The sequence below is a fragment of the Chlorocebus sabaeus genome, chromosome 16 (genome assembly GCF_047675955.1).
Source record: "Chlorocebus sabaeus isolate Y175 chromosome 16, mChlSab1.0.hap1, whole genome shotgun sequence".
NCBI classification, from domain to species: Eukaryota; Metazoa; Chordata; class Mammalia; order Primates; family Cercopithecidae; genus Chlorocebus; species Chlorocebus sabaeus.
In genome coordinates this window covers 20,041,760-20,184,792 of record NC_132919.1, presented here as the reverse complement: position 1 = coordinate 20,184,792, position 143,033 = coordinate 20,041,760, and the positions used below count along the sequence as shown (strand labels likewise).

At 47.6% G+C, this 143,033-nt stretch overlaps 2 protein-coding genes and 2 long non-coding RNA genes across 5 annotated transcripts; 1 reads left to right on the top strand and 3 right to left on the bottom strand.

Moving 5' to 3' along the window:
• The first annotated feature begins 43,055 nt into the window (after positions 1–43,055).
• Positions 43,056–86,481, top strand: USP22 (ubiquitin specific peptidase 22). Of its 2 annotated transcripts, none has more exons than XM_037987815.2 (13): positions 43,056–43,469; positions 57,203–57,335; positions 64,021–64,134; positions 66,012–66,113; positions 67,305–67,474; positions 69,543–69,789; positions 72,481–72,586; positions 74,051–74,209; positions 77,873–77,999; positions 79,204–79,295; positions 81,543–81,605; positions 82,164–82,313; positions 83,140–86,481. In XM_037987815.2, the coding sequence occupies exons 1-13, from the start codon at positions 43,299–43,301 to the stop codon at positions 83,180–83,182; spliced, it is 1,677 nt and encodes a 558-aa protein (XP_037843743.1). In that variant the 5' UTR covers positions 43,056–43,298; the 3' UTR covers positions 83,183–86,481. The 2 variants fall into 2 exon arrangements, with proteins under 2 accessions (XP_037843743.1, XP_008008859.1); XM_008010668.3 differs by having other exon boundaries at positions 43,059–43,469; positions 69,543–69,690.
• Positions 86,482–88,970: 2,489 nt separating this feature from the next.
• On the bottom strand, positions 88,971–92,146 carry LOC140708710 (uncharacterized). The gene is given in 4 exon segments (XM_073005392.1): positions 88,971–89,411; positions 89,413–89,531; positions 90,774–90,802; positions 90,804–92,146. Coding segments are annotated over 4 exon segments (726 nt in total). The 5' UTR covers positions 90,941–92,146.
• Positions 92,147–92,261: 115 nt separating this feature from the next.
• On the bottom strand, positions 92,262–95,432 carry LOC140708554 (uncharacterized). The gene is made up of 4 exons (XR_012088766.1): positions 95,325–95,432; positions 94,225–94,273; positions 93,080–93,199; positions 92,262–92,356 (listed from the first exon to the last, which is right to left on the bottom strand). It is a non-coding gene; the product is annotated as an uncharacterized lncRNA (long non-coding RNA).
• A 19,762-nt stretch (positions 95,433–115,194) lies between these two features.
• Positions 115,195–128,702, bottom strand: LOC103242527 (uncharacterized). Its single transcript, XR_012088765.1, has 2 exons — positions 126,593–128,702; positions 115,195–117,991 (listed from the first exon to the last, which is right to left on the bottom strand). It is a non-coding gene; the product is annotated as an uncharacterized lncRNA (long non-coding RNA).
• Positions 128,703–143,033: the final 14,331 nt, after the last annotated feature.

Genomic DNA, 143,033 nt, shown 5'->3' with positions numbered 1-143,033 from the left:
TTGATTCCCTCCCACAAATAAATAAGAAATATTTATTTTTTGAGGCAGGGTCTCACTCTGTCACCCAGGCTCCATGGAGTGCAGTGGCACAATCCTGACTCACTGCCACTTCCACCCTCCAGGCTCAAGAGATCCTCCCACCTCAGCCTCCCAAGTAGGTGGGACTACAGGTATGCACCACCATATTCTGGCTAGTTTTTGTGTTTTTTGTAGAGACAGGGTTTCGTCAGGTTGCCCAGGCTGGTCTTGAACTCCTGGCCTCAAGCAATCTGCCTGCCTTGGCCTCCCAAAGTGCTGGGATTACAGTCATGAACCACTGCACCCAGTCAAAATATGAATAATAAAATAAAACACCAAAGATGTGGTGGCCAAACCCTTGCCGAAGAGATGAGACCTGCGACACTGGGATCCAACCAACCATCTCAGCAGAAACAGTCAGCTTGGATGGAATAAGAAAACAGCCTTTGCTGGAGGAGAAAACAGTCCTAGAGACACAGAGACAGACAAAGGAGAATGCCATATGAAGATGGAGGCAGAGACAGGGTGAGAGCTACCTACAAGCCAGGGACACCAAGGGGCATGGCAGCCTCAAGAACTGGGGAGAGAAAGCAACCCTGGGACACCTCGATTTCAGGCTTCCAGTTTTCAGAACTGAGATTTATATTGTCCTTCCTTCCTTCCTTCCTTCCTTCCTTCCTTCCTTCCTTCCTTCCTTCCTTCCTTCTTCCTTCTTCCTTTTTCCTTTTTCCTTTCTTCCTTTCTTCTTCCTATCTTTTTCTCTCTGTCTCTCTCTCTCTGTTTTTTTTTTTGTTTGTTTGTTTCACTCTGTCACCCAGGCTGGAGTGCAGTGGCGCCATCTCAGCTCACTGCAACCTCCACCTCCCAGGTTCACGATTCTCATGCCTCAGCCTCCCGAATAGCTGGGATTACAGGTGTACAACACCACGCCTGGCCAGATTTATATTGTTTCAAGATACTCCATTTGTGGTAATTTGTCATGGCAGTCCTTAGAAATGAATACATACACTTTAAAAAATAACTATATAGCAAAAATCTTTGGGGAGGAAGGACCCTGCCAGGGTAAATTAGAATACATTCTTGGAGGGCAATTTGTATTTGGTTACAGTTTGCACAAAGGAAGCGGTCAGGTCAATTTCACCTGCTATTGTTTACAAGAACAAATAATAGAAACAATTAGTAGCAGGCTGATATATACATTATAGAACATCTACTCACTGTAAACACACAAAAGGAACGAACACAGGACTGTTGGTAAGATTTTATTTCTTTAGGCCTGGCGTGGTGGCTCACACCTATAATCCCAGCACTTTGGGAGGCCGAGACGGGCGGATCACGAGGTCAGGAGATTGAGACCATCCTGGCTAACACGGTGAAACCTCATCTCTACTAAAAATACAAAAAATTAGCCGGGCGTGGTGGCGGGCACCTGTAGTCCCAGCTACTTGGGAGGCTGAGGCAGGAGAATGGCGTGAACCCGGGGGGTGGAGCTTGCAGTGAGCCCAGCCAAGATGGCACCACTGCACTCCAGTCTGGGAGACACAGCGAGACTCCGTCTCAAAAAAATAAAAAATAAAAAAAGATTTTATTTCTTTAAAAAAAGAGACCTGAAGCAAATATGGTGAAATATTTTTAAAATAAAATGACACAATGGGGATGCAACAGCAAAATACACAAAGGGGAACCCCTACAGGACTAAGGCACCCTGTTTTTTAAAAATAAATAAATTACAAGGAAGGAAAAAAACAGAGTGAACGCCACTAGCAGAGACTCATGGAGGTTCTAGTTCTGTTGTGGCAGAGTAAGTTCCTACCGGAATGGACCTTTCTGCAAAGAATGAGTGGAAACTCTGGCCAGGCATGGTGGCTCACGCCTGTAATCCCAACACTTTGGGAGGCCGAGGCAGGCGAATCACCTGAGGTTGGGAGTTTGAGACCAGCCGGACCAATATGGTGAAAATCCATCTCTACTAAAAATACAAAAATTAGCCGGGCTATGGTGGCGTGTGTAATATCAGCTACTCAGGAGGCTGAGGCGGGAGAATTGTATGAATCCAGGAGGCAGAGGTTGCAGTGAGCCGAGATCGTGCCACTGCACTCTAGCCTGGGCGACAGAGGGAGAACTTATCTCAAAAAAAAAAAAAAAAGAAGAAGATTCTTTTATTTTTACTATCCTGGAATGTAACACATCTGAGGAAATTTGCTGTTAACGCCTAGACGTGAGGAAACAGAGAATCATGGAAAATTGTCTCCCAACAGCAGCAAGAGGAAAGCAGTTTATCACATATGGAAGGAAAAGCCTGGAATGGCTGCTAATTTCTCATCAGAAATGAGGGGCCTAGAAGACACTGAAACATCTTTGAAGTGCCAAAAGAAAAAAATTGTAACCCAGATTCTATTTCCAACAAAAAAAGTTTGTTTTTTTTTTTTTTTTTTGAGAGGGAGTCTCGCTCTGTCTCTCAGGCTGGAGTGCAGTGGAACGACTCAGCTCACTACAACCTCCACCTCCCTGGTTCAAATAATTCCCCTGCCTCAGCCTCCTGAATAGCTGGGATTACAGGTGAGGCTTTTTTTTGTATTTTTAGTAGAAACGGGGTTTCACCATGTTGGCCAGACTGGTCTTGAACTCCTGACCTCAGGCAATCCGCCTGCCTCGGCCTCCCAAAGTGCTAGGATTACAGGTGTGAGACACTGCACCCAGCCAAAAAATTTTTCAAGAATGAACATTTAATAAATGTACAGGCTGGGTGTGGTGGTTCACGCCTGTAGTCCCAGCACTTTGGGAGGCTGAGGCAGGCTGATCACCTGAGGTCACGAGTTCAATCAGCCTGGCCAACATGGTGAAACTCCATCTCTACTAAAAATACAAAAATTAGCCAGGTGTGGTGGTGCACGCCTGTAGTCCCAGCTATTCAGGAGGCTGAGGCAGGAGAATCACTTGAACCCAGGAGGAAGAGGTTGCAGTGAGCTGAGATCACCCCACTGCACTCCAGCCTGGGCGACAGAGTAAGACTCCATCTCAAAAATAGAAAAATAGATTTACAGATTTAAAAAATTGAAAATTATACTATAAAAAATTACAATTATACTTTTAAAAATTAAAACAATTCATCAGTAGTATACCTGCACTGTAAAAGGCCTAAAAGAAATTCTTCAGCCAAGGGGAAAGAATACTAGATGAAAACCAGAACTTTAGGAAAAAATAGAGTATCAAGGCCAGGCATGGAGGCTCATGCTTGTAATTCCAGCACTTTGGGAGACTGAGGTGGGAGGATGGCTTGAGTCCAGGAGTTTGAGACCGGCCTGGGGAACATAGAGAGGCTCTATCTCTACAACAACCAAAAAAAAAAAAAAGAAAAAAGAAAAAAAAAAAAAGCTGGGTGTGATGGTGCATGACTGTAGTCCCAGCTACCCAGGAAGCTGAGACAGGAGAATTGCTTGAACCGGGGAGGGGGTGTCAAGCCTGCAGTGAGCTATGACTACACCACTGCACTCAAGCCTGGATGACAGAGTGAAACCCTGTTTCTAAAAAAACAAAAAAGTGCTTACTGTAAAACTACAGTAATCAAGCCAGTATGGTACTGGTAAAAGGATAAACAGATCAATGGAACAGAATAGAAAGCCAATACATAAATCCATATTTCTATTATTTAATTTTTGACAAAGGCCCAAAGCAATCCAATGAAGAAAGTAAAGTCAGCCAGGCGTGGTAGCTCATGCCTCTCACCCCAGTACTTTGGGAGGATCACTTGAGCCTAGGAACTTGATTCCAGCCTGGGCAACATAGTGAGACCCTGTCTCTACCAAAACATATGTACAAAAATTAGCTGGGCATGGTGGCATGCACTGGTAGTCCCTGCTGTGGCTGGAGGATAGCTTGAGCCTGGGAGATTGAGGCTGCAGTAAGCTGTGATCGAGCCACTGCACTCCAGCCTGGGCAACCCCGTCTCAATTTTAAAAAGAAAAAAAAAATGCTGGGTGCGGTGGCTCACTCCTGTAATCCCAGCACTTTGGAAGGCCAAGGCGGGTGGATCACGAGGTCAGGAGTTTGAGACCAGCCTGGCCAACATGGTGAAACCCTGTCGCTACTAAAAATACAAATATTAGCCAGGTGTGGTGGTGGGCACCTGTAATCCCAGCTACTCAGGAGACTGAAGCAGGAAAATCACTTGAAACTGGAAGGTGGAGGTTGCAGTGAGCCGAGATCGCGGCATTGCACTCCAGCCTGGGCAACAAGAGTGAAACTCTGTCTCAAAAAAAAGAAGGTCTTTTCAATACATGGCTCTGCAATTACTATATGTCATTATGGGGTAATAAATGAATGTTAGTCTCTAAGTCATATCATACAAAATTCAAAATTCAGTCAAGATGAACCATAGACCTAAACATAAAAGGGTGAAAACAGGATTATGCCTTCAGGAATTGGTGGGAGCGGGGTGTGGGGGTGGTAGACAAAAGTTTCTTAGGTCAGAAAATAATAATAAAGTTAGTTCTGGTAAACTTTACTACATTAAAACTGCACATCAAAAGCTCTATTAAGAAAATAATTTGGCAAGCCATGCAGGGATGGGGGGAGTATGCAAAAACGTGTGTAAAAGGACTAATGTTACCAGTCAAGGGTCTTGACTACAAGTCATCTAGGTTCTTGACCTTTTGAATAAGACTGGGTCAAAACGCACAAACAAAGCAATGAAAGAATGAAGCAACGAAGGCACAGATTTATTGAAAGTACACTCCACAGAGTTGAGAGCAGGCTTGAGCAAGCGGCTCAAGAGCACCAGTTACATAATTTTCTGGGGTTTAAATACCTTCTAGAGGTTTCCCATTGGTTACCTGGTTACAACCTATGTAAATGAAGGAATGGCCCACAGACCAGTCTGATGGTCTGGAGAAGGCGACCAATCAGAGGCTGAGGTGAAGTCACAAAGTTACACCCCTGTGCATATGAAGTCTAGGCCCATGACCAGTCTGATTGGTTGTGGGAGGCGACCAATCAGAGGTACTTTCCATTTTTCATCCATAAGGTAATGCAAACGGAGTAGCCTCGGATTCTTCTGTTACTTTGGTACAGAGAGGTGGGATTTTCCTTTTGATTCAGCTGTAGGATGTCTGTGCTTATCCGCCTTAGGTTCCCTGTCTCCAGACCCCATTCCCCTGCCTCATACCCAGTAGTGGAATTGCTGGGTCATACGTTGATTTTTAGTTTTTTGAGGAACCTCCATACTGTTTTCCATAACCCTGTACTAATTTACATTCCCACCAACAAAAGGGAAAATGATTCCCTTTTCTCCACATCCTTGTCAACACCTGTTACCCCTTGTCTTTCTGATAATAGCCATTCTAACAAATGTGAGGTGATAGCTCATTGTTATTTTAATATGTATTTTCCCATGATTAATGATGAGAATTTTTTTTTTCATTTACCCATTGGCCATTTGTATGTCTTCTTTGAGAAGTGTCCATTCATATCCTTCCCCTATTTTTTAATTGAGTTGTTTTCTTGCTATCAAGTTGGGTTCTTTACATATTTGGGATATTCACCCATTATCAGATGTACAGTTTGAAAATATTTTCTCTACTCTACAGGTTGTCACTTCACTCTGTTGATTGTTTCCTTTGCTGTGCGGAAGTGTTTCAGTTTCATGTAATCTCATCTACATCTTTTGCTTTAGTTGCCTATGCTTTTGGGGTCATAACCAAAAAGTTATTGCCTAGACCAGTGGAGTTCATGGAGCTTTTCCCCTCTGTTTTCTTCTAGGAGTTATACAGTTTCAGATATATTTAAGTCTTTAATCCATTTTGATTTTTGTATATGGAGTGAAATAAAGGTCTAATTTTATTCTTTTGTGTGTGGACATCCAGTTTTCCCCACACCATTTGTTGAAGAGATGTCCTTTCTCCACTGCGTATTCTTGGTACCTTCACCAAAAATCAGCTGGTTATAACTGCATGAATTTATTTCTAGGCTTTCTAATCCATTCCATTGGTCTATCTGTCTGTTTTTATGCCAGTACCATGCTATTTAGATTACTAAGCTTTGTAGTATATTTTGAAGCCAAGTAGTGTGATGCCTCCAGCTTTGTTTTTGTTGCTCAAGATCGTTTTGACCATGCAGCATTATTTTGTGTTTCCATATGAATTTTTCTTTTCAAGATGGAGTTTCGCTCTTGTTGCCCAGACTGGAGAGCAATGGCACAATCTTGGCTCACTGCAACAGTTGCGCTCCGCCTCCTGGGTTCAAGAGATTCACCTGCCTCAACCTCCCAAGCAGCTGGGACTATAGGCACCCACCACCATGCCTAATTTTTTGTATTTTTATAGAGATGGGGTTTCACCATGTTGGCCTGGCTGGTCTCGAATTCCTGACCTCAGGTGATCCATCCACCTCCGTCTCCCAAAGTGCTGGGATTACAGGCATGAGCCACTGTGCCTGGCCTAGTTCCATATGAATTTTACCATCATTTTTTATATTTCTGTGAAAAAAGTTGCTGGGAACAGGCCCCCCAAATCTGACCATAAATAGACCATGAGAAACTGCCCCTAAACAAAATCTCTGAAGCACTGTGACATACTTGTGATGGCTATGACACCCATGCTGGAAGTTGTTGGTTTCCTGGAATGAGGGCAAGGAACACCTGGCCCACCAAGGGCAGAAAACCACTCAAGGCATTCCTAAACCACAAACAATAGCATGAGCGATCTGTGCCTTAAGGACATGTTCCTGCTGCAGATAACAAGCCAGAGCCTGTCCCTTTGTTTCCTGTAAGGAATGCTTTTAGCTAATCTATAATCTATAGAAACAATGATTATCACTGGCTTGCTGTCAACAAATATGTGGGTCAAACTCTGTTCGTGGCTTTCAGCTCTGAAGGCCGTCAGCCCCTGATCCCACTCTGCACTCTATTTCTGTGTCTTTGTCTTCATTCCTCTAGTGCCACTGGGTTGAGGTCTCCACGACTGAGCTGGTCTTGGCAAGTGGCGCCCACACGTGGGGCTCAAACCTGGGTTGAAGGGTCGCCGGAGTGACAGTTGGAGAACGTGGAACTACACTGGAGGGCACCCGAATACTCTTACGCAATCCCCGTGGTGAGTAAGAAGGCGAGCTCGGAAGCATCAGGGTAACAATGGTACAAGGGTCGAGCAGGCATGAGGCTTATATGAATCTGCTTCGGCAGCTCCTCAGAAAAGGAGGAGTGGAGGTTAACACTAGCCGACTTATGCAGGTTTTTAGTGTGGTAGAGAAATATTGCCCCTGGTTTCCGGACCAAGGAACTGTGAATGTAGAGGTCTGGGAAAAGCTAGGCAGCGCATTGAAAAAGGCATATAAGGATGGTGCTGAGGATATTTCTATAACTGTCTGGTCAGTGTGGGTTCTGGTTCGTTCCACCTTAGAGCCTTTCCACACAGATGATGAGGAGGACGAATCAGAGGAAGAAGGAGAATATAACGAACTAACAGAAGAGGTGACAGAGCAGGTTTGTTTGCCAGCTAAAGCGGCAAAGAAGGGAGAGGTTTGTCCTTACCCCTCTGCACCCCCTCATTATTTTGAAGAAAAAGAGTGGCCTGACCCTCCGGATTTTTCTTTTCCAGAGGACACTGGATGAAAAGTAGTTGCCCCAGTGACTGTTCAAGCAGCGCATCAAGCGACTGCTGTCAGTTCTATTCAGGCAGGAATCCAGCAAGCTAGGCGAGAGGGTGATATGAATGCTTGGCAGTTCCCTGTTAGAATACACCCACCTGATCAACAGGGGAATATTATAGCTACATTTGAGCCTTTTCTTTTTGAAATACTTAAAGAATTTAAACAAGCTATTAATCAACATGGACCAGGTTCTCCTTTTGTAATGCAGTTAACTGCTTTTGTAAAGCAGTGAAAGAATATTGCTTTCTCCAGTCAGATGATTCCTACTGACTAGGATGCTTTTACTTGAGCTTGCCTGACTCCTGCTCAGTTCTTACAATTTAAAACTTGGTGGGCAGATGAAGCTTCCATTCGGGCTGCTCGCAACACCCAGGCCCAACCTCAAATTAATATAACTGCAGACCAACTTTTGGGGGTCAGTGGCTGGGCTGGTTTAGATGCACAAGTGGTCATGCAGGATGATGCCATAGAGCAGCTTAGAGGAGTGTGCATTAGAGCTTGGGAAAAAATCACTTCAGGAGGAGAACAATGCCCTTCCTTTAGTGCTGTAAAACAGGGACCAAAAGAACCATATGCAGATTTTATAGTTTGGTTAAAGGAGTCTCTTAGAAAGGTGATTGCAGATTCGGCTGCTCAGGATATACTGTTGTGGTTACTAGCTTTCGACAATGACAATCCTGAGTGTCAAGCCGCTCTGAGACCTATTAGAGGGAAAGCACATTTAGTTGATTATATTAAGGCCTGTGACAGTATCGGAGGTAATCTGCATAAGGCTACTTGGTTGGTGCAAGCCATGGCAGGACTGAAAGTGGGTAAAGAAATACTCCATGTCCTGGAGCTTGTTTTAACTGTGGGAAGCATGGTCATATTAAAAAAGAATGTAGGAAGAATCAGCGAGTCAGGCTGCCACATGGGGGAAAAAAGAAAACTGCTGAGCCTGAAATATGTCCAAAATGTAAAAAAGGAAAAAAATTGGGCTAATCAATGTCACTCTAAGTTTGATAAAGATGGGAACCCGATTTTGGGAAATGCCATGAGGGGCCCGTCCTGGGCCCTGTTCTAAACTGGGGCATTTCCGGCTCAGGCCATTCCCTAACCCCTGTACAATGCCTGTCCCCCGCCACAGCCAGTAGTGCTGCAGTAGATTTATGCTGCACAAAAGCTGTGATCCTTCTGCCTGGAGAACACTGCAAAAAGCGCCAACAGGAGTCTGTGCACCCTTGCCAACAGGGACAGTAGGATTACTTCTAGGTAGGTCTAGTTTAAATTTAAATGAAGGGCAAATACATACAGGAGTCACTGATTCGGATTACAATGGGGAAATTCAAATTGTTGTATCTCCTTCTGTTCCCTGGAAAGCAGAGCCAGGAGAGAGCATAGCACAGCTCCTGATTGTGCCATATGTGGGAATGGGGAAAAGTGAAATTAAACGAACAGGAGGATTTGGAAGCACAGATAAACAAGACAGAGCAGCTTACTGGGTAAATCAAATTACCGATAAACGTCCTACCTGTGAAATAACTATTCAGGGAAAGAAATTTAAAGGATTGGTAGATACAGGAGTGGACATTTCAATCATTTCTCTACAGCACTGGCCATCCACGTGGCCAATTCAATCCATATTTTTAGAAGCAGCATTCCCTTTCCAGTGGCAAAATCTGTAACAGTTCCTAGGGCTTCCATAATAAATTGCCACAAACTTGGTGGCTTAAAACAACAGAAATTGATTCTCTCATGGTCCTTGAGGCCAGACGTTTGAAATCAAGATTTTGGCAGGGTTATGCTTTTGACAGCTCCATAAAGAATCTGCTGTTGCCCCTTCCTGATTCCACTGGCTGCCAGCAATCCTTGGCATTCCTTGGGTTGACTCACCCCAACCTCTGCCTCCATCTTTACATGGCCTTCTTTCTGTGCACCTGTTCATCATCAAATCTCTCCCTTTGTGAGGAATCAGCCAATGGATTTAGGGCCCATCCTAATCCCGTGTGACTTCATCTTAACCTGTTTACATCTGCAAAGACCGTATTTTCAAATAAGTACCAGAAGTTAGGACTTTATAACATATTTTGGTGGGGGTGGACACAATTCAACTCACAACAAAAATATCTGGATCTTTGATATTCTGCTGCATCCTGCAGCTGGCACCCTCCATCGTCTGTTGTGATTTCTCAATGCCAACAGTTGGATGGACACCAACCCAGATACTACGTGGCTTTTTGGTCACTATCTCCTCAAGACTCCAACTTCTTCCTGCTAGCCTGGACTCCCATTTCCCTGCCTGGTGCGTGTATTAGCTATCTGTCCTAACCAGCATCCCAGCTCCCAACTCTCTTGTTTTGTTTTGTTTTGTTTTGTTTTTTTGAGACAGGGTCTTGTCACCCAGGCTGGAGATTAGAAGAGTGACCACAGCTCACTGCTACCTCAGCCTCCTGGGCTCAAGCAATCCTCTTGCCTCAGCATCTCAAAGCACTGGGATTACAGGTGTTAAGTTACCACACTGGCCCCAACTCTCTCTTTCTGATACAAGTAATTCTGGGCATCCTCCTTCCTGCTCAGTGCAGCTGTGTGGGGCCTGCTTGTCAAGGTACCTCTCCCTCTCCTGGCCAAGATGGGCTGGGTGACTCAAGTTAGCCAATCATACTCTTCCTGCTAGGGCTTTGACACCTAGGTAGAGTAGCAAGATGATGGAAACATAGATGGGATGAATTCAACTTTGCCGTGGGGCCCCCAGGCCACTCTCAGGTTTCATGATTCGCTAGAAGGGCTCACAGAACTTGGAAAAACTTTTATGTTCACAGTTACAGTTTATTACGGGAAAAGAATACATCAAAGACTTGCCAGAACTTGGGGATAAAAAGAATACAGATTAAAATCAGTGTAGAAAAAAAGGACAATAGGGCAGGGTTCAGGAGAAACCGGGAGTGAACTTCCAGGTGTTCTCTGCAGAGTCACAGGGACAACACTTAATCCTCCCAGCAACAACGTGTGACAGTGCACACCAATTACTGTCAACCAGGAAAGCTTACCCAAGTCTTGGTGCCGTGATTTTTAATGGAGGTCAGTCATATAGGCATGGAGCTCCTGTCATATAGACATGACCGTCCTTAGCCATTTATTCCCCAGTTCCCCACCCATCCAGAAGTCAAACAGATACAGCATGGCCCAGGGCTCCCAGCAAATAAAAACAGGTCTTCCCCATAAACCACACCGTTAGCATGAGGTGTAGGCGGGGCTGAAGTCTCAGGTCACAAAGGTGTTCTCCTCAGGCATATTCCAAAGGCCCAGAAGTTATCTCCTCAGAGCTGGTCAGGGGCCGGTCCTTCCTTTGAAATGCTCAGGATTTGAGCAACCCAGTTCCACCGAGGTAACCCTTTTTAGCACACACTTATTCCCTGATACTCAACATTTCATGAGAGGACAGGGAGTTTCTACTCCACTCCTCAGAATGGAGATTGGTGGGGAAAACATGTATCTTACGCGAGGCGGACGACTTACCTGATTGCTGGAGTTTCAGAGACAAAACTGAGTTTGTCCTGTTCAGCGCCCCTTAGGATCCCCGCGCAGCACTTCCGGCTTGCTCTCTGCCATGTTGGATCTCAGGCTTGCCCACCCATTCTTGCCTAGGGGCTTTTGTCCTTGCTGCTCCTTCTGCCTGGAATGTTCTTTCTCGCGCATCTCCGTGGCCTCCTGCACTTCTTTCAGGCTTCACTAAACTTTACAGGAGCCAGTGTACATTTTCCTCATTATCGCATTTGCTGGTTGTTCCTAATAGAAAAACAGGTCAGCAGCCTCGCTGGAGGGAACTCGGCAGCCTTGAGTCGGGGAACAGCATGTGTCCGTCACAGCTTGGCTGTCACTGCTGCTGTAGAGCCACTGCCTCCAGGCCCAGCTGCAGCTCCTTCTGTTAATTAATCTTCTTTCATTTGTTGGAGCTGAACAAGGCCCACCCACAGACCACATGGGCCTGAGGATGAAATGTTGTGTGATGCAGAAAGATTTCAAATGGGAACTAACATGTCCTTGACAAGTGGAATAGTGGCAGAAAAGGCTGGTCGTAGGCCATATCCATTCTCCCCTTTAACTCTTAATGTTGTAATAAAAGAATCCTTGAGTGTTAACAAGGTTGGTAGAGGCTCAAGGTTGTGGGGGGAAAAAGGCTACAGACCCATAATTCAAAAGCAAGACTTTGCTTTATAAGAACTGCATCATAGTGAGCAGAGGGTGTTCACCATGCAAAAGTGGGGACCCGAGGTCTCAGTTCCTTACACACCAAAACAACAGGCTTTCTTCTACCCCCAAATATACCCAGGATCCCCCTATGGTCAGTAGGGGAGGAGACAGGACAGATGAGACAGCAGGAGAGAGAAGGGCATACAGGATTATTTTTGCATTGTCAATTTCCTTCTTTTTTTTTTTTTTTCTTAACCACCTGAAGCCATCAGTTAGATTTCAGTAAGCCTTGTTTATTAAGAATAAACAATCAAACATAAAAATCAAAATGTCGCCAGCTGAGACTGGGCGTCGTGACTCACGCCTATAATCCCAGCACTTTGAGAGGACGAGGCAGACGGATCACCTGAGGTCAACAGTTTGAGACCAGCCTGGCCAACATGGTGAAAACTCATCTCTACTAAAAATATAAAAATTAGCCGGGCGTGGTGGTGCATACCTGTAATCCCAGACAATCGCTTGAACCCAGGAGGCAGAGGTGGCAGTGAACCAAGATTACCCCCACTGCACTCCAGCTTGGGTGACAAAGTGAGACTCCGCCTCAAAAAAAAAAAAAAAAAAAAGTTGCCAGCTGATGCTGTCTCCCTGTGTGGATGTGCTTTGCAAAGGTCCTGGATGGAAGCAGATACCGTCTGTGTGAGGCATTCCTGGGCTCCCTGAGACAGCGTGGGGCATTCTCTCTCCTCTGCACCCATCTCCCACTTTTTTTTTTTTTTAGATGGTATCTCACTCTGTTGCCCAGGCTGGGGTGCAGTGGCATGATCTCAGCTGACTGCAACCTCTACTTCCTGGGTTCAAGTGATTCTCATGCCTCAGCCTCCCAAGTAGCTGGGATTACAGGCTTACGCCACCAGGCCTGGCTAGTTTTTGTAATTTTAGTAGAGATGCAGTTTCACCATGTTGGCCAGGCTGGTCTTGAACTCCTGACCTCAAGTGATCCACCCGCCTCAGCCTCCCAAAGTGCTGGAGTTACAGGTGGGAGCCACCACACCCGGCCCCATCTCCTGCTTTCTATACTTGCTTCTGCATGGCACACGTCAGGTTCTAGCTCATGTAAGAGTTACTGGCATGCATGGTTCTTTCTTCATGGACTGTGAATGCCTGAGAGCCAGGAATGTCTTATTCACCCAGTATCTCCTAGTACCTAGTCTAGCTCTAAATAATAACAATGACTCCCATTTGTCATACCTTGCTATGTACCATGTACCATGCTAAATGTGCTTTCAGTATATCATCCAGTCATCATATCCTTCTGTCACAGATAGCATAAGGGACTTGTTTTCCTTTTTTGGCTGGCCAATATCCAAACATTCTTCTTATTTGGGGGAATCTTCTGCTGTATGGGGATTGATGGGAGGCAAGGTCTCCTACTCACCAGGGTGGTGAAGGGGACCCTGGTGTTCTAGGATGCAGCATGTGACCAGGGCTCAGCCACCAGAGACCCCACCACCACCACCAGCTGAGACGTGGATTCTGAAGGATGCTTTAAAGGTGCAAAGCTTGGGAGAGATTGTTCCAGGCAGCAATGCAGACCTGGGAGTCTATTGGTGTCTGCAGAGAGGCTCCAGTGACTGTGGCATCAGCACCAACATTCTCACCAGTAGTGGGACCAAGGGTGACAGCCTGGCATGGAACCTGGCACTCCCGCCTGACTGTCCATACTGCGCACTCTCCCATGGCCTCCCAATAAGGTCTCAGCCTACGTGAGCCTTTGTCAGTCCCAGAAACTGCCTCACGTAGGTACATACCATCATAATCCCCAATAGACACTTAGGAAAGTGGGAAAAGCAGCACAGCTAAGTGACTTGAATGTGGTCATAGTCGATCTTGGATTTAAACTCAGGCCATCTGATGCCAGAACTTGAGCTCCAGACTCTGAAATATTGCTCAATACGTGCTTCAATCAAATCGAGTAACTGGACATCCTTGGCCTGCTTGGCCAGGCAAAAAATTATAAGAATTTGTTGAAACTCCCTGCTCCATAGGTTCTCAATATGAAGTCCTCCTTCGTGACTCTTGGTGACAAAATGCATTTGGGGGCTATGCTATTTTCAATGCAACCTATCTTCTGACACTGATGCCTCTGAATATATACCACTTCAGTAAAACAAGCAGTGAGATAAAAATGAACATTTCGCTTATAGGGATTTTATACACTGCAGTGAGTAGAACTGTGTCTCCCAAAAAGATACACAATGTGACTTTATTTAGAAATAGGGTCACTGCAGATGTAATCAAGTTAAGGTCATACTAGATTAGACTGGGCCTAATGTCATCATAAGAAAAGAAAACAAAGCTGGGTGCGGTGGCTCATGCCTGTAGTCCTGGTTACTTGGGTGACTGAGGCAGGAGAATTGCTTGAGGCCAGGAGTTGAAGGCTAGTCTGGGCAACATAGCAAGATTCCATCTCAGAACAACAATAAAAACAATGAAAAGAAAACAGAGACATAAAAGCTCATGGACTGACACAGCACAGAAGGCCATGTGAAGATGGAGGCAGAGGTTGGGGTGATGCAGCTGCAAGCTGAGGGGACCAAGGAGCATGGCAGCCTTCAGAAGCCAGAAGAGAAGCATGGAACAGTCTCCCTCAGAGCTTGCAGTAGGAACTAACCCTGCTAACACCTTGGTTTCACACTTTTAGCTCCAGAACTATGGCAGAATATGTTTCTACTGCTTAATTTTGAGGTGCATGGTAAAAAAAGTCTAGATTGTCTTGAAGAGATTGTTGCTAGAAACATAGAAATTAAAGGTGATTCTGGTGAGAGAGCTCTGGAATAAGTGAGGAGAGCTGTAGAGAAAGTTTCCATCATTCTAGAGAATACATATATCGTCATGAACAGAGTGTTGCTACTGCAGCCTGGGATATGAATGTTAAAGGTGATTCTGGTGAGGCCCTAGGAGAAAATGATGGACATGTTATTGGATGCTGGAGGAAAAGCAACCTTTGTTATAAAGTGGTAGAAACTTGTTTGAGTTGTGTTTCTTAAAACTTGTAAGAAATGAACTTGGGTATTTAGCTGAGTAGATTTCCAAGCAAAGTGTGGAAGGTGCATCATGGTTTCTTCTTGGTACTTGTGGCAAAAGACAATAGGAGAGAGATTAACTGAGGCATGAGCTGTTAAGCAAATAGAATCCAGAGCGTGAAGATATGGAAAATTCTCAGTCTATCCACATTGCAAAAGATGCTAAGGCAGGCACTGGCAAGAAAGTGTTACTGGATGATCTTCCGCTGGTGAGATTAAGCAGATGCAGATTAAAATCAGCATGTGTGACTCATGGATCCAGTCAGCCATCTTAGCAGAAGTCAGAAATTGAGTAGGTTTATCCAAGAAGGACCTGTGGAGGACCCTTTTATTTAATGGAGTGGATCCCTCTTGACATGCACTGGAGACCGCAATGATTTGCAGAATGTTACCTCACCAAAAATACTGCCAGCTTGGATTGAAGGGGACAGAGACAGGGTGAAACCAAGGAAGGCTGTCAGACTTCTCAGATTCTATGAGTAGGAAATGGGCTGATGGAGCTACTCAGCTGCAAACATGCATTATCCTTCAAGAAAAGGGAAGAATGGCTTCTCCATGGCAGCTCAGAGGTTGGTGGGGACAGCCAGGTTTCTGCCTCTGCAAGCAGCCCGGAAGCCAGGGCCAATGTAACCTCCATGTCTGGCCCAGAGAGAGCATCAAGCCGCAAGAGATTATTCTCAGGACTTGAATCCGAATTAAATTTGCCCTGCTGGGTTTTGGACTTTCTTAGAACACATGGCTCCTTTATCCTTTCCAATTTATCCCTTTAGAAATGAGAATGTTGATTCTATATCTGTCCCACCATTATATTTCAGAAGCAGGCAACTTATTTTCTAGTTTTCTAGGTGAACAGATGGGAAAGAATTTTGAACCTGGGATGGCCCATACCCAGAGCCTCACCTGGGCCTGATTTAGAAGATGAGATTTGGGACCTTAGCCAGGTGCAGAGGCTCACACCTATAATCCCAGCACTTTGGGAGGCCGAGGCGGGTGGATCACCTGAGGTCGGGAGTTTGAGACCAGCCTGACCAATGTGGAGAAAATGGTGAAACCTCGTCCCTCCTAAAAGTACAAAATTAGTTGGGCGTGGTGTTGCGTGCATGTAATCCCAGCTATTTAGGAGGCTGAGGCAGGAGAACTGCTTGAATCTGGGAGGCAGAGGTTGCCGTGAGCCAAGATCGCACCTTTGCACTCCAGCCTGGGCAACAAGAGAGAAACTTCATCTCTAAAAAAGCAAAAAGAAAGAAAGAAAGAAATTTGGGACTTTTGGAGTTGACAGTATTTAGATGAGATTTTGTAATTGGAGTTGCTAATGGAATGGGTTCAGACTTTTAGGGGTGTTAGAATAGGGTGACTATACCTTGCAAATGGGAAGAACGTGAATTTATGGGAGCCAGAGGGTAGACTCTCGTGGGTAGATTCATATCCCTCAAAAAGACCTGGTGAAGTCCTGTCGTTTTAAGCCACCGACTTTGTGTGGATTTGCTTTGGCAGCCACAGGAAACTACTCCAGTGGTCAGTGTGAAAGGGTTGTCAGCGGGAGGCCAGGCTCCAGCAGGGGCCAGCATGCAGGAGGCTGTTCCCCAAAAGGGCTGTATGTGCAAAGTGGCCCCCAAATGCCAAAGGAGCCAAGAAACCAAAGAATGGGGCAGACAAATTCAGTTGTCAGTATAGGCTGATTTATTAGGGGCATTTACAGACAGAAGCGTGGTCTTGGGTGGCCACAAGATAGGTTGATCCTCACGTTGCAATCCCCCAGATCCAGGACTTACATCTTGGGGAAGAAGCATAGTGCTCTGGAAGGAGTGTGTAGGTGGCTGTGGGCATCACAGCCTATGGTGTATGCAGCAACATTCAGGGTTGTTTCGGAAGAAAGGTGAATCTTACAGTGACTAGGTGTGTCTACATAAAGAGCAATATGTCAACCAGACATTTTGGAGGCATTCCTGGACTCAGAGTTAGTCAGAAGTCGTGTGGTGGATTAGTATTTAAAATAGAGTCACGCTTGTCCCCACAGATGAAATGCAGGTCCCTTAGGTAAGAACTTATAAGAGCAAGGCAGGCTGGGCATGGTGGCTCACACCTGTAATCTCAGCACTTTGGGAGGCCGAGGCAGGCAGATCACAAGGTCAGGAGTTCGAGACCAGCCTGGCCAATATGATGAAACCCCGTCTCTACTAAAAATACAAAAAGAATTAGCCAGGCGTGGTGGTGCATGCCTGTAATCCCAGCTACTCAGGAGGCTGAGGCAGGAGAATTGCTTGAACCCAGGAGGCAGAGGTTGCAGTGAGCTGAGATTGTGCCACTGCACTCCAGCCTGGGTGACAGAGGGAGACTCCATCTCAAAAAAAAAAAAAAAAAAAAAAAAAAAAGAGTAAGGCAAAAAAGTCTCAGTCCTAAAGAGCCTTGGTCCTAGGGTGCCACAAACTACTGTGGTTCACAGATGAAAATAAGGCCGGGCATGGTGGCTCACACCTGTAATCCCAGCACTTTGACAGGCCAAGGTGGGAGGACTGCTTGAGCCCAGAGGTTTGACACCAGCCTGGGCAAAATGGCAAGATCCCATCTCTACAAAGAATTTGAAAAATTAGCCGTGCATGGTGGTGCACACTTACAGTCCCAGCTACTTGGGAGGCTGAGGTAGAAGGATGACTTGAGCCCTGGAGATTGAGGCTGCAGTGAGCTGTGATTGTACCACTGCACTCCAGCCTGGGTGACAGAGCAAGACCTCATCTAAAAAAAAAAAAATCCAGGTAACTTTCAGTGTCTCTTATGGCTGGATGTTGCCATGTGACTAAGTTCTGACCAGTGAAGATTTGAGCACAAGTATCCTGTGTTCCTTTTAAGTGCATATCCTTCAAGGGGCAGGATGGTACCTTCCCTGCCCTTTCCCCTTCTCTCTTCCTGGTGGCTGTGGCTGGAGGTGGCAGTGTGCAGGGACACCGTGCAGACCCGGCCATGCTGCAGGGATGATGGAGGCAGCCTGAGTTCTGGGCACTGACGCTACCTCTCTGGCGCAGACTTCTTACACCCAAGGCGGCTCTGAAATAAACAACTGCCTTGTTCAAGCTCTCTTGTCTTGTGTTGCTATTACACGTGGCCAAAGCTATATTCTAATACATAGAGACCTGGAATTGGGGTGTGAAATCCAGGCCAGATGGCCTAGGGAGTAGGGGATGTGGTGGGCTGGGTGGCTCAGCTGAGGTGGCCGGGGGGTGGCAGGCAAGGTGGGCTTGGAGCCCAGGCATCGGTCACGTGGAAGGGATGGCTGCAGGAGCTGCCGGAGCGGCCTTAGCTGTGGGCCTAGACACAGTTCTTGGGCTGAGTGGGACAGGAGCCGGGAGCAGGGGTGCCTCTCTCGGGCCTGGATCTCAGTTCGCCCTCCACCCTGCATCAGTCCTAGGGCCTCACACGTCTTGAGGTCCTGTGTTTTCAAACCACCAGTCAGGACTCAGTAATGAGTCAGGAAATGAATTTAGAGACAAATTCTAATGAAATAGAGGAGAAGATACCAGAGAGTATTATACCTAGCAGGCATAAGCGCTGCTTTGTGACATCATTATTTCAGTTATATGCAGTCGGCCCTCTTTATCCACAAGTTCCACATTCTCTGATTCAACCAAGGGCAGATGGAAAACCTTTGAAAACTGTTACAATAAAAAATAACATTTCAGGCTGGGCGCGCTGGCTCACACCTGTAATCCCAGCACTGTGGAAGGCCGTGGCGGGTGGATCACGAGGTCAGGAGATCGAGACCATCCTGGCTAACATGGTGAAAGCCCGTCTCTACTAAAAATACAAAAAAACTAGCTGGGCATGGTGGCGGGCGCCTGTAATCCCAGCTACGCAGGAGGCTGAGGCAGGAGAATGGCATGAACCTGGGAGGCAGAGCTTGCAGTGAGCCGAGATCACGCCACTGCACTCCAGCCTGGGCGACAGAGCAAGACTCCGTCTCAAAAAAAAGTAATAATAAAATAAATAAATAAGTAAATAACATTTCAACAATAAAAAATAATATAAATAAAAATACAGTATAACAACTATTTCCACATCATTTACATTGTATGAGGTACTATAGGTAACCTAGAGATGATTTAAAGGACACGAGAGAGCTGGGCATGGTGGCTCACACTTGTAATCCCAATACTTTGGGAAGTCGAAACGGGCAAATCACCTTAGGTCAGGAGTTCGAGACCAGCCTGGCCAACATCGTGAAACCCTGTCTCTACTAAAAATACAAAAATTAGCCAGGCTTCGTAGAGTGGCCTGTAGTCCCAGCTACTTGGAAGGCCGAGGCAGGAGAATCGCTTGAACCCAGGAGGCAGAGGTTACAGTGAGCCGAGATTGTGCCACTGCACTGCAGCTTGGGGGACAGAGTGAGACTCCATATCAAACAAACAAAAAACTACACAGGAGGATGTGCGTGGGTTATATGCAAATACTATGCCATTTTATATCAGGAGGCAGAGGTTGCAGTGAGCTGAGGTTGTGCCACTGCACTCCAGCCTGATAATAGAAGGAGACTCCATCTCAAAACAAAACAAAACAAAACAAAACAAACAAAAAAGGCCGGGCGCGGTGGCTCATGCCTGTAATACCAGCACTTTGGGAGGCTGAGGCAGGCAGATCACGAACTCAGGAGATCGAGACCATCCTGGCTAGCACGGTGAAACCCCGTCTCTACTAAAAATACAAAAAATTAGCCGGGCATAGTGGCAGACACCTGTACTTGGGAGGCTGAGGCAGGAGAATGGTGTGAACCCAGGAGGCAGAGGTTGCAGTGAGCCAAGATCACACCACTGCACTCCATCCAGTCTGCGCAACAAAGCGAGACTCCGTCTCAAAAAAAAATCTGTAAAGTGCTTAGTATGGAATGTGGCACATAGTTAGCCTGTCTTCTGCTTCCTTCTCATTATCATTACCAATCACAGTAATAGTAATTAGTGTTACATTTATTGGACTTAAAACTTGTGGGGAAGAAGTATTATTATTATCATTGTCAGTTACACTTGAAGCAGATAGGGAACATTTCTCCTCTGGAGACTAAGAATGCAAAATACATTTATCTAAAACTACAAGTCTAGGTTTGGGATCGGAGGCCTGTATTGATGTTAACCCAATTGACCTAATGCTCTCTACTGCAACCTTTTGAATTCGTGTTTGACCTGGAGGCTTAGAGAGCTCACTGGTCAACCCCCTTATTTTATAGGGGGCCCAGACAAGGGAAGAGATTTTCCCAGCCCAGGAGTTGAGGGCCCAGCACAGCCAAGAACAGATCTGTGTCGTGAGGCCCTCCTCGAAGCCCTCTCTGGAGGCTTCTCCCACCCCAGCCCTGCAGTGGCTGCTGTCCATGTTCTTGGTCCAGACCCGTGGCATTAACAACACAGCCCGTTTGCTGTCCTCATGCACACAGCCACTCCTTCCTCCCCTCCTGAGGCCCCAGGACCAGGCCATGGGCGGTCTGTGCCCTTGGGGCTTATTCCAGGACCTTGCCCAAAAGCATCAGAGGCCACTCGTAGCCTCCCAAATTCATTCATTCTGTTTGCTTCTCTTGGTCACTTACAGTCAGTCACTCTCGAGGGAACAGAATGACAAAGAGTTGGTGAACAACCATCGGGTGCCTTTGCTCCCTTGCATTTGGTGGCGAGTCCCTCTGGTTAGTGTCTCTGCGGGGTCCTACCTGGCCTCCTGCTGACTAGCTGGTCCGGAAGGAACATGCGATCCTTTCCTGTGGCTGCCATAACAAGCTACCACAAGCTTAGTGGCTTAACACATTTTTTTTTTTTTTTTTTTTTTTTTTTTGAGACGGAGTCTCGCTCTGTCGCCCAGGCTGGAGTGCAGTGGCGCAATCTCGGCTCACTGCAAGCTCCGCCTCCCGGGTTCACGCCATTCTCCTACCTCAGCCTCCCCAGTAGCTGGGACTACAGGCGCCCGCCACTGCGCCCGGCTAATTTTTTTCTATTTTTTAGTAGAGACAGGGTTTCACCATGGTCTCGATCTCCTGACCTTGTGATCCGCCCGCCTCGGCCTCCCAAAGTGCTGGGATTACAGGCGTGAGCCACCGCGCCCAGCCGTGGCTTAACACATTTAATCTCAGGAGACTGTTTCTGGAAGTCAGAAGTCTGAAATCAGCTTCACAGGGCAAAAGTCAAGGTGTGGGCAGAGCTGGTTCCTTCTAGAGGCTCGAGAGGAGAACGAGTGTCCTTGTGTCTTTCAGCTTCCAGTGGCCGCCTGTGTTCCTAACTGAGCCCAATTCGCATGTCACTACATCCCCTCTGTTGTCACATCTCCTGCTGCTGCTCATCCTGCCCCACTTTTATGAGGCCCTGTGATTACACTGAACCCACCTGGTTGGTCCAGGGTCATCTCCCATCTCAAGTCCTGGGGATTAGGATGTGGTCCTTCTGTAACCGTTATTCAGCCTGCCACTTTGGAGGGCTTTGGAATTCCAGGAACTGGGGGAGAACTTTTGCTCTGCCCCTTACCACTCCTGCTGTCTGAACTCCTTCCTCAAAAAGGAAGCAGAAATATTAACATCTATCATTTAACTAAGTGAAATGAAATGATACTGGGGGCAGTGGCTCACACCTGTTATCCCAGCGGCTTGGGAGGCCGAGGGGGGAGGATCGTTTGTGGCCAGGAGTTTGAGATCAGCCTAGGCAACATAACAAGACCCTATCTCTAGAACTCCACCAAAAAAAAAAAAAAAAAAAGTTAGCTGGGCATGGTGGCACACGTTGTGTAGTCCCAGATTCTTAGGAGGCTGAGGTGGAAGGACCTCTGGAATCTGGGAGTTTGAGACTGCAGTGAGCCATGATCAGGCCACTGATTCCAGCCTGGGCAACAGAGCAAGACCCTATCTCAAACAGACAAATAACAACAGCAACAACAACAAAAACAAGAAAAAAGATGACTCTGGATTCAGGAGACCTGGGGAGGAGGCAGGGTCACCGTCTGTGGACCTGGCAATGGAGGTGGAGAGGAAAGGAAGTAGATATTCTCCTGGGGAGAAATGAGCAGGACTTGGTAATGGATAAGAAGAAATAAATGTGTGAAAGCCGGCGGAGCTCCTGGGGCAGACAGAATCATGTGAGGGGGTAAACGGGAAGCATTTACGAGTATTTACTGAGGGGCAGGCACCTGCCTATAAAGGGAGAGAGAAAACAAACATGATAAAAGTAATTTCATGTGGACACATAGAAAGCAGGTTAAAGGGAATCTGAGATGCTGAATGAGGAGGTGGTGCAAGTTTAATAGGATGGTCAGGAGGAGCTCACCGAGAAAGGGACCTTTGAGCCACTTGGCAAGGGAGCATGCTGTATCCAGGGAAGAGCCTTCCAGGCCACAGGCAGCAGGTGCAAAGGTCCTGGGGCAGGAATGTTCCTGGTGTTTTGAAGGAGCTGGAAGGAGTGGGAATGTGGCTGGAGTGGACCAGAAAGGGGACAGTGGAGGAGATGGCCATGGAGGAATGGCTGATTGTAAAGGCCTGGGTTTTGTGTGTGTGTGTGTGTGTGTCTGTGTGTGTGTATGGTAAAATATGCAAAACATAATATGTTTATCATTTTAACCACTTTTTATAATTTTCTTTTTGACACAGAGTCTCACCCTGTCACCCAGGCTGGAGTGCAATGGTGTGATTTCGGCTCACTGCAACCTCCACCTCCCGGGTTCAAGCAATTCTCTTGCCTCAGCCTCCTGAGTAGCTGGGATAACAGGCACGTGTCACCATGCCTGGCTAATTTTTTGTGTCTTTAGTAGAGACAGGGTTTCACCATGTTGGCCAGGCTGGTCTTGAACTTCTGACCTCATGATCTGCCCGCCTCGGCTTTCCAAAGTGCTGGGATTACAGGCGTGAGCCACTGTGCCCGGCCTCACTTTTTATAATTTTAATGCAATACGTTAAAACTTTTTTTACTGAGGTGAAATTCACAGAATAGAAAACTAACCATTTTAAAGTGTACAATTCAGCGACATTAAGTGCATTGTTAACGTTATGCAGTCACCACCTCTATCCAGACACGATTTTCATCACCCCAAAAGGAAATCTTGTTCCCGTTAAGCAGTGACTGCCCTTTTGCTCATCCCCCTGGTCCCTGACAACTACTAATCTACTTCCTATTCTGGATGTGTCATATACGTGGAATTGTACAATGTGTGGCTTTCTGTCTTGCTTCTTTCACTCAACATCACATTTTCGAGGTTCATCCATGTCGTAGCAGGTATCAGTACTTCATTCCTTTTTATGGCAGAATGATATTCTGTTTTATGGATACACCACATTTTACTGATCCATTCATCTATTGATGGATGTTTGGGTTGTTTTAAGGACTTTGCTTTGATGCTGAGTGAGGTAGGGGACATTGCAGGATTCTGAGCAGGAAGGGGACAGGACCCGGCTGAAGTGAAGAAGAGACAGGGAAGGAAATCTGTTAGGGTTTAGAGCAGTCATCTAGGTAACAGATAAAGGTGGCTTGGCCCAGCATGGCAGCAACGAGGGTGCTGGATGTATTTCAAGATCAGTGGGATTCGCTGCCGGCAACACAGACACCTGAAGGGAGAGCCTCCCCCATGCTCTGCGAGCTCCTCCACCCTGTGCCCGGCTCTGCTCACTGTCCTGCCAGCTCCTTAATCTGCTGGGGTGCCATCTGGGTGCAGAGGAGAATGCAAACAAGGGAGAATGGAAAACAGAGCCCTTTATCATGTGAACAGGAATAATATGTGACCTGCAAGGCACATCTGGAGGATAGAAATGAAAGCCAAGTGCTCCACCTCCGTTCTGGAGATCACCGGAGTCATCTGGCCTAAGACTGGTGGCCAGACCTCTCCCTCCTCTCTCTCCTGCACCGCAAAGGTGCCCCCTGAGCTGGGTAGACCCTGGAAATTCGTGACATGGTGTGCATCTGTTCAGCTGCCATCACCCTTGGGCCTCAGGCATCCTGATGCCAGAGAGCAAGGCACTCAATGTAGGGCTTTACCTTTGTGGTTCCCTAGCAGAAGAGAGTAAGAGCTGCCTCCTCACCCTGGTGGCACATCTGAGGTCACTGGTGCCTTGGAAACACCAAGGAGTGGCGTGCTGTCTGGTTCCCGCTCCTCACTGAGCAAGACTTTCAGTGTCTGAATAGCCAAGTGTCAAGAACACACTGAGAATGCCCGGCAGGAGGGGGCTGGAAATTTCTGGGGATCTGACTTCTTGACCCCTCCAAAGCTCCCAGTATGGACAACTCTGGTGCTATAGCCCCGGGAAGTGGGAAGTTGGCCAAGTTTGGCCTTGACAGATGCTGTCCCTACTCCTGGGTTAGGAGGCAGCTACTCAGCTCCCCTCCCTGTCTTGCCTAGGGCTTTTGGGGTTACCTTCCATAGGCAGTTTAAGTTTATCATGAGACAATTATGACATTAACAGGAAGTAAGAAAATCAGAGAAAGAACCCATCTCTGGCCCACTGCGTGGCACACTGGGAAGAACTGGTGTTGGGATGTGACATTGTATGAACTTGGGCAGATTGTCTGATTTGCCTGGCCCAGATCTCCTCGTCTGTAAAGTGGGGTTAATGACCGTCCCCCGCCCCGTGGAATGCCGCATCTCACACACCCAACGTGATGCCTGGCACACAGTGCTCGCTCAGTCCATGCTGTCGTGGTGGTGAGGAGGATGCTGGTGTCCATAGGATCCCTCCCAGCCTGTGTCTGTGGACTTCTGCATCGTGTGGTGCATGTGATGATTGGGTCAAATGTATTAAGGGAGGAGACCACTCCTCATACTGTCTTATGCCCAATTTCTGCCTCCAAAGAAAGAAGAAGTGAAAACTAAAAGGCAGAAATGAAATCCACAAGCAGACAGCCCCGCTCCACACCCTGGGCCTGGTAGTTAAAGATTGACTCCTGACCTAATCAGTTATTTGCATTAAAAAAGCACTGTGAAGATCCTTGTCCTGTTCTGTTCCTTTCTAATTACTGGTGCATGCATCCCCCCAGTCACATACCCCCTGCTCAATCGATCACGACCCTCTCACACGCACCCCCTTAGAGTTGTGAGCCCTTAAAAGGGGCAGGAATTGCTCACTCCAGGAGCTTGGCTATTGAGACAGGAGTCTTGCCGATGCTCCCAGCCAAATAAACCCCTTCCTTCTTTAACTCAGTGTCTGAGGGGTTTCGTCTGCAGCTCTTCCTGCTGCAGTATGACTCATGTTACCATGTGCCAGATTGCCCTAAATTCTGTTTTTTGTTTGTTTTTTGGAGGCAGAGTCCCACTTTGTGGCCTAGGCTGGAGTGCAGTGGCGTGATTTTGGGTCACTGCAACCTCTGCCTCCAGGTTCAAGCTGTTCTTCTGCCTCAGCCTCCCAAGTAGCTGGGACTACAGGGGCATGCCACCACACCTGGCTAATTTATTAATTTTTATTTTTATAGAGGTGGATTTTGCCATCTTGCTCAGGCTGGTCTCAAACTCCTGGACTCAAGTGATCCACCCGCCTCAGCCTCCCAAAGTGCTGGGATTATAGGCGTGAGCCACCACACCTGGCCTGCCCTAAATTCTTTACTCTTGGTAACTTATTTAATCTTTATAATAGCCCCATAATGTGCATATTGTCATTACCCCATGTTACAAATTAGGAAACTGAGGCAGCAACTTGCTCAAAGTCATATGCCTGTAAGCACTGCAGACAGAATTGGAACCTAGGCCATCTGGTCCCAGATCCAGGCTCTTTTTTTTTTTTTTTTTTTTTTTTTGAGACTAAGTCTTGCTCTATCGCCCAGGCTGGGGTGCAGTGGTGCAATTTTGAGACTAAGTCTCACTCTGTTGCCCAGGCAGGGGTGCAGTGGTACAATCTTGGCTCACTGCAACCTCTGCTTCCTGGGTTTAAACTACTCTCATGCCTCAGCCTCCTGAATAGCTGGGATTGCAGATGTGCACCACCATGCTTGGCTAACTTTTGTATTTTTAGTAGAGATGGGGTTTCACCATGTTGGCCGGGCTAGTCTCGAACTCCTGACCTTAAGTGATCCATCCTTCTCAGCCTCCCGAAGTGTTGGGATTACAGGCATTAGCCTGTAATAATTACTACAGGGCCTGAAGCCATATCCAGCCACTTTCTGACTTTAATTGTAACACAGGATGCTTTACTTTGCCCCCTTACAGGCATGTATTCCTAGCTATTTTAGAAATTATGTCTTCCATGCTTTCTTTTGTATGGAAGAGAATTCTAATAGTCAAACTATTTCAACACACCCTCATGTGCTAGGGCCTTTCATGGAGTCAGTATGCAAGGTTCTCTTATTAAGTAAAGATGAATTAGGAGCAAAACAACCAAATGATGAAGATGAATGAGACTGAGACAAGGACTGTGGCCAAAGCCACATTCCACTGACTTCAGGACGTGATCTCCTGCATTCTGTGGGGACAACACCCTCGGATGCTTGTATCCACTGTGACCGTGGGGAGGTGATCTGAGTTCCCAGAGGTTCCGTTTACCTGTCCATAAGAATGGGATGAAAGCACACACCTCACAGGATTATGGCAAGGGTCACATGAGATCATTTGTGGAAAAGTCCTTTAAAACCTACAAAGAGGCGGGGTGGTGGCTCACACCTGTAATCTACACACTTTGGGAGGCCGAGGCAGGCGGATCACCTGAGGTCAGGAGTTCGAGACCAGCCTGACTAAAATGGGGAAACTCTGTCTCTACTGAAAATACAAAAATTAGCCGGGTGTGGTGGCACACACCTGTAGTTCCAACTACTTGGAAGGCTGAGGCAGGAGAATCGCCTGAACCCGGGAGGCGGAGGTTTCAGTGAGCCAAGATCGTGCCATTGCACTCCAGCCTGGGCAACAAGAGGGAAACTCAGTCTTGGAAAAAACAACAACAACAAAAACCTACCAAGAGTCATGCGCATGGATGGTAATGGTATTTTTCTTCTCTACTCTTTTTTTCTTCTTCTTAGTGGAAAATATTACCCAACATGATATATGGCAATCTCTGCTTTGGCAATTTGGAGGAATTAATGCAAAATAAATAATGTATTAAGACATTTGTGGGCTGGGCACAGTGGCTTACACCTAAAATCCCAGCACTTTGGGAGGTTGAGGTAGGTGGATCACGAGGTCAGGAGTTCAAGACCATCCTGGCCAACATGGTGAAACCCTGTCTCTACCAAAAATACAAAAATTAGCCAGGTGTGGTGGTGCACACCTGTAATCCCAGCTACTCAGGAGGCTGAGGCAGGAGAATCGCTTGAACCCAGGAGGCGGAGCTTGCAGTGAGCGGAAATTGCACCACTGCACTCCAGCCTGGGTGACAGAGCGAGACTCCATTCCAAAAAAAAAAAAAAAAAGACATTTGTGTCATCAGCACCACTGTTAAGAAAACTTATCCAAAGTTTGAAAATAAGGTAAACTGATTTTTAATGTCCTGCTAGACATTACAGCCTTGAGGGATATGCCTCTGCCTAGCCTACCATTTACTCCTGATTAGAACCCAGACATTTACAACTCTCTAAACTTAAAGATTAATGAGCAGACAACCAATAAGGTGCGGTGATTTTCCTTTGTCACCAGCAGAAGAGCCTACTCCAGAGCTTTTGGTTGCATTTCCCCGGAGAGTATGGTTCTCAGAGTGTGGTGCTTCGCCAGCAGCAGTGCCTGGGAATGTGGATTCTTAGGTCCCCCTCTGGACCTACAAAATCACAAACTCAGGGTGCAGTCAGGCACCCCAAGCTCCTTCTGTTGTGTGCCCTAGTTTGAGAAGGATTGCGGTAGAGCATTAACATTTTCCAGCTGATGAGCAAATATTATCTCAGTATTCCCCCTCCCACCACTGACTATAAAATTCCCTTTTCCCCATATCATCTTTTGTCTTGTCTATGTCTTCCTGCTGGTTCCACTGATGAGTTAAACACAATTTTCACGTATGCCCACTACACGTTTTTATGAGAATTATGTTTTTAACATTTTGAAAATTAGACTCTGACACCAACACTAAGGGAAATGCACTGAGTTTCTGTTTCTGGTTGTGCTTCCTGGTGGGTCCTGACGGGGCCTCTGTCACACTCCTGTGGCTTCCCAGCACCTCGTGAGCAGCCACCCTGTGTTTGGGGAACGTTCTACGTGAAGGGTCTCTCATCTTCAGGATGGGAAGGCCAGAAATTCACTTTCGCAGACTCCATTTCCTCAAGGGTGCATCACATGCTCAGAATCCACCACACGGGCATACCTGGGAGGGACTGCAGGAGACAGTGCAAACATGCTTCCCAGGCCCATTTTCCAGTGGAGGTAACTGGAGGGGTTCTCGCTCATAGGCTTCTTAGAATTCTGGTGGTCTCTTTTTCTTTTCATTTATTTATTTTAGAGAGGAGGTCTTGTTGTGTTGCCCAGGCTGGTCTCAAACTCCTGACCTCAAGTGATCCTCCTGCCTCGGCCTCCCAAAGTGTTGTTGATGGCAGTGGGGACCATCCGGCGTGGCCACTGCCATCATGCCAGCTGCAGCAGGGAAGTACAGGCAGTGGTGGCAGGAGGCAGGAGTGGCTGCAGGAGCAGCAGTGGCAGTGGAGGGTCCTCTGTGCCCCGTCTCAGAGGCAGCCCACAGCATCATCCCCACCCTCACATAGCCAGGCAGGACCCTCTCCTAGGCCCAGAGCCTCTGCTGTGGCTTCAACCTCGCTCCCCACCATGTCCCAGGAGCCCATGAGCACCGAGGTGAAGGCACAGCTGGGGCTTCCAGGGCCAGCCCACAGAGCATCAGGTTCATTTGTGCAGGGTTGGCCAGGGCCACCATGCCACCCGCACCTCACCTGCCACCACTGCAGGGAAAACACAGAGAGGAGGCGGGCAGTCCCTGGAGCCCCCCTCCGGCAGCCCTTCAGAGCCTGTCACCCTGGGAGCCGCCATGACAGGGCCAGGTTGAGTTGCCTGCCAGTGGGGGAGCAGTGTGGTCGAGGATGGAGGGACGGGCAGAAAGGGGCTCCGAGGCAGAGCTGGACCTGGGGCAGTGCCATGATCCATGGAGCTGGCAAGAGCCCCACCCTCCCAAGCACAGCTGCAGCAGCCCAAGTCACAGCTGAGGACCCCGGCCTCCCTGTGCTCCTGGCGGCTGGAAGCAGGCAGGAGCCCGACCCTCCTGGGGGCCGCTGCAGCTGCCCAAGCTGTGGCTGTGGACCCAGGCATCTCTGCACTCTTGTGGGCCATGATGGCCCCCGTTCCCCTCACAGGCTTGGAGTGTCTGCTCCCACTGTCTGGCCTCTCCCTGCTCCTGGCACCCACTCCAATCTTGGAGCAAGGTTGGGGCTGAGCCTGGGCACTGTCGCAGACCAGCCAGGTGTGCGCACACTCAGGGCAGCACTGACACGCCAGTCCCCTACTGCCTCAGCCCCCTCTGGACTTAGGCACTGATGAGCATGGGAAGGAGGCTGAGAGTGGGCTGAGGGCAGGCTGAGGGCAGCTTGGTGCTGGCCAGCAGGCACCCTCTGGCATGAACAGCCTAGGCTTCATGAACAGCAGCAGGAGGCATACAGGCCCCAGGGCAGAAGGTGACGGGTCCCCAGTGAAGCCCCAACTTCAAGCCAGGGACTGGGCTGCTGGTGCTGTGGACTGGAGTGGGAACTTGTGGTGCTTTTTCTGGGCCCACCCATGGCTGCCCATGGACCAATTGGCATGCACTTCCTCCCTTCTGAGGCCCATAAAAACCCTGGACTCAGCCAGAGCAGAAGAGACATTGGAACTGCCAGCTGCAAAGAGGAGCTACCCACTCTAGGGTCTCCTCTCTGCTGAGAGCAGGGAGACGACAGGACGACCTTCTCTGCAGAGGAGCTACCCTCTCTGCTGACAGCTGAATACTCATTGGGACGACCTGCCTGGCAGAGAGGAGCTACCCTCTCCATTAAGGGCTGAACACTCGTTGGGACACCCTGGCTATGGAGAGGAGCTACTCACTGTGGCTCTCCTCTGAGCTGTTCCATTGCTCAAGAAAGCGCCTCTTCGTCTTGCTCAAACCCTTCACTTGTCTGAGTATTTCATTCTTCCTGGACACGGGACAAGAACTCAGGACCTGATAAATTGCAGGGTTAAGAGAGCTGTAACACAAACAGGGCTGAAACACACCCCTTGCTTGCCACGTTGTGGTGACAAGGAGAAAAAAAGAGAGAAGGAGAGAAGAGCTGTGGCCCTTTGGGGAGCCCAGACCTAGGAGCTCCCTGAGCCAGGGTTGTGACACCCCCTTTAGGGCTCTGTGGTTCCTGGTGTCTCCAAGCTTCCAGGCATCACTGTGTTCCTTAGTGTCAGCTGTGGAAGTTGCTTATGGTATGCCTGGTCTAGCCACAGCCTCGCAGGGAGCTGATGCCTGTGCAGATACCCGGAACTGCCTGCCCAGCCGCAGCTGGTGTGCCTGGCTGTGCACAGTGGCCAGGCCCCATGCTTGCTCACACACCCCTTGCTGCTCCTCACCTGGCTCACCCTTGGCAAGCATGAGATCTCAGCCAGTAACACCAGCTGAGCACAGCCTGCCAGGCTGAGTGGGCAGAATGAGCCCAACAGGCCAGAGCAAAACTTGGACAAAGGTGCCACTGGCCACAGAGGTTTCTGGCTGGTGAAGTGACACTCCAAGGATCCTGTACTATTGGGATTACAGGCATGAGTCATGGCACCCAGCAGTGGTGTCCTTTTCTTTCTTTTCTGCTTAAATAAAAGCATATTTCTTTTTTTTTTTTTTTTTTGAGATGAAGTTTCACTCTTGTTACCCAGGCTACAGTACAGTGGCACAATCTCGGCTTACTGAAACCTCCATCTCCTGGGTTCAAGTGATTCTCCCGCCTCAGCCTCCTGAGTAGCTGGGATAATAGGGGCCCACCACCACGCCCAGTTAATTTTTATTTTTTAAACGGAGTCTTGTTCTGTGGTTCAGGCTGGAGTGCAGTGGCACGATCTTGGCTCACTGTAACCTCCACCTCCCTGGTTCAAGTGATTTGCCTGGCTCAGCCTCCCAAGTAGCTGGAACTACAGGTGTGTGCCACCATGCTTAGCTAATTTTTGTATTTTTAGTAGAGACAGGGTTTCATCACATTGGCCAAGATGGTCTTGATCTCTTGACCTTGTGATCTGCCCGCTTTGGCCTCTGAAAGTGCTGGGATTACAGGCATGAGCTACTCTGCCCCGCTTAATTTTTGTATTTTTAGTAGAGATGGGGTTTCACCACGTTGGCCAGGCTGGTCTCGAACTCCCAACCTTAGGTGATCCACCCGCCTCAGCCTCCCAAAATGCTGGGATTACAGGCATGAGCCACCGTGCTGGGCCGAAGAGTGTATTTCTTACTATTTCTTACTGCAAACTTTGATACAAATCAAAAAGAGTCTATTTGATATGGCATTCTTCTGCATGTCATTACAAAATTCAAGATAATTTATGTGGAAAGAGACAGTCAAACAATAAGGATTATATCATGTCTAAGCAATGTGTGCTTTAGTAGAAATGAGGTCTGGGGGCCACCTCTCTGCTGTGTTTGAATGGCATGTGGCTTAGGGTTTGCCTCTCGGTACCCTGGACCACCAGGTTCTTGGCAACTGCAGAGAGCATGCATCTTCTCACTTTTTTCTCCCTCCCTGGGGGCCTGGAGAGCCCCATCCTGACAGCATGACTCACAGCTCCTTCAGCTTCTGTCTGCAGCTCCCCTTGTGGGAGAAAGAGAGCCAGAGGTATACAATTTTAAAACAAGAGCTTGTTGCTACATTGCAAGAAGGAAGAAAGAGAATGCCACAAGGCAGTCTGAGACTCTTTGACCCCCCAAGTTCTTTAACACATCAAAATGACAAACTGTCTTTTACATCTGAATATACCCAAGATATCTACCAGAAATCACTTTGGGATTTGCAGGGAGGAGAGGGTCCTGTGCACCCAAAGTAAGGAAATTTTAGGCCAGGCACAATGGCTCATGCCTGTAATCCCAGCACTTTGGGAAGCCAAGGCAGGACGATCACTTGAGTTCCGGCGTTTGAATAGCATGGGCAACACAGCAAGATCTTGTCTCTCAAAAAAAAAAAAGCCAAGTGTGGTGGCTGTGGTTTGTGGTTCAAGCTACTCAAGTGGCTGAGGCAAGAGGATCACTTGAGCCTGGGAGGTCAAGGCTGCAGTGAGCCATGATTGCACCACTGCACTCCAGCTTTGTTGAAAGAGTGAGATCCTGTCTTAAAAATAAATAAATAGATAATAAAGAAATTACACAAGGCTTATGAAATGCATTGTATATAAGGCAATGTGTATAGTGGAATGTATTGTACTAAAGTTTCCAGTATATGATAATTGTACCATGGTTTTGCCGAAGAAACTAGTTCTTCTAGTTTGTCTGCAAGTAACTCAAAGTGTGTCTGTAAGTAACTCAAACACAAAATTTAAATTAAAAATATGTGTGGAGAGATGAGGCAAAGTGGTAACAAAACTGGATTAAAAACGTATCGCTAATTAGAGAATCCAGATGAAGTATCTTTGGGTGCTCACTGCACAATTCTTATGACTTTTCTTTAGGTTAGAAAACAGTCAAAAATAAGGTAGAATTGGGGAGTTTGGGTAGAAGCTTATATGTGTAGGGTCTCCCAGTTTCTCCCACTTTCTTTCTGAGAAACAGAGAGCACCTTGGCCACTCTGTGATCTGGCTGGCTGCATGCTTCCCCTGTGGGCTGGAACCTGGGCTGGGGCCCTGAACATTCCCAGCACTGATAAACTTGCTTCCGTTGTTGCCCAAAACACTTCAAGGTCAAACATCTTGCTAAACATGTAGCAATTGACACCTTCCCCCCACCCCTTTCCATGGGCTCCTCTCAGGCGGGCACCTGTTTCCCTGAAGGCCACCTGAGGACTGTGGGAGCCCTATGTATGTAAACGCCCTAATGCATGCTTTGCACTGGTCATCCTGGCATTCAGCGTTTCTTCCTTTGGAATCCCATTCAGGGATGGTCTGGGGCAGTCCCTTGAGGGGACATCCTTGCCGCAACCCTAGCTGTGGGTTTGGCTGAGAGGATGCAATTTCTGATGAGACTGACATCCTTTCAGTTTTTGGTCATCCTTTCAGTTGGGTGGCTGGCGCTTATCTGAGGCTTCAGTGTAATATTCATTCTAACATTCCATAGAAAAGTTTTTTAAAGGCTGCACATCTGAAAACAGATCTAAATGCGCATTTTGATAATAAGGGAGCTCTCCTGCATCAGTCCAAAGTTCAAAGGGGAGGGTGTTACTGAAGGTCTGTACAGGAGTCACAAGTTATTCACGGGAATAACACTAGGGAACATTTTTGAGGTTTTTTTGTTTGTTTGTTTGGAGACAGTGTCTCACTCTGTCACCCAGGCTGGAGTGCAGTGGTGCGATCTTGGCTCACTACAGCCTCCGCCTCCCGGGTTCAAGCAATTCTCCAGCCTCAGTCTCCCGAGTCGCTGGGAATACAAGCACATGCCTCCATGCCCGGCTAATTTTTTTTGTATTTTTAGTAGAGGCGGGGTTTCACCGTGTTGCCCAGGCTGGTCTCTAACTAATGAGCTTAGGCAATCCTCCCGCCTTGGTCTCCCAAAGTGCTAGGATTACAGGCGTGAGCCACCGCGCCTGGCCACATTTTTGAGTTTTAAACTTTTAGAATACATGATGTAAAGTTCTGTGATGACAGAGGGGCAGTTTTCCTCTTTGTTCTCTACTCTGTGGCTGTAAAAATCCATTCCTGTATATTTGTTGGGCTATAAATGTACTGTTTCCAGGATGGTAATACAACCTAACAGGGACAAACCTGTAGTCCAAAAAAAATGGATTTCTTAGCCGCCTTGCAGCAAGAGAGGTCACTTACTTGAGCAACCTGTAAAGATAGAGGCAGGGGTAGGGTTCTTACAGGATCTGGAGGAGGGTGGAGGTTAGGTATAATATAAATGAAGCAGTGTTGTGGATAGGTGCGAAGCAAACAGGATTACGTGTGTAAAGCTGTAAAGGGGTTAACATTAGAAGCCGACCCAGGGTCCTGTTCCCTTAGAAACTACAAAGTTAAAATAAATGTAGGATGTTGTGTTTAAAAATCTCCTTTCTTTTTTTTTTTTTTTTTTTTTTTTTTTGAGACGGAGTCTCTGTCGCCCAGGCTGGAGTGCAGTGGCGCGATCTCAGCTCACTGCAAGCTCCACCTCCCGGGTTCACGCCATTCTCCTGCCTCAGACTCCTGAGTAGCTGGGACTACAGGCGCCCGCCACCACGCCCAGCTAATTTTTTGTATTTTTAGTAGAGACGGGGTTTCACTGTGCTAGCCAGTATGGTCTTGATCTCCTGACCTTGTGATCCGCCCACCTCAGCCTCCCAAAGTTAAAAGGCTCCTTTCTTTTTTTCTTTGAGACGGAGTCTCGCTGTGTCGCCCAGGCTAGAGTGCAGTGGCCGGATCTCAGCTTACTGCAAGCTCCGCCTCCCGGGTTCCCACCATTCTCCTGGCTCAGCCTCCCGAGTAGCTGGGACTACAGGCGCCCACCACATCGCCCGGCTAGTTTTTTGTATTTTTTAGTGGAGACGGGGTTTCACCATATTAGCCAGGATGGTCTCGATCTCCCGACCTCGTGATCCGCCCATCTCGGCCTCCCAAAGTGCTGGGATTATAGGCTTGAGCCACCGCGCCCGGCTAAAAAGCTCCTTTCTAAAAAAAGAAAAGAAAAGAGAAAAATTCTGTTTCTGAAGCTCTGCATTTGGGCTGGAAATTGAGGCTGCTTCTTTGTGTCAAAGAATGTTCCCGTCTCACTAACACGATTTCAAACAGCAAAGTTTCTGGCAATCCGTGACTTTACAGAACAAGGTTCTCTTTTTTTTTTTTTTTTTTAAATTTATTTATTATTATTAAACTTCAAGTTGTAGGGTACATGTGCACAACGTGCAGGTTTGCTACATATGTATACTTGTGCCATGTTGGTGTGCTGCACCCATCAGAACAAGGTTCTCTACAATCCATAGTCGACAGTTTCCATAGGTTGACAATCACAGAGGAGGGCTGTGGCTAAGAAACACTCCTGCAGGTGGTCACGGTAAGACAGGGAAGGAGGACTCCCAGGTGGACAGGACAAGATAAAGATGGTTCTGAAGCTGTAAGTGGCACTGTGCCCAGGGCATTTTAGGATCCAGTTCAAGCTGTGGTCCTAGGGTCATCCTCACACCTCCCTTCACAGTGTGGCCCTCACTCCTTCAGTCTGGATGCCACCGGGTACCCTGTTTACCCTTCAAAGCTCTCAATCTTAAGTTGTGTCTGTGTCGGTAGACAAGTCAGGCTCTCCCGTGACGGTGGCAGTCTTGGTGAGGTTGTGCAGGGTGTCCACGCGTGGGTGATTCTCATAATGAGCTGCACGAACCCACATACGGTGAGGTTACGCTGCATGGTGAAGGGGGTCCAGGGAGTTTCACAGTCGGCCTATGCGGTGGAAAGCAGTCAGTGTCCTCTGGATTTCCAACTGGAAAGGATGTGTTGCTATGGGACCCAGGGTTGGCCTGGCAGGCCCTTAGTAAGGTGAAAAGAAATTGGACTAGAAGAGAGATTTTTGTTTCATTTTGAGCTAGCGTCTCGCTCTGTCGCCCAGGCTGGAGTACAGTGGTGAGATCTTGGCTCACTGCAGCCTCTGCCTCCTGAGTTCAGTGGATTCTCCCACCTCAGCCTCCCTAGCAGTTGGGACTACAGGCGCCTGCCACCACACCCAGCTAATTTTTTGTAGAGACAGGGTTTCACCAGGTTGGCCAGGTTGGTCTCGAACTCTTGACCTCAAGTGATCCACCCTCCTCGGCTTCCCAAAGTGCTGGGATTACGTGCGTGAGCCACCACATCCAGCCAGAAGAGAGGTTTTGAAGGAACACCCAGAACCTGCATGGAAAGCCCCACAGCCTCCCTGCAAAGGACTGCCTGGGATCCAAAGCCAAAATCAGTGACTTTGCTTTACATCTTCATCTGACAACTGGAAGGACCCAGGCCGTTTGCAGCCTGTGTGGCTGTGGTTGATCCCAACTATGAACTGAGCTCTGCCTGGGTTCTGGTTTGAGAACCAGAGGGTCTAAACTGACCACTAGCTATGGTTATTATGTCAGTGATCCCATAACCTGAAGCGGGCAGGGGTCACATGGCCTGGGTCTCTGGATTAGTCATGCATATGACCTATCCCTTCTGTCCACCCACAGAACCCTGTAGCTCCCATCCAAGGCGACACACTCTTAAGACATGCAAATGTTTGGGGCCAGGTGCAGTGACTCTCACGCCTGTAATCCCAGCACTTTGGGAGGATAAGGCGGGCGGATCACCTGAGGTTGGGAGTTTGAGACCAGCCTGACCAACATGGAGAAACCCTGTCTCTACTAAAAATACAAAATTAGCCGGGCGTGGTGGCACATGCCTGTAGTCCCAGCTACTCGGGAGGCTGAGGCATGAGAATTGCTTGAACCTGGGAGGCTGCTGTGACCCGAGATCATACCACTGCACTCCAACCTGGGCAACAAGAGCGAAACTCCATCTCAAAAAAAAAAAAAAAAAGATATGCACATCTGACATGTCCAATACACTAGTTGCTAGCCATATGTGGCTACTGAGCACTTCAAATCTGACTAACATGACTGAGGAACTGAATGTTTAATTTTATTTAATTTTAATTAATTGAAATCGAAATTGAGAAACTGATTTTTGATTCGGTTTTGGAAAACCTGTATGTTTGGAATGCCTTGGCTATTTGGCTCTACTGACTCTCCTACAGAGACTGTAATTCCATGTAATCAGGTTGCTTGAAGTTGTCCTTCAGCTCCGTTCATTTTTGTTTGCTTTTTTATATCTACAATGTTTCTACTGAACATGTTCAATCTCTCCTCTAGCTTTTTGAACAGATGGAATATATTTGCAGTAGCCATTTTAGTGCCCTTGCCTGCTGAATCTGTGTCCCGCATTTCATTTTGAGGTCTCTTTCTGTGGCCTGAATTTTCTCTTCTTTATAGGTTGCGGATTTCTGCTTCTTTGTGTGCTTGGTAAGTTTTGATTGGATGCTAGACACTGACATTTTTACCTCGTTTGATGCTTCTCCTTCCCACCCCCTTCTTTCTCTTCAAAAAATATTTTGGTTTTGTATTCCTTGATCGTTTGAGAGACTTTGTTCTGGATCACAGGTAAGTTACTGGAAGCAGTTTGTTCTTTTTAAGCTTTTATGCTTTATAAGGAATGACCAGGTAGATCAGCCTTATTCTAGGGCTACTTTGCCCCCACTACTAAGGCAATCCCCTCCTGAGCTCCCTTCCCGATGACCTATGTATTACCAGGTGTCTCCACTCTGGCTGTTGGGAATGTGAACTGTTTCCAGCCCTGTGAGCTCCAGGAATTGTTCCATCTGCTTTTTCTCTGGCAGTTATTTCCCCTGCCTCGTGTAATTTCAGTAAAAACTTAACTTGTAGCCTCCACGACCGGTCAACCTACAACGGCCTGTAAGCAAAAAGCCTTGATCAGTGGCAGATTTCTGAAATGTTGTCTCTGTCCAGCTCTCTTTGGTCATCTGTCCCGTGAATCCCAGCCACTGTTACCTCCCTACATTCTCAACTCATGGAATGTGTTGGTCTCTGTCTGGGAAAGTGGCCAATCTTCCCAGTTTAACCAGGACTGAGGAGTTCCCAGGACCAGGACTCTTGGCGTCAAAGCTGGGGAATCTCAGGTGTCCTGCACTGGGCTGCCTGGCCTCGTACTATAGCCTGTAAGCTCTGTCCAGGCAGCAGCTGGAGAGCTGCAGGGCTGGAATCACCGTTCTGCACTTCCTGTTTTCCAGTGTTTGGAAACCAATGTTTCGTAATAGTTTGTCTGGGTTTTCATTGTTGTTGTTTAAAGCAGGAAGCAAAATCTGTCCTGACACTCCACTGCAGCTAGAAGTGCAAGACATTTAGTCTAGTACATCTAGTGGAATTACTGATAATGTTTGTAGTTACATCTGCTATTTCATTACTCGATTTTTGTTTGTTCTCTGTGATTTCGTTCCTCTTTTTCTTCCTTTCCTGCCTTATTTTGGGTTCTTTGAATATTGTTGTAATTCTATTTTCTGGTCGGGCATGGTGGCTCACGCCTGTAATCCCAGCACTTTGGGAGGCCAAAGTGGGTGGATCATCTAAGTTCAGGAGTTTGAGACCAGCCTGAGCAACATGGAGAGACCCTGTCTCTACAAAAAATACAAAAAATTAGCTGGGGTGGTGGCACGTGCCTGTAGTCCCACCTACTCAGGAGGCTGAGGTGGGAGGATCACTTGAGCCTGGGAGACAGAGGTTATAGTGAGCCAAGATCCTGCCACTGCACTCCAGCCTAGGTAACAGAGTGAAATCCTGTCTCAAAAAAAAAAAAAAAAATTTCAGTTACACCTAAAAGTGGCTGTTCTAGGGATTATAACATCAACCTTTGTCTTTTCATAATCTATTTAAATTTAATATTGTAGCTCTTCACATAAAATATGAAAATCTTAGAACCTTATAAGTCCATTTACACTCCTTCCTGTCCCTTGTGTAATAGCTATCATATGCATTGTATCTATGCATATATTATAAATCCTTGGAAACAATGTTATGATTTTTGCTTTAAATAATCATATGTATTCTGATGCTCTTCATTTCATGCCTTGAATATCCAAGTCTCCATCTGGTACTTTTCCCCTTTGGCCCATAGAACTTCCTTCTCTCTTTTTTTTTTTTTCTCTCTGAGACGGAGTCTCGCTCTGTCATCCGGGCTGGAATGCAGTGGCGTGATCTCGGCTCATTGCAACCTCCATCTCCCAGGTTCAAGTGATTCTTCCATCTCAGCCTCTTGAGTAGTTGGGACGACAGGTACAAGCCACCATGCCCAGCTAATTTTTGTATTTTTTGTTGGGTAGGGTTTTTGCTATGTTGCTTAGGCTGGTCTCAAACTCCGAGTTCAAGTGATCTGCCCACTTCGGCCTCCCAAAATGCTGGGATTACAGGTATGAGCCACTGCACCCAGCCCTCATTTCTTGTAGTACAGATTTGCTGGAGAAAAATTCTCTTAAATTTATTTTATGTGAAATTTATTTATCCTTATCACTGATGGATATTTTCATTACATATAGAAATAGGTGTTGACAATTTTTGTCTTTCAACACTTTCAAAATACTGTTCCACTGCCATGTGGCACCCACTGTTCTCTTATTTTCTTTCATTTCAATAGATTTTTGGGAAACAGGTGGTGTTTGGCTATATGAATCAGTTGAACAAGTTCTTTAGTGGTGGTTTCTGAGATTTTAGCGCAACTCTTCCTCTTTTTTTTTTTTTTTTTTTGAGATGGAGTCTCGCTCTGTCACCCAGGCTGGATGGAATGCAGTGGCGTGATCTCGGCTCACTGCAACCTCTGCCTCGTGGGTTCAAGCTATCTCCTGCCTCAGCCTCCCAAGTAGCTGGGATTACAGGCACATGCCACCATGCCTGGCTAATTTTTTTTTGTATTTTTTAGTAGAGACAGGGTTTCACCATGTTGACCAGGCTGTTCTTGAACTCCTGACCTCAGGCAATCCACCCGCCTCAGCCTCCTAAAGTGCTGGGATTGCAGGCTTGAATCACTGTGCCCAGCCCTCTTATTTTCTTGATAAGAAAAAAGCCATTGTTCCCTTTAAATAATATCTTATTTTCCTGTGGCTTCTGTCAAAATTTGCTCTTTACTATTTGTTTTCAGCAGTTAAACTATAATGGGCTTATATGCATTTTTTTCTCATTGATCCTACTTGGAATTCAATGGCATTTTTGAATCTGTAAATTTGCATCTTTCAGCAAACTTGGGAAAATGTCTGCCAGTATACCTTCAGATATTTTTTTCTCTCTCATTCTTCCACCTTTCCCTCCAGGACTTGAATTACACATATGCTTGGCCTTTGATATTGCCCTACAGTTTCTGAGACTTTGTTCTTTTTTTCTTACCAACTATTTTTTTTGCTTTGTTCTTATGTCATTTCCATTCTGCCTTTAAGCACATTTGGTGACCTTTTTATTGCAGATATTGATATTTCAGTTCCAGGATTTCTATTTGGTTCTTCTGTAGTTTTCAGTTTTCATTTCACTGCTATATATATATATTTTTTTGAGACAGGGTCTGGCTCTGTTGCCCAGGCTGGAACGCAGTGGTGCAATCACGGCTCACTGCAGCCTCCAACTCCTGGGCTCAAGTGATCCTCCCACCTCAGCTACCCAAGTAGCTGGGATTACAGGTGTGTGCCACCACATGCAGCTCAATTTTTTTTTTGTAGAGACAGAGTTTCATCATGTTATCCAGGTTGGAATTTGTTTTTTGTAGAGACAGAGTCTCACTATGTTGCCTAGGCTGGTCTTGAACTCCTGGCCTCAAGCTATCCTGCTGTCTCAGCCTCCCCAAGTGCTGGGATTACAGGTGTGAACTACTGCACCTGGCCTTCATTGCTATTTTCCATCTTTTCATTCATTTCAGACATACTTTCCTTTACCTCATTGTGCACAGTTACCATAGCTGCTTTGAATTCCTCATATACTAATTTCAATATCTGACAAACCTTATGGTTGGTCATTTTTGCTGTTTTATTTCTTAGAAAAGGGCACATTTTCCTGTTTCTTCATATGTCAAATAATTTTGGGCTGGGCGCAGTGGCTCATGCCTGTAACCAGCACTTTGGGAGGCTGAGGTGGGTGGATCCCCTGAGGTTGGGAGTTCGATACCAGCCTGACCAACATGGAGAAACCCCATCTCTACTAAAAAATACAAAATTGGCCAGATGTGGTGGAGCATGCCTGTAGTCCCAGCTACTCGGGAGGCTGGGGCAGGAGAATTGCTTGAACCTGGGAGGTGGAGGTTGCAGTGAGCCAAGATTGCGCCACTGCGCTCCAGCCTAGGCAACAAGAGCAAAACACCATCTCAAAATAATAATAATAATAATAATAATAATTTTGGATCATATCCTGGACATTACTACTGTTATGTTGTTGAAAATATGAATTTTGTTATATACCTCCAAAGACAGTTAATATTTTTGTTTTAGCAGGCAATTACTGGTATTTTAGTGGTTTCTTGACTAGTAGCTTACATCTCTGCTCACTTCTTTTTGTTCTGGTTTGGCTGCTTGGAATTTACCCCATAGGAGTGGTTTGGTGGTCAAGCGGACCCCTGGATGTAGTTTATGCATAGATTCTGGGGCTTCCTGTCTCTGAATCTATTCTCACTTTTCAGTGAGACTACTACAGGGCTTCACCAGGTAATTTTAGGTACCTGCACATAGCCAATACAGTTCTGGGAACCTGCGGCTGTAGTAGTAAATAAAACATGAAAATATCATTACCCTCTTGGAGGCCGGGCGCCGTGGCTCACGCCTGTAATCTCAGCACTTTGGGAAGCTGAGCCAGGTGGACCACTTGCGGTCAGAAGTTCAAGACCAGCCTGGAAAAATCCCATCTCTAGTGACAGTTCCAGACCAACATGGTGAAAGCCCCTCTCTACTAAAAATGCAAAAATTAGCCGGGTGTGGTGGCAGGCACCTGTAATGCCAGCTACTGGGGAGGCTGAGACAGGAGAATCGCTTGAATCTGGGAGGCAGAGGTTTCAGTGAGCTGAGATTGCACCACTGTACTCCAGCCTTGGGCAACAGAGCGAGACTCTGTCTCAAAAAAAAAAAGAAAAAAATCATTACCTTCTTGGAATTTTTCATGCTACTAAGGGAAGAAACAATTAAAAAAAAAAGTAAATATTCATTACGCCAGATAGTGATAAATTCTTTGGAGAAAAACGAAGCAGGGTAAGGGAATGGAGAATTTTGGGGGGCTTGCAATTTTCATTAGGGTGGCAGTGGAAGTCCTCACGGAAAAGGAGGTGTGTGATAACGCTGGAAGGAGGTGAGCGATCAGCCATGGAATATAAGGATGCGGGGCGGGGGGGATAAGGGGGTGGGGAAAACATTTTAGGCAGAGGGTACTACAAGCACAAAGGCCATGAGGCAAAAACCTGTGCTAGGCAATTTATCTTGGCCACAAAAACTTTATTCCAGTCGTCAGCCCATTAAACCCTGTAGCTTTAAGTGTTGTGAGATCACAATCTTTATTTTTTAACTTGGGATGGCTCTGGATGGCAATTGCTGTTTCTTGCAATCTGTGGATGAATGAGCAAAGCAGCAGTGGGAGGAGTACCAGGGAGCAGCACCACGCCTCACACCTCATCCAAGTTCCCCAGATTCTTGGCGCCCTGGCTCTCCCAGAACATTGTTTGCATTCGTCTTTAAAGGTCTTTTCAGTTTGCCTTGGGTCAGTTATTTGTATACCGATTAGACCTGTGCAGCCCACTGCGGTAGCAGCTAGTAGGAATTGGATGTGCTGTTGTGTAAATACCAGATTTCGAAGACTTGCAAAAACTGTAAAATATTCCACTAACGATTTTTGCAATACTGCGTACATGTTGAAATATTTTGACCCTATTGGGTTAAGATATATTACTGTATTTAACTTTCTTTTCATTAGAAAAACGTAGCCACCAGCAAATGCGAAGTGTCAGGCGTGTGGCGTGCATCTTCTTTCAACTGGATGGCGCCGGGGTGGCCCTCGCTATCCGCGGGCTCCCGACAGGAGGTGCCGCAGCTTGAGGCAGGGAGCGGCGCGGAGCAGGCAGTTGGCAGTTCCAGCCCCGAGCCACGGCACTGCAGGGCCCGACCCAGGTTACGGCAACCGGGGGCCCTGCAGACAGCGCCCGAACAGGGGATGCTGTTGGGTGGGAAAGCGCAGGCCCTGGATGGAGGCCCGACCTGCAGGGTTCCAGCTCGTCGCCCCGCCTCTTTGCGGCAGAGCTCAGGCCGGCGCAAACCGGTTCAGTGCTAGGACGGACGCCTCGCGCAGCCCAACCGCAGCACGCCCCCGCCTCCCTAGTCCGATGGAAGAGACAGGGAACGTCTGGTCGCCAGACGGACTGTACTGAGAGCCTATGAAAATGGCCGAAGATGCTGGGGGGTGGCCGGCGACCAATAGAGGAAGGGAAGGGGCGGGCTCTCATTAGCTTCCCCTCGCCCCACCACGCTTCCTTGGGCTCCGGTCTACCCAGAGCCTACGGGCGCGCGAGAGGGGGTAAGGGCCTGGCGCGGGCCGGAGACTGCGCAGTGCGGTGCCGGCCGGGGGTGACGTAATCTCCGTCCGCGGCCGCGGCGCCCCGCCCCGCGACGCCCTCCGCGAACCGGGAGAGCGCAGCGCGGGCGGCCAGCAGCAGCCGCAGCTCGGGGGCGGTGCCTGCCCCGCAGCCTCCCCTCCGCGATCGCGCAGACCCATCTTTGTCTGGCCTCCGCGCTTTGTTCTCGGCGCCCGTGCCTTGGCCGGCCAGGCCCGCCGCCGAGCAGCCCCTACGCCGCGCTGGCGTCGTCCTCGCCCCCCTCGCCGCCGCCCCCAGCGCGCGGCCGGGCCTTGCCCCCCATGGTATCCCGGCCAGAGCCCGAGGGCGAGGCCATGGACGCCGAACTGGCGGTAGCGCCGCCGGGCTGCTCGCACCTGGGCAGCTTCAAAGTGGACAACTGGAAGCAGAACCTGCGGGCCATCTACCAGTGCTTCGTGTGGAGCGGCACGGCTGAGGCCCGCAAGCGCAAGGTGCGCCCGGCAGCCCACCCCGGGGCGGGCTCGCGGCCTCCTGCCTCCTGAGGCCGGCCGGGGGAGGGGCCCTTTTCCTTCCCCCTTCCCTTTCCCCCTTGCCTTTCCCTGTCCTTCCTCCTCTTCCCCTTTCTGCTCTCTCTTCTCTTTACCCCTTCTCCCTCCTTTCCGTCTCCCCCTTCTTCCCCCTTTCAACTCCCTCCCTTCCCCCACCTCCTCATCTTCCTCCTCCCATCCTTCGCCTCTGTCCCCTTCCCCCGTCTTTCCTTACCCTCCCCCTCCTTTCTCTTCCCTCCCCCTCCTTTCTCTTCCCTCCCCCTCCTTTCTCTTCCCTCCCCCTCCTCTCTCCCCTCCCCCTCCTCTCTCCCCTCCCCCTCCTCTCTCTCCGCCTTCCCCCTCCCTTATCCTTCTTGGCCGGGGAGGGGCGAGTGCTTCCGGGCGGGGGGCGGTGTTCTCCTGCCCGGCTGCCTGGGGAGCTTGGGATTTCAGTGGGCGGTCCCGGTCGTTCGTGCGAGAGGTCCCTGCGGGAACTCTCCTGGTTCCAGAGGGTTCGGGGCTGGATGGGGGTGTAGAGAAAGAAATATTTCAAAAAAATGAGTAAAGGGTGGGGGCTGCCGTCGGGGTCTGGGCGTTGGTCTGTAGCGATCACCCGCCGCCGGGAGCGACCTTGGACGGGAGCTGGGGCAGGGGGCGGGTTGGGGGACGCTGGACGGCAGCTTCGCTGCTGCCTTGGGGCCCGCGGGGAACTGGAGGTGGAGAGCGGCAGGTACTGGGGCTGGAGCGAGCCTGTGGGTGCGGAGCCGCGGCCCGGGTTTGCGTTGCGGCCGAGGCGTGGACTTGGAAGCGCGCCGTGTGTTGTGGGAAGCCTTAGCCAGGAACGAGTCCCCTTCGGGAGCCCGGTCTTGGCGTCCAGCAGTTAGGCCTGCTAAGGATTTGGAAATCAGAACGTAACATGATTCTTCTATGTGAGTAAACTTTATTTTTACAGTTTCACGCGCTTTTGTAGATTACAGTCCGAGATTGGGAGTTGTGAGGGCAGTTTCTACTTTGAGTGGCTTTTTTTTTTTTTATGGGAATACCAACAGGCCTGCTGAGATTGTAGGGTATATTAAGCAGCAACTCAAAAAAAAAATTTTTTTTTTGAGACGAAGTCTCGCTCTCGTTCCCCAGGCTGGAGTGCAGTGGCGCGATCTCAGCTCACTGCAACCTCCGCCTCCGGGGTTGAAGCGATTCTCCTGCCTCAGCCTCCAGAGTAGCTGGGATTACAGGCTCCTGCCACCACGCCCGGCTAATTTTTGTATTTTTACTAGAGACGGGGTTTCACCATGTTGGCCAGGCTGGTCTCCAACTCCTGACCTCAGGTGATCCACCCGCCTCGGCCTCCCAAAGTATTGGGATTACAGGCGTAAGCCACCGCGCCCGGACTCAAAATTTTTTTTATCTGTAACGTTATCGGGAAGCACTATGTCTAGATGAACTAAAATCAGAGATAAAACCTTTCTGTTAGGATCGGAGTTAGAGTCTTGCTAGTAGAATTGTGTGTCTTGAAGAAAAGATGGCCAGGCGTGGCGCGGTGGCTCACACCTGTAATCCCAGCACTTGGGGAGGCTGAGGCAGGCAGATCACGAGGTCAGGAGTTCGAGACCAGCCTGGCCAACATGGTGAAACCTTGTCTCTACTAGAAATACAAAAATTAGCCGGGTGTGGTGGCGGGCGCCTGTAATCCCAGCTACTCGAGAGAGTGAGGCAGGAGAATCACTTGAACGCGGGAGGTGGAAGTTACAGTGAGTGGTGATCGGTCCACTGCACTCCAGCTTGGGTGACAGAGCAAGACCCCGTCTGAAAAAAAAAAAAAAAAAGACCTGGTTGAAGCCAGCCTTCTACAGGTGAATGTCCTATTGCCACTCTGGGGTCGGTAGTGTCTGGATTGGGACGTGACGCGCCCAAGATTAGTTTGTACTTTGGATGAAGTGGGGAATGCCCCACTCTTCCTCTCTCCCTCCTCCTTTTCTTTTTCCCTTCCGTCCCTCCCTCTCCCTTTCTTCCCCCCCCCCCCCCCCCCGGTATTTTTTAACAAAGCTGAAGGAGTCAAGTTTAAACCATCATTAACTAACTTTGCCTAATTTCCTAAAGGAAAGAATTACTTTTAATTTTTTTTGCGTTACTTATGGCTCTGATTAATCTTTTAATTTCAGATGTCAGTTGCGTAGTTTCAAAACTGTTGAGCCACGTGTATGTTATTTACCTGTTAGAAGTTGAGCTGTAGACGGATATTAAAAACCGTTTTCAAAATTCAGGTGGAGGCTGTTGCAGTGCCAGTTGGCAGTGTGCCAGCAAGGAGCGCTTAAGACCTCCATCCTTTTGGGACTGACTTACTGTATCACTTCACGAGCCGTGTACTGCGTTTCTAGCACTCTCTAGTGGCCCAGTTAAGCAAGAGTTGGTTTGAGAAATAGTTTAACACACCTGGTGGTTAACAGTTGGACAACCTGCATAGGATTCCCATCAGATCTGTAAGCTTAGGACAGTTTTGTTTTTTAAATTTTATTTTATTAAAAATCATTTTTTTGTAGAGGCAGAGCCTTGCTCTGTGACCCAGGCTGGAGTGCAGTGGTCTGATCAGTGATCACTGCAGCCTCAGGCTACTGGACTCCAGCCTCTCCTGAGTAGCTGGGACTACAGGCGTGTGTCACCATGCCCGGCTAATGTTTTTTTACTTTTTGTAGAGACAGTGTCTCACTATATTGCACAGGCTGGTCTTGAACTCCTGGACTCAAGCCATCCTCCTGTCTCCCAAAGTGTTGGGATTACAGGCCAGAGCCACTGAGCCCAGCCATATTTTTGGTTTTAATGATGTGAACTTGACTGTAAAAGTACTTTAAGCTGATGATTGTGCCACTGTACTCCAGCCTAGGCAACAAAACCTATCTCAAAACAAACCTCAACTTGAATTATAATCTTTGTAAACAAACAAAGGTACTTTTTGAGATTGACATCTTAGGTACAGTTTAACTAGAAATGAATCCCTGAATGAATAGGAATTACGAGTTTTGTTATCTAAGGACAGGTGGGTTATGGAATTTGTACCCAAACTTTGATTTTTTTTTTTTTTTTTTTTTTTTGAGACGGAGTCTCGCTCTGTCCAGATCTCAGCTCACTGCAAGCTCCGCCTCCCGGGTTTACGCCATTCTCCTGCCTCAGCCTCCCGAGTAGCTGGGACTACAGGCGCCTGCCACCGTGCCCGGCTAGTTTTTTTTGTATTTTTTAGTAGAGACGGGGTTTCACCGTGTTAGCCAGGATGGTCTCGATCTCCTGACCTCATGATCCGCCCGTCTCGGCCTCCCAAAGTGCTGGGATTACAGGTGTGAGCCACCGTGCCCGGCTTGATTTTTCTTTTAATAGGCAGAACATGACAAACACATGACCAGGCTTGATAAGTTTCTGTCCAAAAGAAGCTTGAATTGGAGTAAAACTCTTTTTTTTTGAGATGGAGTTTTGCTCTTTTTTCCCAGGCTGTAGTGCAATGGTGCGATCTTGGCTCCCCGCAGCCTCTGCCTCCTGGGTTCAAGTGATTATCCTGCTTCAGCCTCCCAAGTAGCTGGGATTACAGGCATACGCCACCACGCCCAGCTAATTTTGTATTTTTAGTAGAGACGGGGTTTCTCCATGTTGGTCAAGCTGGTCTCAAACTCCCGACCTCAGGTGATCTGTCCATCTTGGCCTCCCAAAGTGCTGGGATTACAGGCATGAGCCACCATGCCTGGCCAGAGAACAGGTAATATATTTAAAATCATTTCTCTCTTTGAATCTAAAATTTTATAGCACTGTGTTCTCAAAACACAATTTTTAATTTTTTAATTTTTTTTGTATTTACTTTTTTTTTTGAGACAGGATCTGTCTTTCAGGCTAGAGTGCAGTGGTATGATCATGGCTCAATGCAGCCTCGACTTCCTGGGCTCCAGTGATCCTCCTGCCTCAGCCTCCCAGGTAGCTGTGACTACAGGCATGCACCACCGCACCTGGCTAATTTTTGTATTTTTGGTAGTAATGAGTTTTGCCATGTTGCCCAGGCTGGTCTGGAACTTCTGAGCTAAGCAATCCTCTTGCCTTGGCCTCCCAAAGTGCTGGGATTACAGGCCTGAACCATCCCTCCCAGCCATCCAACAATGCCTCAGTTAGTCTTTACTGGCTCAGCCAGGTGCTGGGATGGTGGTGAGCACATTGTAGACAGCTCTCATTACTTGTTTTTAATAGTTTAGATCATTTTCCTGATATGTGCTATTGTATTTTATTATTTATTTATTTATTTATAAAAAATAAAAATTGGGTCTCCCTATGTTGCCCAGGCTGGTCTTGAGCTTCTGGCCTTAGGAGGTTCACCGTGGCCTCCCACAGTGCTAGGATGATATGTGCTATTTTAAAAGACTTTTAAACTTCGTTTATTTGAGGAGTGTACTTTTGACTTTATAGTGAACTGGCTCTTTCAAATCATCACAACAACACATTACACTGTTCCTACTAAGTGGGGTCTAAGTAAAAGATCTAAAATGTAAACATTTTTCTGTTTAAGGTTTTAATTTTGAGGTCGCTATAGATTGACATACTAGTGTAAGAAAATAGAGTAATCCTGTGTATCTTTCCCCATTCCCCTAAGGGTGACTTCTTGCAGAAATGGATTACAATTACCACCAGGATATTGACGTTGGTACAGTCTCATAAAAATCCACCGTCTCGTTCAGATTTCCCCGCTTTTACTTCTACTCATTTGTGTTTGTGTATTTAGTTCATTCACTACACTGTGTACTTTATTCGGAACTCATTGGTTTTTATCTGATGGCCTTATTCTGTCTCAGAATCACACATTACTTTGAGTCTTCATGTCCCCTTGGGCTCTTTTAGGCAGTGACAGTTTCTCAGGCTGTCCTTTTTGGTGACCTTGAGAGTTTTGAGGAGTCCTGGTCATGTAGTTTGTAGAATGTCCCTCAGTTTTGGTTTTCTGATGTTTTTCTCGTGATTCAGCTGTGGTTATGGGTTTTGGGAAGGAAGACCACGGAGGTGAAGTGCTCTTCTCATTCCCGTATATTAAGGATGATGCTGTCAAGATGTATTGGGTTGCTGGGCTTGACTGAATGTCCGAGGTCATGTTTGCCAGGTTTCTCCACTGCGGAGTGACTCTTTCCCTCTATGTACTGTTTATTTTGGAAGGGAGTTACTCTGCATAGGTACTCTACTGGGATGGGGAGTTCTGTTCCTCCTCCTTGAGGGTGGAGTAGCTATTTAAATTATTTGGAACGTTTCTGTATGGAAGATTTGCTCATCCTCACTCATGTGTTTACTCACTTGTGTATATCAACATGGACTTGTGGATGTTGAATGTATGCTTTGGGTTATCATCCAGTGCTGTGTGGTTTGTTTTGTTGCTCCCATCATCTGGCCGTGTCCACTGGGAGCTCTTTCAGCTGGCTCCGGTGTCCCTTTCACATAGCCACATGATTTTTTGTTTGTTGTTTTTGAGCACTCCTTACTTCCTGGAAGTACACTATGTTCTGGGATCATCTTATGTGTTTTCTGCCCCAGCCTTACACTCTAGCATTTTCCAAGGATCCCTAGTTCCTTTTTTGGGAGAATGGAATTAGAAACCAAGATCTGGGCACTGGTGTGCTCGTTATTACTGGGATATCCTGGCTTCTTGGCCCCCTCAAGGGACAGAGCTGGGAAACAGGTGTGTATATACAAATGCGTGTATATACAGGTCTGTAATTATTTTGATATATATCCATCAGCATCCACATGAAGCTCTACATGAGTTCATGTTGGTATCTCCAGCTCTAATCCATATCTATAGGGATTATTCTAGCCTTCCCCTCCAGCTTATCTGTACCTTTTCTGTCCAGCAGAGAAAATCCTGGCTCCCACTGTCCACAATCTGTTTACTCACCTCTTCTGCTTTGGTATACCTGAATAGAGGTTTCAGAATTGTTGTCCTGTACTCCCTTGGGAAACGACCCCTTGAAGTACTGTGCTCAGTTACAGTTCCTTTTGCTTTTAGTTGTACACTCTCCCCTCATTTCCACGTTATGTAGATGCTTCCCTCCCCACCCCTCTTGGCGGAGTTGTGTCCTATGTGTGTAATACAATCTGTTTCTTCTGCCTCGGCCTGCATTCCATAGGGCCTCATCAATGATTTTAAAAGTCATTTACATTAAGGTTTGCTCTTTGTGCTTTAAAGCTCAGTGGATTTTGACAGAGGCATCCACAACTACAGTACTGTACAGAATAGTTGCACTACCCCACGAAATCCCTGTGCCTCGCCTACTAACTCTCCACAACCACTGATCTCTTCTCCGTCTCAGAGGTTTTTTCCTTTTCAGAATGTTACATCATTGGGTTCATACGGTCTGCAACCCTTTCATACTGGCTTCTTTCGTCTAGCAATATCCATTGAGTAGATTGAAAGTTCATTCCTTTTTTTTTTTTTTCTTTTTTTTGAGATGGAGTCTTGCTCTGTCGCCCAGACTGGGGTGCAGTGGCATGATCTTGGCTCACTGCAAGCTCCGCCTCCCGGGTTCACGCCATTCTCCTGCCTAGGAGAGACGGGGTTTCACTGTGTTAACCAGGATGGTCTCGATCTCCTGACCTCATGATCCACCCATCTCGGCCTCCCAAAGTGCTGGGATTACAGGCGTGAGCCACTGTGCCCCGGCTGAGGTGAGCTCAATTTAAAGAAAGGCTAGCCTAAACTGGTCAGTACCAGGAGGATTTTGCCCCGGCTTGCTTCTGCCCAAGTGTGTGTCCCTAGGCAGCTCCCAGCATCTCTTGGGCTTCCTCATTTCCCATTTATGATAATCCAGTACTCACCCCCATCCTTGAGGGATACATCCCAAGACCCCCGATAGATGCCGGAAACCACAGATAATACTGAACCCCTTATGTATTATGTGCAAACTTTTTTTCTTCATAATTTCATGGATAGATTTGTTCTTACTGTAGATCTTAGCAAACTCATCGTTTAATATTGTTTTCTTTCCTTATTAAGAATTTTCACCTTTTCACGTAAAAGAAGCCCTTTACGACTTTTCTTGGCGTATCCAAATTGCAGCATCAGTACTCTCGAGCTTTGGGGCCATATTAAGCTAAATAAAAGTGGCTTGAACACAAACGACGGCAACAGTTGATGTGATCGGCAAGATAGCTACCAAGTGACTAGCAGGCAGGTGGCTTAGACGGCATGGAGAAGCTGGACAAAGGGATGGTCATGGGACAGAGCGGGATGTCACTCAGTTTCATCCTGCTTCTCAGAACGGCAGGCAGTTTAAAGCTTCTGAATTGTTTATTTCTGGCATTTCCATGTTACTATTTTCAGACTGAGGTTGACTGTGGGTAACTGAAACCACAGCAAGTGAAACTGTAGGTAAGGGAGGACTGCTGCAATATTTTATATTTCATACATAATTTCATTCTGGTTTTGGTACTTGGGATACACTTTTTAGGTAGGCCTGGCAAGTAAGTCTCCTGACCTGTCCAAGGACATCACCAGTAACTGCTGGGTCCCAGCCTTAAATGAGGTCAGTCTGAGGTCTTGCCCTTGCTGAATGAAGTTACCCCTTTTATAGATTGAAAGGTCTGTAGTCGCTGTACCCTTAGATTGATTTTGGCTCTGAGATTGAGGGGCCTGAGTCTGTACGCTGAGGTTTCTGAGGTTGGAGAACTTAATTTGAGAAGATTATCTAATTTTGGTGAAGTCTTTAGCTTTTTAGTGCCATATTTTTTTCCAATAAAAGATAGACTATTTAGGCCAGGCGTGCTGGCTCACGCCTGTAATCCCAACGCTTTGGGAGCCCGAGGCGGGCAGATCACCTGAGGTCAGTAGTTCAAGACCATCCTGGCCAACATGGTGAAACCCTGTCTCTACTAAAATACAAAAATTAGCCGGGCATGGTGGCACGTGCCTGTAGTCCCAGATACTCGGGAGGCTGAGGCAGGGAAATCACTTGAACCCAGGAGGCGGAGCTTGCAGTGAGCTGAGATTGCGTCACTGCACTCCAGCCTGGTGACAGAGCAAGACCCCATCTCAAAAAAAAAAAAAAAAAAAAAAAAATTTTAATACCTGTCCCTTCACTTATGTCGGTATTTGAGTCCTTGAAAAAGTCGCTGAGGAGAAAGCACAAGAATTAAACTTACCTTCCTAAGATGCTCAGGTTTTAGACCAGTAGGAAGTCATGGGTAATGTGTGAAAAGTGTACTACCTCTTAAGGTGGTGTGTCATGTTTGCACACTTTTAAAAACTGGACTCAATTCAATGTACTGTTGAGTCATCCCATAGGGTAAGCCCACATCTGGTTGACTACAAGGCCTCCGAACCTCTTGCTCCTCCCCATCCTTCTTGGTTGGGGTGGGAGGTCGTGTGAGTAAGGAGGTAAGAGAATAGGGTATTCAGAGGAATATTCTTAATATTGGGACCGAATTAATGAATTTGGCGGGTGTTTCTGCACTGCGTAAGATGAGCAACAATTAAATTGCTGATTCCTCTCCTAATTCCTGTCATATACAAATCCTAGTGATGTTTCGGGATTTACTTACAGTCTACTGAATCTAGTTGAATTAATTTATAGGAGAAAGGGATTTAATTCAGAAATCATTGCAAGGGCTATGGGAGTAGTAGATTCTAGGTTGAGTTTCTAGGAAAACCCGCCAGCCTGGGGAATCCTGCCTCTGCAGGAGCCGCCACACCAGGAAGTGGTGTGCTGGGCTGCTTAAACAGTGCCACCCCTCCGGGGTCCATTTTAGCATGTGGATGCCCCCACTGGGCTTCTCTCATTGGCTTACTCACCAGCCCCACCGTCTGCAAATGTGTCCCAAGATATGTTTGGAACATGAGCCGCAAGGTTGCCTGGGGAATGAATTTTTTTTTTTTTTTTTTTGAGATGGAGTCTGGGTCAGTCACCCAGGCTGGAGTACAGTGGCGCGATCTAGGCTCACAGCAAGCTCCGCCTCCCTGGTTCATGCCATTCTCCTGCCTCAGCCTTCCGAGTAGCTGGGACCACAGGCACCCGCTACCATGCCCGGCTAAGTTTTTTGTGTATTTTTAGTAGATACGGGGTTTCACCGTGTTAGCCAGGATGGTCTCGATCTCCTGACCTGGTGATCCACCTGCCTTGGCCTCCCAAAGTGCTGGGATTACAGGCGTGAACCACCACGCCTGGTTGGGGAATGCATTTTCAATGTTTGTTTTTTTTTTTTTTTTGAGACAGGATCTGGTTCTGTTGCTCAGGCTAAAGGGCAGTGGTGTGATCTTGGCTCGCTGCAGCCTTGACGTCCTGGGCTCAAACCATCCTGAGTAGGTGGGACTACAGGTGTGCGCCACCACGCCCAGCTAATTTTTGCATTTTTTGTAGAGATGAGGTTTCACCATTTGGCCCAGGCTGGTTTTGAACTCCTGGCCTCAAGCTGTCCGCCCACCTCGGCCTCCCAAAATGCTGTATTCCTGGCATGAGCCTACGCGCCTGACTGTGTTTTATACTTTACAGTGCTGTGAAGGGAGATAGAATAAAAATGAATGTGAATCCCACGTGAGTGACCCGGGCCTGCTGTAACAAACCACCACAAACCAAGTAACTAAACACCACAGAAATTTCATCTCAAGTTCTGAGACTAGTAGTCCAAAATAAAGTGTTTGCAGGGTAGCCGCTCCAGAGGCTATTCCTGGCCTCCTCCAGACACCGGAAGACGTGTGCTACCTCACTCATGTGTCTGTCTGCCTCTATTACATTTAAATCTGATACAGTATTATCAATGGAAGTGCTGTTCCACAGTGTAGATTGGGGAAAAATAATAATACAGTTTTGGCATTGTTTAAGTACATTCTGAGAAATGCATTGTTAGGCAATTTTGTCTTCGTGTGAACGTCATAGAGTGACTTAACACAAAGCTAGATGGTACAGCCTGCTGCACACCCAGGCTGTGTGATGGAGCCTGTTGCTCCTAGGCTACAAACCTGTATAGCATGTACCGTACTGAACACTGTAGGCAACTGAAACACGATTGTAAGCATTTGTGTATCTAAATATAGAGAAGATTACAGTAAAAATATGGTACTATATTCTTCCCGGGACCACAATTGTACATGCAACCTGTCATTCACTGAAACATTGCTATGTGGTGCGTGACTATACCAGACATTAAGGTTTTATCGGTATGTCAGAGACAGCTGTTTGTTGTATTTAGCGCCAGTTGTCTTGTTGGTTGGCTGCTTGAATAATGTGAGAGAAGCTGTCTCTTAGCTGTGTTGGCTCCATAAGGCCTGTAAACTGTGTCTTCCCTGGTGATTGGTAAACCGGTGCAGAAGAGCATCCTAGGTTGTGTAATAGAGATAGAATATAATGGAGTGTGTAGCACATCAGGAGCTTATTGTGTTTAGCTGTTTTGTTGAGTGTTATATTTCTGAGATTCATCTATGCTGTTGAGTATATCATAGGTTCCTTTTCATTGCTGTCTACTGAATTAACTGTACTGTAGTTTACTCTTTTTGCTAGTAATGAACATTTTTGTTTGTTTTCAGTGTTGGGGTGTTGCAAGTAATAATGCTACAAAAGTCCTTGTACGTGTCTTTGGTTGTATATAAACCCATGAGTTGAATGGTTAGTCTGTAGGGTACATATGTTCAGTTTAATAGTTGTCTTCTGTCCGTTTATTTTGAAAATAAGAAACAACCAATAGCAAGAATGCTAAAATGGATATTGTGTACATTTATATGGATTCATTAATTGTTAGCTTCTTGCTAACTGGTTTTATTTCCGTATCTTTTTCTGAATCACCTGAGGGCCGATTGTAGACATCATGATAGTTTACCTCCTAAGAACTGGGATAGTCTCCTACATAAGCACAATACAGTTATCACACTCAGAGTTTAACTTTTCAAATAGTATTATCTAACATATATTGTCCAACTTTAAATGCCTGAATTGTTCCAATATCCTGTATGCCTTTAAAAATTTACATATTGGATTCAATCCAAGATCATGGATTGCATTTGTTTTCATATGTCTTTAGATTTGGGTCATCTAGAAATTCCTAGCCTATTTTTCTTTCATTACATGAATATTTTTGAAGAGCTCAGGTCAGTCATGTTGCAGAAGTCTTTCAATTTGGACACGCCTCCCTACTTCTCAGGAGCAGATTCCAGATGGGTCATGTTGGTCTGAGCACCCCACAGGCGCTGCCACGTTGTCCTCTGCACCTGCCTGCTCCGCGGCGGGGATAAGTTTGGTTAGGGTGGCGCTGGCCAGAGTTCTCTGTTGCAGAGGTAATCTTTTCCTGTTTAATTGACTGAAGTAGTCTGGAGTGATACTCTGAAACTGTAGGTATCTATTGCCTTGATACACAGCTACACATGTGTACATGCATACACACATACATACATACATAAATACATACATACATACACAAGCGGCCTGAGTTCCATCTCTGTGGGTTCAACCACAAATCAAAGATATTTGGGGGAAGAAAGGGATAGGTGCATCAGTAATGAACATGTACAGACTTTTTCTTATCTCATTATTCCTGAAACAATACACTGTAATTGCTAGCATAGCACCTACTTTGTATTAGGTATTGTAAGTAATCTAGAGATGATTGAAAGTTTATGGGAGGATATGCATAGGTTATTTGCAAGTACATTTTATATCAGGGACTTGAATATCCATGGATTTTGGTACCTGAGGGGATCCTGGAATCAATTCCTAGATACTGAGGGACAGTTGTATATGTAACTTAATGTATTTTTTTATCCAGGTGACATTCACGTAATACAATTAACTGTTTCAGAGGAATTGTTCAGCAACATTTTGTGGTTCACACTACTGTGCAGTTACTGCCCTACCTCTATCAAATTTGAAAACGTTTTAATTTGTTCCTTGTTCTACCTGTCCCCAGCCCCTGGCAACGTCCCATCTTAGTTGTGTTGGTGGATTTACCTATCCTGAGTATTTCATATAAACAGACTCATAGGATATATGATCCTTTGTTTCGGGCTTCCTTCACTTAGCATGATGTTTTCAAGGCTAGTCTGCACTGTAGTGTGTCAGTACTTTACTCCTTTCTGTGGTGGAGTAATTAATATTCCATTGTGTATATGCTACAGTTTGTTCATCCACTCATCTGTTGATGAATGTATGGGCCATTTCTACTATTTTGACAGTTGTGAATGACACAATTAATTTTTTTTTTTGAGACGGAGTCTCGCTCTGTGGCCCAGGCTGGAGTACAGTGGCCGGATCTCAGCTCACTGAGATGCGCCTCCCGGGTTTACTGCATTCTCCTGCCTCAGCCTCCCGAGTAGCTGGGACTACAGGCACCTGCCACCATGCCCGGCTAGTTTTTTTTTTTTTTTTTTTAGTAGAGACGGGGTTTCACCGTGTTAGCCAGGATGGTCTCGATCTGACCTCGTGATCCGCCCGTCTCGGCCTCCCAAAGTACTGGGATTACAGGCTTGAGCCACCGCGCCTGGCCAACACAATATTTTTTACCCAATGGTTCTAGCATCCACTGATGATTCTTGCCTGAATCGGTTATTACTATGATAAATATAAAATGAAGATTTTGTATTTTTGTCTTTCTATGATATTTATTAGATGGAATTCTGTGAAGAAGACTTTGTGTTTGTATAGTATTGATTTCTTTTTTAAAAAATCTAGGGCCGGGCGCGGTGGCTCAAGCCTGTAATCCCAGTACTTTGGGAGGCCAACACGGGCGGATCACGAGGTCAGGAGATCGAGACCATCCTGGCTAACACGGTGAAACCCCGTCTCTACTAAAAAATACAAAAAAACTAGCTGAGCGAGGTGGCGGGCACCTGTAGTCCCAGCTACTCGGGAGGCTGAGGCAGGAGAATGGCGTGAACCCGGGAGGCGGAGCTTGCAGTGAGCTGAGATCCTGCCACTGCACTCCAGCCTGGGTGACAGAGCGAGACTCCGTCTCAAAAAAAAAAAAAAATCTGAGGGGTACATAGTAAGTGTATATGTTTTATCAATCTGGACTTAGGGATTCTTTTAAAACTCAGTATGAGTAAGTCCTCTTATTCATTTCTGTGCTCGAATCATGCAAATATTGCCAGTGGTGGCTGTCCCTGTTTACACATCCCGTTAGTATTGTGAGTCAGTGGCGCTCCTCGGTGGTTGGGGGTGTGAGGTTGTTTAGCACTGTGCTCATCATTGCCGTGATTAACATTTCAGGTTTCTGAGGTCTGTTTCTTGGTAGTACCCTGCTCCTTTTTCTTTCTTCTGTGCTTTGCTTTGATTCATGTCTCCCTCCCTTTTTCTTATTGCTTCTAAATTTGCTGTGGTCCTGCAACCTGGATTCGCAAACCTGAAATGACGTCTGGGTTAAGGGTGACTAGGTGTGAGTTGCTGGCCTGCAGTGGGGATGGGAGCTGGGCTTGGGGTGCCCGTCAGGATCAGGAGGAGGAGGTGTGTGAACATCCCCGTAGCTTACAGGGTTTTGGCAGTTGTGGTTGTGGGCTGAGTTTTCTTATGGGGAGCTAGTTTTCAACTCAATGAAGTCCCGGTTGGGAGAATTGAAAGGATTAAACTGATCCTCTAGAGTGATAAGCCTTGGAGATGGAATTCCCTGTCCTTTCCTCCAGTAGCTGTCTTGGGGGAATGCTTTGCTTGACTGTTTCCTCAGAGCACCCCTGTCCTACCACACAGTGCTCACCCTTCCTCTTCTCTGAATTTCAGGCCAAGTCCTGCATCTGCCATGTCTGTGGCGTCCACCTCAACAGGCTGCATTCCTGCCTCTACTGCGTCTTCTTCGGCTGTTTCACAAAGAAGCATATTCACGAGCATGCGAAGTCAAAGCGGCACAACCTGGGTGAGGCGAGCTTCTGGGATGGGGGGATAGTTGTGGCCCCTAAATTGCTACTGTTCAATTTTTAATTTGCAGTTCCACCCTTCCAAAAGTCCACTTTGTCATTTATCTCAAATAACACGTGCCCCTCACTGGTGACACTTGGCAAGGGAAGTGAAAGAGACAAGCCGAGCTCAGCTGAATCGCGCCCCCAGTTTGCCTTAGCATCAGAGGGTTCTGAGTGAATGGCCTGCTGTGTCCAGCTGACTTCCTGTGAAAAGTTACACTGTCCCTGCTCATGAAACATCAGACCCTTTGAAACACATAGTTAGGAATCACCTTAGGCAAACATTTATAAGGAAAGCGCTCCATGCAATGTGAGGTCCCTGAGGCCAGCGAGGGGTTGGATGTGCATAGGTGATTTTATGGCCTTCAGCAATGGGTTTCATTGTTTCCAGTCACACAGTTCTTGAAAAGGCTCCCTTAGCACTGTGTGTGGCCTCAAGATTAATTTACCTTTCACAGCCTTACAAAATCAAACTCGTTCTATATTCAAGAAGTTACATAAAACTCAGTTTTGCTCTTTACTTTTTCTTCCTTTTTTTTTTTTTGAGATGGAGTCTTGCTCTGTCACCCAGGGTGGAGTGCAGTGGTTTGATCTTGGCTCACTGCAGCCTCTGCCTCCTGGGCTCAAGCAGTTCTCCTGCCTCAGCCTCCCAAGTAACAGATTACAGGTGCCTGCTACCACGCCTGGCTAATTTTTGTAATTTTAGTAGAGACGGGGTTTCTCTCTGTTGGCCAGGTTGGTCTCAGAACTCCTGACCTCACATGATCCTCTTGCCTCGGCCTCCCAAAGTGCAAGGATTACAGGCATGAGTCACCGCACCTGGCTGGCTTTGTTTTCTGACTTTGTGCATTAAATGTTTTTTTCTTCTACACAGTAGTGTTTTCCTTGGAATGCTGATGGAGTTGGCAGGATATCCTTCAGAATAGCATTTTCAAGGGGTCCAAGCCAGAGACCTGTTTTAGCTAATAGTTCATGTGAGCTTAGCAATTCCAGGTAAAGATAGTTTTAGGCCTTTCCACCCCGAAGTTCTGTAATTTGATGCCCTCTTAAAAGCATTAGCCTAGAAAGACCTATTGGAAACATCGTGTGAGTCCATAAAGTTACTGCACCCACGTCCCGTACCGCTCTCTACAAGGAGTACTCATAGTAAAGGAGAAGACCTACGGATTTAACTGAGACTGACACGGAAAGTGTGTCTGATTTTTTTTTTTCTTTTTTTTTTGGAGACAGAGTCTCGCTTTGTCTGGAGTCCAGGCTGGAGTGCAGTGGTGCAGTCCTGGCTCCCTGCGGCCTTGACCTCCTGGGCTTAAGAGATCCTTCTACCTCAGCCTCTCATTAGGACCACAGGCACACACCGCCACACCTGGAATCCCAGCACTTTGGGAGGCCGAGTGACTTCCTGTGTTTAAAAATTTTTTGTTGGCTGGGTGCGGTGGCTCACACCTGTAATCCCAGCACTTTGGGAGGCCAAGGCAGGCAGATTATGAAGTCAGGAGATTGAGACCATCCCAGCCAACATGGTGAAACCCCGTCTCTACTAAAAATAACAAAAAAAATTAGGTGGGTGCAGTGGCGCGCGCCTGTAGTCCCAGCTACTTGGGAGGCTGAGGCAGGAGACTTGCTTGAACCCAGGAGGCGGAGGTTGCAGTGAGCTGAGATCGGGCCATTGTACTCCATCCTGGACGACAGAGCAAGAATGTGTCTCAAAAAAAAAAAAAAAAAAATGTAGAGGCAGGGTCTCACTGTGTTGCCTAGGCTAGTCTTGAACTCCTGGGCTTGAGCAGTCCTTCGGCTGTGGCCTCCCAAAGTGCTGGGATTACAGGCCTGAGCCACCATGCCTGGCCACGGTGTGTCTGATTTTGTTCCTAGTAATTTTTTTTCTGTTGTGTTTTAAAGAAGTGAGACGAGGGAGGAGCGGTGTGGCTTGCACCTGTAATCCTAGCACTTTGGGAGGCTGAGGTGGGCAAATTACCTGAACTCAGGAGCTCAAGACCAGTCTGGGCAATGTGGTAAAATCCTGTCTGTACAAAAAAATTTAAAAATTAGCAGGGCATGGTGGTGTGTGCCTGTGGTCCCAGCTACTCACTCAGGAGGCTGAGGTGGGAGGATCACTTGAGCCTAGGAGGTCAAGGCTGTGGTGAGCTGTGATCAAGCGCACTCGAACCTGGATGATAGAGCAAGACTCAATAAAAAAGAAGTGAGATGATTTTAAGGCAAAATATACCTCTGTCTTCTATGATGTGTTTATGATCCAGTTATTTTCTTATGGACATCTGGAAGCTGTCACCTCAGTATCACGCTGTGTAATGGCGCCGTCTCAGCTCACTGCAACCTCTGCCTCCCAGGTTCAAACGATTCCCCTGCCTTAGCCACCCGAGTAGCTGGGATTATAGATGCACACCAACATGCCCAGCTAATTTTTGTATTTTTGTAGAGACGGGGTTTCACCATGTTGACCAGGCTGGTCTTGAACTCCTGACTTCAGGTGATCCATCCGCCTTAGCCTCCCAAAGTGCTGGGATTACAGGCTTGAGCCACCACGCCTGGCCCAATGAACCATTTTTAAGTCTACAACTCGGTGACATTTAGCACATTTACAGTGTTGTGTGTCCTCCGCCTCTCTAGTTCAAAACTTTTTTACACCGTAGAAGAATGCGCTATTCACAGATCACCGCCTGTCGCTCTCTCCTGTCCCTTGGTGACTGGAATCTGCTTTCTGTCTCTGTGGGTTTGCCTATCCTGGATATTTCATATGTGTGGAATCATATAACATGTGGCCCTTTGTGTCTGGCTTCTTTCTGCTAGCATGCATTTGTGATTCATCTGAGTTGTGTTATGGATTAGTATTTCATTCCTTCTTATGGCTCAGTCACGCTCCATTGTGTATGTAGACCACATTTTTCATCCATTCATCCGCTGATGGACATTTGGGTTGTTCCCACCTTCTTGGCTCTTAGGAATAGTGCCACTATGGACATCGTGTGTAATTCTAGGGGGACATGTTTTCATTTGTCTTGGATGTACACCTAGAAGTGAGTTGGCAGGGTCATCAAATCACTCTGCTTAACTTATGTGAAGCACCATCTTTTCTTTTGTGGCTGCACCATTTTAATTCCCACCGGTGATGGACAAGCTTTCCATTTTGTTCACATCCTTGCCAACGTTTATTTTTTAATACCCATCATAGTGAGTGTGAAATGGTATCTCATTGTGGCTTTGGTTTTCATTTTCTTAATGACCAATAATGTTTAATATTTTTTTCACATGCCTTTTGGGCCATTTGTATGTTTGGGGAAATACCAGTTCACATCCATTGCGTTTTTTTAATCGGACTGTTTGGTGGTTGTTGCTCTTTATATGTACACATGCACATTATACAGTGTGTGCGTGTGTTGCAGTGTGTGGGTATATTCTGGATGCCGGACTCTGCGCAGATGTATGATTTGCAAATGTTTTCTCCCTTTCTGTAGGTTCTTTTTAGTTTCTTGATAGTGTCCTTTGAAGCACAGGATCAGATGTTTTTAATTGTGATGAAGTCCAGTTTCTTTTTTCTTTTCTTTCTTTTTTTGAGACACTGTCTCACTCTGTCACCCAGGCTGGAGTGCAGTGGCACAGCCACAGCTCACTACAGCCTTAACCTCCCAAGCTGAAGTTGTCCTCCTACCTCAGCCTCCTGAGTGGCTGGGACCACAGGTACGCACCCCCATGCCTGGCTAATTTTTTGTATTTTGTGTAGAGATGGGGTTTCACCATGTTTCCAAGGTGATCTTGAACTCTGGGCTCAAGTGATCCTCCCGCCTCCGCCTCCCAAAGTGCTGGGATTCCAGGTGTGAGCTGCCGCCATCTAGCCAAGTTTATCTTTTTTGTTGCTGGTGGTTTTGGTGTCAGATCTAAGAATTGCTCACCAAATCCGAGGTCGCGAAGACTTGCCCCTGTTTTCTTCTACGAGATTTATACTTTTGGTTCTCCTATTTAGGTCTGTGATCCATTCGAGTTAATTTTTGTATACGGTATGAGGTAAGGATTTGTATGTGAATATACAGTTGTCCCAGCAGCATTTGTTAAAGAGATATCCTCTCCCCTCGAATGGTCCTGACGCCTTGTGGATGTCTGTTGGTTTTAGGCAGTGGAAGTGTTGCAGTGTGAAGGCGTCTTAAAGAAGGCCTAAATCTAGAAGGATTTACATAGTAGGCACTGGAATGGTGATCTGTTTTCCCAGGGTAGAGTTTTTGTTGTCAGCTATATGTGTGGGCTGTTTTTCACGGAATGTCTTGGCCTTAGTGTAAATTCTCATCACCCTTATTGTAAACTTGTCTCTGTCAGGATTTCTCTGTGACGTCCATGTGCTGGGGCTGTACTGTTGATGAACAGGAAGTGGCAAAGGGTTGATGGCTGAGCTCTGCGACAGCTCCCACCAGGACTTTAACATCGTTGTTGGCATTTTGTGAATTTTTTGAGTAGGGCAGAAGGTAGCCTTGGGAATCTTAAACTGCTATTTTGAGTTTCAACAGATCTGCTTTGGAAGACTTCAAAGAGCTACCACAGTCTAAGTCATAGTAGCTTAAGACATGAAATAGAATAAAACTGTGATGTTCCAAGACTTCCCTGTTTATCTGGGGATGCACTTAAATTATATACTAACCTAACCATCACACAGCCCTGGGAAGCACTAGTGCGGTTGCTATCAGCATCTCACCGCAGAGGAAACTGAGGCTCAGAGGCGTGGAGTAACTAATGAAAGGTACACAGTTGGCAGGCGGCAGAGTGAGGGCTGGTGCCAGTTACTCTCAATCCATGCTCTTTCCTCTGTGCTTTGCTGCCTCCCAGGTGTCTGACATTGCATGGATTTAAGCCCCACTCTCCCCTCACTTTTTTTTTTTTGGGAGACAGAGTCTGCCACTCTCGCCCAGGCTGGAGTGCAGTGGTGCAATCTTGGCTCACTTCAGTCAAGCCATCCTTCCACCTAAGCCTCCTGAGTAGCTGGGACCATAGACATGCACCACCACACCCGGCTAATTTTTGTAGAGATGGGGGTTCACCATGTTGCCTAGTCTGGTCTTGAACTCCTGAGCTCAAGTGATCCACTCACTTCAGCTTCCCAAAGCGCTGGGATGACAGGTGTGAGCCACCATGCCGGGTTTCTCTTCCAGTTTCACACCTTTCTCCTTCTCAGCCTCCTGAGTAGATGGGAGTACGGGCACGTGCCACCATGCCCGGCTAATTTTTTGTACTTTTAGTAGAGACAGGGTTTTACCGTGTTAGCCAGGATGGTCTCCATCTCCTGACCTCATGATCCACCCGCCTCGGCCTCCCAAAGTGCTAGGATTACAGGCGTGAGCCACCGCGCCTGGCCAACCCCAGTTGTTTTTAAATTGTTAAATGGAGACAGTACCTTTCTTCAGGCACTCAGAGGACTTTATCTCACTTGCTTTTATAAATAAAATAATTAAGAGCCCAAGCTATTAGTCCTATTTTATTTTATTTTATTTTATTTTATTTTATTTTTTTGACTTTTTACAAATTATTGCTTTTAACAAAGAAAGCAAAAGTGGATATTTCCATAAAATAAAGGTTTATGTTGACAATTAAAAACTGGACATGCACACGATTAGAAAGTTCAAACGACACGAAAAGGTATACTTCTCGAAGGAAACGACTATGAACAGTTTCTTGTGACTGTTTTAGAAAATTGAAATTTATACATACATATTGTATCTCTTCTTGTTTGTAAAAAGAATATACTAGTATTACTATAATTTTTTTATTTTTATTTTTTCAGACAGAGTCTCATTCTGTTGCCCAGGCTGGAGTGCAGTGGCAAGATCTTGGCACACTGCAACCTCCCCTTTCCAGCTTTCAGCTATTCTCATGCCTCAGCCTCCCGAGTAGCTGGGGTTACAGGCGTGTGCCACCATGCCTGGCTAATTTTTGTACTTTAGTAGAGATGGGGTTTCACCGTGTTGACCAGGCTGGTCTTGAACTTCTGGCCTCAAATGATCTGCCCACATCGGCTTCCCAAAGTGCTGGGATAACAGGCATGAGCCACAGCTCCCAGCCTATTAGTCCCATTTTATAGAAGATGCAGTTGAGAAACTGTGGTGGAAGACCCACCTTCAGGTAACTCTGGGTCAAGATGTCAATGAAGGTCATCTGATAAGAAACTATTTTCCCCCTGTCCTTAAGGTAAGAGTAGCAAATGCCACCAATCACAAAAGTCACAGCAAGCTGCTGTCACATTCTTTATGGTGATGGCGTCAGGAATTCTAGATGGAGGGAAGCATAGTCACTCCGTGTCAGGTGGCCAGGACTGAAAATATCCAATGCAGTTGTACCAGTTTTAAATACCATGCAGAGAAGATGGCAGAGGTCCCGATCCTGGAGTATTGGCTACTTTGAAAAGTATGTGTGGGTTGCCTCTGTTTTTTAGACACCTCAGCCCTGGGTGTGAGCTGCCAAATACAGTGCATGCCCCTCACCTGCTCAGGATAGGAGACCCCACTGGACTGGCTTCCCCGCTTGTGCATAGGAAGGTGCTATGGACAGTCAGTGTCTACAGAACCTCACTGTGTTTAACACTGCCTTGCAGCCTTACCCTGTGGTTTTTAATTCAGTCAGTTTCTCCTCCCTCCTTTCTCTCCTCAGCCATTGATCTGATGTACGGAGGCATCTACTGCTTTCTGTGCCAGGACTACATCTACGACAAAGACATGGAAATAATCGCCAAGGAGGAGCAGCGGAAGGCTTGGAAAATGCAAGGTTTGGTTCCGCCTCAGTTTACCTGCTTGATCCTGCAGTTCCCTCATGTCCATCAAGGGCAGACCCAGTAGGAGAAAGAGAAGTAGCTAGGTGGGAAGTGGTGGACTGGTGGGAAGAGGCCCCCTACCTTCCCCTAGGGCCCACAGTGGAGTCAGCTGAAGCTGTGCACGGCAGGGGAGGGGGCTAACGTCGAGGCATGCATAGCTGCCCGTTTGCCTGGGACTGCTTCCAAGGTGTTCCCTTGCAGGTCCCCCAGGGCCCGCAGCTGGGTCAGGGGAACAACTCCAGCAGTACTTAAGCTCTCCCAGGGCGCACCTGCAGATGTGGGGCTGAACCAGTGTGGCGAGGTCACACCTCTCGGGGATAGGCGACTCCGTATCTGGACGTCCCTGAGTGGTTTGCCCTCAGCTCTGTTGAATTCTAGCAAGCGATCTCTTTGCAGTAATGTTATGTGTAAACATACCTCCTTCCTCCCAGGAGAGCAGACTATTTTCTGATCAGTTATCGTAGAATCTGTTTTAAAACTCTGGACTGTTCGGGTGATGTTAAATCCGTGTCAGCAGCGTGAACCCACCAGATGGAAACAGAGTCTCCCAGCAGCCCCACTGCACAGTCAGATGCTTGCAATCCTGTGAGCTGCCCTCGTAGCTCTTGCACCAGCGTGGGTTTCGCACTTGCTGTTGCCTCTCTGTGGCCACACGCTCTGGTTATTGGCTGCACAGAGGGAGAGGTGCAAACATGCAGTCATTTGCTTTATCATTTATTTTGTCTTGGCTTCCCTGAGTTTGTTTGTTTGTGTTTTTTTTTGGTTTTTAATTCTGACAGATGCTCGTAGTGGTTGACAATGATAGCGACATAGTGGCAGGTGTGGTTTGCCCCAGTTGACAGGTGAGCATCTGATCTCTCTGGTAGCAAAGCCATCGCTGTTGGCAAAGGAAACATATGAACCTGACACCTGCTTTACATTCTTGCCTTGATTACTCTCCATTGAACACACCCCAGTGTTTTGTGAAGGGAAGAGTAGCAACAGGGGCACTTTCAGTGAGCAGAGTTATTTGTGTTTAACGAGTCTTTTCTGGAGAGCAATCTTTGACTTGTGTTCCCTCTTCTCAGGGAACACTCTCAGAAATGTAATAACATTGTGACTAAGTGTGGGTGTATTTTTTTGTGCAGAGCATTTAAAGCACAGGCCTAAGAAATGTATGTCCAGGATTAAAATGGAATTCTTCTAGAATCATTTTATAATTCCATCTATCCTACATGACGTGTCTTTTAAGGTATTTTGAAGTATTCATAAATATTGGTTGGCATGGAACAAGTACCTCTGAGTGCATAGGGTGTGCATTGAATGGAATACGATGCCGATTAGCATTTACACCACTCTCTTTGAATATTTTGTGGCACACACATTTTTAACTGTTGGATCTATTTTAGTTTGGTAACCCTACGCTGTGTTTATGCTATTTCAGTTTGCTGAAAAGTGCATGCTCTCTCCTTCAGTTTCACTTGTTTGCAGGAGAATCCTTCATGTAAGTTCCCGTTGGTGCTGATGCTGCCATCTGTGTGCTGAAGGATGGAAGACATTTGAAAAACAACTGTTTCGGCATTGGCTTTGGGGTAGTTTTGACTGGAGGTGCTGCTTTTCTTCTTGCAGGAAACGTAGCTCACATGCTCATGCCCTCTGTGAGAAGCTCCTTTAAGTGTTGTGTGTAGCCCGTCAGCACAGTCGAGTTTGAGAAAGCTGTGGTGCTGTGGATGTCGCCCACTGAAATGCACCCTGACAGATAGCACAGCGCCACAGCTTTTATGTGTAAGCATACTTGATGTGAAAATGTAGCTAATAGCACTTGGAACTGTCCTTCATCTGCTTGCTTTAGGCGCTGGAGAGAAGTTTTCAACTTGGGAACCAACCAAACGGGAGCTTGAACTGCTGAAGCACAACCCAAAAAGGAGAAAGATCACCTCGAACTGCACCATAGGTGGGTGGAGGGCGGCGTCACTCAGCTGGGTTTCTTTCCGTGCTTTGAAAGTAAATACTGAATTGTGAGTTTCGTAAATCCACATGATTCTGTTGAAGCCCTGCATAACGGTCACTCATCGATGTGCTCAGCGACCAGCTCTTGAGCACCTGTTCTCTGCAGGGACTGCAGTGGGCGTGGGGTGCAGAGTGATGTGTGGCAATGGCCCTGCCCTCACAGCCTTCGATGTCTGTGTGGGTAAAGGGACTCAAGTTGATTCTGGCCAGGGTGAGGCTGGGCACAGTAATCTTCAGGGAGAGAAATGTGTGTGAGTGTGAGTGTTCGCTGAATTTTCTACAAATTGAGGGAATACCCTTTAGAACTTTTTTTTTTTTTTGAGACAGAGTCTTGCTCTGTCGCCCAGGCTGGAGCACAATTCACTGCAACCTCCGAGCAGTGATCCTGGGCCCAAGTGATCCTTCCACCTCAGCCTCCTAAGTAGCTGGCATTGCAGGTGCACACCACCATGCTTGGTTAATTTTTGTGTTTTGCGTAGAGACGTTTCACCATGTTTCCCAGGCTGGTGTCGAACTCCTGGGCTCCAGTGATCCTCATGCCTTGGCTTCCCAAAATGCTGGGATTACAAGTATGAGCCCCTGCACCTGGCCCTAGAACATTTTTTAAAAAAAATTATTATTATACTTTAAGTTCTAGGGTACATGTGCACAACGTGCAGATTTGTTCCATATGTATACAAGTGCCATGTTTGGTGTGCTGCACCCATTAACTCGTCATTTACATTAGGTATATCTCCTAATGCTATCCCTCTCCCCACCCCATGACAGGCCCCGGTGTGTGGTGTTCCCCTTTGTGTGTCCAAGTGTCCTAGAACATTTTTAAAAAACTGTTTTGTTTGTTTGTTAGGCTCCACTCTGACCTGGCCTGTTGCCATAGAAACCATATTCGTGTAATTCTGTCAAAGCATACAATGGCCGAAGTGGGAGGGGGCGATGGTGGTGGACATTCTTCAATACCGTTCATGTAAAAGTGGCGTAAAAACTAGCAAAATGCGATACCTCATCGTTTTCCGGCTTCTTGAATGAATGAATAAAAGAAAAATGAGTATGTAGAGGTAGAGGAAGCTGCTGGGATCCAGCGGCACCTGTGGCTCAGCACACGGGTAACCCCGGCTCTCCGGCGACTTGTGTCCAGGTCTGCGCGGGCTCATCAACCTTGGGAACACGTGCTTCATGAACTGCATCGTACAGGCGCTGACCCACACGCCACTTCTGCGGGACTTCTTCCTGTCTGACAGGCACCGCTGTGAGATGCAGAGCCCCAGCTCCTGTCTGGTCTGTGAGATGTCCTCACTGTTTCAGGAGGTGAGCATCATTGACTAATGCAGGGGAGCATTTCTGTTCCTTTGTTTCCACTTAAAAAAAAAAAAAAAAATTCAATAGGGCGGACCGTGATAAAGGAAGATACATTTAGAACCTTTTGTAGTAAGTTACTGTTTAATATACATGTCTATTATGGAAAACACAGTTTTCCAAAAAGGGAAGACCTGACATGATCTGGGGGGACGGGCTGCTGACTCAGAACAAGGAGGAGCTCTTTGAGCGGCGTGTGGCAGAGAGTTCCCTGGCGGGTGACATTTGTCTCTAAAGGCGGGTGATTCTCCCCATTCCTCTTCCTCCATGGTCTACCTTCCTGGCTCAGAAAGGCATGCATGTGCCACCCTCCTGCGTCCTGGTATGTGGGTCTCCTCCGCTGCCAGGCCTCTCTAAGCATGCCCAGTCAGAGCCTCTGTCCTCATGAGCTACGTGCTACACGTTGGCAGTTCTTGTGGGCTGCATGTGTAGCATTCCTGTCCACGTCTGTCCCTGGTGTCAGAGCATGGCAGTGCTCAGGGCAAGGCGTATCACGGCTGCTGCCTCAGCCCCCACCGGCTCCGTGACTCAGACGTGCTTCTCAGAGCTGAAGCAGCTCAGTTACCTCAACTAATAACCAGCCTGGTTCCTGTTCTTCAGGGGCCTTGCACAGCAGCCAGCCAACAGCCCTGGCCTGTTTCTCTTGGTAACCTCTGAGAGACGCAGCCACGCCGGCTCACTCGTGTATGTCTGGTCATTGGTCACTTTTGTGGAGTTGCAGAGTTGAGCTTTGCAACACAGCTGCAGAGTTGAGCATTTGGACAGAGGCTATTCAACCTGGAAAGCTGAAATTATTTACTGCCTGGGCCTTTCAAAAACAGATTGCCAGCCTCTGGTTGCGCCTAAGCCATTTCCTCAAAGTACCTGCAATGTGCCATAACTGCTGGGGGCACAGCCCAAATAGGAGAAAGGAGGGGGCAGCTGGGAAGTTGGTGGGCGGTTGTGTCACTGACTTTAGTGATAAGCTCCTTGTGTTAGATTGTTTTTAGACTCAGGTTTGTTAAGGTGTAAATTACAGTCACATCCACCTTTTAGTGTATAGATAGATGGGTTTTGATGAATGCATAGTTTTGTAACTGCTGCTACTCAAGATGAAGAGCCGTCACCTCCCCAAACTCCCTCATGCCCCTCTGAAGTCAACCCCTCGTCCCCAGACCCCGGCAGCCGCCGATCTGTCTTCGGTCCCTTGAGTGTCCTTTACCAGCACATCATACGGATGGGTGCATGCAGGAAGTAGCTTTTCAGAATCTGGCTGTCCCTACTTAACATAATACTGGGTGGATTCACCCGTGTCTTGCGCGCATCCATGACGTGTGCTTTCGATGGCTGAGTTGGGTTCCATTATGTAGGTGGGCTATGGTTGTCTGTTTCCCAGTTCAGACACATTTGGGTGGTCTATGGTTTGGGGGTTTTTTGATGAGGAATAAAACTGCCACGAATTCCGTATTTGCACAGGCAAGACCCTTCTGTGGGTCTGAACTGGTGAGGAAGCCGCGGGATGGAGGGTGTGCTGCTGGGTCTGGGTCCTGAATGGAGCTGGTGGAGAGGATTGATTGGCTGGGAAGCCCTGAGCTCACTGCCATTAGCCTCAGAGCCAGAGAGTCCTGTGGCTGATGCTGGTGAATTCTGCGTCATCACAGTGATGTGCCTCCCTTTGTGGCGGTGCCGGTGTCCATGGGCCAGAGTGGTTTGACTGGTGCTTTGAGGAAACTAGTATTGGGCAAATCGAGTCACTTTTATTTGCATGTGATCTCATAGTAGCAAGTCATAATTCATCTTTTAGGCTTATATGTGGAAAACTAGATGGTGGAAAGGTAAAAATTCATATGAGGACTCAAAAAGTCCAATGAGCCCAGATAAAAATAGACTTTGCAAAAAGTAGAAAAGTAAAATTGAACCATTTGTGTCAAATGAGCTACAGCCAATGGTAGGCATCTGATAAAGGTTTTGCTTGTGCGTACTCTGTGTTCAGAGTCTACATTTATTCCTGACAAGGTTTCCTTTCCCCGCCCTCTGGCAGTTTTACTCCGGACACCGGTCCCCTCACATCCCGTATAAGTTGCTGCACCTGGTGTGGACCCACGCGAGGCACCTGGCAGGCTACGAGCAGCAGGATGCCCACGAGTTCCTCATCGCGGCCCTGGACGTGCTCCACCGACACTGCAAAGGTGGGCGCTGGGCTCTGCGCCCTCCACCAGCGCAGGATGTTTTCCTCGAAGGGGAAGGAAGCAAAGCGAGCGTGTGCGCTCGTGCAGAAAGGGGCACAGGTGACATGTTCCATTGTTTTGTAGCCTTTGTTGTCATTTGTTTCTGAGGTCACCATAACTAATGACCTCAGAGAGGCTCCTCCTGGTTGGTTTTTAAGAGGCGAGGAAGTAGTTCCAGCAGTATGGCAGGTCCTCAGTGAGCCATCACAGTGAACAGCAAGTTCTTGGAGCCCTCTTGGGCCTATGCTTTGAGGCCCCTGCCTGCTTTGGCATTTCTGGGATCCTGTGGGTTCTCAGGCCCGAGGCTTCTGGACATCCCCCAAACACAATCACCCAACCGTCTCCTTCCCCTTGGGGACTCTCCAAAAGGACTGGTGGTTGCTCTGAAATAGCCGGAGAGCTGGGACACAGGACGAGCAAAGCTTCTCTTGGGGTCTCATTGGACCTGGGCCATCTCCCACAACATCATCCCACAGCCTGGCCCCAGGGTGGTGCCGTCACGAGGTTCTCAGAGGTGTGTGCTGATGGTGGTTGGCGGGGGCAGCTCTTAGGGCTGGAGGTGGGAGGCTAGGACTGAATGACTTCAGCCAAGATCGGCTCCCCTGCACTCCTCACGGTGGAGATCCTAGTGTGAGAGACCTGCAGCGGAAGTCTGTCTCTGCAGGCAGAGAGACTGAGGGGTGATTCTCACACAGTGGGCTGGTCACTTGCAGGTCTTCCTAAAGCCCGTGCTGGCGTTTCTGATTCAGTAGGTCTCCGGGGGGCAAGGGCTGCTTCACTCCTACTCAGTTACCAGCTGATGCTGATGCCGCTGGTTCAGATGCCACGCTCTGAGAAGTCATGCGCTCAGCTAACAGGGCACCTGGCTGCTTGTGAGTTACCTGTGGCCTCTGGGCTGGCACAGCTAGTTGTAGGCGATATCCTACCGGTTAATTTTAACTTGGAGTCTTTTAGAGAACAGAGTCCTGTTCTGACAGTTCACTGAGTTGAACAGCCCGGTGGGCTGGCCTTCCCATCGCTTCTCATCAGTCTCAGGGCTGTGCAGCCGGGGCTAGGCGCTGATGCACACCCTATGGATTCTGAGATCACAGCCCAGAAACAACCCACAGTTGAGCTAAAATGGCTGGTTTTGGTCAAATGTGACTGGGTTCTGTTCTCTTTTGGTGCTTTTTTTTTTCCCCTCTGAAAAACTACGTGATCCTTTTAATTCTTACCCTAGAAATCAAATGAAAGTTACTCAGTATTTAGTAGCTTAGGTAGAGTTTTGTTTCCTAGTGTGATTTATGAGAGGAAAGAGCACTGTGGAGGTCGACTACGCTGTTATCTCAAGCACCTAGTCAGAATAACGAAGAGCCTTCTGCAGGCAGCAGAAAGATGTTCTAAAAATCACTTGTTCAAAAATGCATCGCTGTTAAAATATTCATATGACCAAAAATGTGACAAAACCACTGACGTGCTTCTGACAGAATTCCCTTGGAAATGTCTGATGTCAGGTTCTTCTGTTTAGAAACGTGGTTGCCAGAGCCATTTAGCAAGGTGGCCTGGCCACGTGCCCTTGGTTACCTGGAGTTGTTTATCCTTTTGGCCTCCACAGCATCTTTCTGTTTATCGACTTTTGTTTTGTTTTCTTTTGTTTTTGAGTCAGAGTCTCCCTGTCTGGCCGTCTCGCCAGGCTGGAGTGCAGTGGTGCGATCTCAGCTCACTGAAACCTCTGCCTCCTGGGTTCAAGTGATTCTCCTGCCTCAGTTTCCTGAGTAGCTGGGACTACAGGCGTTTGCCACCACATCCAGCTAGTTTTTTGTGTTTTTAGTAAAGATGGGGTTTCACTGTGTTAGCCAGGATGGTCTTGATCTCCTGACCTCGTGATCTGCCCGCCTCGGCCTCCCAAAGTGGTGGGATTACAGGCGTGAGCCACCGTGCCTGGGCATTCTGTTCATCATTCTTTGCGTCTTCCTGTATGGATATTCTTGTCCCCTAACATTTTGTCCCATGAATTTGAGATCCCTCTCAGAAGACTCAATGGCCACTCTCTATTCCACTGTCATGATTCAATGTCTTTGAACTGTGACATGTATACAGGTGGCCTCGTGCCCTGTCCGCACTGTCTAGTGAAGTTATTTAGAATACGTATTCCACGTATGAATTAAGTTCTGCTACTTAAGTTTCTTCTTTGCAGATTGTACACATGAATATGAATGAAGCGTGTATTGAATAGAGAGGATGGGAGTGGCACTTCCAGATGCAACTGACTGGAAGACACGCTGTCCCCCGGGGGCTCCAGCTGATGAGGACAGCCTGAGAGTGTCCTGCGGTGTCACTTTCTAAACTCGGGGCACCACGATACCTAGTCAGGGAGGGGGCTTGTATGGGGCTTCCCCAGGTGTACCTGGCCCGCCGTATGTTCAGATGTCTCACCGGAACAATATTGATTCAATCATTCTTCATGTGAAAATGGGAATCAATTACCCTGCTCAGTCATTGGGCATTAGGTGGGTTTTTTTGGCGAGATTGAAGCTGTGGGGCTCTTAGGGAATGAGAAAAAGGAACATTGAAAATCCAAGTGCTGTAATTTCTCATCACATTAAAATAACGAGGAGACCCTCTGCTAAAATGAGGCATGTCCTCATGTGGCCGTTTAAAGCACCGGCCCTGGCTTCCCCAGGCCTCGGCAGGGTGAACTGCTCTTTCCTTAGAGACTCCCCATCTTTGGGGCGCGCAGACGCTAATCCCAGAGCCGTGGTCTGTCCCCAGGTGATGACAACGGGAAGAAGGCCAACAACCCCAACCACTGCAACTGCATCATAGACCAGATCTTCACGGGCGGGCTGCAGTCAGACGTCACCTGCCAAGTTTGCCAGTAAGTGAGAGGCTGCCTGCTCGGCAGTGTCAAACCCTCTGGGGCCGTACTGACATCCTCCCAGTCTCCAGTGCTGTGTGTGCTCTGAGAGGTCTTTAAGGAGGCTGCAAGAAAAATGATTAACAGCTGCCCTGAGAGTGAAGGCTGTGGGGTGGGGGTGCTTCCTCTTGCGGAGGTGTCCCCTTGGGATGCGAGCCCTTTGTGTTGAGGTCTTGGCTGTTGTCCACAGCCAGCAGTGTGTTCTTGGAAGCTTCCCCCATTTCTCATCTTACAGCCCTTGACCAGGGACCAAGTAAAATAGCCCTTTTCAAGAAGGCGTGGCTCATGCATGATGGATTGTTTGCATACGTGCTTCAAAGTGTGTTGGTATTTTATGGTTTCTGGTTCCATTTTCTCTGCTGTAGTGGCCCTGATTCTTCTCGGGTGTGGTCTCTGCTTAGAGCCCCAAGCGTTGAGTGCAGGGAGAATCCACTGCTTTGTTAGGTCAGAGGGACCCTCTCACCCAACCTCAGTGCATGCTGCTGGTATTTTTTTTTTTTTTTTTAAGGCATGGGGTCTTTTTTATTTTGCCCAGGCTGGCCTTGAACCCATGGGCTCAAGCGATGCTCCCTCCTTAGCCTCCCAAGTAACTGGGACTACAGGCATGGGCCTCTGTGCCTGGCTCTGTTCTTTACTCTTGAAGTTTTAAAAACCCTGGAAGTGATGCACCGAAATTATTTCAGAACCCAGAATGGATTGTCACTTCTAAACTGTATAAGACCAGCAAATATCAGGAAAGGCCAGTGCTGCCTGTGTCACGGGGGCTGTTTTCTGTAAGGAGCGTAGACCATTAGGGGCCTTGGCTCTGAGCATTAGAAACTGAGTTTGCTCTGAGCAATTTGGACCTTCTTGCTGTCCCTTAACTGCTGAATTCTATTAGCAGGAGATTGTCTCAAGATTTAAATCCCATGTAAATATCAAGAGTAAATTTCCCAGTCTGCGAGTTTTCATTTTTTGTATTGTTAAATAAATTTCTAGCAAGGAACTGGCCTTGTGAAATGCAGCATTGAATAGCCACACTCCGTGAAGAAGTGTGCGGAGGTCTCCAGTGTCACCTAGGGTCACAGGCCCCAAGTTCTAGCTGAGATAGACCTGTGGATTCAATTCAGAGCCTCTGATGGGACCCATGAGTTTATATCCTCCTCCTAAGTCCCTTGGTGACTGTGATGGTCTCCAGACTGGGAAGCCCTTGTTTGAGGAGCGCCTCTCGCCTTCCGAGTTCACACCCGCCCCTCCCCAGGGCCACCTGGGGAACTAGGACACGTTGGGTGTGAGCACGGCTGCTCTTGCTCCTGTCCCATCCCACCTGAGTGTCACTGCGACAGGGCACAGCGAGGAAGGGATGTGGGAATGGCCTCCACTCCAGGCTGCCTTGAGCTGGGTTGGTGTCGGTCCTCACAGCCATTGTTTTCCCTCTGCTTCCAGTGGAGTCTCCACCACCATTGACCCCTTCTGGGACATCAGCTTGGATCTCCCCGGCTCTTCCACCCCGTTCTGGCCCCTGAGCCCAGGGAGCGAGGGCAACGTGGTAAACGGGGAAAGCCACGTGTCGGGAACCACCACGCTCACGGACTGCCTGCGACGGTGAGAGGCCTGCACCCACACGGCCAGGGCCAGTCTTCTGGCGGGAAGGCTGTGCTCCATCAGGACCAAAGCAGGCTCTTTCACATGCCCAGGACAGAGCCTGGGCAAAGATGTGGCATTGCCTGGATTGGCTGCAGTCTCTGATGCTAGTTTGTCCTTTGTTTTGACCAGATGACTCAATATTTGTGTCCCCCAGCTTTGCACAGCACCAGGTGTCGGTGTCAGCATCTGCTATTCCAACCTCCACATGTAAATGAACCCAGAGCCAAACTGGATGCTCCCTTAGCCCTTGTTCTAATCACCTACCCCGGAGTGTGAGCTGAGACGCGCCTGGCCCTCTCTCCATGGTGCACAGCCTTCTCTGCACATGATTGAAACTTAGTTGTGGTGTTCTGTACTCTTAGGGCCGTTTTTGAAATTGTGCATGTACTGCTTCATTTGGGATAAGTAGTAATATTTACAAAGTGATTTTTTTTGTTTGTTTTTTTGGAGACAGCGTCATGCTCTGTCGCCCAGGCTGGAATGCAGTGGTGTGATTTCTGCTCACTGCAGCCTCTGCCTTCCAGGTTAAGGTGATTCTCTTGAGTAGCTGGGACTACAGGCGTGCACCACCGTGCCTGGCTAATTTTTGTATTTTTAGTAGAGCGGGGGTTTTACCATGTTGGCCGGGCTAGTCTCGAACTCGTGATCTCAGGTGATCCGCCCATCTTGGCCTCCCAAAGTGCTCACGGGCGTGAGCCACGACAACTGTGAGTGATTTTTTAAAAAAAATGTATGTAAGTAGCTGTAGCATACAATTATAAACACAGCAGAAAACCTTCCTACACTTTGTCTATTGTTTTATAGTCTTTATTTGCATCAATTAAACGTAATGCAGAAGAGTCCTTGTTGAGTGGAAGTATCCCTTAGAAGAGGTACGAGCCTTTGGTTTCTGTCTGGCTGCATAGTCAGCAGGACCAAAGTTGCATGTTTATTTTAATTTTTGAGATAGGGTCTTGCTCTGTCATGCAGGCTGGAGTGCAGTGGTGCCATTATAGCTCACTGCAGCCTCGATCTCCTGGGCTCAGCCTTGGTCTCCTGCCTCGGCCTCCTGAGTAGTTGGGACTACAGATGCGTGCCACCATGCCTAGCTGATTTTGTGATTTATTTATTTATTTATTTTTGAGACAGAGTCTTGCTCTGTCTAGAGTGCAGGCTAGAGTGCAGTGGTGTGATTTCGGCTCACTGCAAGCTCTACCTTCCAGGTTCAAGCAATTCTCCTGCCTCAGCCTCCCAAGTAGCTGGGAGTACAGGTGCCCGCTATCATGTCTGGCTAACTTTTGTATTTTTAGTAGAGACGGGGTTTCACCACATTGGCCAGCGTGGTCCCAAACTCCTGACCTTAGGTGATCCACCTGCCTTGGCCTCCCGAAGTGCTCGAATTAGAGGTGTGAGCCACACCGCGCCAGGCCTTTTTTCTTTTTTTTTAGAGACAGAGTCTTGCCACATTACTCAGGCTGGTCTTGAACTCCTGAGCTCAAGCGATCCCCCCACCTTAGCCTCCCAAAACGCTGGTATTACAGACATGAGCCACTGTGCCCTCCTGAAAGTTTGCATGTTTCGAATTTTGAAAGCATCAACTTTGTTACCTTGTTAAGGCCACATAATAGAGTATCATATTTTTTAATTTGGAAAACTACCTCAAATAATGAAAACCAAAACCTTTTTTTTTTTTTTTTTTTTTCTTTTTGAGATGGAGTCTTGCTCTGTCGCCAGGCTGGAGTGCAGTGACGCAACCTCGGCTCACTGCAACCTCTACCTACCAGGTTCAAGCGATTCTCCTGCCTCAGCCTCCCAAGTAGCTGGGATTACAGTGCCCGCCACCATGCCCAGTTAATTTTTGTATTCTTAGTAGAGGCGAGGTTTCACCATGTTGGCCAGGATGGTCTTGATCTCCACCTCGTGATCCGCCCACCTTGGGGTCCCAAAGTGCTGGGATTACAGGTGTGAGCCACCACGCCCAGCCAACCAAAACCTTTTTAAAGAAAGTCTTTGCAGCTAAATTAAATTTAATCATAAATTCCAGTAAAATGAAAGCTTTGCCAAAACAGCAGACCATGAGGGAGAAACCACACTTCACAAACTACGATGTGTAGAAAGCCTGTGTTGTTAGGAGAGACGTGACGTGGTGCTGGCTCCCGGGAAGGTGGAGGAGAGGTAGAGTGCACCCTTCCCCACTTTGTATTGCAAGCAAAGGCTCCTTTTCAAGTCCTTTGGAGAGCAGATCACAAAGCTAGCAACGAAACAGGTGCAGCTTTGCCCAGAGGCCCCCTCGTCTTGCCCTAGATAAGATGGCAGAATTTCCAGAGCATAAACAAGGGCTTTCCATACCTGGTTGTGAAAAGATTGAATTTTTTACTGGTGTTTCAGCTTCAAAATTTGGCGTGCGCTTTGTTGAATCATCTGTTCCACGTGTTTTGTCAGTGGCAGCTGACACCTGTGCCAGACACGCTTCTGATGCAGCCCTCCTACCTCCTGCCTCTGCACCATCAGGAAATTACCTTTCCCAGACTTCTCGCCTCTCTTTTTTTTTTGAGATGGAGTCTTGCTCTTGTTGCCCAGGCTGGAGTGCATGGAGTAATGTGATCTTGGCTTCACTGCAACCTCCGCCTCCCGGGTTCAAGTGATTCTCCTGCCTCAGCCTCCCGAGTAACTGGGATTACAGGCATGCACCACCTTGCCTGACTAATTGTGTATTTTTTGTAGAGGCGGGGTTTCTCCATGTCAGTCAGGCTGGTCTTGAACTCCCAACCTCAGGTGATCCGCCCGCCTTGGCCTCCCAAAGTGCTGGGATTACAGGCGTGAGCCGCCGCACCTGGCCAGCCTCTCGCCTCTCTACATTAAACTGCTTGTGCTGAGATCACATACAGTTGTAAGAAGCCATTAGGTACCCTTTACTCTGGTCCCCCAATGGTGACCTCCTCAGCCCTGTGGTGCGATGCCCCGGCCAGGATTCAGACATTCATACAGAAAGTACCCAGCATCTCCACTGCCTCCCTGCCCACCACCCGCTCCGTAACCCCAGTCACCCCGGACTTCTCCATTTCCATACACCTGACAATTCCAGAATGTCATGTCAACCGAATCATGTAACAGGGAACCCTTTGAGATTGGCTTTTCTTGTGCATCCTAATTCTCGGGATGCATCCCGGGTGCAGCTTGGGATCAGTAGTCCTTTCCTTTTTTGCTGCTGACTCATATTCCATGGTACAGTGTTCCACAGTTTCTTTAATTACTCACCCATGGGAAGACGCGAGGTGTTTCCAGTTTTGTGACTCTTACAAGTAACACTCTGGTACGCGTTTGTGGACCGTTCTTGTGTGAACATTAGTTTTCATTTTTCTGGCTTAAATTCAGCGGCTGGGCCATGTGGTAGTTAGAATATTATTACCATTCCCCTAGGCCTATCCTGGAAATAAAATATTTAAGATAAATGTTCTTTAAAGAGACAGGCAGCGAAGGTGGATAACATTTTCTCTTTTTTTCATTGTTTCATTTTTAGTTGTATGTGTATGTTTTTGGTAGGGAAATGAACCCATTGAAAGAGATAAAATACCTCTTTCCTCCCATTTTTCTGTCTCTTACATCTCCCTTACTGCTTCTGTCTTCTTTAAACGCCTGTAGATTCACCAGACCAGAGCACTTGGGCAGCAGCGCCAAGATCAAATGCAGCGGTTGCCATAGCTACCAGGAGTCCACGAAGCAGCTCACTATGAAGAAACTGCCCATCGTAGCCTGTTTTCATCTCAAAGTAAGTTTTCCAGAAAGCCAACTCGAATGGCAGACTTAGTTTTTAGTCCACAGTACGGCCCTCAGCCTTTTGGTTTGCTGTGCGGTTGCATTTTTCATAACTGCAGCAAGCAGGAAGAACACCGAGGAAGGGAGGATGTGAGTGAATTGTCCTGTCTGTGAATTATCCTTTTGTCTGTGCTGCGGTAAACAAAATCAGTGGCTTCACAGTGAAAGTAGAATGTGAGTTCCTTTTCTTGGGAAGCAGAGTGGTTGTGACGTTTTTTTTTACCTGTGACATTCCTCCAGCTACCCCTTCTTCTGGTTTTCTGTTCTCTTTTAAGACAAAGGCCCTCAGCATTCAGATCTGGTCCAGGAGTTGTCAAGCTCTTTCTCTGGAGGCCCGGATAGTAAAGATGTCGGGCTCCACAGGCCGCGTGCGATCCTACAATTCTCTGTTGCATGTTCTTTTTTTTTTTTTTTTTTTTTTTGAGACGGAGTCTTGCTCTGTCGCCCAGGCTGGAGTGCAGTGACCGGATCTCGGCTCACTGCAAGCTCCGCCTCCCGGGTTCACGCCATTCTCCTGCCTCAGCCTCCCGAGTAGCTGGGACTACAGGCGCCCGCCACCTCGCCCGGCTAGTTTTTTGTATTTTTTTTAGTAGAGACGGGGTTTCACCGTGTTAGTCAGGATGGTCTCGATCTCCTGACCTCGTGATCCACCCGTCTCGGCCTCCCAAAGTGCTGGGATTACAGGCTTGAGCCACCGCGCCCGGCCTGTTGCATGTTCTTTGTTTCATTTTACCACCCTTTAAACATGGAAAGCACCTATTCCTAGCTTGCTGGCTGGAATGGGTGACTCCTCATCTAGGCAAAGGAATGTCTTCTGTCTGGTGAAAGGAACAATTTGCTTGTTTTTGCTGCCACGAGCCATGGATCTTGTTGTGTTTTCTGTGCTTTGCTGGGTTTGCTGTGAGATTACTTCTTGTACCCTTGGTGTTATCACTGAACAGTCCCATCATTTGAAGACTTGACTTGAACCCTGTACATGAGGACTTGGGTGGATTACCATTATGTTTTTGAATCTGTAATTCTAGCTGTAGCTACAAGGCAATTCAATAAAATACAAAGAGATACACAGACACCTGTCATTGGAAGAAGCCCCGAAGCTTCCAGTGGCATTTCTGGTCTTCTTTCCTCTTCCCTCTGCCCCTTTCCTATTTCTGCAGCGATTTGAACACTCAGCCAAGCTGCGGCGGAAGATCACCACGTATGTGTCCTTCCCCCTGGAGCTGGATATGACCCCTTTCATGGCCTCCAGGTAGGTGGGGGTGTAGGCCCGTTCTGTGTCCGGAGGGGCTGTGATCTTATCAGGACAGGAATGCAGCTCGGATCTCCTATGGTAAGATGACTGTTGGCCGGTGCGGTGGCTCCCGCCTGTAATCCCAGCACTTCAGGAGGCCGAGGAGGGCAGATCACGAGGTCAAGAGATTGAGACCATCATGGCCAACATGGTGAAACCCCGTCTCCACTGAAAATACAAAAATGAGCTTGATGTGGTGGCAAGCGCCTGTAGTCCCAGCTACTTGGGACGCCAAGGCAGGAGAAACGCTTAAACCTGGGAGGTGGAGGTTGCAGTGAGCCAAGATTGCGCCACTGTACTCCAGCCTGGTGACAGAATGAGACTCCATCTCAAAAAAAAAAAAAAAAAAAAGATGACTGTTGATATTAATATAAACCCCACCTTCCCAAAATCTATTTATCCTGATCTTAAGATGCGGCACATGTTAATGAGTGGTTTTTCATCAGATACCCTGTTTTTGTTTTGAATGTTTCTCTTAACAATTCTCAATCCACTTTCGAACCGGCAAAGTCCTCGAGGTAGGATCACAGCGAGAAGGCAGCACTTCAGTTCATGGAACAGATGTTGAAGTACAGACAGACAGAGCCGGCGTTGCAGTTGTAGCTTGCGTTTTCCTTTCCACACCTGCCTATTATGGGGCACCTGGCATTGAGCTGCTTACCAATGCATGAGACAAATAGGAGTTTCCTGTGGCTCTGTGACAAATGACCAAAAACTTGGTGGCTTAAAATTAAATTTCCTCATAGTTCTAGAGGTCGGAAATCTGAAATCAAGGTGTTGTCAGGGCCCCATGGTCCTACAGGGGTCTGGGGGATTCCATTCCTCAGCGCCTCCAGCTGCCAGTGGTTCCACGTGTTCCTTCTGTGGCTGTGCCACTCCCCTCATTTCTGGGTCACATGGCCGGCTCCCCTGAGTCTGTGTCCAGTTCCCTCTGCTTCTCTGTCATGACAGTGGTCATTGGCTTTAGGGCCCAGGCAGATCATCCAGGAGGATCTTATCTCAACATCTTTACTTCGGGTCTCTGCAAAGACTGGTTTTAAGGCCGGGCGCGGTGGCTCAAGCCTGTAATCCCAGCACTTTGGGAGGCCGAGACGGGCGGATCACGAGGTCAGGAGATCGAGACCATCCTGGCTAACACAGTGAAACCCCGTCTCTACTAAAAACACACAAAAAAAAAAACTAGCCGGGCGAGGTGGCGGGCGCCTGTAGTACCCGCTACTCGGGAGGCTGAGGCAGGAGAATGGCGTAAACCCGGGAGGCGGAGCTTGCAGTGAGCTGAGATCCGGCCACTGCACTCCAGCCCGGGCGACAGAGCAAGACTCCGTCTCAAAAAAAAAAAAAAAAAAAAAAAAAAAAAAAAAAAAAAAAAAAGACTGGTTTTACAAATGAGGTCCCAGTCTCAGGTTCTGAGGGTTGAGACGTGGGTTTTGTTATTTGCAGGGTGTTATTTTTTGGCGGCCACAGTAGTCCCAGCCCCAGCACTGTGGAAAGCATGTTGCCTTTTGGTAGTTACTGGCCTGTCCCACCGCCGTGGCACACAGCTGACCTCCTGAATAAAACAAGACCACCAGAGTCAGAGTTCCATGCCATCAGCCTGACCACAATGGTCACATACTGAGGGAGGTGACAGTACTGTTCTAAGGTCAGGGTCTCAAAGATCTTGGTGTTTCCTGCCAAACACAGCTGTGGGAAAATGCAGTAAACAATGCTCATGGCTTCCTGTTCCCAGCACCGCCTCTCCCCTGTCTCACTAGGAGAGGTGCTGGTCATGAAACAATAAGCAGCAATCTTTGTCCCTTTTGAGGAGGCACCTGCCTAGGTTGTGAAATGGATTCAGCTTACCCTTTCAAGCTAACCCTTTACATGTGGGAGGAAGGGCGCCTTCACCATCTACTTTGTCACAAACCAAACTCAGATTCCTCCAGATCCAGCTCCCGTCACCAGCCCTATTCAGGACCCACCTTGGAAGAACCAGGGGCCACACCAGGTGGCCCCAGGACCCAGGTGTGCTCTGAGGCAGCGGCCTCCACAGCTCGAGTGTCAGTGTCCTCACGAAACCTGGGGAGATTTCTACCTGAAGCATAAAGCGCAGCCCGGTGCAGTGTCTGCATGGTCAAGCCTGGATAAGTGTCAGTTTCAGGAGAGGCTTGTATCTCTGGGCCTGATGATTTTAACGATGCTGAATACTGCCGTTGTCTGTTACAGCAAAGAGAGCAGGATGAATGGACAGTACCAGCAGCCCACGGACAGTCTCAACAATGACAACAAGTAAGTGGTGCTCAGCGGTGTGGGTGTCCGAGGCCTCGGGCCAAGAGCTGGGGTGGGTTCCTGTCTGGCCCTGTAGGGCACCCCGCAGGTCCCCCACCACTGACCTGCTTCCCTCTTGGCTGCCCGCAGCTCCACTAGGAAAGGCCGCTCCACGCGGCGCCACAAATGCTCCCTCCTGTTGGAGGAGCCCAGTCCCACTCCTGGCCTCTGGCAGGAGGGAGGTTCCATCTGGAAAGCTCAGTGTCCATTCTTCTTGCCTTAGGGTGGTAGAAAGAATGAAAGACTGGGGTGTTCCAGGATCCCCACTGCTGACTGCAGTCACCACTCCCACGAGATGTGGTTCCAGGAAGCGCCTGGACCCAGGCTAGAGCCAGGGAGTGTGACCAGGCTCCCTTAGTTCCTGCAGCCTCCTGTGCATCAGCCAGAGGCCCTGGGGGTTGACAGCCAGGCCCACAGGCCTCCCACTCCTTCCCTGGGCTGCCTGGTTTCTGATGGTGATGGCCTCAAGTGGCGGCGTTGAGCCACCTGCGCCCTCCCTCTCCTTTCCTCCCGCACTAGGTATTCCCTGTTTGCTGTTGTTAACCATCAAGGGACCTTGGAGAGTGGCCATTACACCAGCTTTATCCGACAGCACAAAGACCAGTGGTTCAAGTGTGACGATGCCATCATCACCAAGGCCAGCATCAAGGATGTGCTGGACAGTGAAGGGTGCGTCCTGTCGGGTGGGAGGAAGGCCCTGTGGTGGCCACGGTGCTCTTCCCTCTGGTATAACTGAGACCAGCCCACGTCTGAGCCTAGGACCACTCAAAGGTGTTGACCTTCATTTACCAAAGTAATGAGGCCTGTTCTGGATAGGATGCCAGCCTTGATGGTGGCAGAAGAGGTGCCTGAGCAAAGGCTCTCTCTGGAGGCATTTCCTTAGCACAGAGAACATCAAAGTAGTTGTTCTTTAACCGCGTGAACTGAACACATCAGTTCTTCTTTTTTTTTTGAGACGGAGTTTCGCTCTTGTGGCCCAGGCTGGACTGCAATGGTGCGATCTCAGCTCACTGCAACCTCTGCCTCCTGGGTTCAAGTCAGTCTCCTGCCTCAGCCTCCCAAGTAGCTGGGATTATAGGCACCTGCCACCACACCCGCCTAATTTTGTATTTTAGTAGAGATGGAGTTTCTCCATGTTGACCAAACTGATTTCAAACCCCTGACCTCAGGCAATCCTCCTGCCTCAGCCTCCCAAAGCATGGGGATTACAGGCGTGAGCCACCGGCCTTGGCCCACATCAGTTCTTTATCAACTCCTCTGTTCTCTCCAGTTTCGTTCCTTCATGGCATAGAAACCTGTTGACCCTCCAGGGGGCAGGGGGACCCCAGCTGCCATGAGCTCCCTGAGGGCTTTGCACTTCACATTCTGAGCAACATGGAAGCCCTCTTGAGAGGTTTTATTTGGAAGAATCTGGGATTAAGGACAGCCTTCAGGGCGATGAGGTGGATCTGGACTGGACCCACTTGAAAACTCCTCCCTGTCTCTGCCTCCACAGGTACTTGCTGTTCTATCACAAACAGTTCCTGGAATACGAGTAGCCTTATCTGTAGCTGGTCAGAAAAACAAAGGCAACGCAAGCCTCATAAAGTGATCCTCCCTGCCTCTCCCGCCTCCCGCCGCCTCCCCGGCCTGGTGACACCACCTCCCATGCAGATGTGGCCCGTCTGCACCTGGGACCCATGGGGTCGGGATGGACCACACGGACGGGGAGGCTCCCGGAGCTGCATTGAAGATGGATGAGATGAGGGGTGTGCTCTGGGTGGGAGGAGCAGCGTACACCCGTCACCAGAACATCTCCTGTATCCTCATGATATGGGGCTGCAACTGGGGCCTCACAGCACGGAGTGGCCGCCGCCTGGCATTCCCCAGCACTCGGTGTGGAAAGGCCCCTGCCTGCCGTAAGATTATGGGTCCATTAAAGCAGTAAGCTGAAGACACAGCGGCGTAGTATGTGGGACAGAGGGCCTTGCAGATGCCTTTCTGTTCATGTTTTAGTGTTAAAATACGGAAAGTATGGAGTTCTTCACCTCCATTTTCTCAGCGGCTGTGAAGCAGCCTCCAGAGCTTCGGAAGTAAGGACACTACGTCGCGTTTTCAAGTGTGTTCCGCAGGTGACTTAGCATCAAGCTGCACGTGGAAGCATCTCGCAGTTTTCTAGAGACAGGCATTTTCTTATCCCTCTCCCTCTCCTTTTTCCACAAAGGTGAATTTCATAAATGTAATACTAGTAACGTGAATGAATTACTGAGTTTATACTGAAATTTAGATAACTTCTCCTTTAGTCTTGAGAGCGAGTCTTGCTTTTTAATCGGTGCCGTTTATGTTGCTGCCCGCCCTGTGTGCCTGGCTCCTCTGGGTGCCTTGGTGTCTGCTGGGGGCTGGCAGTGGGCGCAGTGGAGGAGAGTCGTGCTGCACCTCATCCTGTGTCTCTGTCATCTCAGGCTGGAGTAAATGCAGCCTCTGCCGGTGTCTGATAGGTTCCCTCCCGCATATTTTCTTTGTCTGTCCCATTGCCTGGCGACCACTGCCTGGCAGCCAAGTGTGTTGGTCGCAAATCTGGAGTGGCCTCTGGTGGAGCCTGCATCTTGTCTCGTCTGCCTCTGCTTCACGTTTAGTGTACTTTCGGGCATGGTGGCGGTAAAATGACATCGTGATGGAGCTTGTCAGCAGAACTGAAAGAGAAAGTAGAAGGATATGCATTGTTCCTTGTAAGATATTTTGCATGTATTTGTGTATTCAAACAGATGGTTTGTCCATTTGTCCACTGAGAAATTATAAACTAGGGGCAAGAGGGAGGAAAAGTACTTAAACATAGTTTATGAAGCAACTGTGTCTCAGGCTGGCTTGTCCCAGGAGCCCCAGCTGCATCTGAACTGAGGCTGCTTCAGTCCTGCAGGAACAGGATCATCTGTCTCAGGGGTGGGTGGATGTTTTTATAGATAGCCAGGGAGTCAACACTGTCGGCTCTGTGGGCTATGTGGTCTCTGCCATAAATAGTGCAGAAGTGTGGCTATGTCCAGTACAACTTTTAGACACAGAAATCTGAATTGCATATAATGTTCCGTGTCAAGAAAGTTAGATTTTTTTTTTTTTTTAAACTATATAAAAACATGAAACATATTCTTAACTCACAGGCCATGGAGAAGCTGGTGGGGATCAGACCCAGCTCCTTAGCTGGCTGGGCTGGGGAGGGGGCGGTGACAGTGGCAGCTGAGTAGCTACTCATTGCTCAATGTAGAAAACACGAGAACACAGGACTTGGCAACCACAGCCCGCAGAACCGTCATGGGCGGCAGAAGCCTTAGGGATGCGGTTTCTTGCCCACATGCTCAGTTCATTTTCTGTTGTCTTTCTGCATTTAATTCACGTGGAAGCATGCTTTATAAAATGAATTATCAGAGAAACAGATGGGCTGAGATTTTCAGAAATGGCCCCTTATGACCAAGTTTTGCTGTTTCGATGACAGTGCTTTGAAGATCTCTTTTGAGGATGAGAAGTCTTTTTTTTTTTTTTTTTTTTTTTGAGATGGAGTTTTGCTCTTCTTGCCCAGGCTGGAGTGCAGTGGCGCAGTCTCGGCTCACTGCAACCTCCACCTCCTGGGTTCAAGCAATTCTCATGCCTCAGCCTCCCAAGTAGCTGGGACTACAGGCGTACACCGCCACGCCGGGCTAATTTTTGTATTTTTAGTAGAGATAGGGTTTCACCATGTTGGCCAGGCTGGTCTCGAACTCTTGACCCCAGGCAATCCACCCACCTCAGCCTCCCAAAGTGCTGGGATTACAAGCATGAGCCACTGCGCCTGGCCTGTGAGCAGTCTTTTAATCAGGAACAAATCTAATAGGAGAGTTCACTGAAGTTGGCCCACAGGATTCTGAGCTGGGCAGTGCCTCCCTGAAGGCTTGCCACCTTGGGACGCCCTGGTTTACTGGGGTGTCTTGCGGAAATGCAGAAGGCAGTGTGTGGGCCTTGGGCCTTTCTGGCAGCTGTCCGGGTTTGGCCAGGCCCTGCCTCCCCTCCCCACTGCCGACCCCTGGTCCCCTTCCTCTTTCCACTTGCATTCGGGGGTGTCTGCTGTTCTGAGAACATTAGAACTGGGAAGAGAGGTGGAGTCACATGCATTCTTGGTGGGCATTATTCTAAACTTTTGTATCCAAGTTCATCCCCCTTCTTCCACTGTGGCATTGCCGTTCTAAGCAGTTACCCCATGCGTGCTGCTGAAGAGCTGCTCACTGGAGGCAGGCAGCGGCCCCGGCACTGCCCCTTGCATTAGGTCTTGTGTTTGATGTGCTCTTGTGAATTTACTTTGTCAGAACAAAATATTTACATGTTGGGTTCAGGAATCTCTCCTTTTAGCTCCCCATCTGGCTATGAAATTCAGGAAACCTGTTCTCCCGTTGCCTAGTAATCGCCCCATGTAGGTGTAAATTGTGACAAAGTGCATCTGACCACTAAGGGGCCCCCTCGGTGACCCCAACACATTCACAGCAGTGTTAAAAATGGCCTGTGTTTCGGAGATGCTGGCTGGCCTTTCAGTGCTTCCCAGGAAGCCACATGGCCTTTCCCTCTTCAGATGCCTGAAGGGAGTGCTTTGAGACAGGGGATGTGCTGGGAATGTGGGCGGCCTCCCTGCGGCCCCGGGGCCCTCTGTGAGCACTGCAACCTCCCTGGGCGTTCCCTCCGGCGCCAGCGCCACTGCAACATATAGACCCGAGTGCTATTGTATTTTGGCTTGGTGTGTATGCTTTTCATTGTGTAAAATTGCTGTTCTTTTGACAATTTAAGTGATTGTTTTGTTTACTGTAAGTTTGAAAATAAAAATTAAGAAAAAAAATTCCAATTGACTGTGCTGTGGTTGGAGACTTTATTCACCAAGCTGTTTACTCTTTCCTTTCCCCTCCCATTTTGAGGAGCTCTGTGACTCCTCCTCTTCCCCTAATGCTTTGTAGTCTCTTTTCTGTCATAATAAAGCTACATTTTCTCTGAAAACTGGCCGGTTTTCCTTTTATCGACACAAGCAGCCGAGGAGAGGGTGGCAGGAGGGAGAAGAGCAGCCAGGGCAGACCGGCCTGCATAGGGGCGTCCCTGGGCTGAGTCAGTGGCCAGAGCTACAGCCTGGCTTTGTGCCTAAAGACTTGTCTGGGTGTCAGGAAGGCCATGCACTCAGCGTTTCGTCCCTTTCTGTGAGTGGCCTGCTGCTGCTTGAGCCTCGTCCCCCCTTTTTTGGGCAGGAGGGTGACATCCTGGATTCAGGACCGCCATGGACCTTCAGACCTGAAGCCCTTGACATGCTGAATCCTTGCCAGGCTTGGATTACAAGACCCAGGCTGTGGTTATGTGCATTTTGTAGCAAGCTCCCTGCATGGAGAGTAGCAAATGGATAGAAATACTGTCATCCGTGGAGAGAAGATGTGAACAGCTATTCAAGTGCATGGTTCTGTGACAGGTCACGAGGCCATGGTGGACCTCGATGACATCCTCTCCCAGCCACCCCCACATACTTCCCTTGCCCTCAGCGGGTCAGGAGTCTCCTGCTCAGCCTCATCTTCAACTCTGAAGCCTCTGAGTTCTGAATAGTTCTGCCCCCTCCTTTTTCGGATGCTTCTGTGGCCAACCTTTATGGCAAGTTATTTGACTTCCTTTACATGGAAACACCAAGAACACCAGAGAACACTCCGGGTTTCAGACTTAGTTCTGTCTCCTCATATTAAATAGAACCATTGTTATGTCGCCTGGGGGAAGCTTCACTCTGCCTGGGTCCTCAGACCTTCCAACCAGCAAAGCTCCATTTCTCCGGAACAGGCATAGGAAAACTTTGAGACATTTGGGTACAATACTCAACATCGTCCACTTTCACACCTTCACTCTCACAACTACACCTTCTGGTTGTGGGAGAGTCAGCACCATATACTGGTTTCCAGTAGAAAGCATAAAATTCATCTCGTAAGACAACCTCACCACTTCAGCATAACCCACGATCGTAAGCCCAGTTGCTTCCAGGTGGCGGCTGACATAGTGAGAAGTTAGTTCCCTGGTCAGGGGCCACGGCTGCATGTCCCTCAGTGTGAATGGGGTACCCTGGTCGCAAGCAATGCCCTGTGGGCTGCTGTGATGGCAACAGGCAGGGCCAGCGAGTCTGTGTCCAGGTAGGGGCTCCCTGCAGTGAAGGCCGATCTCAGCCCTCTCCACAGTGTGGGCAGCCTGCCCATAGGTGGCCAACCAGTCCTCCTGGGAAACAGTGATCGACACCAAGTCTCTCAGCAGATGGGGCGCTCGGCAGTGGTGTTGGCCTGGTCACCCTGGTCAGGGCACGAGCAGGATGCTGAGCCTCTTGTGTCTCATTCCTGTCTGATGGCCACTTTGTCCATGGGTCCATCCAGCAGTCGTGGTGGCTGGGGAAAGGAGCTGACTCCATCCACCTGGCGTGCCGTTTTCCCCACCTCAGGATCAAGAGCGTCCTCTGCAGCGATTCTCTTTGGTGGGAACATGGGAATGTGGATGAAACTATCTTCACAGTGTGAGCTGCTGAGGCAATGACTGCAGGGCGCCTCTGCCCTCTGGGAAGCCAGGCTGGAAGGCGCTTGGCAGTGGTGCCTGCTGTGGCTGCGACAGGGGCTAGGCTGCAGGACAAGGCTTCCAGGAGGGAGATGGTGCAGCAGGCAGGGCTGCGAAATCTCTGGGTGCCATGTTGGCATAGCGGTCTAGGGCACTGGGGGCGCTGGTGGGCCAGTCTCCGGGGTGCAGACTGCCTGCCCTGCAGCAATGAGGCCGGGAAGGGGCTGCAGTGTTCACAGTTGGTGACTCCCTTGAGCCAGCCCCCCACATCCTCATCACTGCACTGGCTCAGCGTCTCTGGCCTGGTTTACCCAGGTTCTCTGATGTGAATCCTTACAGCATCAGGGCTCACAGTGCCCTGGTCCCCTGCGTGGTCACCTGGGGGCCCGCGGTGCCCCTGTCCTAGGACTGGAGTTGAAGCCAGGCCCCTTGGCCTGGGACTCAGGACCTGGGGGATGGGCTCTGACCCACAGGTGGAGTCAGAGGCCCCAAGGGCCTCTCCGGGGCTGAGCCCCACAGGCCTGGGCCTCTGGAGTCCTAGGGTCCCCGTGTGGCCCCCTGGCCTGAGGCTGGCTGGCTGGGGCTGCAGGACCCCCATGCTCAGCCTTCCCTCCAGAGGCCTTGATGGGACCAAGTTCCCCACTAAATGGGATTTCCCAAGGCCCAAAGGCCAAACGATAAAATAGCAGTAAAAACCAAGGTCCAGCAGCCATCTGGGGCTGTAAGGCAGCTGGGCGGGCACCGTCTGGGCTCCTTCCATTCCAAGTTCTTCCTCTACTGAGGGGGTTGCAGGCAGGCGCCACCTTGCTGCTGGGGGGTCTCTTGACCTGCGTCCTCTCTGTGATAAGCCCAGGCAGGACCTGGTGTCAGGGTCCCAGTGGGTTTGCTGGACCAGGCCTGGCCTGTGGTTCCAGAGCTGCCCAGGTAAGATGTTGGAAGTGACAGGGGCACAGTAACCCTATTCAAAATTGTAGCTGGGGAACCATGGGCTCCCAACGTCCAGGTCTGTCGGGCGCTGCGGCATAGAGTTCCAGCACAGGCATTTTCATATACAAGGCCTGACCTCACTGGGTGACAGGCTGGCCTCATCCTGAGCCTCTGGGCCCCTCACAGAGCGGCCTGCTGCCCTGGGTTCTGGTGAAGCCGCCTTGTGCTGCTGGGCCTCGGCCTCAGCCCAGTCAGGCCAAGCTGGGGGAGGACAAGGCTTTTGTCCCGGAGGGACTGATGGCATGAGTCCCTGGAGCTGAGCTGGTGGGGTGGGGAGAGCCAGTCTGTCCCCCTCACATAGGGGCCCGATGCCAGGGGACGCCCTTGAGGACGCTCACTTGAGTTCTGCTGGAAAAAACGGACATGGTCGGCATCTTCACCGAGCCCATTGGGCCGCTCCAGGGCTGGGCCCCACAGGCCTGGGCCTCTGGAGTCCTCCAGGTCCCTGTGTGACCCCCTGGCCGGACACTGAGGACGCCCCTGCAGGCTGCTGATCCCAGGGTGAGGGCTGTGTGCAGCCTGGGGTGGAGGAGCTTTCAGGGAACCTCAAGTCGCTCCTGAAATGGTCCCCAGGGTACCGGCTGGCTCGGGGCTTCCTTCCTCATGCCCTCATCTCAGGGCTATTCAGCAGCCCCGAGTCAGAACTCAGGTGAAAGGGACCTTCACTATTACCCACCCCCTTGCCACCTCGCATGGGGTCTGTCTCCACAGTGAATGAGAAGTGAATGGGCATGGGTTTCCCTCTCTCCTCCAGGTCGTCCACCCCATGCCAGGGCTGGACCAATCCCACGCCCGGCTGAACTCTTGGTTCTGGCTCTGGGTCAGGGCTTCCCCCCGTGCCCTCTGCCCAAATCCTCTCTGGGTCAGGGACACTGATTCTCTTGTCCACCTGGTATTGTTGTCTTGACACCCTTGGAGGGGCACTCAAGAATGAGGGGTTCCTGCTGCCTGGAGGTGGGGGCAGGGGCTCCCACACCTGGATCTGACTGTCCCAGTGCCCTTCAGGGCCCTTTGAGAGGGCGATGGGGACAATGTGGAAAGGCGGGGAAGGAAGTCGGGGGTCCTGCCCACAGCCCCTGCCAATCTGCACCTCATGGCCAGGACACATGCCCTCAGTGCCCGCCCTGAGCGCTGGCAGACCCATTTTACTTCCTTAGAGTAGAGGAAGAAGGCCGGCGCGGTGGCTCACGCCTGTAATCCCAGCACTTTGGGAGGCCGAGGCGGGCGGATCACAAAGTCAAGAGATCAAGACCAGCCTGGCCAACATGGTGAAACCCCGTCTCTACTAAAAACACAAAAATTAGCTGGGTGTGGTGGCGTGTGCCTGAAGTCTCAGCTACTCGGGAGGCTGAGGCAGGAGAATTGCTTGAACCTGGGAGGTGGAGGTTCCAGTGAGCCGAGATCGACTCACTGCACTCCAGCCTGGCGACAGAGCAAGACTCTGTCTCAGAAAAACAAACAAATAAAAAGAGTAGAGGAGGAAGAGATGCAGGAGGAAGACCAGGTAGGAGGGCTGGTAGGGCCAGGGCACTCCCCACCACTGATTGTCCCAGAGGGTGACTCGGGAGGGGACCTGGTGCTGGGGCTCACCTGAGGGTGGCAGGTCCCAGTGTTTCCTTGAGTTCCTTCATGGAGGTTTGAAGGCTCCTGAGGACCACGTTGTCCTCCAGTGCCCAGCTCTGAGACAGTCGCTCCTGAAACTCCCAGACAGTGCTCCAGCAAAGCTTCATGAGGCGCTCTAGGGACAGGGTGGGCATCAGGCTGGGAGGGTCCCCTGCAGGGGATCGGTGTCCGCTCCTTGTTTCCACCAGGCCCACTTCCCACTGGGTGGTGCCAGGTCCTTGTTGGCCACCCCAGGGTCCGGCTGTGCACAGGAGGCCACCGCTGGGGGAGGCCGGGCAGGGAAGTGCTCAACACACTCCTGACTTTCATCTGGGTCATGTACAGGGTGGGCTCAGTGCCATCATGCCTTGCCCAGCCCACCAGGCCAGACCCCTCCTTGAGACAGAGCAGAGAGTCACAGGAACAGTGAAGGACACGTCCCTCAGGCCAGCCGGGGTCTGTGCCTCGTGCTCCCCAAGGCACCCTCGGGCACACGGGACTTACCCCTGTGTATTTTGAATGATGCATGCGCCATGGCCGTCAGTACCCGCTCGCCCTCCAAGACGAGCACATCCCACAGTCACAGGGTGAGCCCGAAGGATTTCGTGAGGACAGCAAGTGTGGGAGGACCTGTCTTTCTGGGCTGGGATTGGAGGCCTGAGCAGAGCCCCCTGGGGTTTCAATCCCCTGGAGTGCTGGGGACCCCTCTCCATGGGATGAGACCCCCCTATAAAGCTGGGTCAGACCGGGTCCTGCAGCTCCTCATGGGGGACACACCTCAGCAGTGATGTGGCTTCTGGAAGGAGGGGCTTCCTGAGGACTTTGGGCTTCCTTGGGTCCTTGCAAGTCGGGTCCTGGTCCAGTCTGCCCATAAGGCTGGGCCTAAACCCTGGCCTCTGCCATGGGATGCCCCCTCTCAAGCAGGGCCTGGTTTATGTGTCATGCAGGGACCTGCCTGTGCCTCCTACGGGCTGGGGGTGAGCCGAGTCCTCGTGGTGGAGCTGGACCCCTGGGCTGCGGCAGCTGGGCACTGTGTTCATGGGCTGGGGTCTCCCTGTGCCTCCTTGCCCCATCAGTGCAACACCGGAGGAGCCACTGCAGCATGAAACCATCAACGCACAGCCCTTCCTTGTCCTAAAGGGAGGGGCAGAGGTGCTCAGGGCCCCTTGAGTTGCCCTGCAACCCTCCCTTCCAGGCCCCTCTGCAGACCCATCCTCAGGGGGCAAAGCCCAAGGGTCTCCCAACACATCCAAGCACGACGCCCGGTGGACACACTTCCCTTAGCCCTGCTTAGCCAGAGCTCAGCCCTGCTCCCAGCGCCTCTGGATCCTCTGGGGCAGGAAAAGGACACCCAACTTCGAATTCATGGAGAATCCCCATCCCAGGTCGGGCCGTGGCTGGGACTCGGCCTCTTGCCAGCCCCATGAGGGGCTCGAGTCTCCCCTGGCCCATGGGACCCAGGGTGTCGTTCACTCACCAGGCGTCTCATGATCTTCGGGAAGGACTTTGCAGCAGCTGCTCCTGGTGCGATAGGCGCCTCCGGAGCCAGGCAATATTTGGGCTGTAGAATACTGAGAAGCCCCCGACCCATCACCCCATCAGAACCCACGCCCAAGATGTGGAGGCGTCAGCTGGAATTGCTGGGTAGTGGCAGGGGACCCCGGGCCCCAAGGCCTCCCTCTCTACCATCCAGTGATCCCACCACACAGCCTCAGCCCTGAGGAGGAGGGCCCTGGCTGGAAGCGCTGCCCAGTGGCTTCCTGGGTCGAGGTGCCAGGAGGACAGGCCTGCCTCTGACACCATGAGGCAGGGCTGAGGCAGGGCTGAGGCAGGGCTGAGGCAGGTGGGTGCCAGCAGAGAGAAGGGGGTGGGTGCTGGGGTGCTGGATGTAGGGTCAGGCTAGGAGACATGGGATGGGCAGACATTGCTATCTGGGCTTCGTCGGCCCATTCATGTGCAGGGAGGGTGGCTGGGAGCGTAGCCAGCTGGGAGGCAGGAGGACCCTCAGGGAGGTGAGTGGTGCCTGCACAAAGTTGGGGCTGGCTTTGGGCGACAGAGGGCGGCCAGGGGGAGGTATCGGTCCCTCTGCTGTTGGGGATGAAAGGCGTCTGACTTGAGGTGAGAGGGTCCCTGTCCAGACCCAGGCTCCTGTGGGACCCTCAGTAGGGATGTCCTGGAGGCTCCAAACAAGCTGGGATGCAAGGAAGACACCTTGCCTGGAAGTTGGGATCATCGGCCAGGGTGGCCGTCCCCTGGCCTTGCTGTGAGACGCCCAGGGGCAACTGTCCACCTACCCTGCAGGGAGTGCCTCTGACTGTCCAGCAGCTGTCCAACACCCAGAAAGCATCTTCCTCCAGCAGATACAGGAGGAGGATGGCGGTGACATGGCTCAGGTCCCTGTGGTAGCCCACCTCCTGCAAGAGCCAGGGTCACCATGGAAGGATGTCACCTGGGAGAACTGAGGCCACCTGGGAGGACTCACGTCACCAGAGATGGCAGAGGTCCTCAGGGACACCTGCCACAGGTCCCCGGGGATTTGGGGTGCAGAGGCTGCACCTCTCCCCTGGCACTCAGAATGAGGACTGAACAGGTCACACATGACTCAGCTGACAAGGAGCCTGGAGGGATTCCTGCAGCGAGCGCCCAAGCTCACGTGGCCCGAAAGGGCACAGACAAGGATTGCTCATGTCCCCTATCCTGGGCCAGGCTGGGGAGGCCACTGTGATAGGCCTGGAGTAGCACCTGTGGACTGCACCCACCATGAGGGCAGGTGGCAGGGTGCTGACCACCACACAAAGGGTCTTGTGATGGCCCAGGGGCTGCCTGCTGGGCACAGGAGAGCAGCTGGGTGCACAACAAATGTGGGCAGCGCATGGAGTCGGCTTCGTGGCTCTTCCTGCCTGGAATGGTCTGGAAAGCGGGGGCTGAGCAGGAGCAACCACCTGGGTGACCCCCTCCCTGTCTGCTGGGCTCCTATTGGGTTCAGGCAAAGGGGAAATTGGATCCTTTCCAGGTTTCTGGTGAAGAAGAGGCTTCCTCAGGATGCAAACTCATTTCATGACAAGAGCCTGGTCCATCAGGCACCTCAGCCACTTGTCAAATCTGTCTCCTGTGAGGACCATCTGCATGCGACCCTGCCAAGCTCCTGGGCTTCGGGGCAACACCAGGAGGGGAAGGTCATTTCTTCGTCTGAGACGTGGTGGTTGGGTGCAGGTGATACCAGGATTCTGGGCCTCAACCCCTTTCCATCTCAGTTTGACCCCTTGCGCCGCCCCCTTGCTTGGGTGTCCACGCCAGCAAGTGAGCTTGAGTCCTCCCTACTACATCCTGGTGGGTCACGAACACTGAATTTTCAAGAAGTGCCAACACCCCCGAGAGACACCCATGCCTGTGAATATGGGCACATGACCCAGGAATATCGCTGCCCAGGAATACTCACAGGGTTATATGCAGAATAGGCCACAAGGATGTCACATAATTCCTGCTGCCTAGAAAAGAGGGAAAAGAGGGTTTTGTTTTGTGTGGATGCTGTCAGTTTCATTTTGTCTACAAACCCTGACGACGAACACAATTCTGGGTTCAGATGATCTGTGAGCTCCTCGGGACACTTGAGTTTTTAGGAGTTTTTTCAGTAAAACCCACATTCCTTGCAATGCAAATATCACAGGGGTGCAGTCGGATCAGTGATCATTTTCACTCTGGTTGATTTTTTTCTTCCCCTTTTTCTCACTTTGCACACATTGAAGTCCAGTCTTCGGGACATGCAGTTCCACGGTTCTTAACTAATGTGCAGAGCCTCCCGTCCACCACGGCAGCCCCTCCTGGAGCGGCTCCTTCATCCTCATCCCCAGCATGTCCCCTTTGCAGCCAACGTCTCCCGGCTCTGTCAGTGCCTGGCCATCTGATCTGTTCTCTTGTCTCTATGGTTTGCCCTTTTCCAGAATGGCCAATGAATTGGAATCCTGTGGTGGTAGCCTGTTGGGTCTGGCTTCGTTCCCTTAGCAACACACATCTAAGATCCACTCGTGTTCCTGCGGGCATCAGGGGTTCGCTCCTTTTCCTCACGGAGTTGTCTCTGTCTGAAGAGTGGAACCCCCTTCCTCCCCAGTTCCGGTGTCGAAGATCATCTGGGCAGCCTCCGGGTGTGAGCAACAATCAGTCAATCAATCAACCAGAATGTGGCATGCGGGTTTTATTTGCAAGTCAATTTTCAAATCAATGTGGTCAATATCTGTGACACTTTGGGGACATGTGGTACGAGGCCACTGAGCTTTGTGAGCCACAGCCCATCTGACTTACAAAGTGGCTGTGCCCTGTCGTGTTCCCACCAGCCATGGATGAGTTTCCGGGGCCCCGCATCCTCCCTGGTATTTTGGGCTGTCAGTGATGTCCAGGAAGGCTCCTGAGCCCCACCATCCTGCCACCTTCCCTTGGGTGCCTACCCTGGGTTGTGGTGGGTCATGGGGAGCACTTTTCACTGTTCTGCATGATTTGCAGAATCTGCACCCCTGGTACCCCTGCAGCCCCCACAGGCCTTACTTGACTCCGAATCGTTATCTAAACATCACGTGGTTCTGCAGGGTGTGGCTGACATCTAGCTTGATGCGGTGGGTGATCCTGGAGGATCTCTTGCCCTTCTCCTTCACCACCTGTAGGGCAGGGCTGAGAGGAGGAAGCGGCCTCAGAACAGACAAAAGACCCCCTGCCCCCAACGGCAGTCATCCCACAGTCAGCACTTCTGGAAGGAAAGGAGGAAGGTTTCCTTCTGCAGAAAGCTCCTTTTTTGCCTTGTTTCTGAAGCCAGGGAGGGTCAGCAGAGCCCAGCGCACCTGTGGTGCCTGAGTCACCGTCTGTACCCAGGATGTACATCTGACCACAGCCCCCACCCCGAACCCGGGCTTGAGGTTCCTTCCAGCTGGAGTCCTGGGCTCCTGACATGGCCTGGCCTGGTATGGGGGGAGGGGGCTGTACCTTGTATTCCCCTGGATTCTCAGCCTTGACTTCCTCAGTGTCCAGCAGGAGTGACCACACCCAGTCCCGTGCCACCAGGGGAATGCCTTTGTACATGCTGCGAGACAGCTATAGACAGAGAACACTCCAGTGAGACAGGGCACGGGGCGACCCGGGGAGGAAAGCTGGCGAACAGGCCTGTTGTCCTAGGGTGAGGACAAGGTACTGACCGCCTGCTGAGAAGCAGAGGGTGCCAGGTCACAGTCATGGGCGCCTGTCTCCTGGCTCTGCAGAGAGCAATCATGGGGGCCACTCCCTCCCCATGTTACCTTCTTGCTACTCCCATGTTTTGGCCAGTCTCCAAGCATCTTCAGCCACTTGTCAGTGCATTTTATTTCCTGACATCTTTGCTGTCAAATGAGCTAGGATGGAGTTAGTGGAGTTGCCAGGCTTCCGGCAGTGGCCAGTGGATGCTGCGTCCTGGGCTTCGGGGCCCTGAAGGGATCGAACTGGGAGGAGCCAGGAAAGGGCAGAACCCAGGGCCTGAGACCCTCTGAAGGAACTGGAGCTGGTGGTCTGGACTAGTGATGGCAGCACACGTGATCCTCAGGCCACAGCCACCCCGAGTTTTGGTTGGGTCTCAGCCTGTAGCTGGGGACTTGGTGCAAACAGGCAATGACCTCTGAGCCAGGACTGCAGTTCTTGGTTTGCGTTTTGGTCAAACCCATCAGGAAAGGCCACCCCTCCTAGGTGTAGCCGTGGCCCACTCACCACCACCAGGGCCCACAGGTCACCCTCTGCCTCACTGACCACTCCTGATTCCTGGTCCCCAGACCAGCCTCCCACGCAGCAGGCACAGGCTCTTACCTTCACTTCCAGGGCACTGACAAGGGGCAGCTCCATCTCACTGTAAGGCAACCCAGGCAGAGCTGAGGACCTGCCTGGGCCAGGAGCCGTTCTCCTCCCTGAAAGGGCCCCAGGGAAGGACCAGCCCCTCCCCATCCACCCTAAGTCTCAGCCCGGGAGAAGGCACAGGGAAAGAAAGCAAGGGGCCTCCCCTGTGGAGCTGCCACTCTCGAGGCACCGGGACCCTGGAGAAGAGGGAGCCCGAGGCTGGCCTGGCGGGGGCCACTCGGGGCCTGCGAGGGGCCTCAGGCTGCACAATGGGGCTGCCCCTCTTGGCCTAGAGGCGGCACCCTCTGTGGGAGCTGAGAAAATCCAGTCCTGAGACGGGATGGGTGCCACCCAGGGTGGGTGGCTGAGCCCTGACAGCAGTGCCTCGGGAGTGACCACATCACCCACCAGAGTCCAGGGAGCCTGGCCTGAGAGCTGCCCAGTGCCCTGAGGACGCACCTGGAGCCCTTCGCACCTGACACTCCCCACGGGCCTTGCAGGGTCTGACCTCCCAGCATGCACCTGCCTCTGCCTGCGCCCTGGCTGCTGACCTGCCTGTTCCCCATCTTCCCCCATCCTGCCTGGCCCAGAGACCGTGACCCTCCCTCTGGCCACCCCGGCCCTTCCAGGACCCTCTTCCGCCAGAGTCTAAGAATGAGACCCCCAGGTCTACCCGCACTCCTGCCTTGGCCACTCTCTCTTTGGGCTGCTCAGCATGCTGGGGAGAAGCTTGGTGAGACAAGGGTGACCACGGGCCCTGCAGGCAGTGGGGACTGCCCCACCACCCTGCCTCCAGCCGAAGATGGCTCTCAAGGCAGTCAGCCTTCAGCCCTCAGCCTCTTCCCAGCCCGCAGCCGCCGGGACGTGGGGTGCCTGACGGTCCTTCCGCCACTGTCCTGCCTGTGCAGACTCGGCCCCCATCCACCCTGCACGGTGCTGACTGAGCCAGCGGGAGCCAGAGTCTCTGGAGGGCCACGTGAGCCTTGGGGACTGACCAAGTCCCCCCACTGAGGGGTCCCAGGTGTGCCACTGTTCCCTGCCCGCCCCATCTGTCATCCTCCCAGGGCTGGCAGCTCCACCCTGGGCTGGCTTGGTTCAGGTGAGTCCCAGAAGTGGCAGGTCTCAGGGGCTCACCCCGCCCCCCTCCTCCAGGCTCCTCCCTCTCTCCATCCTGTGAGTCCTGAGGGGCCGGCTCCAGGCTGGGCTCCCCTTACCAGGCCCAGGTCCCTTCCCAGCACCACTCCCGGGGCCTTCAGCTGCACGCTGTGTTGCTCCCCTGGCCTCGCTGTGAGATGCTCAGGCTGGGCCCTGCCCTTCTTCTCCCCCAGCCTCCCAGGGTCACAGCCCTTGCTGTCCCCATCCCTCTCCCTATAGGATGCCCCAGCTGGGCCCCCTGAGCCCTTGGAGACCTGTTACACAACTGCCCACAGGCCTGCTCAGGTACCCCCTTGCCCTGTGGCCACCACCCCCAGATCTCTGGCAGGCCCCAATGGGACACGGCCAGACCCTCAGGCTGCCCCCTCCTCTCCTGCTGATGTGGAGACCTCAATGTTGAGAGCTCAGGGGTCTGACCCAGCCCCCTCTCTGTCCCACCTGCTCTCCCGAGATCCCTAGATGGGCCTCCAGGCTCTGCCCTAACCCTGGCCACGGACTGGACCTGCAGGAGAGGCAGGGAGGAGTTCTGACCCTGGAGAGGAGGTTTGGCCCAAGGCGGGGAGACATATACTGCCTCAGAGAATCTTTCTAAAAACAAAACCCATCCCTGAGGTAAGATTGGTGGCTGGGGTCGGGGGGACAGAGGACTCACCGCACAATCCAGAGGCCAGCAATGGATTTCCAGAGGTCAACATGCTCATGTCCCGTGTCCACTGCTGCCCCAGCTCGGCATCCCTGTGACCCAGCAGGGGCCAGGGACAGGGGGCAAGGTGAGGCGCTTGGGGTCCCAAGGGCATGGACAGCCTGTCTGTACTCTGTGATCCTAGGGAGCCCAGGACCCTCTCACCAGGCACAGTGGGGGAGGCAAGGCCCCTCCCCGTCGAGGGAGCGGCCCGACCTATACCTGCTTATACTTAGTAATGATGATGTTGCTTTGCCCCTGGACGGGCAGGGTATCCTGGTCCTCATCCATCTCCATCCTGCAAGACAAAGTCATCCGAGCGTTCTGCTGTACCCCAGAGAACGCATGAACAGCTCCCACCAGGCCCCCAAACGCTGGTCAGATGGGTGAGCCCCATTCCACCACCACTCCCAGGTGACAAGGGACCAGACCCAGTGGCCCCACCCCTGCCCCAGTCTCTGGAGTCCCTGCCCTGGACCAGGGGTGGGCTCCTTCCTGATGACTTGAACACGGGGGGACCTAGACAGAGAGGCCCGTCGTTCCCAAATGCCCTGAGATGGACACAGCATGGCCAGAGTCAGCGTCCTCCACCCTCTGAATTGTCAACATGTGTACGTGGGTGTGTCGCTTCCCTGACCAGGCCAGGTGGCCCTAGTCATGTGTGCACCCCAGTCCTTGTCACTGTCACCCCCAACCCTGGGGGTTACAGAGTCCACAGGGTGGCAGCGGGGGGTCAATATGGAGGCTGGTACAGTAATCCAGATGGAAAATGACAGGGACTGATTGAAGAGGTCACGATAAGTGGCCGGATCAGGATATGTTCTGTGAGTAGGGCCAACAATACATGCATAAAATAGACAGTATGTAGAATTTCAGATTTTCTTTCTACCAAAGGATCCCTTTCTTAAAAAAAAAATGTGCAGGAGATCAATTTAAAAAACTAGCCGGCTGGGCGCGGTGGCTCACACCTATAATCTCAGCACTTTGGGAGGCCAAGGCAGGTGGATCACCTGAGGTCAGGAGTTCAAGACCAGCCTGGCCAACATGGTGAAACCCTGTCTCTACTAAAAATACAAAGAATTAGCCGGGCGTGGTGGCAGGCACCTGTAATCCCAGCCACTTGGGAGACTGAGGCAGGGGAATCACTTGAACCCAGGAGGCAGAGGTTGCAGTGAGCCGAGATTACTTATGCCACTGCACTCCAGCCTGGGCCACAAGAGTGAAACTCTGTATCAATTAAAAAACAAACAAACCAAGAAACAGAAACAACAACAACAACAAACATAACTGACCAAAAAAACGCCACAAGATTATTTGTGTGATTGAAGCCGGGGTTGAGCCTGGGCACCCTGTGTTTTCAGCACCCCTAACACCCCGGCTGGTCCAGAGGCACCCTACAGAACCCCTCGGGTTCAGACGAGCAGAACTAGAAACCACAGATCAGAAGGAATAGAAATCTGTGCATCTTTCACACAAGCCGTAACGTTCTAAGCTGCATCTTTGCAGCACACTGACGTGGGGCTACTTCACCCACAGCCAGCAAGCGATCACCCACAGCCAGCAAGCGATTGCACCAGTGCTGGGATTTGTGTCCACCCTGTTATAAGAAGGCAGCTTGCTTGAGGCATGGCGGTGAGGAAACAACGCCACCCGGATCTCACCATTAGCTGTGTGGACTGGCTGTACCATGGGCCAGACGCATGTCTTGGGCAGACACTTTTTAGATGCCAACTTGCCTGTAGACAAAGATGACGCAGAGGTGGCCTCGGGGAGGGCCTGTGTGATGGGTTGAACTTGTCCCCTGAAATTCCTATGTTGATATCCTTAGCCCCAGTGCCTGAGAATGTGATCTTATTTGGAGATAGCGTCTTATAGAAATAAGTTAAAATAAAAAATGAGGTCAGTAGGGGACCCCACTCTAATGACTGGTGTCCTTATTGTAAGAAAAGGAAATGTGGACAGAGACACGCATAGAGGGACGATGAGGTGAAGAGACACAGGGAGAAGGAGGTCACTTACACGTCAGGAGAGAGGCCTGGAACAGAGCCTTCCTGGACCACCCTGGAAAGGGACCTTCCCTGCCGACACCTTGCTCTTGGACCTACAGCCTGCAGGACTGCGAGACAGCGAGATTCTGTTGCTGAAGCTGCCCAGTCTGTGGTACTTTAAGGCAGCCCTAGCAAACCAATGCAGCCTGGTAGCCTATAGAGGATGAAAAGATGGAATGAGCGATGGAGACCCAGGCTTCCTGTCTACACCTCCCAAAGTGCGCTACGGGATCCTTTGCTGGGTGCCGGGCGCGGTGGCTCAAGCCTGTAATCCCAGCACTTTGGGAGGCCGAGACGGGCGGATCACGAGGTCAGGAGATCGAGACCAGCCTGGCTAACATGGTGAAACCCTGTCTCTACTAAAAAATACAAAAAACTAGCCGGGCGTGGTGGCGGCGCCTGTAGTCCCAGCTACTCGGGAGTCTGAGGCAGGAGAATGGCGTAAACCCGGGAGGCGGAGCTTGCAGTGAGCTGAGATCTGGCCACTGCACTCCAGCCTGGGCGACAGAGCCAGACTCTGTCTCAAAAAAAAAAAAAAAAAAAAAACAATTTTGGGTGGTGCAGGGTGTGTAATTTCAATATACATTATCTTGTGCTTATTGTATACATGCTTCTAAGAATAGTTAAGCTTAAGCAATTTAAAGTTTACATGCTACTCAAAATACAGGTTTAAATGCTAATAAGTGGATGCATGATCTGCAGAGGCAAGAGTGGAGGGTGTGGGCCAGGCCTGGCCCTGCACCAGGGTAGGGGTGACGATGTGGGCGGCCACAGTCTCCCCCGACCCAGAAACTAAGGGCAATCACGGGGCTAGGATGCCCCCAGGCCGGTGTCAGTGTCTCCCACTTGCTGACCAGAACCTGTGCCGAGGAAGGGGTGGGCAGGCAAATATTGGCTCTCATTTCTGTACAGCACCAAGCCTGCCACACCCCCCAAGGGGACACCTCCTCCTGGGCTTAGCCCTGAAGGCCCCGCATCCTGAGAACCCTGGGCCCAGGCAAACCTGAAGGCCGGCACCCCACACCCACCCTTCCCGGGTGCCACTCTCCCAGGTATCTGCCTGCCAGGATGTCTTAAACTGATTTTATCAAGCTGCAGCGAATAACAGGGATGAGCCCCGGGCCTGAATAACAGGGATGAGCCCCGGGCCTCTCCACTTAGAAGCAGGGGCAGTGACAGGACTGAGGGATGGCCCGAGGCTTGTCACCCATGCAGCGAGAAGGGGGAGGACCCCAGTTTCACGCACTCACCCTGGGACGACTTGGCCGGATTTTGATAGGACCTTGAGCGGGGCTGGCAGGAGCAGGGATCCCCCCTCTTCTTGAGGAAGCAGGCCACTGTCACCAGGAAGCAGCAGAGGACAGCACACAGGCAGAGCCCCAGCGTGCTGTAGACCAGGGCCAGCTGATCCGCACTCAGATTCAGCCCCAGGAGAGCTGCAAGACAGCGTGAGACTCCTCTCTGCAGTGCCTTCTCCTCTTCCCCTCCTTAGGCTCAAGCAATCCACATCCTCCCATCTCCCTGCTGTGGGCCCGTCTGGCTCCTGGAGAGGCTGGGCTCCTTTCCTGACCCTGAGGCTGCTGGGATGCTCTCTGGGTCCTGGAGGAGGTTGATCCCTCCCCCGATCCTGGCAGCAACTTCCCAAGGCCTCGAAGCTGGAAACGGGAGCTGGAAATATGAGCTGGGCCTTCTTGTCTCCACTTGCTAGGGCTGTAATTGGGAGAGTGCTGGAGATGGGCTGATGGGTGACTGGACAGATAAACAGTGCTCCAGGGAGCATGTTCCTGGGCATACTGAACTGGGCCCTTCCTCCAAGGAGAAACCTTTCTGGGTGAGCGTTTATAGTCGTCCCTTGGTATCCATGGAGGATTGGTTCCAGGATACCTCACAGATACCAAAATCCACGGATGTCCGAGTGTCTGATACAAGATGGCCTCACATTTGCATGTAACCGATGCACATCCTCATGTACAATTAGAGTCATCTCTAGATTACTTATAATACCAAATACAATGTAGATGCCATGTAGATGGGTGTTATACCGTATTGTTTAGGGAATAACGACAAGATAAAATGGCTGCAGAGGTTCAGTATAGATGCAACTATTCACTTTCTTTACTGAGTATTTTACAGCCGCTGTTGGTTGAATCCACAGGTTTAGGGCGCATGACACAGAGGGCCCACTGTGGTTTGAGAGTAGGACAGGCGACGTCACACTGAGACCCAGGACTGCAGGTGCCACCAGGTGGGCCTTGGGCATCAGGGCACCTGGCCGCCCTGTGACTCAGGACTTGTGCCTCCAGGTTTGGATGCCAGAGACAGGCCTAGCCCAGGCAAAAGCCCTCCCCTTGGAAGTTCTCCTTATCCCAAAAGCTCTTCCCTGTCCCTGGAGCTGGGCATCCTCTAGGCACTGGGTGGAGGGACAGATGAGCCAGATTTAAAACGACATGTCGAGAAGAGCAAGTCCCACTTTGTGCCGGGCACTTCCCCTACAGCACCCTCCTCATCCTCCTGCTCTGATGATGGACAACTACCCCCATTAAAAAAATTGAGTCTGGACGTGGTGGCTCATACCTGTAATCCCAGCACTTTGGAAGGCTGAGGTGGGTGGATCACGAGGTCAAGAGATCGAGACCATTCTGGCCAACATGGTGAAACCCTGTCGCTACTAAAAACACAAAAATTAGTTGGGTATGGTGGCATGCATCTGTAGTCCCAACTACTCAGGAGGCTGAGGCAGGAGAATCTCTTGAACCCAGGAGGCAGAGGTTGCAGTGAGCCGAGATCGCGCCACTGCACTCCAGCCTGGCGTCAGAGTGAGACTCCGTCTGAAAAAAAAAAAAAAAATTGAGACAGAATTTGTATAGCATCAAATTTGCCATTTTAAAGTGTACAACACATCACAAGGTTGTGCAGCCATGGCCACTAATCTGAGACCATTTTTATCCCAAACAGAAACCCTGTCTCATCAGCAGTCACTCCCCATCCCCTCTCCTCAGCCCCTGGCAACGGCTCATCTCCTTTGTGTCTCTATGGATTTGCCTATTCTGGATGTTTCATATTAATGAAATCGTACAACACGTGGTCTTTTGTGCCTGGTTCCTTGCACTTGGCTTCGTGTTTTCAGGGTTCACCATGTCTTGCCGTGCTGTGTATTAGACCTTCGTTCCTCTTTAGGTGGAACGGACAGACACATCTGTTACGCATTCATCAGGGAAAGGGCATTTGGGTTGATTCCACTTTCTGGCTATCATGAATGATGCTGCTGTGAACATTCACATCCACATGTTTGTGTGGACAAATGTTTTCCATTTTCTCGGGTATATACCTAGGAGAAGAATGGCTGGGTCACATGATAACTCTGTTTCATTTTTTGAGGACCTGCTGGACTGTGTTGCACAGCATCCGTCGTTCACACTCCATTTTACAGATGACAAAACTGAGTCTTTAAGATATTGTTTGCAGTCACGGAGCTGCACCTGGGGGTCGGTCTGACCAACTCCCAGGTGGGTGCTCCAAGCCTGAGGGCCACACAGCGGCCCCAGGGCTGGTGCTGTCCCTCTTCCTCACACACGCGCTTAGATTCAGGAATCTCTAGTGACAGAGCTGCTAGGACTCTTAGGGGTCATCAGTGTCACTCTGACATTTACAAGGGGGAGATGGGAACTTGGGATGAGTTAGTGTCACTCCACTAGCCGGTGGCTTCCTTCATGTCTGGTGCCCAGAGCTCAGAGAGGCCTAAAGGAGGAAAGTAAAGCCCCCAGGACCAGCAAACTTGGTGCCACACAGCCAAGGCTTACTTGCTCCTACTCACCTCTGGAATCAAACACAAACTATGCCCTGGAAGCATGAGCAGGGGAGACACTGCCAGCCCTCAGAGCACAGACAGAACACCGGGCTACAAGATGTTACTAAGTGAAAATGAACTGGATTGATTCAATCAGGAAGACTAAACATGTGCACACATTGCAAATGTTTCAGTGTGAGATTCTGAAACCCAGACCACACTCTGAGGTTGGGGTAGTGAGTGCTGAGAGACCACGCCCAGAGCACGGTCACCCAACATCACTCCCTTGTGGACTATCTGGGACTCATTCCAGGAGAGTGCTGTGGGGGTGAGGCTGTGCCACTCTGGGCCTCCACCTCAAGAAGGCCTGACACCCTTGGTTTTTGTTCCTTTAGGAACTTTGAGCACCACTCAGGTCGTCCAGGTGGAGAGGCCCCATGAAGAGGGACAGGTCCTGAGATCACCTGGAGGAGGAGCGAGGCCTGACCATCGCAGCATCAGAGCCAAGCCTCCAATGGCTCCATCCCCAGGACCATCTGCTCGAGAGACCTCAAGCAAGAGCAGCAGAAGATGCACCCAGCTGAGCCCTGCCACCCCACAGAGCCATGCAAGGCCACATGATGGTCATTTTTAGGGCACTGAGTTTGAATGACCAGAACAGAGACTCGCTGCTCTTGAGGACATGAAGAAGGTGCCCCAGCTTCTCATTCCTCTGTGCCCAGGCCAATGATCTGAGGCTTTCTGTGGAAAATGAAACATAACTCTTGCCTGGCCCCGAGGATACACAAGTGATTCAAAATCCCTAGCCTAAGAAAATCAATGCAAATTAGAACTAAGAAAAATATCACTTTCTACCTGTCACGCCAGGAGTGGGAGCACAGGCACCTTGCATATTGGTGGTGGGGTGGACTCTCAAGGGCTATTTGGAACCACCCCCCACCATTTACAACATGCTTCCCTGGCTCCCCTTGCTGCATCAGCTTCACTTCTAGGACTGCATCTCCCCCAGCACACAAATCGTATTCCTCCAACATTGTTCAGGTTGCAAAAGACTGGATCCAGCCTAGCCTTCCATCTACAGGGGATGAAGGGTTAAATGCAGCATGGCACGCTCCCAAGAGGGAATATCACACAGTCACTCCAGCCAATGAGGCAGGGCCATGTGTCCTAAGAGGGAACATCCCCAAGAGATGTGGGGTGAGAATAGCCAGCCAGGCACTCCGATGCCACCCCAGTGGAAGGCAGACAAGGAGCTGTAAATAAGCCTTGCTTGAGATTATGTGAGAAAGGACAGGCGGGAATCCACGGCATGGAGAGGCCCTGCCCTGCGGCTCACTGTCTGCTGTTCCCCAGGACCAAAGGGGCCTAGTCGCAAGCTTTTGCCAAAAAATAAAAATTAAAAAAAATTGCTCATTCTCTAGACTTGTCTGAAAATCAAGTCCAGGGGGAAGCGTCCCAGAGGCACAGCTTGCAGGTCTTACCACCAGGAGGCAGCACCCACAGTTTCCGCGGCCTTGGGACCAGGCGGGCTGGCACAAAGTTTATTTCTACGCTTTTTCTTTTGTTTTTCAAACTGTTTTCAAAGCCATTTCTCACCCAATAATACTTTCCCCAGCCTGCTGCGGCTCCCAGCGAAGGCTCGGGTCAGCCCACTAGGCAGCACTGGGACTTGTTATTTAGGGGTGGGCCTGGTGGGGGACAGGGAGGGGGCAGGAGGGCAGGGGGCTATGGTTCTGGATGTTTGATTCAGCCACCTTTGCCTTCAGTGTCTGCATCTGCAGAGTGGGGCCCGATACCCCTCTCTCTCCACAGATGGGCTTGGCTTTAGCAAAGGTCCCTGCAAACATGCAGGAGGCAGGGGACCTGGGCAGAAAGTTCCAGCCCGTGGCCATGCACTCACACCTTGGGGGCCCAGCCAGCAAGGGGAGCCTGGTGGCAAGGTGGGCAGGGGTGGGCAGGGGCTGCTGGACCTCTTGCCTGGCCAAGGTTTCTGCCACCCTCCTCGGGGGTCCTGGGCTGCAGGTCCCCGTGATAGTCCCCATTTCCTGATCCCTCTGCTCTGCAAGCATCTCTCCTTCCCTCCCTGTGCTCTTGGTGCCCTGAACGTTCCAGGTGTGACCCTGACACATGGTGGGCTGCCAGTGCTTAAGAGGGGCTTTTCTATGTGAGGTCCAGCCTCCCTGTGAGGTCATCACAACCTCCAAATGTGCACACCTTCAGGCCTTCCCTGCAGACGACCCTACGTCCTCCGGGTGTCTGTGTATGTGCATTCACGTGTGTGTGTGTACACGTGCGTGTGCGTGCATATCCGCATGTGCGTGCCTGCATGCGCAGATGTATAAGTTCAGGAAAAGGCAGGAGGGCAGGCTGGGTGTAAGTCTCCCGTTTGGTGTGTGGCCTTGGACTGAAGTGGTTTCCAGAGTGTCACCTCCTTCTCTCCTTTGGGCCTGGGGTCCCTGGGTCTTTCTGGGGCCACCTCTCTTTAAGGCGAACCTCCATCCTGCTGGTGGTAGGGACACACAGACTTCAGCCCCTGTTCCCAGCACCCAGATCACACCCATTGAAACAAAGCCTGCCTGGTCCCCACATCTGACTCCAACTTCTTGTGCAGCATCTCCTTAGGGGCGTTCCTTCACCCCCGAAACACTGGCCCACCCTGTCCACTGTGGTTCTGTCCCCGCCTTTGTAGGTCCCTGGACCTTGGCTTCAACCCCGGGAAGCAAAACCGGAGCATCTGCTGCCCCCTTGTGAGGGCACATGGTACAGTCAGGACAAAAGCAAAAGCACCCTTCCAACCCAAGATACACAAATGCAATGCAAACCAGGAGGCCTGCAGCCAGGGCCACCCCATCTAGTTCTAGCACCTAAAATAAGTGACATCTTGAGCAGTTCCTGGAGCAAAAGCAATGTGACTCCAACCCCCGACTCCCACCCCGGCAGAGCTGAGCTAAGGTCTCAGTGGAGCATTGACTTGAAGCTGCCATCCAGGCAGACTCCTGGGGCCCCTGCTCCTACCAGCCACGGCGCTGCCTCTGCTTTCAAGGCTACCATGATTCCATGTCACGTTGGGACTCCCTGGCACGTCCTTCCTCCCCATGATCGTGGGGCTCTCACTCACCCGCCTGACCGTAGTGTGCACTGGCTTCCAACCCCCTGGCATCAATTCAACCACTTCTGATTTCTTCCAGATGGGGCCGGGCCCCCCAGACACCAAGGAGGCCCTCAAGGGAGGTTCTGTGCTGCTCTTGTCCACCCACACCCCACCCCTGCCACATTTGTATCTGATTAGGTTCTCATGAGCCAGAGTGAAGGGACGGACAAATGATGCATCTAAGCAGGAAAAAAGCAGGGCAGAGGAAGGGTCCAGTTTGTCAGCCTTTGTCAGCCTCCCAGGCAGTGAAACAGGGTTCCTAGCCCACAGCCCCACCATGCCCCTGGCTGGAGCCACCAAGGGCAACCTCAACTTGGGGGCACCTGAAAATGGCCCTTTATAGCATCCCCTGACCTCCTTGTGGCAGAGCTGGGGACATATGTAGGCGTCTTATGATGTCCCTTCTATGTGCGGTTAAGTACAACCTTCTAGAACTTTCTTTGTGGACACAGCCCTGCTGGAGCTGCTCTGACCTCCCCACCTGCTCTTTCTCCATGTCTCTGTGGGACCCTCTTCCTCTTCTGACCCCTCAAATGCAGATTACCCCACCTAGGACCTTCCTTTTCTGTCCCTTTCTCTCCTTACACCTCCCAGTCCCTACACAACCTTTTCCATTTTTGTGACTTCAGCTGCCACCTTCTAGGCCAACACAATCTAAACTCTCCAGGTAAAAGGCTCCGCAGAACTCTGAACCCACATGACTGACCCCAAGGCTGGCATCACCCTCGCATGGAGGGGGGCGGTTCCTAGCTCGGAGCTCCTGGTCTGTACGGAGTCCCTGCCCTGGTAGGCGACCCAGTCCCTCACCCTATGTAGTGAGCTGAACGGTGCCCCCCGGCCCAAAGATATGCCCCCTGCAAATGTGACCTTATTTGGATAAAAGATTCTTTGCAGACATATAAATACAAGGATCTGGAAATGAGAACATCCTGGATTAGGGTGGGCCCCAGATCCAGTGACAAGTGTCCCATACGAGAAGAGAAGGCAGAAGACACAGGCACGGGAGAGAAGCCATGTGAAGACAGAGGCAGAGATGGGAGTGAAGGGGCCACCAGCTCAGGAGGCCTGGGGCAGCCACCAGAAGCTGGAAGAGGTAGGGAAGGATCTGCCCCTGGGCTTTCAGTGGGGCGCTGCTGACTGTGGAATCTGACTGGAGTGGGGTCCTGCTGACGTGGAATCTGACGTCTGGCCTCCAGTCTGGAGAGAATCAGTCAGTGTTATTTTAAGCACCCGGCACGTGAACACTATCACAGCCCCAGGAAGCGAATACAGCTTGTCCCAGGGGGGCATCCACCCAACCAGGGGAGTGGACCCTTGAGTCCCGGGCGTGGTTCTGTACTTCACAAACCCCAAGTCACTGAGGCTCCACAAGGGCCCTGCGAGATGAGAGCCATTATGATCACTACAGGGCCTCTCCCTCCAGTTTTAATCTCATGCCAGTGCACTGTTCCTCCATCCCCCTTCCAGGTCCTTGTCATCTCTGGTTCCCATTATTGCCAGAAACAGCCTTTCACAGGGCCCCTGCTGCCATCACCACCACCCAGCAGCAACAGGGTGCTCTCCCAACAGCCCTGCTCTGACCTCTCTTCCAGTGGCCGCCCCTGCCCCCAGCAGGACATCGGCCTCCCAGCCTGGCACGTGGAGCTGTCATCTGGTCCCTCCTGGCGCCATCTCCAGCCGCCCCGAATGCTTACTCTTCCCAACTCAGTCCTCTGCAGCCTCCACATGGAGGAACAAGGTTGTGCCCTTGGTGCTCCTCATCCCCCTCTGCCGGGCAAATGAGTAGCCCCACTCGCTGGGGCAGGCTCCGTCCCCTCAGGGAGACGCAGACGCTCCCTGCACCTGCCCGCAAGCCTGGAAAGGGAGCTCCTCGTGTCAGCCTGGAGTCGTCACAACAGAACCCCGGGCCGGTCAACTCTCTTGATCAACATCTCAAGCGGGGGCCGGGCGCGGTGGCTCAAGCCTGTAATCCCAGCACTTTGGGAGGCCGAGACGGGCGAATCACGAGGTCAGGAGATCGAGACCATCCTGGCTAACACGGTGAAACCCTGTCTCTACTAAAAAATATAAAAAACTAGCCGGGCGCGGTGGCAGGCGCCTGTAGTCCCAGCTACTCGGGAGGCTGAGGCTGGAGAATGGCGTAAACCTGGGAGGCGGAGCTTGCAGTGAGCTGAGATCTGGCCACTGCACTCCAGACTGGGTGACAGAGCGAGACTCCATCTCAAAAAAAAACAAAAACAAAAACATCTCAAGCCATTTTCAGTCCAGCTTGGGAGCCTGCCCTGCTCTCCCCGCGAAGCCCCATGTGTGAGCAGCAGGTGGATTTTATTAAATGTTCATAATACGTGTGAATCCCTCGTACATATTTGGAAATAACTGAAAAAACATATTGATTCAACCCATCCATGAACATGGGATGTGTCTCCCTTTGTTGGTGTCATCTGTGATTTCTTTCAGCAGTGTTTGTAGTTTTCCTCGTAGAGGTCTTTCACAGCCCTCTTGCTGTGTGTGTGGAAGGTCTTTCTGTGCCCTCTTGGTAAGCGTGTGGAAGTGTCTCTACCTTCAAAGCAGATCCGGGGTGGGGTCCCCCCTGCTTCTGGATGTAGAGTGACCCCTACACTCCCGCAGGCTGGGAGTCCCAGAGGAAGGGATTTAGCTCAGCCTCCAGCACAGAGCCACTCACAGCCTTCCCCGCCCCTAGCAGCACCTGTGAAGGCTGTTGCCTCTGCCTGGAACCCCCTGTTCCCACCATGTAGTTTCAACACGGTTGCTTTTATTTATTTATTTATCTTTTTGAGACAGAGTTTCGTTCATTAGCCAGGCTGGAATACAGTGGCCCGATCTCGGCTCACTGCAACCTCCGCCTCCTCCTGGGTTCAAGTGATTCTCTTGCCTCAGCCTCCCGAGTAGCTGGGATTACAAGTACCTACCACCACGCCTGGCTAATTTTGGTATTTTTAGTAGAGATGGGGTTTCGCCATGTTGGCTAGGCTGGTCTCGAACTCCTGACCTCAGGTGATCCACCTGGCTCGACCTCCCAAAGTGCTGGGATTACAGGTGTGAGCCACCACGCCCGGTCCATGGTTGCTTTTTGAATGAGCAGTTCCAGCACACAGAGCTCATGATCCCCTCAAAATGTATTCTCCCAAATCATCCTCACAGCAACTCCATGAGGTGAACAACCTCAGACTCACAGAACCGACAGGCAGTAGCTTGCTCCAGGCCACATATCTAGTAAGGGACATAACTTGGGGTCTGGCTCCACACTCCACACCCCTGCCACAGCCTGCCCTGTCCTCCTCGGGGAAGCCTTCCCCTTCCCATCTCACCTGCAGCTGGGTTACGTGGCCTCCGTGCACTGAGAGGAATGTGTCGTCTGCATGGCTTGTCCACGGCCTGGCCTTCCACAAGATGGTGAACCCCACCGGTCTGGGACAGGACCTGCCTTGCTCTCTTCCCTCCCCACGCACAACAAGCCCACTACAGTTCCAGGTCTCACTAAGGAGTGGCGGTTCTCAGTGGGATGTGAGAGAAACCTGGAGTCGGGGTGAGGTGGGGCCTGGCAGGGCTGGAGAGAAAGGACAGTAGAATTCAGGGAGCCCACGAAGCGGGCAGAGAAGGTCAGCCCTTCCACCGTGTGCAGCTACACAACTTGGTGTGTACGTGGTGTTCTCTGCTCCCTGTCCTCAAATAGGTCCACCTCTGGGTCCCTCCCCTGGCCATGTGGCTCTGTACTTCCTGTTTGCAATCCACAGCAAGCTCCCCTCCTGCCCCACCAGCCCATGCAGGCATCAGAGGTCAGAACAGAACAGACCTTAGCCCTGGGCCCCTGGAGAAACACGGGGCAGGGCAGTGCACAGCGACAGTCACACAGCCACCAAAAGCCACGCCATGGCACAAGTGCGGCAGCCGATGCGGGGTGAGGCGTGGTAATGCCGACCCCACTGGCACCAACACGTCCTCACACAGCCCCCTTGCTCACAGCCTGGGGCTCCATTACCTGGAACCAAGATGAAAGTCTGAGGTTCTGCCCAGTGCCCTTGGGCACTTAGCTTAGCTGATGGTCACGCACAGGAAGTGGCTAACCTTGTCCCGGGGCGATAGCTCACACCCAAGGAACAACAGCTCTGTGGACGCCACTGGGTCATTCTGCGGTTGCAGAGGAGACAGACTCTGGAATCCATAGACTGTGCTCAAATCTCAACTCAGCTGTGCATTCTCTGTGTGACTGTCAGTGAGTCGCTCCAAATTTGAGACTCAAGTGTCTTGATCTGTGAGGTGGGTAGGGATGACCCAAAGTGGAATCCATTGCATTGGAGGTGGGCAGGTGGCCAGACACCAGGGCGGCAGGCATGGCCACTTGCATCTGTGGCTGGGCTCTTCAGACCCGCTGTATCCACACTCCCTCCAGGTGAATCTGCGCTTCCCCTCAGGAGAGGCTGTGCTACAGTAAAATCCAGGTAGTCAGCATAATACCTGATCGGTAGTTTTTCAGCCCTTGGGCCCTCCCTGCCTCCACCCCAGTAGGCCCCAGTGTCTGTTGTTCCTGTCTTTTTTTTTTTTTTTTTTTTTTTTTTTTGAGACTGAGTCTCACTCTGTCCCCCAAGCTGGAGTGCAGAGGCACGATCTCAGTTCACTGCAAGCTCCGCCTCCTGGGTTCACGCCATTCTCCTGCCTCAGCCTCCCGAGTAGCTGGGACTACAGGCGCCCGCCACTGCGCCGGGCTAGTTTTTTTTATTTTTTTAGTAGAGACGGGGTTTCACCGGGTTAGCCAGGATGGTCTCGATCTCCTGACCTTGTGATCCACCCGTCTCGGCCTCCCAAAGTGCTGGGATTACAGGCTTGAGCCACCGCGCCCGGCCATCCACAATTAATTTATAAATTTTAATGTGGATGGGCAGTTTTCAGTTAGGACCGTCACCATGACTGCTTCTATTAACATTCTAGCACATGTCTTTTGGTAAAAATTGGTACTACTTTCTGTTGGGTACATGGCTTGGAGTGGATTTACTAATTCTGAATACTTTTTCAATCTTGATAGATACCACCAAACAGAATTCCTAAGAATTTTTGCCAACTTAAACTCGCATCAGTTTATTAAAAAAAAAAAAAAGTTAGTTTTTTTTGGGTCTATTTTCATTATAATCACTAGAGCATATATTTACTGACACCAAGTTTAAGTTAATTTTCCTTGTAAGTTGAGCCACTTTTTGTGTGTTACTGTTCGTGTGTGTGTGTGTATATATATATATATATATATAAAATTTTGTAAAATATATATTCAAGCCTTTGGCTAATTTTTTTGGATCTCTTGACTTACCCTTTTCAATTTATAGTAGTTCGTTCTACCTATTGTGTTCTTTGGAACATTCTTTTTGTGTATTCTAGATATGAGTCTTAAATGGTGTATCTACGTAGTGAATATCTTTTACTTTCTGTTGTGTCCCGCTGCTCTCCTGAATGAAATGCTCAATTGTAACATAATGCAGTTTTCTTTTTTCCCCCTGTGGATCAAGCTTTTTGTGTTCTGTTTTAAAAATGTGTGCCGCCTCTAAAGAGTGTGATGCGATCTCCTGTGTTTTTCTCTATAACATTTATTGTTTTTCTGTTCACATTTAGATCTATGCAAGTGGGATAAATTTTTAATTGCGGTGTAAGGTAAGGGCAATGACACTGTTTTTCCAAACTGTTAGGCAATGATTTCAGCAAAATTTTTTTAAAATTAAGCTTTTTCTGTAAATGTCAGTGCCACATGTCATAAATCAGGTTATCTCTGTTTTTGAATCTTTTTTTGGACTCCATTTTAACATTGATGGTTTTTTACCCTGTGCTTATTGCCCGACTTACTGTAAATTAATAACATGTTCCATATCTGATAGTTTAGGTCTTCCAGGTCTATTCTTTGCATTTCTTTTTCTTAATTGTTGATACATAGAAATACAATTGAATTTTGCATGTATGTGTATTTTTATACAAATGATTTTGTATGCTGTATCCAGAGACCTTTCTAAATGGATTATATGTGAGCTTTTACTTACCATGGTGGTTGAAATCTTATCAAATGTTCTATTAATATTTTTTTATTTAAATTTACATTTCAGTGCTACTTAGCTCCCATCTTGTGAGTGGGCATGTTGGAGGGCCTTGGGGTAGCTAAGAACCTCGTAAACAATGGTGATTAGCAGGGGTGGGATGAAATTTTGGCTCTCATGTTATCCAGTGGAATCAAGGGGAAGTGTTGAAGGTGGCCTAAGACTCTGTTGATAGTAGCTCTACAGAGTCTGTACATCTATTTATCCAGAAGGACAACGCAGACACAGCATCGCAGAGGTTAACGGGATGAAAGGTGCCTCGCAGACACCTAGCAAGCCCAGTTCTTGCTGAGCCCTGACCGAGTCCTTGATTTTGTCTGCTCCACTTCCCTAAATGCTTGCCTCTGATGAAGTAGTAGAAATCAGCATCAGTGTATTCCAAGTTGGTGTTGGCCCATTTCCTTTACCAATTAACAAACACACAGAAACTCACATGAGTCGAAGCCAACGTCTCTCATTTACTACTTCTGTTTATTTCTTGGTCTGGTCACAAATCCATTAACATAAAAATATATGATTTATTTATTCATTTGTTTATTATATTTCACACCTCCTCATAAAATAAATCACATTTCAAAAAGGAAATATGGCCAGGTGCGGTGACTCATGCCTGTAATCCCAGAACTTTGGGAGGCCAAGGAAGGTGGATCAGTTGAGGTCAGGTGTTTGAGACCAGCGTGGCCAACATGGTGAAACTCCGTGTCTACTAAAAAAAAAAAACGAAAAACATATTAGCTGGGCATGGTGGCATACCCCCAGCTACTCAGGGGGCTGAGTCAGGAGAATTGCTTGAATCCAGGAGACAGAGGTTGCAATGAGCCGAGATCACTCCACTTTACTCCAGTCTGGGCGACAGAGTGAGACCCTGCCTCAAAAAAAAGGAAATGTGTTTCACGTTTCATAGCAAAAATGAGATTTTTAATTGTGTAAAAAATATTGTTAATTGACATATGACTTACATGAAAATAATTATTTTTCACTCCTTGGAAAAACCTATATGTTCCTGAGGATTTCATAATGAATAGATTATAAATCCCTCGTTAATGTCAATTATGCATTTACTTTTAAGAAAGGGCTCCATATTCTGTCTCTCCCAGGTTCAAAACCTGAAGGGGTATGGTGAGCTTGTAGAGTAGAAGACCAGGTAATTTTTATCAGGGCCCTAAATTAGAGGAGATTTGAGACTGTGTTTTCTCTATACAGACCGTGGAGAATACAGATCTTTTAGAGAAACCCGTATCTAGCAAGGGCTGGAACCATAGAAGTCCAAAAGCCAGGCCAATGGAGGGTCTTGAAGCCTGGTGGAGACACAGCCAAGAATTCTTGAGACACCTAGAGAGCACGTCAGTGCTGGGAAGGGTGGTAAATTCTCAGTGTCCTACATCTAGACAAGGCAACTGCATAGAGGACATATGCTATGGTTTGAATGTGTCTCCCAGAGGTCATGTGTTAAATACTTAATTCCTAATGGAACAGTGTTGAGAGATGGAGCCAAGTAAGATGTGATTAGGTCATGCAGGCTCTGCCCTCATGAATGGATGAATGTTGCTATAGCAGGAATAGGTCAGTTATCTTGAGAGTGAGTTTGTTATAAAACTGAGTTCTTCCCCCTCGCTTTCTGGCACTGTCCTGCCCTTTTGCCTTCTGCCGTGGAATGACACAGCAGGAGGGTTCTCACAAGATGCCAGCACCTTAATGGTGGACTCCCCAGCCTCCAGAACTGTAAGAAATAAAACTTTGGACTGGGCGCAGTGCCTCAAGCCTGTAATCCCAGCACTTTGGGAGGCCAAGGTGGGCAGATCACAAGGTCAGGAGATCAAGACCATCCTGGCTACAACGGTGAAATCCCGTCTCTACTAAAAATACAAAAAAATTAGCCGGGCGTGGTAACGGGGGCCTGTAGTCCCAGCTACTTAGGAGGCTGAAGCGGGAGAATGGCATGAACCCAGGAGGCTGAGCTTGCAGTGAGCCGAGATTGCGCCACTGCACTCCAGCCTCGGCGACAGAGCAAGACTCCGTCTCTAAATAAAGAAATAAAGAAATAAAGAAAACTTAGCTCTTTGTAAATTACACAGTCTCAAGTATTCTATTAGAGCAACATAAAATGAAAGAACTCAACATAAATACTGATTGGAAGCTGTGGCAGAGCAGCTAACATCATAATTGGATTCTAGCACAAGCAGTTAGGGTTCACAGTGAGCACCAGGACAGAGGACCATTAGAAACCTTCCAAATTAAAACCTGGGCGATGTGAAAGTTCTTCTTGTACTTGAACTTCAATTTCTGTGAAGGACAGATAAAGAAAGTCAGAGAGAGTAAAAGCCATGCAGTTTACTATTTGCCCAAACAGACTAAATCGAGAACCATATATACATAAGTAACCTCAAATTAGCAAGGTCATTGGGGACTGATAGCTATGCTAATTTATAGAGAATAACTGAAATAACTGAAAAATTCAATAGAAAAATTTTAGAGCAGTTTGAGGTTTACAGAGAGAAATTGCACAGAAAGTACAGTTTCCATATGCCTTCCCACCTCCCAACACACTTTCTGCTCCTATTAGCATCTGGCGTTAGTGTGGTATATTTGCTACCATTAATGAACCAATATGGACTTTTACCTAAAGTCCTGTCTCTACAAGTAAAGTCCAGAGTTTACAACATTCTGTTTGGGGCCGATAGGTTTTGATAAAACTGTAATGTCACATATCCATTATTAACCATAAAAAATAGTTTCACTGCCCGAAAAGTGTGCTGTACTCCATTTATTTAATTCCTCACCCATTTCCCTGAACCCCCTAAAAGCCTCTGATACTTTTATTATCTCTATAGTTTTGGTTTTTCCAGAATGTCATATAGTTGGAATCATACAGTAGGTAGCTTTTTCAGACTGGCCTCTTTCACTTAGCAATATGCAGTTAAGTTTAGAGCATTACAAAACTCTTTTAAATATAAAGATTCTACAATATTAGCTTTTTAGAGTATTTGAATGATGTCATTATCAGAGGAAAGTAGAGGCTGAGAATAGGGTAGATCATTAAATTTACATGTGTAATGTGTTTATTATATATATTAAGGATATACATGTTATATATTTGTATATTTTATATATATATAGTTCTAATATATACCTTTAGAAAAAATGGTTATTTTTAGGTCAGATAGAAGAACTGTTACTGAACATATTAATTACAGAGCTAAACACACTGAAGCCAGAAGATTACATGACTCCTCCAAATTCACACAGTAAGTACATGCAGAGATGGAAATGGCAGGAGACCAAGATTCTTGTCACTTACCCAATCACCTTTCCAAGAATTCTCGTGTTTGAACCGTCCTCATCACCATCTGTGCTATTTCAGCAGGTTCTGGTTGGAGAAAACGTTACAAAGGCCACAACCCTCATCCATATACTCAATTCATTAGGCCGTACTAATTTCACACACACTTAAAGATTAAAAATACGTCTGTTTGTTGAAGTCAAAGTCATCAGAAATGACAATCTGGGTCAGGTGTGATTCAGTTCTGGTTGCTGATGGAGTCTTTCGAGCAGTATGAGTGGTGGGAGACAAGACCTGAAATACCAAAGGCCCCTGTACCCTGCGGTCATGACTGGCAGGAGGCAGCCCTGTGATCCACATTCCAATTTAAAGTATGTTTCCTTCCCTCCTGCCAACTGTTCTAATTGCGAATGCTTCCTACGCTCTACCCATCGCCCTTTATTTTACTACAGTATCCCCCTTTCTCTGCAATTGTGTTTGCTATTGTTTCAGTTACCCATGGTACACTACGATAGGATACTTTGAGATAGATCACATTCAAATAACTTTCATTAGGTTGTATTGTTATAATTGTTCTATTGTATTATGAGTTACTGTTTTTAGTCTCTTACTGTGCCTAATGTATAAACTCACTTTATGATAGGTATGGATGTACAGGAAAAATCATAGGATACATAGGATTTGTTATTATCTGTGGTTTCAGGCATCCTCTGGGGGTCTTGGGATGTATCCTCCATGGATATGGGAAAACTACTGTGTATACAAAGTCAGTGAAATGACAAATAAGAAAAGCAGACATCATTTTACATATGCTGAAGAAGGCTAGTCACAGGCTCAACCCATCCTTCATTGCTCAGGTCCTTCACTCACAGGGTTTGAGTCTACAGGTGATGCCAATGTTTTTATTATTTTAGGTCTTTCTTCACTGTGTAGCCAAACGTTGGCACTTTCTATGCCTCCTTTTTTTTTCTGTCCACTTCTAAAGCCAATCACCAATTCCAGGTTTCTGCAAGTCTGGCCATCCTTTTTCTCCAATGCGTGTGGTCTGTTTCCTTTTGGCCACGTACTGCCTCTTCCATCTGGAATACTTCACTCCCCTCCATTTCATTTATTCAACTTCGTTGTATTTATTGTGTTCCTAATCTGAATGCATGTCTGTTGCTTTTGCTGAAATTATGGAGAAGAGACAAATTAGTAAAAATGTTTTATTCCAAATGTATTTGGTGGAAGAGATACAATAAGAAATGTACCAAAAAAGCCATAAAAAGAGACAAAGAGAAAAAGTAAAATAAGTTGTATAATTTATTCGAAGGCAATAAGTGCTTTGGAGGGAAACAAATCACAGAGGAGACAGAAGCTCCTGCTGGGTTGGGGAACCTGGTACAATTTTAAGTAGGATATGGAAGGAAGACTTCACTGCGAAGTTAACATTTGAGAGAAGATATAAATGATATGAGGAGTGAGTTGTGGAAATATCTGCAAGAGCCTGTTACAGTGAACGAGGACAGGGCACAAAACTCCTATAGCTGAAAAGCGCTGAGAAGGAAACTTCAAGGAGGCCAGCATCACTTCAGCGGAGAAAGAAAAGTGGAAAAGCAACAGGAGAAATAGTTGGAAAGGTACTGAGGACTGAATCATAATGGACTTTGCAGGCCAGTTTAAGGATTACAGTTTTTAGCTGGAGTATGATTAAGAGCTGTTGGAAGGTTGTGAGCAGAGGAGTAATATGATTTGACGTGTATCTTTAAAGGAACATTCTGGCTGCTGGACTGAGTGCAAGCGTTAATGGGAGGCAAAAGCAAACACAGTAAGGTCATTTGGAGGTAACTACTATAATCCAGTCAAAGATTGTGCTAGCTCCAACCAGGTAAGTATCAGGGATGGGAGATAAGTTTAGATTCAAATTAATAATCAAAATTATAATTAAAACCAAATTAATAGTGCAGGTATACATGCACAGTTGAAATATAGAAAGCAAAATAGAATTGAACCTGATCCAATTAGTGTATTTATTTGAAATAACTTACCTTCACTTATGATGACCATATTAAATGTCTCCAGTACAAGAATACGGAGAAAAAGCTAGGCCAATAACTACATCAGATGAGAACACGTCGATTTAATTGGCAATTCGGGTTAACTATGTAACGTGAAGATGGTCGTTATGTGCTTTCACCGAATCGTCGGGTTGTTTGAACAAGGTAACACGTCTCTTTGTCAAGTCTATGTATTGCTGCTTAGAGGCATTGAGGTTTCTGGGATAAGTTATGGAGTCTAAGTGAAAGTGAAGTTTATTGCATAAGCAATTGCAAGGTGGAAAAAAAGTTTCTAAAAGTTAAGGTGAAAGGAAAATGGTGCCATTGTGGATCAATGAGGTGGCAGCTCACAGCCCTTCCTTCTCGCATCCATCTGCATTCTGGTCACCACCGTTCCTTTCATGTTTATTCAATTGTGTGTGTGTGTAGTTTTCATCTTGACAACAAATAGCACGCTCGTACTACAAAGATGAGTCGTGGAGGTAATAGTCAACAAAAAATGAAGGTAGAATTTTAAGAAAAGGAAGGCAAATATTAGTGCAACCCAGTCATGTCTGGCAAAAATAAACGCTTGATATAAAGTGACCTTTAAGGGCATATGTCAGGGTTCTCTGGAGAACTGAGTGAGGCAGATGATATAGATTGGATATAGGTATAGACGCACACAATCATGCGAGCCACTCCCTTAAAAGTCCAAAAGACGGCAGGGTAGGCCGGGAGGCCGAAGACCCTGGAAAGAGTTGCTGTTTGCGTCCAAAGCAGTCTGCTGGCCCAATCCCTTCCTGCTTGGGAGAAGTCAGTCTTCATTCTGTCAAAACTTTCAGCGGATTGGATGAGGCATGCCCACAGAATGGAGGCCACCTGCTTTACACAGAGTCTTCCAATGTAAATGTTAATTTCATCCAAAAAACACATTCACAGAAAAATCTAGAATAATGTTTGACCAAGTATCTGGGCACTGGACCCACCCAAGTGAATACATTAAAATTAACTCCCACAGGCATAAGGCTTGTGAAATCTTCATGTGCAGCTAGGAAAGAAAATCCTGTGCTTTACATACGGCATGTTCTTTGTGGCGAAGGGAAAGAGGAACCATTATTCGTGGGTGGGAAAGTCATGCATTTCATCTACTAATCTGCTCTAACTACATTAACATTATTTCTTTTTATTAAATGTCTTGGGGAAAAAAAGATCTTTTGTATTTATACTCAAGCTTCAAATACAATATCATTATCCAGAAAATACTAAATGTATGTAAAACTTATATAAAATTTAAAGAATAATTGTGACACTAAAGTCATCCAGAGGGACATACAAAGGTATTTTCGAAGCCTAAGAAACAAGAATCAGAAAATAGAATACATGAAGAATTAAAAGAAAAATAAGAAAAGGAGCTGAGAAGAATTTTAAAAATAGGACATTTATAGCAATGAGTTATCTTAATGACGCATGACAGAAATTATCAACTAATTATAAAGATGTCACAGAGAGTAAAATATAAATGAAAAAGAAGCAATTACATGTATACCAGTAAATAACAGAGGAAGCTTGCCAGATAGGAATGCCAAATGCATAGGCAATGAAATAAAAATGTGGTCTTGTAGAAATGAATATAATCTAGAAATTAAAAAGGTAAAAAGTAAAATGCTAAATATTATAGAAGAAGGTGAAACATTTGAGAAAGATAATAAATAAGCATTTACTAATTAAAAGACAAATGAATAGTGTATCATGTTTTGGTCAAGTTTTCATAATTTATTTTGAATGAAATATTATGAGCTTCTCCTAGAAGGGACCAGAGTTACGTTTTGACTGTTTGCATAGTGTGGATGACATCAGGAATGTAGCAGAGTATTGGGAAAAAAACATGTTTACTTGAGTTGAAAAAATGAACCACAAATATTTCAGGGAAGTGGCATGGAAAGTGAATGAATGGTCTACATAAAGCCAGAGCCATTTCAATGAAGAAACAAAACTGTCTTGCTACCAACTGGGTTAGATATAAAAATCACAAGTAGAGAAGTTTAACATGGCAATATTAAAGCCTACTGTGAACATTGTGGGGTGATTGGCACATAGTGAGTTATTGAAAAAATTTTATTTATAGCCATTCACAAAGGAGTCAAAGCAAAATATCATTTATGTATCTTCAGTGGCCTTCACTATAAAACATTGAAATAAAAACAGTAACACTAAATTATCTTATTTGATGAGATATTTATATGAAATATTTATAACAGGATAATAGTAGAAAAATGGAATTGATATTCTTGTAAAACTCAAACACTGAAGAAGATAATCTGGTGAATAAAATAAATAATAACCATGGCTAATAGTAGCCATGGTTACTATATTTTCAAAAAGAAAATAACAAATGTTGTCTAGACTGTGGAGAAATTGAAACCCTGTACACTGTTGGAAGAGATTTAAGGTGTGCAGATGTTATGCAAAACAGTATGTCAGTTCCTCAACACTTAAAAGCAGAATTACTGTATAATCTAGCAATTCCACTTCTGGATACATACCGAGTAAACCTGAAAATAGGGTCTAAAAGAGATAGTTCTACACTCATGTTCAAAGCAGCATTGTTCACAATAGCCAGACAGTAGAAGCAACCTAAGTGTCCATCAATGAATGATCGTATAAGCAAACTGTGATGCACGTTTTGGCACACCGTAAAATATTATTCATCCCCAAAATGGAAGGAATTCTCATGTATGCTACAGCATGGATGAACCCTGACTACATTATGCTAAATGAAATAAGCCATTTACAAAGGGCAAACACTGTATAATTTTATTTATATGTAGTATCTCGAGTGGGCAAACTCCTAGAAACAGAAAGTGGAATCATACTAGAGGGTTCCTAGCGGGTGGAGCAGGGGGAGTTGGGAGTTGTTTAATGGGTACACAGTTTCATTTTTGCAAGAAATGAAAAGTTGTGGAGATTGGATTTACAACAACATGAATATACTAAAATACTGAACGGTATACTTAAAAATGGCTAAGAGGGTAAAAATGGTATGTTCATTTGTGGTAAAATTAAATCAATTTAACAATAAAATAGAAACAAATGAATCAGTAAATCTGTCTACATATTAATTCATTGTGGAGCTCCTGAAATATAAATTATTTGTTATTCTTATGAGACCCGAAACCAGGTAAAATGGCTCATATATACATATAAGTGTTGTATATACATATCACTAAGTTTTGTATATACAGATAATTGTAAGTTTTGCACTAACGTCACAACAGTCAATGTGTGAGTCAGGCTTAGAGTCTGTGTGTGATTCTGGATCTTCTACGCCACATATCAGTGCTTTTGTCGTGGACCTTTTCTTTCGTGGTTTCGTCACTGTGGTGGTTGGGTCTGTGTATGGATTTTTTTTTTGAAAAAGTGAAAATAACTCTTTTTATTAAGGTAATGTTTATTCGTGGTTAATATATTTGATAATGTCAAAGAACTGGAAAACTTCTCTTTTTAAAACTCAGAAAAAAATCCATTTCCATGTACAAGTATTTCCTATTCACTCCGTGACAGCAACGTAGTGAAACTTGAATCAGAGGACGATGGTTTTGCCTAGCACACATCTTCTGAAAACTATTTAAACTAAGCATAAATGTTTTGATTGGCAACGCTTTGTCATTTGGATCGTATCTCTGATATAGTAGACATTTTTAATACCTTCCTCAAACTCATTGCGCATGTACTTGAAAATTTGCTTTTTTTTTTCTGTTTAAGCCTCTGTACTCTTCCTATGGTGATGTAACATAATTCCGTGCTGGATCACAGAGTGTGGGGGCGCTCAGTCCTATAAATGCCGTCATAATCAATCCCTGTGCTTAGAGATGGGAACCTGAACTCATCCGGACCAGGAGGTGCATGAAGATTATGGGAAAGAAGATGCTGCTGATGTTTTGGTTTTTCTTCCCTGCGTCTTTGAAACGATTTACTGTTCACTTTTGCACACCGCATTTTGAGGACAGGACAGGTGCAGCCTGGGGCCTGCTCCCTGCTGCAGCATTTCCAGCCCCCAGAGTGGCCCAAGGGGAGAACATGGGCACGTCTTTCCATTGTTGATGTTTTGAGAGAGCTTCAGGAACGGATGTTTTTTCCTTTTCATGGTGTGTAGACTAGAAAGCAAATACCTAATGCCCTTTGGGAAGCACTTTGATAACTTTGCAAGGGAAATGATCTGAAAACAAGAAAACATGTGTGACTTACTAGAACCAAACCAGGTATTAATGATTTTATTAACACACTGAAATACGCTAGTCCTGATACCTATACTTTGACGTTTGTTAGTAAGTCATATCCGTCTATTGGTTGGCAGATTTAAGCTGGATTTTCTTTTACTTACGACTTAAATTAGTGCAATTATTATATTGATAAATCCTGACCTATGTGATGTGTGTAGAACATCTTCAAAATTAAGGAAGCCCATTCTTGTGACGGGGACAAGGTCAAAGTGACCCAACCTATAACCAAAAGAAATTGATCTTCCTGAACTCCAGTGTGCAGAGTCCATCAGAAATGTGTTAGCAAAGTATTCTTCAATATCTAATGCAAAATACCTTAGTACAAATACTTTTTTTTTTTTTTTTTTGAGACGGAGTCTCGCTCTGTCGCCCAGGCTGGAGTGCAGTGGCCGGATCCCAGCTCACTGCAAGCTCCGCCTCCCGGGTTTACGCCATTCTCCTGCCTCAGCTTCCCGAGTAGCTGGGACTACAGGCGCCCGCCACCTCACCCGGCTAGTTTTTTGTATGTTTTTTTTAGTAGAGACGGGGTTTCACTGTGTTAGCCAGGATGGTCTCGATCTCCTGACCTTGTGATCCGCCCGTCACGGCCTCCCAAAGTGCTGGGATTACAGACTGGAGCCACCGCGCCTGGCCACAAATACATTTTTATACAGATGTTATTCAAGCTTTATTTATATTTCTATAAAGATTACTTTTCAAACCAAAAAGTTATATAATTGTTGACACTGAATAAAATATTTTAAATTCTTAACAGTTCTGAATATCTAATATTTTTAAATGTCAAACTCTAAACAATAATAGCACTAGCACTAGCATAAAAGTATCAAAATTTAAGGATGAGTTTATTATTAAAATATTAAGTAAAAGTCCTATATTTTATGAGAACTGGTATTTTCTCTTTCACATATAATGTGGTTACATAATTTATTATTCTTCTAATAGCTCAAAAAGCAAACTGATAATCACATTTTCAGGGACCTAAGTCATTTTCATTTGTGTGATTCAAAGGCCTAGGAATATAGTTATCAGATTCAGTTTCCAGATATAAATAAAGATATACATAAAGATAAAAAGACACACAAGGCTTGAGACTATAAGGAAAAATCAAGAGAAATAATTAACGACAGAAATATTCTCAAAAAGTGTTCACATTTTAGATCTTGAGGCTTATATGATTAAGCAAATATGATTTTGTTCTAAGAAATAAAAGCCACATGGACACAGGGAGGGGAACATCACACACCGGGCTTGTCAGGGTGGTAGAGGGCAAGGAGAGGGAGAGCTTTAGGACAAATACCTAATGCACGCAGGGTTTAAAACCTAGATGATGAGTTGACAGGTGCAGCAAACCACTACGGCACATGTATACCTGTGTAACAAACCTGCACGTTCAGCACAGGCATCCCAGGCCTTAAATTTAAAAAAAGAAAAAAGAAATAAAAGCCAAGATAGTAAAATTTGATCAGGAAACTGGTTACCTAAAAAAATAGAAGAAAGTCACATAAAAGCTTGAAAATGAATAGAGTATAATTTTTACAATTGAAAACTTTAAAACTGAAATTGTTCCTTTTTCAATCATTGAACGGGAATGATTTCAGATCTTATTTCAATGAAGGAAAAAATTAACAGACCTGAAGAAAGGTCATAAGAAAATATACAGAAAGCAGCCTAAAAATGAAAACACAGAAGAGAAGATAGAAACTTTGGGAATACATTGAGATAGCCTAACATGCATTTAATTGATGTCACTGGGAGAGTTGAGAAAGTGACACAAAAGTAACATTTGAAGAAAAATAGTTCAGAAGTGCTTGATTTTTCAGAATCAATAAAATATCAACCCAAAGATTTGATAAGACCAATGCATCTCAAGCAGGATAAATAAAATATCTACTTTGAAAAATCATAATCTCACTAGAAAAAACCAAGATACTATGCAGCAGCAGCCTGGCCTAGGAAACCAAAGCCATGGCCCTTCCTTTGCAAGTTGGGAAGGGAGAGTCCTGATGTCCTCCCTGGGCCTCTGGGGAGGGTGCAGCCCTGATGACCACTGAGTCACCTTCATGGTCGTTCTCTTTTCTTGAATGATAACAGCATTCAAAAAAATGTTTGCAGCCTAACAGTTTTACTGTCCTGTCCTGTAGAATCCAAGAAGTTTGACAGTCTGCCTTTATGCCATCCCACTTTTTAATTCCTCTTTAGTTCAAACTAGCTCTATCTCTGTGGATATAATCCATCTCCATTCTTGGCTTTTCCTGAGATGGTTGATTAATCCATGAGTCACACCCATCGTCTCCCCATCAAATGGCTGTTCTGCCTCACCTTTTGTTTTCTGTTCAGAACATGTTTTCTTTTCTTTTCTTTTTTTCTTTTCCTTTCTTTTCTTTTTGTTTCCTTCCTCCCTCCCTCCCTCCCTCCCTCCCTCTCTCTCTCTCTCTCTTTCTTTCTTTTCTTTCTTTTTTGAGATGGAGTTTCACTCTTGTTGCCCAGGCTGGAGTGCAATGGCTCAGTCTCTGCTCACTGCAACCTCCGCCTCCCAGGTTCAAGCGATTATCCTGCCTCAGCCTCCCGAGTAGCTGGGGTTACAGGTATACGCCACCACGCCCAGCTAATTTTGTATTTTTAGTAGAGAGATGGGGTTTCTCCATGTTGGTCAGGCTGGTCTTGAACTCCCAACCTCAGGTGATCCACCCGCCTCGGCTTCCCAAAGTGCTGAGATGACAGGCATGAGCCACTGTGCCTGGCTGAACATGTGTCTTACGTTTTGCAATATAGACAGGCTGAGGATTTTCCAGATACTTAAGCTGTGATTCTGTTTTTTTGAGACAGAGTCTTGCTCCCTTACCCAGGCTGGAGTGTAGTGGTACCATCTTGGCTCACTGCAGCCTCCTCCTCCCAGGTTCAAGTGATTCTCCTGCCTCAGCCTCCCGAGTAGCTGGGACTACAGGTGCATAACACCACACCTAGCTATTTTTTGTATTTTTACAAAACTAGTAGAGATAGGGTTTCACTAAGCTGGTTTCGAACTCCTGACCTCAAGTGATCGGCCCTCCTTGGCCTCCCAAAATGCTGGCATTACAGGAGTGAAGCACCACACCACACCTGGCCTGTGATTCCTTTTTGTTTAAGTATTATTTTAATTTATCTCTTTTCTCTTGCATTTTACTATAAGTGGTAAAGAGAAACCATGCCACTCATTCATCACTTTGCTTAGAAATCTCCTCAGCAAAATATATAATTATATCACTTGCAAGTTCTACCTTTCACAAAACATTAGAGCATGATACATCCAAGTTCTTTGCCACTTTATAACAAGGATCACTTTTCCTCCCGTTTCTAATAAGCTGCATCTCATTTCCACATGAGACCTCACCAGAATGGTCTTCAGCTTTCATAATTTTACCAACATTCTATTCACGATGATATAGGCATTTTCAAAGCCAACAGATATATGCTTTTAAAAAATAGCTCACCTCTTTTCTTTCTGAAGCAGCACCGTAACTGAATTGGAGGGGGATACAATCCAGTCCGTAACAGTTGGTCACTATGGTTCCATGATTCCCAGACTCCTTAACAAAAACCCTTTTTTAAAGAAGTCTTTCTCTCTCAATCAACAATCACTAATCCAGTGCCCGCTGTGTATGAGACATTACATTAGGTCTTAGGAATGCAAAGAGACAACATCCCTACCCACAACAACTCCAAGTATAGTGAAATCACAGTCTACCCTGAAATAATGCAAATGAACGCTGTGGTATTCTATGTTCCTAATTAGGAGTGAACTTCAAATATTTAAAAGGCAATAAAGCTGTCAAAGTGAGTAACTTCAAACTAGAGGACATAACCAATCATCTATTGGTGAGCCAGCAAATATTGCATTGCATTTGCTTTAGTGCTCAATGAAGTTTTTCTAATACATTATATATTAGAGCAATTTTAGATTCATAGCAAAATTGGGCAGAAAGTACAGAGTCCCCATAGACCTTCTGCCCCGACATGGACCCAACACTTCCCACTATCAACATTTCACACCAGAGTGGTCCACACTGCTTACAGTCTATAAGCCTACAAGGACACGTAGTCACCAATCAAAGCCCACAGGTTACGTTAGGATTCACTCTTGGTGCTGTACATTGTATGTGTTTGGAGAAATGTAAAATAACATGTATTCACCATTATAGTATCTTAAAGAATAGGTCCATTGTCCTAAAAATCCTCTGTGTTCTGCCTATTCATCCCCTCAACCCCACCCCTAACTCCTGGCAACCACTGTACCGTCTCCATAACTTTGCCTTTTTTAGAATGTCACGTAGTTGAAATCATACACTCTGTAGCTCTTGAGATTGGCTTTTTTTCACTTACTAATATGCATTTAAGTCTCCTCCATATCTTTTCATGGCTTGATAGCTCATTCATGTTTAGCACTGGATAATATTCCATTGTCTGTAGGTAACCTAGTTTATTTCTCTGAGGACCTACCGAAGGACATCTTGGCCGTTTCCACGTTTTGACAGTTATGAATAAGGCTGCTCTAAATATCTAAGTTTTGGTGTGCATAAATTTTCAACTCGTTGGGGTAGATATCAAGGAGTTCGAATGCTGGATTTTATGATGATTAGTTTTGACCCACCAGCAATGAATGTGATTTTCTGTCATTCAACATCATAGCCAGAATTTGGTATTATCAGCATTGCCTGGAGGCCTGATGCTTTTGTGTACTTCTTATGGCACGACATGGGAATAACAAGAAATCAGCTTGGGGCAGCAGCCTCTAAAACTTTTCCCAACACCACTTGAGCCTGAAAAAAAAATTGCCCGTAGCTTTCATATCCAAACATGATTTATTATGTCAGGACACACAGCCTTATGTCCTTGAAAGGAAAGTTGATTACATTTACTTTCAAGGAGAAGGAAAGAGTTGGGAAAAGAGAGGCAGGTTATCAATGGTTGTCTTTCACATTTGATGATCTGTTTCAGGGAGAACTCTGTTCACCGAACGTCCATCTCACATGGTATTAGACGCAACTATGTCAAGAGCAGGATGTATAAAGAAGAGCTCTGTCAAACCCTGTCCAGCCTATATATTGCCAAGTAATAGTATTTGTTTAAACAATGTAGTATCTGTAACAAAGACTCTACTAGATGTGATACACGGGTAGCAGAAATAAACCAGGTCTGTTCCATGTAAACCAGGACGCAGTCTCGCTCTGTTGCCAGGCTGGAGGTCAGTGGCGCAGTCTCGGCTTACTGCAACCTCCGCCTCCCGGGTTCAACCAATTCTCCCACCTCAGCCTCCTGAGTAGCTGGGATTACAGGCGAGCGCCACCACGCCCGGCTAATTTCTGTATTTTTAGTAGAGACAGGGTTTCACCATGTTGGCCAGGTTGGTCTCAATTTGCTAACCTCGTGATCTGCCCGCCTCGGCCTCCCAAAGTGCTGGGAATACAGGCATGAGCCACCGCACCCGGCCAAACCAGGGCTTTTCTTTTCTTTTTTTTTTTTTTGAGACGGAGTCTCGCTCTGTCTGCCAGGCTGGAGTGCAGTGGCCGGATCTCAGCTCACTGCAGGCTCCGCCTCCCGGGTTCCCGCCATTCTCCTGCCTCAGCCTCCTGAGTAGCTGGGATTACAGGCATCCGCCACCACGCCCGGCTGATTTTTTGTATTTTTAGTAGAGACGGGGTTTCACCGTGTTAGCCAGGATGGTCTCGATCTGCTGACCTCGTGATCCTCCCATCTCGGTCTCCCAAAGTACTGGGATTACAGGAGTAAGCCACCGCGCCCGGCCAAACCAGGGCTTTTCTTTGGAAATTAGGACATACCATTCTCTAATTAATACACAGAGTGTATGGTGTGTATGCAGCTACAAGAGAAAGCTGGTTGGAAAAGTCCTCTAGAACAGGTGACATTTGAACACACGAATAGACAGTTACAGTCAGAGGGCAAAGAAAGCACAGCAGATCTAATCTAGGGATTAAAGTATGCCCAAGCAAAAGAAAGGTCATTTAAGACAAAAACGTTAAGGGGTTGAGTGATAGGCAGTGAGGCAAGCAGAGATGAGACTATACGCAGATCGGGCTGACCCTCTTGTTATAGTAAGAAACAAAAAATTGGGACAGGGCCACATCAATTTCTGGGGTATTCTCTGTGACTGCTTTCCTGACACAACTTGGTTAAGTAGTTAAGGCAGGCATCCTATAACCTGTAACACATAGAATATTTACTCTGCAACTCTTTAGAGAAAAAGTTGGCCAACCCATGGCATAGAGCGTAAGACAAACCTGCAAACCAGTGAGCACTTGTAATCAGAATAAAACGAAAGTGAAAACGGACACCTTGATGAAATGGCATACTGTACTTCTAAAATGTATTTTCCTAAATGATGAAACAGGACTTGAATACCTTAAGGAGGATAGCTTAATGGGGATGTATAGCAACAGAACTATGGTGTTTGTCAAACTAGATGATAAATACAGATAAAACATTCCAGCGTATGCATTTGGTGAGAATTCAGATACTTACCTGTGGAAATTTTAGTTACGATGCTTGTCGAGTGAATGAATGAAAACTATTTCATATGCTTCCTACCTGATAGTCAAGAAACAGGCAACACTGGGCATGGTGGTGCACACGTGTAATACCAGCTTAAGCCCAGAAGTTTGAGACAAGTCTGGGCAGCGTAGAAAGACCTCATCTTTTAAAGAAAAACCAAAAACTTAAAAGACATTAGTAAGATAAACAACGTATTGAGGGGATTTTAAAAGCATAGTATTTCCTACATGTTTTTCTTGCTATATTTCTATTTATTTAAAATGCATACATATGAAATAATAGGCAGTAGGTATCCTTTTAATACATACACTTTAAATCTTGCCACTATTAACATAAAAATACTTGTTAAATGGCCGGGCACGGTGACTCACGCCTGTAATGCCAGCACTCTGGGAGTCCAAGGCAGGTGGATCGCCTGAGGTCAGGAGTTTGAGACTAGCCTGACCAACATGGTGAAACCCTGTCTCTACTAAAAATACACAAATTAGCCGGATGTAGTGGCGCACGCCTGTAATCCCAGCTACTCAGGAGGCTGAGGTAGGAGAATCCCTTGAACCCAGGAGGCGGAGGTTGAAGTGAGTCGAGATCAGGTCATTGCACTCCAGCCTGGGAGACAGAGCAAGACTCCATCTCAAAAACAAAACAAAACAAAACTTGTGAAATAAAATTAAAATACATATTGAATCAATTTATTTTTGAATTTTAATTATTTCAGAATAAACATTTTTCATAGAGGATAATTAATGAGTACACTTGAAGCTATTGAAATTTAACATTGTGGCAGGGCACGGTGGCTCTAGCCTGGGTAGCAAGAGTGAAACTTTGTCCCAAAAAAGATATAAGAAAGTTAACATTGTTGTCTGGGCGAGGTGGCTGACGCCTGTAATCCCAGCACTTTGGGAGGCTGAGGAGGGCGGGTCTCGAGGTCAGGAGTTCGAGACCAGCCTGACCAACATGGTGAAACCCTGTCTCTACTAAAAATACGAAAATTAGCCAGGCGTGGTGGCATGTGCCTATAATCCCAGCTACTCCGGAGGCTGAGGCAGGAGAATTGCTTGAACCCGGGAGGTGGAGGTTGCAGTGAGCCAAGACGGTGCCACTGCACTCCAGTTCTGGGCCACAGAGCAAGACTCTGTCTCAGAAAAAAAAAAAAAAAAAAGAAATTTGACATTGTTTCGCTTAACTGTCTCAATCAGATAATGTAACATAGAAATTCTGTATAAATTACTTTATACTTCCAAACATTCTTCCTGTAATAATTTTAATCAATTTAGTAACAATATTTTTCCATTCAATTGAAAATAATGCAAAACAAAGGAGAACAGAAACCTGGCCAAGTTTCAATTGACGCAGATAGGCTTGTCTATTCAAAATGAAATATTTTTCTTCGTGCAGATTATGTTTCAATGCATCAATGCATCAGTATGTAAGATAGTCATTTTGCTTTCTGCCAATCCTATGCTTACTGTCAATTTCTCAGCTTCATTTATAACCACTCCAAAAAACAATTCACCTTTCAAATACATTATGGAGATAAGCCTGATTATTCTCATCGTACCAGAGATTCTAAAACTGCTCGGAACAAGTTTAAGGATCACCACTGGTGAAGACAATTATCTGTTTTTTGTTTTCCTAAGAGTCACATTTTTATCATGATGTCTGAAATGTCACTGACTGGGTTCATTGCTGGGCTGCAAAGGGTCACTCATCGTATGAGCTTGGGCAAGTTCTAATCTCTCTGAGCCTCATCTTTAAAATGGGGGAAATATTAATATCTCATGAGATTCTCGTTTTAAATAAACCAGTACATTTAACATACTGAGAATGTGGCCAGCATGTAATAAAACTCCCATAACTGATTATTTTGTTAATAAAGACTTTTGCCGTCTCTCCTTCCACTCACAAATTGCCTGATTTAAATTCTTTTCAATGCTATTTTTACATACTTTACAAAAATATATGTATTTATTAGTTGTACCTGTGATCTTGGTTCTCTACAGATTCTAGTGTTTAAAATTTATGCTAAGGATAAATGTACTTTATAGCTCAATTATAGAAGTGTATATTATCTGTATCTCTCAGGTTAGGCTTGGAATGGATGCATTTTTCATGTTAAATAATTATAACTAAATGTGCATCTTCAACAGTCTTTAGAGAATAAGCTGTGGTTCCCAAGGGATGGCATTGTAAAGCAGAATTGGACTGATACATTTATCAATGAAATGTAAACCATTACATTTTACTCAAGAACTTTTAAAAAAGCACAAGATGATTCATGTTACTTTTACTTATTCAAGAATAATTTAAAAAATTTAGAGTGGGGTTGGGCCGGTGGCTCATGACTATAATCCCAGCACTTTGGGAGGCTGAGTTGGTTGGATCACTTGAGGTCAGGAGTTCGAGACCAGTCTGGCCAACATGGGTGAAACCCCATCTCTACTAAAAATACAAAAATTAGTCGGGCACGGTAGCGCACGCCTGTAGTCACAGATACTCGGGAGGCTGAGGCACGAGAATTGCTTGAGCCCGGGAGGCAGAGGTTGCAGTGAGCCGAGATTGCGACACTGCACTCCAGCCTCAAGCGACACAGAGTGAGACTCTGTTTCAATAAATAAATAAATAAAAATAAAAATTGAGATTGGGGTACAGAGGGCTGCAGAAGTGTACCGATTATATGATATATGGAGATACATGGATGACCTCGAGGAAATAACCAGAAAGAAGTAAAAATTTTAAAGATAATTTTAAAAATTCTATGTGTACATGTATGTGTATTTTCAAATGAAATCATGTTTATTGCAGCAACATGGATGGAACTGGAGGCCATTACCTTAAATGAAACAACTGAGACACAGAAAGACAAACACCCCACATTCTCATAAGTGGGAGCTAAATAATGTGTACACTTGGACGTAGCGTGTGAAAAGATGGAGACTTGGAAGGGTTGGGGGAGCAAGATGCAAAATTACTAATGGGTGCAATACGTATTATTCCAGTGATGGATATTCAGAAAGCCCTGACTTCACTCCATGCAGCAAACTATCCATGTAACAAAATTACAATTGTGCCCCATAACTTTATACAAAATTAAAAAAAACCAAACGTGTATAATATATATTTTCTCAGACAAAACTAAAAGTATAAGTAGGCTGGGTGCGGTGGCTCACGCCTGTAATCCCAGCACGTCAGAAGGCCGAGGCAGGTGGATCACCTGAGGTCAGGAGTTCAAGACCAGCCTGGCTAACGTGGTGAAACCCCGTCTCTACTAAAACACAAAAATTAGCCGGATTAGCCGGGCGTGGTGGCGGGTGCCTGTAATCCCAGCTACTCGGGAGGCTGAGGCAGGAGAATCGCTTGAACCTGGGAGGCAGAGGTTACAGTGAACTGAGTTCGTGCCAGTGCACTCCAGCCTGAGCGACAGAGAGAGATTCCGTCTCCAAAAAAAAAAAAAAAAAAAAAAAAAAGTGGAACTAATGATTGTGTGGAAACAAATGGTTTAATAATTTTTGTAAATAACACTAGAAAAAGTATCAGTATAAAGACATTTGTTGAAATCAGGTTAACGAAATAATGGTTTTATAACTCTTAACTTTATGTGGTATTCATTGTTATGAAAATATTGTGTTCTTTTGCAGATTCCTTTTCTCCAGTACTTTCCCCCTAATTTAACATTTTTCTGTTTTCCTGAATTCTCATTGCTGGCTTCCAAATGCTACCAGACTGGCAGGCCATGCTGGGGTTGCCATTCTCCGCTTCACGGTCTGGAAACAGTTTCCAGGGAGTAAACTGGTAATATTTTCACACTCAGCTTTCTTATTTCCTTTATCTCATAGATCACAATTCTGCACAGTCCTATTTGACAATGTTTATGAAAATTGTTTTCATATACTTTTCTAGTTTTCTAGATCGTAAGGTGTGAAGTAAATCTGGTTACTATTACTCCAGTTTATTCTGAAGTGAAAGAACGTATGTAATTCACTTTTCGTGTCATAATAATTGTAGCTGGATATTAATTTTTCAAGTAATTTCAGAATTTTGTTTTTAGTAATTGGTTTGTATAGCCTGTTTACAATTCTTCTGGTTACTGAAATGTTATGTTGCTATTTTGTGACTTTTAGTTTTATTTACTGTGATTTCTATTAACTTATTTTTCTCCAATTCTGTTCTTTATTATTTCCATTAAATATTTTATTTATTTGCTTATTTTTTGAATTCTATTTCTGTCACTTTTTTATACTTACGTATTTCCTTTCTGCATTTTTAGAATGTTTGTAAATTTTTGGCTTGCATAAATACTTTAACAAAACCTAAAGTTAATAAATATCTTTTCCTCAATATGTGGTAAAACCAAATATTTCTTTGAATCTGCCTTACTATTTTTGATTAAAATTTTAGGTCCAATTTGTATTGAATTATTTTTAGAGCCAATAATCTCTTAAATATATTAGTATATTTACTAGTATTAACTAATTACTTTGTTTTGCTTTCCAAATCTTTCCCGAGATGAATTTCCTTCCTACCATAATTTCTCCTTTGATGTTTCTGTTAGTAGTGTTTTATGATTGATAAATTTCATCAGACATTTATTGGATCTTTTTGTTTCTTTATTTTTCTTTTTAGACAGGGTCTTGCTGTGTCACCCAGGCTGCGGTGCAGTGGTGAGATCACAACTCACTGCAGCCTCAAACTTCTGAGTTTCAGCGATCCTCCCTGCTTAGCGTCCTGAGTAGCTGGAACCACAGGTGCCACCAAGCCTGCTAATTTTTTGTATTTTTTTGTAGAGATGGGGTCCAGCCTTGTTGCCTAGGTTTGTCTCCAACTCCTGAACTCAGGTCATCCACCTGCCTCAGCCTCCCAAAATGCTGGGATTATAGGAGTGAGTCACCATGCCTGGCCTGGATCTTTTTTTTATCATTTATTTACTTTAATATAATTTCCTATTTTCCACCTATTTCTCTGTGCTCATTATGAAGTAATTTGTGTATTTTTTCCATTTTAAGTATATCTTCAGATTTATATCATTTGCTTTTCTGTTACATCACTTATTACTCTTTCTCATAGTCCTAATAATTATTTGACAACTTTTTTTCTAGTCTATTTTTATATTATACTGCTCATTTACCATTATTTTTTATCTGTCCATTTGCTCTTTAATTACTCGAAAATGATTTTTTAATGTCTTTTGGATTGTTCTACTGCTTTAACTAGAGCTGCTAATGTGAACAATAGGTTTCTGAAAAGGAATTCGGAGAAAAGAAACTTTATTTCAGTGAACAGTTTGCACACCAGGGAGACTATGTTTTGATGTGGTTGGTGATATGTATCTGTGCTATTTTCATATGATTAGAGTAGAAAGGGGTCTCATTTTATATTATTCTCTCATCATCGTTGCAGTGTATTGTTCTCTCTCTCTAGCCTTATGCTTTTCCTACTACATTGTCTCTGATATCTTTAATTTAAAATTTATTTAATTTAAAACATATTTATTCTGAATACTGTGCATTTAATATTTTTGAAAGTTTATTTAAAAATAAAATGTGGAAATACTGACAAAAAGGCAATATTTCTATGCCGTTGCTATATATTAGGTTGAAATGCCCTACTGAAATGATCTACTGAAATAATGGTGGTTATCTGTTGACTAAAGTTTATCTGACATTCCCTAACCTGTATGATAGTAGGTTAAAATTTCAGCTAATATAATGTAAAGCAAACACAAATCCAAAATTTGAATGCAAGGGCTGTCATCCTTGACAAACTGGAATATATGGTAAAGTGTACTTTGGTAATTAGATAACCAAGAGTTGAAGAATAATACTTAAACATGGAGAAAGTGTCCTCCTCATGTGTGTAATTGTTTGAGTTAGGGTCATCGGGAGACAAAAAATAAAAGCATAAGGAAGAGATATGGAGTGCATTTATACACACACTAGTTTTTACTTTTTTTGGCATTAGAAGTTGCTGATATAGTTTTACAATTTTTACAGAAAAAAAATACTAGTAGAAAAGAAAATAACCAGAAAAACAAGTCATTAAAAAATGTTTATATTACTTTAATAATTTTAAATATATTTAAATCTCATATATTTAAATATTTTACGTTTTTTGTAGTACTGAAGTTTCATAGGCAAACCTGTCATCTATATATTTTTGTAATCTAGAGATTATTCACTTCATGCCCTCTGAGAGTCAGAGGTTATGAAAATTCTGTGAATTCCAAGAATGGAGCTATTTCGAACTGGTAAAATTTCCTTTTCTGTTTTAGTTTCTCAGCTTGCCCCCACTTTTTAGTTAAGAACTAGTACCTGGGCCGGGCGCGGTGGCTCCAGCCTGTAATCCCAGCACTTTGGGAGGCTGAGACGGGCGGATCACGAGGTCAGGAGATCGAGACCATCCTGGATAACATGGTGGAACCCCGTCTCTACTAAAAAATACAAAAAACTAGCCGGGCGAGGTGGGGGGCACCTGTAGTCCCAGCTACTCGGGAGGCTGAGGCATGAGAATGGCGTGAACCCGGGAGGCGGAGCTTGCAGTGAGCTGAGATCCAGCCACTGCACTCCAGCCTGGGAGACAGAGCGAGACTCCGTCCCAAAAAAAAAAAAAAAAAAAAAAAAAAGAACTAGTACTTGTTGGTTGCCTTTAAAAAAAAATGTATTTCCTCACAGGCCAACTTCTATCCATATTTAAAATACAGTCACCTGTATTAGATGAGTAGTCTTTAAAAGATTAATAAGGTTGGCGTATTGAGACTATAGATGAAAACTGCGAGCAAGGAGGTCAAATAGCCTGCGAGATTTAAACACAGGACTGATTTTGACCCGGAAGGCAGAGGACAAGTGTACCTACTGCACCCTGTATCTGCAAAAATGCAACCCAATCTCCTGCCAAGTAGGAGGCATTAGGAAAACTGGTAACCCTTAAAATAATTGTGCAATCAATCACTGCAAGAACTAGTTGGGACATGCACATTAATATCGAGCGAGGTCATCATGATCAACATTGTGACAATAAATACCTGAGGAAATCAATAATAATCAGCGATTATTTTAAAGGGCTGCAACATAATTCAAACATTCTACCCTGAAATGCAAGTGCTTTTAGGGGACATGCCACATACAATTTTCCTGGCGAGCGATCCCGCGAGCAGAAGCAGGAGTGCCTGGCAGGGCCACTTCCCTGGCAGTGGCCTGGGCTCTAGCGCTGAGAGTGAGGCGCCTGCATTGAGGAGGCGTCTGCGCCGGTCATCAATGACGTCACAGCGCGGGGGAGCGCAGTGCGCCTGCGCCTGGGGGCCGTGCTCCCCGAGCTCTTCCGGCCACCCGGGCTAACCCTTGCGTCACCCCGCGCGGCGCGGGGGCTCAGGGGCCAGTGATTTCCAGAGCCCCTACTCGGCAGCCGCTGTCCCCGCCGCATTCTGCGAGAAGCTCCGTTTCCAGGTCGTTTCTCTGGACTCAGGTTCTGCGCTGCCTCGGGCCGGGGGCTCGGGCCGGGTTCAAGCAGCTGCGGGCCGGGGGCTCCTTTTATGTTTTTATTTTTAAAAACCAACATATTTTTGTTACACAGATACAAAAAATACATAGTTATATGCCCTGATCAAGCCAGAGACAAGTCTGGAAAACAAGTAAAACAGGTATCCGTAATTTTTTTTTTTTTTTTTTTAAGGCAAGGTCTTGCTTTGTTGCCCAGGCTGGAGTGCAGTGGCATGATCTCGATTCACTGCAACCTCCGTCTCTCCAGTTCAAGCGATTCTTGTGCCTCAGCCTTCCGAGTAGGTGGGACTTCAGGCGCGCACCACGGCGCCCGGCTAATTTTTGTATTTTTAGTAGAGACGGGGTTTCACCATGTTGGCCAGACTGGTCACCAACTCCTGACCTCGTGATCCGCCGGCCCCAGCCTCCCAAAGTACTGGGGATTACAGGCGTGAGCCGCCACGCAGGCCATCCCTAATTTTTAAGAACTGAGATAAGCAGACTTCTTTCCTGCACCGGGAGAGCTGGCAGCTCCCCTGCAAAGAGGGCGTGCCGCGTTCCCTAGGAATGTGCAACCTCAGTTGAGAGGCAGCGCTCTGCGCACCAAGGCAAGCAGCGGGCTTAAACTGATACGCTCCCAGAACTTTGGGAGGCCTAGGCGGGAGGATTACCTGAGGTCAGGAGTTGGACACCATTCTGGCCAACATGGAGAAACCCTGTCTCTACTAAAAATACAAAAATTAGCCAGGCGTGGTGGCAGGTGCCTGTAATCCCAGCTATTCGGGAGGCTGAGGCAGGAGTATTGCTTGAACCAGGGAGGTGGAGTTGCAGAGAACCGAGATCGCACCACTGCAGTCCAGCCTGGGCAACTGAGCAAGACTCCGTCTCAAAAAACAAAAACAAAAACAAAACGCCCATACACACCAGATACTCAAAATGTTCACGTCAAATATGTGTGTTTCATATGAACTGATCTTAGCACATTGTAATTACCTGTTTTGGAAACTTCAATTGCTGCATGTGGGTAGCTCGCATTGGCTGTCTTAATTGGTCAATTGAAGATGGCATCACGATGCAAGATACCCACGGTTGTCTTCTCTTTCTCCTTGGTTATGTGAGTGACCGACAATTTCCCACAGGTTCTATGTATCATCCTAACATTTCGGGACCATAACATTAACCTATATTTAATGAACACATCTAAACTCAAAACCAATAATTTATCATTGTAGTAAAAATATACAACCGAAATAATGAGACAGCTTCCCCAGGGAAAAGCCCTGCGTGCACAATCATTCTCTACGCGATTTCATATTTCTCTAGTCCAATTCTCTGGGAACAGTGACAGTGCTCTCTCTTCGCTCTTCCTCTAGTACCTACTTTTCACATGCAAAGGTATAGACCCTAGTGGGAAATAATGCCTAAGACCACCAACCCCTTGATGGTTTGCTCATAACACTATAAATGAAACTGTTTCCAAATAATATTAACATCCATCTTTGTCTATCACCATTGCATCAATGTTTGTGTTATCCTATAAAGTTTAGAAGGCCTAGAAGGATGTTTTTGCTTTTTGCAATACAAAAAATGGCCTAACGCAGACAGATGATATAGATGTGGATAGATAGGGGGTGGTATTTTGAAATTTGTTTCTCTAAGGGACTTATTTCACTTCAAATTTGAAATTATTCTGGTTTTAAATGTAACAAATGATAAACCTTATAGAATGACAACACAATTGAACATGTTATAAAGGCACAGGGTATATCAAATGATGAACCAATCATTTTGTGTTGAGGTTAGTACTTTTTTTTTTTTTTTTTTTTTTTTTTTTTTTCCCCCGAGACTTAAATTCTCAGTAATGAGAAGAGTTTTTATACAGAGGGGCCCTAACACCACCATAGTGGGCTTGTTCTCAGACTGAGGTTCTGCCCACACCAAGCCACGATGAGAATTTTATTCCTCACACTGTTCTCAGTACTTGTTTATATCCTCCCAAAATTCATTTTTTTATGCTGTTTGTTCTCTTACATTTAATACCTGTATCAAAAAATTATCTTCATTTTTAAAATAAAATTATATGCTATCTTTTAATCTATGCCTTTATAGAATTATCTTGATCCATATACTTTTGTTGTTACAGGCAGATCAGGATAAACTTCCTCTCTCTGGAATAAATGCCATGACCATGCTCTTTGAGCATTATGTTCCTTAAATTATTTTTTAAACAAAAATTAACTTACAATAACCAAATTTCTTTTCAAAGTAATCACATTTCTTTTAAGTGAAAAATGTTTACCTTCTGTTATCAAGAATTCTCTGAATACAAAATATTTATTTTTTTTTAAACTTTAGAAGAAATTGAAAATATCTACTTGTTACTAATCTAAAAAGACAGGCTCCGGGTGTATATGGTGTTAACATGGCTTCCAAATTTTAAGGAATAAGTATTTAAATGACATGCACTTTGTTTTCAAATTTAGAAAATGTTTCAACCTTTTGGCTGGACATGGTGGCACACGCCTGTAATCCCAGCACTTTGGGAAGCCGAGGTGGGAGGATCACTTAAGTCCAGGCATTCGAGACCAGCCTGGGCAACATGGTGAAACCCATCTCTACAAAAAATTACAAAAATTTGCCAGTCATGGTGGCACTACCTGTAGTCCCAGTTACTTAAGAGGCTGAGATGGGAAGATTGCTAGAGCCAGAAAAATTGAGGCTGCAGAAGGTAAAGTGTCGAGGCTAACAGATAGTAAACATTTAATTTTTCACTTAAAAGAAATATTGGGCCGGGCGCGGTGGCTCAAGCCTGTAATCCCAGCACTTTGGGAGGCCGAGACAGGCGAATCACGAGGTCAGAAGATCGAGACCATCCTGGTTAACACGGTGAAACCCCGTCTCTACTAAAAAATACAAAAAACTAGCCAGGCGAGGTGGCAGGCGCCTGTAGTCCCAGCTACTTGGGAGGCTGAGGCAGGAGAATGGCGTGAACCCGGGAGGCGGAGCTTGTAGTGAGCGGAGATCCAGCCACTGCACTCCAGCCTGGGCGACAGAGCGAGACTCCGTCTCAAAAAAAAAAAAAAAAAAAAAAAAAAAAAAAAGAAATATTGGTTACATTGAAATGTGGTTAATGTAAGATAGATACATTTCTGTTAAAAAAAATTTAAGTGAGTCTTGTTAACACCACTGCACTGCAGCCTGGGCAATAGAGCAAAATCTGAAGAAGGAAAGAGAGAGAGAGAAAGAAAGAAAGAAAGAAAAAGGAAGGAAGGAGGGAAGGAAGGAAGAAAGGAAGGGAGGGAGTGGAAGAGGGAGAGAGAAAGAGAAAGAAGGAAAGAAAGGAAAGAAGGAAGAAAAAACGAAGAAAGGAAGGAATACAAAAAAGAAAATGTTTCAAGCTTTACAGTAGCAAAGCCACTCTGTGATGAATAAACAACAAAACCAAAACAAAAAAGGATTCTACCAACCAATCTAACCAACAATACAATTATAAAGTTGATTTGAATATCAAAAACCAATTTCAATACTAAATATATGCTATGAAAACTCCACAAAGATCAAGTAGGATGTATTATACTTGAATGAATTTATGAGCTGAGAGCAGGAAATCTATAAATTTAATCAAACAAATCTAAGAATTATGAGGAAATTGTACTGCTAATGTATTATTTGACAAGCTATTCAGTGGAACACAAAGATATTCTTAATGAAGTTGCATATATATTTTAAAATGTTATCGAGGTAGATTTTTTAAAACGAAGAGATGAATAACTTGAAAAAGTATTCAGGGATAAGGAGAAAAATACATTTAGATTGTTTACATATATAAAATATATTTTAAAAGATAAGCTTGCCTTTTTTAATTCCTTAAATAAAAGGAATGGATATTCAAATTCCATGCCTTTCATTTTAAAATTTAGGAAATGCTTACAGCTTCCCACACTGAAATCTGTACTAACACAGCTAATCTAATCAATGGATAAGAAAATCAAAACACAGGAAATTCTCTTGACCAATCTATTTTCTTGATTTTTAAAAGTCCAGATGTATACTCAAAGAAAGAAAACGATTAATAATTGATTCTGTTATTTGGAAATATTTACTGATTATTTACTTTACACTAAGTGATCTCCAGCTCATGGAGATAGATCAGTGGAAAAGTATGGAAGCTACCCAGGTTTGTTAAGCTTAAATTCTAATGAGGGAGAAAAGAAGTAATGGAGCAGGTCCTTTGAAACAGGAGTGTTGGGCGGGCATGTGTGGCTTACACCTGTAATCCCAGCACTTTTGGGAGGCCAAGGCAGGTGGATTACCTGAGGTTGGGAGTTCGAGACCAGTCTGACCAACATGGAGAAACCCCGTCTCTACTAAGAATACAAAAAATTAGTTGGGTGTGGTGATGCACGCTGGTAATCCAGCTACTCGGGAGGCTGAGGCAGGAGAATTGCTTGAACCCAGGATGCGGAGGTTGCAGTGAGCTGAGATTGTGCCACTGCACTCCAGCCTGGGTAACAAGAACCAAACTCTGTCTAAAAAAAAAAAAAAAAAAAAGGAGTGTTATGATACGGCTTGGAATTCTAAAAACTGCATATTGTGGTTGCTGTGTAGAGACTGGATTGAAGAAAAGGGCAATGATGAAAGCTTAAATTCGTATAGAATATGGCTGGCCTATAATTTTGAGGGTCCTTGAAATAAGAATGTATAATAGTTCTCATTATTTCCCCAAGAAATCTCTGCAGTAGAGCCCTGACCGTGTGAGGGAGATACTGTAGTTACCAAGTGGTGAGGGTGGGAAGGTGAATTTGAAAACACCATTTGGAATTACTGCATTTTTAAGGTAAAACTGGCAGGTTTTCCATACACAACAGATCTGAAAATGTGTGTGTGTGTGTGTGTGTGTGAGAGATGGAGAGAGAGAGAGAGAGAGAATGAGAACCAGACAGATACAGAGAGAACTAAAAGGGGACACCAAGAATATTGAGCTGAGAAACTATAAAATGGGAGTTGTCATTAAACAGAAAGGGGACGAGCAAGTTTGGGGAGTATTGGTGGCTCCATGTGGACCTTCATTTTGAGATTCTGACTGACACCCAACTGAAGAAGTTAGGCGGTGCTGGGTGTATTCTAGTGTTGACGTGTAATATGAAATATCAGGAAATTAATGACACAAAAATAAGTAAAAAAGCAAAGCAAAGATAGATAAGTCCAGGTCCTGAGCCAAGTGCTTCTCTAACATTTAAAAAGTAGTAAAGGTGAGAAAAAAACAGCAAAAAAGGACAAGGGGTAATTATAAAAAATGTCAGGGGGAAAGTAGGTTAAGTGTTCTGGAATTCTGTCAAAGAAAGTTTTGCAAAAAGGAGGGAGAGATCACCTGTGTCAAATGCTGCTGATACATAAATTAAGACAAAGGCTGAGAAATTATGCTTCAATTCATAATTTAACAATATGACTATTGTTTGTGCTTTGAGAAGAGCAATTTTGTTGTAGTGAGTAGGTAAGAAACCATATTGGAGTCCTTGTTCAAAGGAATGTCTGACCTCTGGATTCTTTTTTTTTTTGAGATGGAGTCTTGCTCTATCACGAAGGCTGGAGTGCAGTGGGCTTGATCTTGGCTCACTGCAACCTCCACCTCCTGGGTTCAAGTGATTCTCCTGCCTCAGCCTCCCGAGCAGCTGGGACTACAGGTATGCAACACCATGCCTAGCTAAGTTTTGTATTTTTTGTAGAGATGGAGTTTCACCACATTGGCCAGGCTGTTCTTGAACTCCTGACCTCGTGATCCACCCACCTCAGCCTCCCAAAGTGCTGGGACTACAGGCGTGAGCCACCGTGCCCAGCCTGACCTCTGGATTTCTAAGGAAATTTTTTATTGAACAGCGGAGGCAGAAATTGGATT

Excerpts from the sequence above, each read along its gene's own strand:
- USP22 (XM_037987815.2), top strand. The coding sequence starts at position 43,299 with ATGGTATCCCGGCCAGAGCCCGAGGGCGAGGCCATGGACGCCGAACTG. Across the intron at positions 57,336-64,020 it reads GTCAAAGCGGCACAACCTGG|CCATTGATCTGATGTACGGA; the intron begins GTGAGGCGAGCT and ends TTCTCTCCTCAG. Across the intron at positions 72,587-74,050 it reads GTCACCTGCCAAGTTTGCCA|TGGAGTCTCCACCACCATTG; the intron begins GTAAGTGAGAGG and ends CTCTGCTTCCAG.